General features: G+C 45.8%; 3 protein-coding genes and 1 long non-coding RNA gene across 31 annotated transcripts in view; 2 read left to right on the forward strand and 2 right to left on the reverse strand.

The window, feature by feature from the left end:
* The first annotated feature begins 16737 nt into the window (after window positions 1-16737).
* Window positions 16738-51826, forward strand: TCTN1 (tectonic family member 1). 16 transcript variants are annotated; one of them, XM_054663538.2, is made up of 16 exons: window positions 16738-17103; window positions 18971-19046; window positions 22544-22664; window positions 29073-29203; window positions 31475-31626; window positions 35203-35290; window positions 37400-37509; window positions 39191-39211; window positions 43098-43232; window positions 43739-43864; window positions 44257-44342; window positions 44945-45085; window positions 47673-47835; window positions 49903-50043; window positions 50462-50606; window positions 51743-51826. In XM_054663538.2, exons 2-15 carry the CDS (start codon window positions 19007-19009, stop codon window positions 50603-50605), a joined length of 1599 nt encoding a protein of 532 aa, XP_054519513.1. In that variant the 5' UTR covers window positions 16738-17103; window positions 18971-19006; the 3' UTR covers window position 50606; window positions 51743-51826. The 16 variants fall into 16 exon arrangements, 14 of the variants coding, with proteins under 14 accessions (XP_054519513.1, XP_063641007.1, XP_063641006.1 ...); XM_063784937.1 differs by lacking the exon at window positions 44945-45085 and having other exon boundaries at window positions 47679-47835; XM_063784936.1 differs by lacking the exon at window positions 43098-43232.
* Window positions 51496-92387, reverse strand: HVCN1 (hydrogen voltage gated channel 1). 11 transcript variants are annotated; one of them, XM_063784943.1, is made up of 9 exons: window positions 91715-91841; window positions 91030-91113; window positions 90382-90456; window positions 85619-85658; window positions 63899-64183; window positions 57965-58069; window positions 53925-54156; window positions 52861-52973; window positions 51496-52175 (listed from the first exon to the last, which is right to left on the reverse strand). In XM_063784943.1, exons 4-9 carry the CDS (start codon window positions 85637-85639, stop codon window positions 52110-52112), a joined length of 822 nt encoding a protein of 273 aa, XP_063641013.1. In that variant the 5' UTR covers window positions 85640-85658; window positions 90382-90456; window positions 91030-91113; window positions 91715-91841; the 3' UTR covers window positions 51496-52109. The 11 variants fall into 11 exon arrangements, with proteins under 11 accessions (XP_063641013.1, XP_063641012.1, XP_063641010.1 ...); XM_063784942.1 differs by lacking the exon at window positions 91715-91841 and adding an exon at window positions 91483-91575; XM_063784940.1 differs by lacking the exons at window positions 90382-90456; window positions 91715-91841 and adding an exon at window positions 92129-92387.
* On the forward strand, window positions 63555-66201 carry LOC134807408 (uncharacterized). The gene is made up of 2 exons (XR_010147777.1): window positions 63555-63768; window positions 65788-66201. It is a non-coding gene; the product is annotated as an uncharacterized LOC134807408 (long non-coding RNA).
* A 29828-nt stretch (window positions 92388-122215) lies between the features above and the next one.
* Window positions 122216-142876, reverse strand: part of PPP1CC (protein phosphatase 1 catalytic subunit gamma) — a 23116-nt gene continuing 2455 nt past the window's right edge. For all 3 annotated transcript variants that reach the window (XM_001144540.7, XM_063786055.1, XM_054663542.2), the window contains exons 2-8: window positions 134010-134141; window positions 132770-133000; window positions 126915-127019; window positions 124877-125100; window positions 124540-124674; window positions 123510-123570; window positions 122216-122609 (exon numbers count right to left, since the gene is read on the reverse strand). In XM_001144540.7, the coding sequence (XP_001144540.2) occupies window positions 122539-122609; window positions 123510-123570; window positions 124540-124674; window positions 124877-125100; window positions 126915-127019; window positions 132770-133000; window positions 134010-134141 (959 nt within the window). In that variant the 3' untranslated portion in view covers window positions 122216-122538. The remainder of the gene's footprint in view (window positions 122610-123509; window positions 123571-124539; window positions 124675-124876; window positions 125101-126914; window positions 127020-132769; window positions 133001-134009; window positions 134142-142876) is intronic.

Consider the following 142876-nt stretch of genomic DNA (forward strand, 5'->3'; position numbering starts at 1 on the left):
TGGCCAGGATGGTCTCGATCTCTTGACCTTGTGATCTGCCTGCCTCAGCCTCCCAAAGTGCTGGGATTACAGGCGTGAGCCCCTCGCTCGGCTATTTAGTCTTAAACAGGAAGGAAGTTCTGATTGGGTGCTATTGCTCGTACTTGTAACTCCAGCACTTTGGGAGGGTGAGGCAGGAGGATCATTGTAGCCTAGGAGTTTGAGACCAGCCTGGACAACATAGCAAGATCCCATCTCTCAAAAGAAAATTTTTTTTAACTTGGCATGGTGGTGTGTACCTATAGTTTTAGCTACTGGGGAAGCTGAGGTGGGAGGATCACTTGAGTCCAGGAGTTCAAGATTACAGTGAGCTATGAGTGTGCCACTGTCCCCCAAAATGGGTGATAGAGTGACACCTTGTCTCTAAAAAAGAAAAGAGAAAAAAAGGAGGAGCCAGGCATGGGGGCTCACACCTATAATCCTAGCACTTTGGGAGGCCGAGGTGAGTGGGTCACTTGAGGTCAGGAGTTCGAGACCAGCCTGGCCAACATGGTGAAACCCCATCTCTACTAAAAATACTAAGATTAGTTGGGCATGGTGGTACATGCCTATAATCTCAGCTATTAGGGAGGCTGAGGCAGGAGAATTGCTTGAACTCAGGAGGCAGAGGTTGCAGTGAGCTGAGATCATGCCAGTGCACACCAGCCAGGGTGACAGAGCAAAAAAAAAAAAAAAAAAAAAAAGAAAAAAAAAATTTAAATCTTAACACAGGCTACAACAGGGATGTACTTCTTAAAGGACATTATGCTAAGTGAAATAAGCCAGTCACAGGCAGACAAATACTTTATGGTTCCACTTAAATGGAATTTGATACCTAGGGTAGTCAAATTCATAAAGACAGAAAGCAGAATGGTGGTTGCTAGGGGTTGGGGGGGCGGAGGAATGGGGAATTATTGTTTGATGGGTACAGAGTTTCAGTTTGGCAAGATGAAAAAGAATTCTGGAGATGGGCTGTGTTGATGGCTGCACAACAGTGTGAATTGTACTTACTACCACTGAACTGTACACCTAAAGATGGTTTCTGAAATTTTCTGTTATATATATTTTACCACAATTAAATCTTCTTTTTTTTTTCTTTCGTAGATGGAGTCTCGCTCTGTCACCAGGCTGGAGTGCAGTGGCACAATCTCGGATCACTGCAACCTCCGCCTCCCTAGTTCAAGCGATTCTCCTGCCTCAGCCTTCCAAGTAGCTGGAATTACAGGTGCACGCCGCCATGCCCAGCTAATTTTTTTTTGTATTTTAGTAGAGACGGGGTTTCACCATGTTGCCCAGGCTGGTCTTGAACTCCTGAGCTCAGGCAATCTACCCACCTCGGCTTCTCAAAGTGCTAAGATTACAGGTGTGAGCCACCGTGCCCAGCCAAAGTTTTTCTTTAAAGTGTGAGTTGTTAGAGGATTAGGCAAAGGGTTGGTGTGGCCAAAGTGTGTAGGGAATGATGGGGAGGTAGAAAATGAAATTAAGAAGGTGGGGAGAGGGCCAGATGCGGTGGCTTACGCCTGTAATCCCATCACTTTGGGAGGTGGAGGCGGGCGGATCACCTAAGGTCAAGAGTTTGAGACCAGCTTAGCCAACATGGTGAAGCCCTGTCTCTACTAAAAATATAAAAATTAGCTGGGCGTGGTGGCAGGCGCCTGTACTCCCAGCTACTTGGGGGACTGACGCACGAGAATCGCTTGAACCCAGGAGGTGGAGGTTGCAGTGAGCTGAGATCGCACCATTACACTGCAGCCTGGGCAACAAGAGCGAAACTCCGTCTCAAAAAATAAAAATAAAAATAAAGCATGACTCATTCAAATATAGAATGGAGGGCTGGGCATGGTGGCTCATGCCTGTAATCCCAGCACTTTGGAAGGCTGAGGCAGGCAGATGATTTGAGCCCCAGAGTTCGAGACCAGCCTGGGCAATAAGGTGAAACCCTGTCTCTACAAAAAATACAAAAATTAGCAGGGCATGGTGGTGTGCGCCTATAGTCTCAGCTACTTGAGAGGCTGAGGTGGGCAGATGGCATGAGCCCGGAGGTGGAGGTTGCAGTCAGCCAAGATCGCACCATTGTACTCCAGCCTGGGTGATAGAATGAGACCCCATCTCACACAAAACAAAAAACAAAACAAACAAATATAGAATTGACACGTCAGAAAAGTATTCTACTTGTCTAAGAGGAAAACAGTCGGATGGTGAAGTTGGTTCAGAGAATGTTTGGAAGAAGTAGGTACTTGAGGAAGTGGGAATTTTAGATACAAAACTGGTTAATCTTCTGCAGGGTAATAAGAACTATAAGCTATGGGATTCTCTTTTGTACTGGAGAGAAATAATTCAAAACTCTACTGGACAAGGCCAGGAACAGTGGCTCATGCCTGTAATCCCAGCATTTTGGGAGGCCGAGGCAGGCAGATCACTTGAAGTCAGGAGCCTGAGACAGTAAAACCCCATCTCTACTAAAAAAAAAAAAAAAAAAAATTAGCTGGTGGAGCATGCCTGTAGTCCCAGCTACTCGGGAGGCTGAGGCAGAAGAATTGCTTGAACCCAGGAGGTGGAGGTTGCAGTGAGCTGAGATCATGCCACTGCACTCCAGCCTAGGCAACAGAGTGAGACTCCATCTCAAAAACAAAAACAAACAAAAAACAACCAAAAACTGTACTGGACAAAAATCTGGGCCTTTAATCAATCAATACCTATGCAAACAAAGGAACAGTCCCTGGCCTATATAAGTAGTTGGTGGGCTACATCTGGCCTGGCTGCTTGTGTTTGTAATAAGATTTTAATTTTATTATTTTTAAAAATAAGAGATGGGGTCACACTATGTTGGTCTTGAACTCTTGGCCTCAAGCAATCCTCCCGCCTCGGCCTCCCAAAGTGCTGGGATTACAGGTGTGAGCCACCATGCCCGGCCTAAAATACAGTTTTATTGGAACACAGCCATACCCAATTATTTCTGTATCTCCCCAGGCTGCTTTTGCTGTACAGAAACTGTGGACCATGATGACCGATAGAGTTGAGTAGTCGACAGATAGGAACCAGCCACAAAGCCTAAAATATTTACTACCTGGACCTTTACAGAAAGAGTTTGCTGATCCCTGCTAGAGAATTAAGTAATCTTTGGGTGAGCTTGTGAAACAAAGTCCTTGATGACATTGAAAGAACTACACTGCCCTCTCTTGGTCTTATTTCCAAAATTTGGATAATTTTTCTTAAAAAGGAGATGTTTGGTTTAAAAATTGGTGGGGCATTTTGAATTGTTATCCGTGGTCTGTATTTCCTAAATCTTCCCGTTCACTCACCCCATAACCCTGCCACCCTCTTTCTACATTGGCGACAATGCCTCTTAGTATCTGTCAAACTTGCATAACGAGATTTAGAAAATATGATTAAGTACAGAGTTTATTCAAGTGCAAGGTTTGAGGATGATCACCTGCGAAACACAGACTCCAAAGGAATGGGATCAGTGTTGGAAAGAGAGGAAGCTAAGGTTTCACTTATATAGATAGAAACAGTTTCAGCTGAGTTGCAACATTTTCCATCCAAGGCCCATATGTATGTTACAGTCATTTGATTAAAACAGCTTGCTACATTTCAAGGAAGATGCTTTAACATTCTATGAAGAGGAGTAATGTCCTGAGAGGGTCTTATCTCTGGTGCTAGTGGGTCATTTCTTTCTTTTTTTTTTCTTGAGATGGAGTTTCCCTCTGTCATCCAGGCTGGAGTGCAGTGGCGTGATCTTGGCTCACTGCAACCTCCGCCTCCTGGGTGCAAGTGATTCTCCTGCCTCAGCCTCCAGAGTAGCTGGGATTACAGGCCTGTGCCACCATGCCTGGCTATTTTTTTTTTTTTTGGTAGAGACAGGGTTTCCCCATGTTGGTCAGGCTGGTCTTGAACTCCTGACCTTGTGATCTGTCTGCCTCAGCCTCCCAAAATGCTGGGATTACAGGCGTGAGCCACTGTGTATTGCCCAGGCTCAAGTGCAGTGGTGTAATCTCAGCTCACTGCAACCTCTGCCTCCTGAGTTCAAGCAATTCTTCTGCCTCAGCCTCCCAAGTAGCTGGGATTACAGGTGCCCACCACCATGCCCAATTTTTATATTTTTAGTAGAAACGGGGTTTCGCCATATTGGCCAGGCTGGTCCCCAGCTCCTGATCTCAAGTGATTTGCCTGTCTTGGCCTCCCAATGTGCTGGGATTACAGGCGTGAGCCACCGCACCCGGCCTACTGGGTCATTTCTAATCATTTACAGGACAAGCAGAAGTTGCAACTGCATACTACACGGCCACATTCCTCTCAAGGCTCAGAAGAAAGTTCCAGCAGCTTTAAGTTTGAATTATTTAATTTAAAATATCCCAGCTCTTGGCTGGGCACGGTGGCTCACACCTGTAATCCCAGCACTTTGGGAGGCCGAGGCAGGTGGATCACCTGAGCTCAGGAGTTCGAGACCAGCCTGCCAACATGGCAAAACCCTGTCTCTACTAAAAATGCAAAAATTAGCCAGGCATGGTGGTGGGCGCCTGTAGTCCCAGCTACTCGGGAGGTTGAGACATGAGAATCATTTAAACTTGGGAGGCAGAGGTTGCAGTGAGCCTATATTGGGCCACTGCACTGCAGCCAGGGCAACAGAGTGAGACTCCATCTCAAAATAAATAAATAAATAATAAAATAAAATATCCCAGCTCTTTCCTCTGAGGGTGGAACTTATGAAAGGCTCTTTTTAAGTGCAGGTAGGCCTGGAAAGCAATTGGTGGTGAGTAATGTCCTTTGCAACATCGTTTTTGCTCGAGAAGGCATTCTGTTTCTGACTCCTGTTAAGGCTTCTGTAATTGAAGGCCCATTCTCATGAAAGCTTTCCTTGGGAGGGCCCCTCAGCTCCTTAGAATGAAGCTCTAGAACTGTTGGAAGTTCTGAGAGGGCAATGCTGGTGCCTGCTTGACCACTGCTGTTTCTGGGTCCGGGCACATAGTAGATGCTCAGTAAATATTTGTTGAGTGAACTAGAGCCAATGAAAGAATAGCATTTTGTCCTCTGCTCCGGGTCAACCCTGTGAGAGGAACCAAGTTTTGGTGACAAAGGCTGCCATCTGCAGGGAATAGGTGAAATGGCATTATTCAGAATTGCTAAATCCTGAGGACCATACAATCGATTTTGAGGCAAGATTAACATATATTTTCTCCTTTCGCTTTCTGGAGAATTAACATCATCTTGTCTTTTCCAATTAAGGAAACCTGAATCCTGCACCCTTTCTCAAATAACATTTTTAAGCTTTTATTTATTTATTTATTTTTTAAGACGGAGTCTTGCTCTGTCACCCAGGCTGGAATGAAGTGGCGTGATCTCGGCTCACTGCAACCTCCGCCTCCCGGGTTCAAGCAATTCTCTTGCCTCAGCCTCCTGAGTAGCTGGGACTACAGGTGTGTACCACCACGCCCGGCTAATTTATTATATTTTTAGTAGAGACAGGGTTTCACCGTGTTAGCCAGGATAGTCTCGATCTCCTGACTTCATGATCCGCCTGCCTCGGCCTCCAAGTGCTGGGATTACAGGCGTGAGCCACCAAGCCTGGACAGCTTTTGTTGTCTTTTAAATGGAGACAGGGTTTTGCTCTGTCACCCAGGCTGAAGTGCAGTAGCATGATCATAGCTCACTGCAGCTTCCAACTCCAGGGCTCAAGCGATCCTCCCATTTCAGCCTCCCGAGTAGCTAGGACTGGTGTGTGGCACCACATCTGGCTAATTTGTTTTTGGTTTTTTGTGGAGAGTCTTGCTATATTGTCCAGGCTGCATTTTAAAGCTTTTTGAGGGCTTAGCCATGCTGCATACTGTATACACCATGCTGTATGCACAAAACTGGTACCTAAGTACCACTATTTCCCTGTTTTATAGACGAAGAATCTGAACACAGAAAGCATGCCCAAAGTTATAGTGCTAGCAAGTGGCAGAACTAGGGATTTGAACCCAAACACTGTGACTTCAGAAAGTGTGCTCGTTTTCTCTTTTCTTTTCTTTCCTTCTATCTTTTTTTTTTTTTTTTAAGACAGAGTCTCACTCTGTCACCCAGGCTGGAGTGCAGAGGCAATCTCAGCTCACTGCAACCTCCGCCTCCCGGGTTCAAGGGATTCTCATGCCTCAGCCTCCCAAGTAGCTGTGACTACAGGCGCCCGCCACCAGGCCCCAGTAATTTTTGTATTTTTTAAACATTTTTCAGTAGAGAAGGGGTTTCACCATGTTGGCCAGGCTGGTCCGGAACTCCTGACCTCAAGTGATCTGCTCGCCTTAGCGTCCCAAAATGCTGGGATTACAGGCGTGAGTCACTATGCCCGGCCCAGTAGACCTTTTTTTTTTTTTTTTTTGAGACAGAATCACACTTTGTGGCCCAAGCTGGAGTGCAGTGGTGCGATTTTGGCTCACTGCAACCTCCACCTCCCAGGTTCAGGCAATTCTCCTGTCTTAGCCTCCCAAGTAGCTGGGATTACAGGTGCACACCACCACGCCCAGCTAATTTTTTTGCATTTTTAGTAGTGACGGGGTTTCACCATGTTTGCCAGGCTGGTTTTGAATTCCTGACCTCAAGCCATCCACCCATCTTGGCTTCCCAAAGTTCCAGGATTACAGGTGTGAGCTACCGTGCCTGGCCTAGATTTTATTTTTAAAAGCAGTTTTAGGTTCACAGCAAAATTGAGCAGAAGGTACAGAGATATATCCCCTGGCTCACACAGGCCTAGCCTCCCCCATTATAGAATGTGTGCTTCTAATCATTTCACTGTATTATCTCTCCATGCCTGATAGGAAAATATTTACATAAAACATATAGAAACATGGCAGATTGAGCCCATGCAGTTATCTCTGCTCTCTCCTGAAACACTCCTAAAATACTAGCAAAGGAATCAAAGAGGTATAAACCCACAAAGAATGGGAGAAGACTGCTCGTGAGAGATCTCAAATCCTTTTTAGAAGATAGAATGTAGATGAGTGGTTTACTTGGGAGGAGAAACCCTAGTTCTTGCAGGAGTTGCCAATGAGTAGCAAGGCACTTAGAGCTGATAAACCCCAGAAAGGCTCAGGAATTGGTTGAAGGCCCCTGTGCTGAGAGGTGGGACTGAAAACCAATAATTGATTGAATATAAATACCATCTGGGGGAAGCGTTAGACCCCTGATTCTCCTCCTTGTCACTCCCTAACTCCAATCTCTGCAGAAGATGAGATGTTTATTCCCTGGAGAACTTGAACCAGAGAAGTTCTGGGTCCAGGGATAGCAATCAGAGAAAACACTTGGAGGCGAGGCAACATCCTAAAAACAGAGGGATTAAATGAAAGTGTGCAGGCTGGGCACGGTGGTTCACGCCTGTAATCCCAGCACTTTGGGAGGCCGAGGTGGGCGGATCACCTGAGGTCGGCAGTTCAAGACCAGCCTGACCAATGTGGAGAAACCCCGCCTCTACTAAAAATACAAAAATTAGCTGGATGTGGTGGCAGGCGCCTGCAGTCCCAGTTACTCGGGAGGATGAGGCAGGAGAATCTCTTGAACCTGGGAGGTGGAGGTCACAGTGAGCTGAGATCATGCCACTACACTCCAGCCTGGGCAACAGAGTGAGACTCTGTCTCAAAAAGAAAGTGTGCAGCTAAAAACATTCTTAACATATTTTAAATAATCCTATGGTTGTGTGGTAGTATTGGTATCATTATTCTGTATTATTAGTATTGTTATTGGTATTGTTATTCTCTTTTATTTGGGTGGAGGGATGGAGTCTTAATTGGAAGCATCAGTATGATGGATTTTATCTTGAAGAATACATATTTCTGACCAGGGGCAGTGGCTCACGCCTGTAATCCCAGCACTTTGGGAGGCTGAGGTGGGTGGATCACTTGAGGTCAGGAGTTTGAGGCCAGCCTGGCCAACATTGTGAAACCCTGTCTCTACTGAAAATACAAAAATTAGCTGGGCGTTGTGGCATGTGCCTGTAATCCCAGCTACTTGGGAGGCGGAGGCAGGAGAATCGCTTGACCCCGGGAGGTGGAGGTTACAGTGAGCAGTGAGCCGAGATGGTGCCACTGCACTCCAGCCTGGGCAACAGAGAAAGACTCCATCTCAAAAAAAAAAAAGAAAACAAACAAACAAAAAACGGCTGGGCGTGGTGGCTTACGCCTGTAATCCCAGCACTTTGGGAGGCCAAGGCGGGTGGATCACCTGAGGTCAGGAGTTTGAGACCAGCCTGACCAACATGGTGAAACCCCGTCTCTACTAAAAATACAAAATTAGCCGGGAGAGGTGGTGTGTACCTGTAATCCCAGCTACTCAGGAGGCTGAGGCAGGGGAATCGCTTGAACCCGGGAGGCGGGGGTTGCAGTGAGCCAAGATCACGCCTTTGCACTCCAGACTGGGCAACAAGGGTGAAACTCTGTCTCAAGAAAAAAAAAAAAAAAAAAGAGGAAGAAGAAGAAGAAGAATTCACTAACAGGCTGCCAGTAGCCAGTAAAAAGTAAGTGAAAGAGGAACTATCTGCAGGTCCCGAGGAAAGAATGAAAACATATTTACAACACAGAAACAGAAATAGCGGTGGAGGAGGAGAGAGCAGGGTCGCTCAGTGGGACCAGGAAGCCAGCTTACTTTCATTTTTTGAAGCTCCTTATATACAGAAAAAACAAATTTATTTTTTCATTTCACATTTGACAAATACTTTCAGCACCCCAAGATTAAAATGTAATGTAGATGTGCTGTCACCAGGTGATTGGATTTCTTTCTTTCTTTTTTTTTTTTTTTTGAGACGGAGTCTCACTCTGTCATTAGGCTGGAGTGAAGTGGTGCGATCTCAGCTCACTGCAACCTCCGTCTCCCAAGTTCAAGTGATTCTCCTTGCCTCAGCCTCCCAAGTAGCTAGGATTACAGGCGCCCACCACCACGCCTGGCTAATTTTTTTGTATTTTTAGTAGAGACGGGTTTTCACTATGTTGGCCAGGCTGGTCTCGAACTCCTGACCTCCTGGATCCACCTGCCTTGGCCTCCCAAAGTGCTGGGATTACAGGCGTGAGCTGCCGCGTTGGGCCGTGATTGGATTTCTTAAAAGCCAGTTAATGAAACTGCAAGCAGAAGCCACCATACACCTATCAGAATAACTAAAAACAAAAATGAAAACAAAGGTGGCCATCCTAAGTGCCCGTGAGCATGGGAAACTGGGACTCTCATACCTTGTTATTGGGAAAGCAAATGGGCCAGTCACTTTGGAAAAAACTGGGCAGTTTCTTATATATTTAAACACATACTGACCACAAAACCCAGAAATCTCACTCCTAGGTATGTATACAAGAGAAATGAAACATATGTTTTATTTTTAACCACCAAAACCTAGAAAAACCCAAATTCCTTCAACTGATGAATGGATGGATAAATTGCAAAGGAGCCATTTTTGTAATACTTGCCACCAATAAAAAGAATGGACTGGGGCCGGACGCGGTGGCTCATGCCTGTAATCCCAGCACTTTGGGAGTCCAAGGCAGGTGGATCACCTGAGGTTGGGAGTTCAAGACCAGCCTGACCAACATGGAGAAACCTCGTCTCTACTAAAAATACAAAATTAGCTGGGCATGGTGGCACATGCCTGTAATCCCAGCTATTCGGGAGGCTGAGGCAGGAAAATCATTTGAACCCAGGAGGTGGAGGTTGCGCTGAGCCAAGATCATGCCATTGCACTTCAGCCTGGGCAACAAGAGCGAAACTCCATCTCAAAAAAAAAAAAAAAAAAAAAAAAAAAAAAGAATGGACTGGGCCAAGCACAGTGGCTCATGCCTCTAATCCCAGCACTTTGGGAGGCTGAGGCAGGAGGATCATTTGAGGCAGGAGTTTGAGATCAACCTGGGCAACATAGTGAAACCCCGTCTCTACAAAAAATTGTAAAAAATAAAAAAATAATGAACTGAAAGAAATTTTTGCATATATGGCTAGAGGAGTTTCAACAAGCATGCCAAGACTACACAATGGAGAAAGAAGAGTCCCTTCAACAAATGGTGCTGGGAAAACTGGAAATCACGTGCAGAAGAATGAAGCTGGATCCTTACTTTATACCAGATAACAGAAATAAACTCAAAATGGATTAAAGACCTCAAAATGTTAAGACCTCAAAACTCCTAGAAGAAAACATAAGGGAAAAGCTTCAGGATACTAGATTTGGCAATGATTTCCTGGATAAGACACCAAAAGCACAGACAACAAAAGAAAAAATAGACAAATGGAACCACATCAGAGTAAAAACTTGTGGATATCAAAGGTAAAAATCAACAGAGTGAAAGGCAACCCAATGGAATAGGAGAAAATATCTGTAAGTCACTTATCTGATAAGAGGATAATTTCCAGAATATATAGGGAACTCCTACAACTGAACAATGATAATAAACAACCCAATTAAAAAATGGGCAACTGACTTGATAGACATTTCTGCAAAGAACATATACCAATGGTCAACAAGCACACAAAGAGATTCACAACATCACTAATCATTAGGGAAATCAAAACCATGAAATACCAACTTATACCCATTAGGATGATAACTATCAAAAGAACAGAAAACCATAAGTGTTGACAAAGATTTAGAGAAGTTGGGATGCTTATGCACTGTGTTTGGGAATATAAAATGGTACAGCCATTATGGAAAACAGCTAATTTTTTTACTTTCATAGAGATGGGGTCTTGCCAATGGCCCAAACTGGCCTATGAACTCCTGGCCTCAAGTGATTCTCCCGGCTTGGTCTCTCAAAGTGCTGGGATTACAAACGTGAGCCACCTTGCCCACATGTTCTACATCTTTATTGTGGTTGTGGTTAATGTGACTGTATGTGTTTGTTAAAACTCATAAAACTAGGCTGGACATGGTGGCTCATGCCTGTAATTCCAGCACTTTGGGAGGCCAAGGCGGGTGGATCACTTGAGGTCACGAGTTCAAGACCAGCCTGACCAACATGGTAAAACCCCATCTCTACTAAAAATACAAAAAAAATTAGCTAGGCATGGTGGCACACGCCTGTAATCCCAGCTACTTGGGAGGCTGAGGCAGGAGAATTGCTTGAACCCAGGAGCCAGAGGTTGCAGTGAGCTGAGATTCTGCTATTGCACTCCAGCCTGGGCACAAGAGCAAAATTCCGTCACAAAAAAACAAAAACAAAAACAAAAAAACTCATAAAATTGAGCCGGGTGTGTGGCATGCACCTGTAGTCCTAGCTACTCTAGAGGCTGAAGTGGGAGGATCCCTTCAGCCCAGGGGTTCAAGGCTGCAGTGAGCTATGATTGCACCACCTTACTCCAGCCTGGGCAACAGAGTGAGACTCTGTGTCTACCCAAAAATAAAAATAGAAAAGGAAAGAAGAAATATTCATAGAATTGCCCACCAAAGAAACCTGTACCCTGATGTGTAAGAAAAACCTTACATCAAAACTATAACACAAAAAATATATACTGCATATAAATTATCCCTCTATAAACCTAAGAAGAAAGAAATGTGGAGCAAGCATGGCAAAATGTCAATTTCTGAATAATCTTGGAGGAGTACACAGTGGCCTTCTTTTCTGTGCCTTTTATCCTGTTTGGAAAATTTCTTTTCTTTTCTTTTCTTTTCTTTTTTTTGAGAGAAGTCTCGCTCTTGTCCCCCAGGTTTAAGTGCAATGGCTTTATCTTGGCTAACTGCAACCTCAGCCTCCGGGTTCAAATGATTCTCCTGCCTCTGCCTCCCAAGTAGCTGGGATTAAGGCACCTGTCACCACGCCTGACTAATTTTTGTGTTTTTTAGTAGAGACGGGGTTTCACCATGTTGGCCAGGCTGGTCTCGAACTCCTGACCTCAGATGATCCGCCTGCTTCGGCCTTCCAAAGTGCTGGGATTACAGGCGTGAGCCACCGTGCCTGGTCCCTGTTTGGAAAATTTCAATCTGAAAAGAATAAAAACAAAAATGATTTTTTAGAAAGCTGAGTTTATTCAAACTGCAGTCTGGTTCAATAATAGGATGCAAGGTTAAAACTGTATGGTAAGCTGGGTATGGTGACTCATGCCTGTAATCCCAGCACTTTGGGAAGCTGAGGTGGGTGGATCACTAGACGTCAGGAGTTTAGAGACTAGCCTGGTCAACATGGTGAAACCCTGTCTGTACTAAAAATACAAAAATTAGCCAGGTGAGGTGGCAGGCATGTGTAATCCCAGCTACTTGGGAGGCTGAGGCAGGAGAATCACTTGAACTGGGAAGGTGGAGGTTGCAGTGAGCTGAGATTGGGCCACTGCACACCAGCCTGGGCAAAAGAGTGAGACTCCATCTCAAAGAAAAAAAAAAAAAAAAAAGAAACCCAAAAAGAAAAAAAAATAACAACTGTATGGTAAACAAGGAATTCTTATTTCATTCCTGTTGGTGAATGTCTGTGACTGTATGTATGACTTTGTTTTAGAAAAGGTCAAATGCAAACGTGAGACCTTTCAAGAATGTGAAGTCTGCTCAAATAGTCCTTCTGTCCCCGTAATGTTTCAGAAAACACTTAAAGAACAAGAATAGGCTGGGCGCGGTAGCTCACGCCTGTAATCCCAGCACTTTGGGAGGCCGAGGCGGGTGGGTTACTAGGTCAGGGGTTCAAGACCAGCCTGGCCAAGATAGTGAAACCCCGTTCTACTAAAAATACAAAAATTAGCCAGGCATGGTGGTGGGCACCTGTGGTCCCAGATACTTGGGAGGCTGAGGCAGGAGAATTGCTTGAACCTGGGAGGTGGAGGTTGCAGTGAGCTGAGACCGCTCCACTGCACACTAGCCTGAGCGACAGAGCAAGACTCCATTTCAAAAAAAAAAAAAAAAAGAACAAGAATAGTATTCAGTGGTTGATGAGGTATGTGGGGACTGGGAGAATGAGAGCAGTTGAGGATTATTTTCTTCTGGGCGTTGATCTGGAAATCAATTACCCGACTAGTTACTTCAGTCAAAATGGTACAGCCAATCCTCCGTCTTCACACAGTCTTGATCCCTTTGTAGATCTAAAGCAACCCCTTTAGGAAGCTTGGTGACTCTGCCACCTCATTTGTGAAATGTTTGGGTGAGATGAATAAAAATAGATATACTAATCACTAGAAACAAATTTCTACTTTTTCTTTTGAGACAGGGTCTCACTCTGTTGCCTAGGCCAGACTGCAGTGGTGTGATCATGGCTCACTGCAGCCCTTGACGTCCTGGCCTCAAGTGATCCTCCCACCTCAGCCTCCAGAGTAACTGGGTTTACAGATACGTGCCACCATGCCCAGCTAATTTATTAATTTTAAACAGGTTGGAAGCCATGACTTCAGCAATAACAAGAACAACAACAATAATAACCAATTCACCTCAAACCACACCAAAGAGCAAGACAGAGTGGTTGACACTACCTTATGAAGTTAGCCTTAGTTTTTTTTCCCTACTTACATACTCCTCCTATCTTTGATTTTTTTTCTTTCAGGCTTCTCATATATGGCGGCTTCTCATATATGGCAGCTTCTCAGCACAGAATTCTAAAAAGCGGAATTGTCTTGATCCTCCCAATGTCGGCATACACTATAAGGAATTGTGAATGCCAATAATCCTGGAGAAACAGATGGATATTTGAAATCACAAACATTTATGCACAAACCAAATGTTGAGGTTTTGGGCACAATACGGAGCTCGATCTTAGCCACTTTTGTGTCCTTCCATCCTAATGAGGGAACCTGCTAAGGCCAGGGACAAAAGGAAGGGAGAAAGGGTGTTCTGGGTTGAAAGATGAAAGCAGGCTGGCAGAAATGGGTCACCTGTGAAACGAAAAGTTCCAGTGTTCCTAATGTTTGCAAAATGTATCTGGGTAGGTGCAATCCTCATTCAGAGTCAAATATCATAAAATTACTTTGGGGCCATCTACCAAGTGTTTGTTTGAGATTGGACAAAAGAGGCGGTGAAATTGGCAAATCATATCATAGCAGGTCCTGGTTGGAATAATGGGATATCAGACTTGAAGAGGACCTCAGAGGTCCTATAACCATAACAAAAATTATAAAACTGGATGGGAGTGGTGGCTCACGCCTGTAATCCCAGCACTTTGGGAGGCCAAGGTGGGCGGATCACTTGAGGTCAGGAGTTCAAGAACAGCCTGGCCAATATGGTGAAACCCCGTCTCTACTAAAAATACAAAAATTAGCTGGGCTTGGTGGCGGGTGCCTATAATCCCAGCTACTTGGGAGGCTGAGGCAGGAGAATCACTTGAACCTGGAAGGCAAAGGTTGCACTAAGCCAGGATCCTGCTACTGCACTCTAGCCTGGGTGACAGAGTGAGACTCCATCTCAAAAAAAAAAAAAAAATTATAAAGCTAAAGGATGAGTTATCAAAATTTAATCCAGCAGTCTAAAATTTCAAAACAGAAAATAGAACAAAATGGTTCACAGGTATTAAGGAATAGGAAAGAAAGTAGAGGGCTGGAAGTAAAGAGGTTTAAAAAGGAAAACAAACAGGCCCTGGTTTTAGAAGTTATGAGATGAAGGTTTGGAAAATATACTTTTTTTTTTTTTTGAGACGGAGTCTCGCTGTGTCACCAGGCTGGAGTGCAGTGGTGTGATCTCGACTCACTGCAACCTCTGCCTCCCAGGTTCAAGCAGTTATCCCGCCTCAGCCTCCTGAGTAGCTGGGACTACAGGTGCCCACCACCACGCTCAGCTAATTTTTGTATTTTTAGTAAAGACGGGGTTTCACCATGTTGGCCAGGGTGGTCTCGATCTCTTGACCTCGTGATCCACCCGCCTCAGCCTCCCAAAGTGCTGGGATTACAGGCGTGAGCCACCATGCCCGGCCTACTTTTGGTTATTTTTTTAAAAGGGGAAGCATTTAATCAGTTATTAAAAGCAGTCCAGAATTTCAGTCAGATGCTAAAGCAATCCTTCGCAGAAAAAAAGAAGTATCTGTCTTACACATTTGAGTGATTCAATTATATTTTTATACACTGTCTCTGGAATGCCACAGGAAGGTGCTAAAGATATCACTTTGATGATTTAGTTTTGCTAAATACATTTAATAAACTAGATATATATACTGTTTGACATTCTTTTGAATTTGTATATACATTTCTTGAATAAATACTGTGTTATGTTTAAGGTTTTTTTGTTTTGGAGTGCAGTGGCACTATCATGGCTTACTGCAGCCTCAAGCTCTCCGGACTGAGGCGATCCTTCCACCTCAGCCTCCTGAGTAGCTGGGACTACAGGAATGTGCCACCATACCTGGCTAATTTTTGTATTTTTTGTAGAGATGTGGTTTCACCATGTTGCCCAGGCTGGTCTCAACTCCTGGACTCAAGCGATCCTCCCAAAGGGCTGGGAGTACAGGTGTGAGCCACTGTGCCTGGCCATGTCTAAGTACTTCGACATCTACTTCTGAACTGTATGGAGATTAAGTGTCAAAGGTGCAGCCAACATCCTCGGGCTTGGGTACCTCCTAAATAAGCCCATTCAGAATGGAGAGGCTTTCCTAAATCTTAGGGTCTCCAGGTCGTTTTGTAGCATTACAGTGGATTTGCTTTGTTTTCCCCTTTAATATGTCTAAATTATTTTACTTAATTTTTGTAAAAGATTTTTGTCTTTAAATAGGTTCTTAGGCCTGGCGTGGTGGCTCATGCCTGTAATCCTAGCTCTTTGGGAGGCTGAGGCGGGAGGATCACTTGAGGCCAGGAGTTTGTGACTAGCCTGATCAACATAGTGAGACCCCCTCTCTACAAAAAATAAAAGGTATTAAGTGTTCATTTGTCCCCTTTATCACAATACAGCAGACAGAAGTTATCTGGCAACCTCGTGAGATGCAGCTAAAATAAAAAGGTGAAGCCAGTGTTGACAGAGTCTGGGATAGAGAAAATTCAGAGACAGTGATCTCACAGATCCCTGTGCTCCTTCGAAACACCCACGTTAGTGGCGTTGGGACGGCGCTTCCTAAATTTCCGTCCAACTCATCTGCTTGCGTCGGGACATTTGTTAAAAATATTTATTCCTGGCTGGGAGTGGTGGCTCACGCCTGTAATCCCAACTACTCAGGACTCAGGAGGCTGGAGCAGGTGGATCACTTGAACCCAGGAGTTCGATACCAGTCCGGGCGACGGAGGGAGACCTCGTCTCTACAAAAAAAAAAAAAAAAAAAAAAAAAAAAAAAAAAAAAAAAAAAAAATTAGCTGGGTATGGTGGCGCGCGCCTGAGTTCCCAGCTACTCAGGAGGCTGAAGTAGGAGGATTGCTTGAGCCCCAGAGGTAGAGGCTGCAGTGAGCCGAGATCGCGCTACTGCACTCCAGCCTGGGCGACAGAGTGAGACCCTGTCTCAAAAAAAATCCCCCAAAAACTGATTCCTGGGTCCTGCCCTAGACTAACTGACTCAGGATCTCCTGAGGTGGTACCTGGAAATCCGTCTTTTTTTTTTTTTTGGTTGAGACAGAGTGTCACACTGTCGCCCAGGCTGGAGTGCAGTGGCACGCTCACGGCTCTCTGTAGCCTTCACCTCCCGGGTTCAAGCGATTCTTCTGCCTCAGCCTCCCGAGTAGCTGGAACTACAGAAAATCTGCATTTTTTAAGCAAGCGCCGCAGACCGGTTGGGAACCACAGCCGGGATTTACACGCCCCTCGTTTACGCCAGCTTCACACCCGCTCACTAGTGCTCGCCCCTCTGCCTGCCATCGCTGCCTCACCCAGGCTCCGCCCTCCGGCCTCATCCGGGATCCGCCCCCTGCCTCATCCAGGGTTCGCCCCCGTCAGTCTCCGGCAGCTTCTCGCGGCTTCGCAAGCCCCTTCCCGTGATGCCCCGCGCCTGGCTGTTGCGGTTGCCGGGCAACGCGCGGTCCATGTCGCGGGCCTCGCTGGGACTCCCTGGGAGATGAGGCCGCGAGGTCTCCCGCTGCCCCTGGTGGTGCTCCTGGGCTGCTGGGCCTCCGTGAGCGCCCAGACCGAGGCCACCCCGGCGGTGACGACAGAGGGCCTCAACTCCACCGAGGCAGCCCTGGCCACCTTCGGAACTTCCCCGTCGACCAGGCCCCCCAGGACTCCCAGGGCTCCAGGGCCCTCCTCCGGCCCCAGGCCTACCCCGGTCACGGACGGTGGGTACCATGTGCCAGCTCCTGGGGTCCACAGTGATCCAACCTCAAGGGGACAGCCCCGGTGAGGACGTAATAATGATAGCTAACTCTTATTGAGCACTTACTGTGTGCAGACACTGCTGAATGTTCCATAAACGTCCATTCTAAACAATAACCCTGAGAAGTAGCTGTTACTATCACTGTCAGGTAAATGAGAAAACCGGGTCTCAGAGTTTAAGTGGAACGGTATCAAACCTTTGAAAATACTTGAAGTGGTCCCAGACAACAGTGATGCAAAGAGCAATAATGAATTCTTGCAGCCCAAGACGAAATTAAGTCGAGACAATGGTGGAAATTAGTGCCTTGGCTGCACTGAACTTTCACTTAAAGAGAGGCCAAAGGTCTATCTTACTAAATGTGACTATGTTAAGACCCTTCTCTGTTGACCTGAATTCTAAAAACCCAGGATTCCTCCTGTGTTGAATTGGAGGTGGAAAGCTATTGAGGGAGGGGTTATGCTCACTTCTTAGGAGTCATATGTAGGGATAATTAACATTTTTTTCAGAAAATGATTAATTCTAGAATTACACATTTAGTGGAAATATTTTATAATCTAATTTGACGTTTGGCTGGCGCCGTGGCTCACGCCTGTAATCCCAGCACTTTGGGAGGTCAACTCGGGTGGATTGCTTGAGGTAGGAGTTCAAGATCAGTCTGGTCAAAATGGCGAAACCCAGTCTCTACTAAAAATAGAAAAAATAGCCGGGCATGGTGTAATCCTAGCTACTCGGGAGGCTGAGGCAGGAGACTCGCTTGAACCCAGGAGGCAGAGGTTGCAGTAATTACCACTGCACTCCAGACTGGGCGACAGAGCAAGACTGTCTCAAAAAAAAAAAAATTGACATGGATGACTTCACTGAATGACTGTGACCCGCTAAGATTGAGTGCAAAACTTTGTGAATATGCCTTTTCCTGAGATGAGAGTTCATAGCAGCCGATTCTTAAAGTGGTTCATGATCTCAAAAAAAGTTTTTAAAATTTTCCGATTGTGTGAATTGAGAGTAACCCCAATAGATATGCAGTACTTTTAATCTTTTTCTCATTCTTTTTTTGTTTTTGAGACAAGGTCTCGCTCTGTTACCCAGGCTGGAGTGCAGTGGCGTGATTATATCTCACTTAAGTCTCAATCTGCTGGGCTCAAGGGATCCTTCTGCCTCAGCCTCCAGAGTAGCTGGAACCACAGGCGTGCTCCCCCAGCTTGCTTTTTTTATTTTTAGTAGAGATGAGATCTCGCTATGTTGTTCAGGCTGATCTCAAACTCCTGGGCTCAAGTGATCCTCCCACCTTGGCCTTCCAAAGTGCTGGGATTACAGGTGTAAACAACTGTGCCCGGCCTATCCCTTCTTAAGAAGATCTTTTCTCAAATTGATTAAGGCTCAGTATTAGTAAGTAAAAAAGTCATCAGCTGAGATCTTGAACTCTAGGACTTAACTTCAGTTAGTGAACCTTTATTTCTCCAAAAGCTCTCCTTTCTGAATTACGAGTAATCTGAAAGAAAAAGTACAGAGAAATATATTTGCTATTTTAATATATAAACAGAGCTCTGTTTTATATTTAAATTGTTGATTTGATGAATTAGTAGGGAAGTTAAATCAGTGATAAACTGGGACAGAATAAAGCCAAGTATTCGATGCCCGAAACTCTAAAGTTTTTGGACTGGATTGTCTTTTATTCATGTAAGTACTCCATCTGTTAATGCATTTTCTCTCCAAAATAAAGCTATGCTTGAAACATCATTATTATAGCATGTGTTCAAGGCTGTTTTTCCAGTATAGGGGATGAATTTGTGCTTGTCCTCACACTTTATTTTTTTTTTTTTTGGTTACAGGGTCTCACTCTGTCACTCAGGCTGGAGTATAGTGGCATGATCACAGCTCACTGCAGCCTCGACCTCCTAGGCTCAGGTGATCTTCCCACCTCAGACTCCCGGGTAGCTGGAACTACAGGTGCTGCATGCCACCACGCCTGGCTAATTTTTTGTAGGGACGGGGTTTCACCATGTTGCCCAGGCTGGTCTTGAACTCCTGGCCTCAAGTGATTGCCCACCTAGGCCTCCCATAGTGTTAGGATTACAGGCTTGAGCCACTGCACTCTGCCAGTCACCTGTCTTCACCTTTTTAAAGGACCTCTCTTTAGACTTGTGACAGTAATACCTCATTTGTTAACTGTTCACTGTGTGGCAGGCACTGTGCTAAGCATTTCACCTATGATGTATCTCATTTAATCCTTACAACAACCCCATGATGAGGGTACTGTTATCCCCATTTTTCAGGTGGATAAATTATTTGCCTAATTTTAGGACACACAACTTGTAGATATCGGAGCAGGAGGCTGACTCTGAGTGGAGAACTGGTTGGAAAATTGCAGGTGGCTTCAGGCAGTGTTGGTGGAGAAGAGTGATAACCCTTCATCTTGAATCTGGGCTCTGTTCATTAGTACCCTGCTCTACAAGCCAGGTGTGCAGATGCGATAGGAGGCAAGAGCAGCTGAGTGCTGCTTAGACCTGACAGGGGCTCAACAGCTACTTGGTGGATGATTAAGTACACTCGCATCCTGGGTAGAAACCTTTTTCCTAAGTGGAGTTATTAAACACTATTGCTTCGTCCTTAGTAGTCTTATAGCTGCCTATAAGGGCTTTAAGTTTTGAAAACAAAGCAAGATAGTAATTTTAAACATACAGGGAACCTAAAGCACTTTTAATTTTTTACATTAGCGTGCATAAGTTGTGTCATTTTACTAGGCACATAGAAGAGTTCTCAACTAGAGAGAAGCACTGTAAACTTTAGGGGGAAAGCTTTTGTGTCTTAGACTAAGAAATCATGGCATATTAACAAAACCTTCCCCTTCACCTCACACATTTTTTTTTGCAGAGTGCATTATACCTTTTACGGGGTACTATTTTTTTTTTTTTAATCGCCCAGGCTGGAATGCAGTGGCGCAGTCTCAGCTCACTGCAACCTCCACCTCCCAGGTTCAAGCGATTCTCCTGCCTCAGCCTCCCAAGTAGCTGGGATTACAGCCGCGCGCCACCATGCCTGGCTAATTTTTTTGGTATTTTTAGTAGAGATGGGGTTTTACCACGTTGGCCAGGCTGGTCTCAAACTCCTAACCTCAGGGGATCCACTCTTCTCAGCCTTCCAGAGTGCTAGGATACAGGCGTGAGCTATGGGATACATTTTTCTTTTCTCTTTTTCTTTCTTTCTTTTTTTTTTTTTGAGATGGAATCTTGCCCTGTCACCCAGGCTGGAGTGCAGTGGCACGATCTCGGCTCACTGCAAACTCTGCCTCCTGGGTTCAGGCGATTCTTCTGCCTCAGCCTCCTGAGTAGCTGGGACTACGGGTGTGTGCCACCATGCCCGACTAATTTTTGTATTTTCAGTAGAGACGGGGTTTTACCATGTCGGCCAGGCTGGTCTGGACCTCCAGACCTCGTGATCCACCTGCCTCAGCCTCCCAAAGTGCTGGGATTACAGGCTTGAGCCACTGCATCCGGCCGCTGTGGGGTACATTTTTCTAAAGCTCCTTTTTATCGTGAAAGAATTCATACATACAAATAAGAATGTTGGGTGGACACTAGCAGCATTTGCTTCAGATTCCTTTTTTGTTAATTTTGTTTTTTGGCTTGAGATCTTTTTTTTTTTTTTTTTTTTTTTGAGATGGAGTCTCACTCTGTCATCCAGGATGGAGTGCAGTGGTGTGATCTCAGTTTACTGCAACCTCTGCCTTCTGGGTTGAAACGATTCTCCTGCCTCAGCCTCCCTGAGTAGCTGGGATTACAGGCGCCCACCACCATACCTGGCTAATTTTTGAATTTTTTTTTTGAGATGGAGTCTCGCTCTGTCGCCCAGGCTGGAGTGCAGTGACGCGATCTCGGCTCACTGCAAACCCCGCCTCCTGGGTTCACGCCATTCTCCCGCCTCAGCCTCCCCAGTAGCTGGGACTACATGTGCCCGCCACCATACCCAGCTAGTTTTTATATTGTTAGTAGAGACGGGGTTTCACTGTGTTAGCCAGGATGGTCTCAATCTCCTGACCTTGTGATCCGCCTGCCTTGGCCTCCCAAAGTGCTGGGATTACAGGCGTGAACCACCGCGCCCAGCCTAATTTTTGTATTTTTAATAGAGACAGGGTTTAACCATGTTGGCCAGGGCAGTCTCAAACTCCTGACCTCAAGTGATCTGCCCGCCTCCCAAAGTGCAGGAATTACAGATGTGAGCCACCGTGCCTGGTTTGAAATCTTCTTTTGAAAAAGAAAACGTTACAGATAAGATTGAAGGTTGATCTTACTTCTTCCCTTCCAGCAATAATTGCAACTATAAATTCATTCTCTATTTTTTAAAAGGGTTTTCTTGTCCTTATTTGACAGAATAAAATAGAGAATTAAAAATCCAGATAATCATCTTTGTTACAAAGCGGCAAAGAAAAATCATCCTTATTAATGATTAAAAGTTGACCAGGAGTGGTGGCTCACACCTGTAATCCCAGCACTTTGGGTGGCTAAGGCTGGCAGATCACTTGAGGTCAGGAGTTCGAGACCAGCCTGGCCAACATGGTGAAACCCCGTCTCTAATAAAAATACAAAAAAAAAAAAAAAAAGTTGGGCATGGTAGTGCATGCCTCTAATCCCAGCTACTCAGGAGGCTGAGGCAGGAGAATAGCTTGAACCCAGGAGGTGGAGGTTGCAGTGAGCCAAGATTGCACCATTGCACTCCAGCCTGGGCAACAAGAGCCGAAACTCCTTTAAAAAATAAATAAATAAATAAAATAATTAAAAGTTGTGAGGTGGGGGAGATTCCTACCCCGCCCTCATACCTTATTGTCTTAAATCACCAAAGACATTCTGAGCACCTGAGCCGGTATGATTCTTGGCCAAGGGTCTGTGAATATGAGTTCAGCTTTAAAGCAGCAGGTTATACGTGAAGAGGGGGCAAGATTGAAAAGTCTCTTTCCTGAAGGTTTAAGTGGGCCCTTCCTCTGAATCGTAATCTCTAGAGAAGGGGCTTAAGGACTTTGGAGTTTTAAACTGGTGGTTCTTATGGTCAGGCAAATGGTTTAGGGGTGCTTGTTCTTAAACTTGTCTAATTATAAGCATCACCTGGAAAGTTTCTGAAAACTGCAAATGCCTGGGTTTCATATTCAGCTTACCAAATCAGCATCTCTGTAGGCAAAGCACTAACAGAACTTTCCAAGCGAGTCAGATCATTAGACACTTTGGGGAAACCTCTGATTGTGGGATGCTCAAACTGACTCATTTCCACTTCACAAATTTCCCCCAAAGTGCAACAGGAAAAATAAAATGGACCTTTTTTATGAAATTGACTTATGGTACACTGTGGTGGCAGGGGGCAGTCACCACCTGCTGATGGTGATGTTCTGGATCCTACCCCTCTTTTTTCTGCAGTTGCTGCTCTCTGTGTCTGTGACTTATCCCCAGCACAGTGTGACGTCAACTGCTGCTGTGATCCCGACTGCAGCTCCGTGGATTTCAGTGTCTTTTCTGCCTGCTCAGTTCCAGTTGTCACGTAAGTTTACGTATGACACATGCAATTTTGAAAAAATTTGACCAGGATAATACAATTTGGAGAAAGGGAAAACTTTCCCAGGCTTAAAAACCCAAACCTGATTTCCAGTGTTTTGCATCGTTCTGAAGCCATACCGTCCAAACAAATATGTAAAAAAGTAGCTATCCCTGGCAGGGCGCAGTGGCTCACGCCTGTAATCCCAGCACTTTGGGAGGCTGAGGTGGGTGGATCACGAGGTCAGGAGATTGGGACCATTCTGGCTAACACGGTGAAACCCCGTCTCTACTAAAAATCCAAAAAAATTAGCCGGGCGTGTTGGCGGGCACCTGTGGTCCCAGCTACTCGGGAGGCTGAGGCAGGAGAATGGCGTGAACCCGGGAGGCAGAGCTTGCAGTGAGCAGAGATTGCGCTACTGCACTCTAGCCTGGGCGACAGAGCGAGACTCGGTCTCAAAAAAAAAAAAAAGTAGCTATCCCTTATTTGCATTCAGCCAGGTGACTGTGCAGGCAAAAGAGAAGAGAGAATATACATTAAAATAATGTAATGAAACCTCTGTGTTTGAAGATTGAATTACATTTCAATTTGAGTTGTAGACAGTGGTCACATTTTTTGTATCAGTGAATTAGTATAGCCTAGGGTGAAAAGTGCATTTTGATTTCACAGCTTTTGTTGTGGACATAGTATTTGTAACAAAAAATTAGATAAGAAATCTGTACTTTTCTGATATGTAAATGTACCAGGAATTCTCACAGTTCGCATTGTATAGAACAATGAAAAATGACATTTCCAGCTGATTATAAGGTAAATAAATAATCTGTTCTGAATGATCTCTTGTAATTGAGGTTTCAAGCCTTCTTTTTTTTTTTTTTATGAGATGGAGTCTCGCTCTGTTGCCCAGGCTGGAGTGCAGTGGTGTGATAGTGGCTCACTGCAACCTCCGCCTCCTGGCTTCAAGCAATTCTCTTGTCTCAGCCTCCTGAGTAGCTGGGACTATAGGTGCACGCCACGATGCCTGGCGTATTTTTAGTAGAGGTGGGGTTTCACCATATTGGTCAGGCTACTCTCGAACTCCTGACCTCAGGTGATCCGCCCTCCTTGGCCTCCCAAAGTGCTGGGATTTCAGGTGTAAGCCAACGCGCCCAGCTTCAAGGCTTTTTGAAAAACTAGCAGCACTTAGAAGAGGCTCATTAATTCAGGATGGGACCAACTTAGTATTCAGAGATAGCTAATTTAAATTTAGCCTTATAGCAAGTTTTAGCAATTGATACTTGATAGGTGAACCCTTTTAAGAAGTACAATGGGTTTTTCCTGTGAGAAACTATTTTATTGACCAATGGGATTTTGAGCCTATTTCTAGTATTGTAAAAATGCTCAGAGAACAGGGCAATGTAGTCAGATTAATTTTCTGGCTACCTGGCCTGTAGCATGTTTCAGTATTTGTTGAAAGTCATTCTGTTTTCCTCCCTTTAGTAAATACAGGAGCCTGAAAGTGCTCCAACTTGGGGCTATTTTTTTTTTTTTTTGAGACAGAGTCTTGCTCTGTTGCCCAGGCTGGAGTGCAGTGCCTCCATCTCGGCTCACTGCAACCTCTGCCTGCTGGCTTCAAGCAATTTTCCTGCCTCAGCCTTCCAACGAGCTGGGAATACAGGCGTGTGCCACCATGCCCAGCTAATTTTTTGTATTTTTAGTAGAGACAGGGTTTCACCGTGTTAGCCAGGCTGGTCTCGAACTTCTGACCTCGTGATCCGCCCACCTCGGCCTCCCAAAGTGCTGGGATTACAGGCGTGAGCCACTGCGCCTAGCCTGGAAGATCTCTTTTCTCCTTAACCATTAGTACCTAGTAGAGCTCCTGCCACATAGTGGACCCTCATTAAGAATGAGTTGAATTGGCTGGGCATGGTGTCTCACGCCTGTAATCCCAGCACTTTGGGAGGCTGAGGCATGTGGATCACTTGAGGTCAGGAGTTAGAGACCAGCCTGGCCAAGATAGTGAAACCCCGTCTCTACTAAAAATACAAAAATCAGCTGGGCGTGGTGGTGGGTGCCTGTAATCCCAGCTACTCAGGGGGCTGAGGTGGGAGAATCGCTTGAACCTGGGAGGCAGAGGTTGCAGGAGCCAAGATCGCACCATTGCACTCTAGCCCGGGCAACAAGAGCGAAACTCCATCAAAAAAAAAAAAATAATGATAATGAGTTGAATGGATGAATGAATTTCTCCCTTCCACCTCTAACTGATTTCCTAGTGTCCCTTGTTGACTTCCTCTACCATTAGTCTTTTAGGCCGACACCAGGCCAAAAACCTGGAGGCTCCCCTGACCCTTGCCTCTTCCTTTCCTTTTCCTGTCTCAGCAGTCTTTCCTTTCTCCCAACCTTTCTTGAGCACCTCCTGAATGCCAGCACCAGGGACATAAAGATGAGTTAGGCACTCTCCTGCCTTCAAAGAGCTTACCGTCGAGTAAGGGAGACAGAGGAGTGGATGGCAGTTTCTACATCAAGCATGATGAGAAGGCAGAGGAATGGCATCTAACTCAGCCCCACTAAGGAATGCTCCCCAGAAAACAGGAGCTGAGCTGAGTCCTGAAGGACACGTGGAAGATGGTCAGCATGGACTGAGGGGAAGGGCATTCCAGGCAGAGGGAACTGCGTGGACAGAGATGGGGGGATGCGGGATGGCCTGCTTAACTGCAGGTAACTCAGTGTGGCCAGAAGAGGGGTGGGGTGAGAGGAGTGTAGGAAAGAGATCAGGGGTCAGGTCCCCAGGGGCCTTGTGTATATGCTAAGGGGTTTGGACTCTGTCCTGAAGTCCACAGGGCCTGGGTTGTAAGAGGATCAGATTCCCATCTTATGTAATTCTGCAGCATCATATGCAGTGGATCACAAGGCCAAGCCTGGTGGCAGAGAACCAAGTAAAAAGCTATTGCAGATACGGATTAACGGTTTCCCTCCCCATCCTCCCCAAAAGCTGTGACAGTGGGGCTAGGGAGAAGTATCTAGATCTGATGATGATACTGAAATACTGCACAGGATTGGGGAGGTGGCTGACTGGAGGGGAGTAAGGAATCCCATTCTGTGGAGCCTTCCATCACTCTAGCCCTCGTGGTCGTCCATCCCTGCTCCTGCTTTATGAGCTCACACCTCATCCTGTCAAGCACTCACTAAAAGACCTTCAGAAGTTCTCATTATCTATAGGCTTCTTAGCCTGGATTCAGATTCATTCCCACCTTCTTTCAGAGCCTATCACCTGCTACCAGCCATCTCAAATCCACTCCAGCCCAACCTTGGTACTCAGAGTTTCCCAAAGACCATGAGTCGTTACCCAGCCTTGGCCATTGCCGTTCTTGCACTTGGATTTGCTTCCCATTCCTACTGTCTGTCTGATTTCTACTTATCCTTTAAGGCCCAGTAAAAACGGAATGATAATATCCAGTCTTGGCAAGGGTACAGGGAAATAGGCACTCTTACTACAGTGTTGGTGAGAATGTATATTGCGCCCTTCTAGAGGGCAATCTGGGAGTGTGTCTCAGAAGCTTTAAATAATGTTACCTGCCTTTTGGTTTAGCAGTTCCAGTTCAGGAAACATATCCTAAGGAAACAACTGGAGACAGTCATAAAGATGTATGTATAAGGATGTCATTATAGCATTACATATAATTGGGGAAAATTAGAAACCTAAACCTAAACCAACGATCATAGCTCGCTGTAACCTTGCTCCTGGGCTCAAGCAGTCCTCCTACCTCAGCCTCCCAAGTAGTTAGAACTATAAGCATCTGCCAGCATGCCGGGCTAATTTTTTCTTTGTTTTCTGTAGAGATAGGGGTCTGTGTTGCCCAGGCTGGTCTTGAACTCCTGGCCTCAAGTGATCCTCCCCAGCCTCCCAAAATGCTGGGATTACAGGCATGAGCCACGGTGCTTGGGCTGTACCATATCCATATCTATATTGGTTAAACAAATTGGGGTATTAATAGGCTGGTATACGATGATGAAGCCACTTATAATATTGTAAGTGCATATTAGGCATTATATATTAAGTGAGAAAAGCCTTAAAACAGTATGTAGAATATGGTCCCATTTTTATTATGACTATCTCTATACTATTATCTGTCTGTCCAGCTATCTGTCTATTTTTTTTTTTTTTTTTTTAGAGACAAAAATCTCACTTTGTGGCCCAGGCTGGTCTTGAACTCCTGGCTTCAAGTGATCCTCCTGCCATGGCCTCCCAAAGTACTGGCATTGTAGGCGTGAGCCACTGTGCCCAGCCTCTATGTTTTTTTGAGATAGGTCTTGCTCTGTCACCCAGGCTGGAGTGCAGTGACACGATCATAGCTCACTGTAACCTTGCTCCTGGGCTCAAGCAGTCCTCCTACCTCAGCCTCCCAAGTAGTTAGTATTACAGGCATCTGCCAGCATGCCGGACTAATTTTTTCTTTGTTTTTTGTAGAGATAGGGGTCTGTGTTGCCCAGGCTGGTCTTGAACTCCTGGCCTCAAGTGATCCTCCTCAGCCTCCCAAAATGCTGGGATTACAGGCATGAGCCATGGTGCTTGGCCCGTATCTGTATCTATAGCAAATTGACTGGGATTTGTCAAATTTGGGATTGGTTGAAGACTTAACTCATAACTTCTTTTTTTTTTTTTTTTTGGGAGAGAGAGTCTCACTCTGTCGCCCAGGCTGGAGTGCAGTGGCACGATCTTGGCTCACTGCAACCTCCCAGGTTCAAGCAATACTCCTGCCTCAGTCTCCCCAGCAGCTGGAACTACAGGCACATGCCACCACGCCTGGCTAATTTATTTTTGTATTTTTAGTAGAGACAGGGTTTCGCCATGTTGGCCAGACTGGTCTTGAATGCCTGACCTGAGGTGATCCGCTCACCTCGGCCTCCCAAAGTGCTGGGATTACAGGCATGATCCACTGTGCCTGGTCCTGTACCATAACTTGTAAGCACTAAACCTTCCAGATGACTGATCTCAGGTGATCCACCCACCTCGGCCTCCCAAAGTGCTGGGATTAGAGGCATGAGCCACTGTGCCTGGCCCTGTACCATAACTTATAAGCATTAAACCTTCCAGATGACTCCACATTTTCTTATTCTCACAGCCCTTTGAAGACAGCTTTATTCTAAAGACAAGGAATTTGGATCTATTCTGGGTACTTTTAAACAATCTGAAGGTCTGCAAAATTTTATCTAATTGATGCTATCAGAGTTTATAAAGTTCACTGACATAAAAATTATACCCTGATCTATGTTCTTGACAAGATTTCCTTAAAGGTTATTCTACTTGTCTCAATTTTGTTTTTTTCTGTTAGAGGAAAAAGTTTTAAATGCCAAGCTTTTTCTTTTTTAAAAAGAGATGAGGATCTCACTATGTTGCCAGACTGGCCTCGAACTCCTAACCTCAAGTGAGCCTCGCATCTTAACCTCCTGAGTAGTTGGTAATACAGGTGCATGCTACTGTGACTGGCCCAAATGCAAAATATTTCAACACAGAATAAACTAAATAAAAATGGATTCAGTCAGGTGTGGTGACTCATGCCTGTAATCCCAGCACTTTGGGAGGCTGAGGCAGGTGGATCATCTAAGGTAAGGAGTTTGAGACCAGCCTGGCCAACATGGTGAAACCCTGTCTCTAATAAAAATACAAAAATTAGCCAGGCATGGCAGTGCACACCTGTAGTCCCAGCTACTCGGGAGGCTGAGGCAGGAGAATCACTTGAACCCAAGAGGCAGAGGTTGCAGTGACCCGAGATCGTGCCACTGCACTCCAGCCTGGGAGAGTGAGACTACATCTCAAAAAAAAGGATTCAATTTTTTTTTTTTTTTTTGAGATGGAGTCTCACTCTGTCACCAGGCTTGAGTGCAGTGGCGCGATCTCGGGTCACTGCAACCTCTGCCTCTTGGGTTCAAGCGATGTTCGTGCCTCAGCCTCCCTAGTAGCTGGGATTACAGGCACCCACCACCACGCCCAGCTAATTTTTGTATTTTTAGTGGAGATGGGGTTTTACCATCTTGGCCAGGCTGGTCTCCATCTCCTGACCTTGTGATCCGCCTACCTCGGCCTCCCAAAGTGCTGGGATTACAGGTGTGAGCCACCGTGCCCAGCCGGATTCAATTCTAATATGCTTTCTTTTTTCTTTCTTTCTTTTTTTTTTTTTTTGTGAGACAGAGTCTTGCTCTGTTGCCCAGGCTAGAGTGCAGTGGCGCGATCTTGGCTCACTGCCAGCTCTGCCTCCTGGGTTCATGCCATTCTCCTGCCTCAGCCTCCCAAGTAGCTGGGACGTCATGCTTTCATAAATGTCCTCCACGTAACTGTTAACATAGTACAGTACAAGCATCTGACAGTTTTAAAATAATTTTGCTAAGATTGTGTGCTTATGTCTTGTAACTTTGTATTATTATTTTTTTAATTTTCAGGGGTGACAGCCAGTTTTGTAGTCAAAAAGCAGTCATCTATTCATTGAATTTTACAGCAAACCCACCTCAAAGAGTATTTGAACTTGTTGACCAGATTAATCCATCTATTTTCTGCATTCATATTACAAACTGTAAGTATTTGACATTGATATATTTTGTGAAGCTCTGGAAAATTTTTCTCAAAGTTATGGAAAAATGTGTCAGATTTATTCTATGATTATGATTATGGTTTTTTTGAGACAGAGTCTTGCTCTGTCACCCAGGCTGGCCTGCAGTGGTGCAATCTCGGCTCACTGCAACCTCCACCTCCCAGATTCAAGTGATTCTCCTGCCTCAGCCTACTGAGTAGCTGGGATTACAGGTGCCTGCCACCATGCCTGGATAATTTTTGTGTGTGCGTGTTTTTTTTTTTTGAGACGGAGTTTCGCTCTTGTTGCCCAGGCTGGAGTGCAACGGCTCGATCTCAGCTCATCACAAATCCTCTGCCTCTTGGGTTCAAGTGAGTCTCCTGCCTCAGCCTCCCAAGTAGCTGGGATTACAGGCATGGGCCACCATGCCTGGCCAGTTTTGTATTTTTAGTAGAGACGGGGTTTCTCCATGTTGGTCAGGCTGGTCTCGAACTCCCGACCTCAGGTGATCCACCTGCCTTGGCCTCCCAACGTGCTGGGATTACAGGTGTGAGCCACTGTGCCCAGCCCTATTATTACTATTTTTTCTTTCTTTCTTTTTTCTTTTTTTTTTTTTTTGAGGCAGAGTCTCACTCTGTTGCCCAGGTTGGAAAGCAGTGGCACGTTCTCAGCTCACTGCAACCTCTGCCTCCCGGGTTCAAGTGAGTCTCCTGCCTCAGCCTCCCGAGTAGCTGAGATTACAGGTACCTGCCACCACACCCAGCTAATTTTTTATTTTTAGTAGAGACAGGGTTTCACCATGTTGGCGAGGCTGGTCTCAAACTCCTGACCTTAAATGATCCTCCTGCCTCGGCCTCTCAAAATGCCGAGATTACAGGTGTGAGCTGCCTTGTCCAGCCCTCAGTTAGATTTAAAGCAATTATTCTGTTTTGCTATATGTATAGTGTATATCTTTAGAGACCATTTCACAGGTAATAGGAAGTAACTTTATAGACCTGTGGGCATGCACATTTTCTTTAAAAGTAATTATGATTGTGTAGTTGTCTTTCGAAACCGTATACTTATCTCAAAAGTGTTTATAATATGCAGACATACATAGGAATCTAGGTTTCTATATATACATGTGTTTTTTTAACTTTATTTCCTCCTGGTTTAATGGTTGAAAATCAGGCTCAGCTTTGAACATTACCTGTGGTTTCTATTTCCTTTTTTCTTTTATTTTTACTAAGAATATTTGCATGAAAACAGGATCTTTATTTTTATCTGAGCATTTAGCTCAAATATATGTCTAGATCCAAAGTACATGTACATGTAAAATGTTATCAGGATATCAAAGATCAGAGACACGTTTATGCTTTTATTTGTCAAATTCTGTCATATTTTCAGAATATCTTTATAGATTTTGGTTTTGTTCTCTTGTGATTGAAAACAGGCAGATGCTCTGTGTGATTTGTAATCTGAAGTGATAACTGGCCAGTGACTGTCAGGTTCTCTGTCGTAACACCAGCCCAGTGAACATGCCAGCCTGCTTCCTTCTCTCTCTTCTGTACACAGCACGTTTTGCTCCAGGACTTTCACGGTGGCTGTGTGAGAGTAGAAGTCGGATTCTTTCATTCCCATAGCCATCCGGAGAGAGCTTCTCCTTACAGGTTGATACAGCAAACTCATCAGTCCAGGGGCTAGAGAAATAGACAGATTATTATTGGCTTCTGTTTACTGTTTACTTGTAAGTGCTACAAACTATTACTTCCCCATTATTAGAAGAAGCAGGCTGAGTCTGGAGGTCCTGTTTGTTTAATAAGCTTTAAAAAATCCTGGGAGAAGTGAATATGGAAAAATACACTTTTTTTTTTTTTTTTTTTTTTTTGAGATGGAGTCTCACTGTGTCACCCAGGCTGGAGTGCAGTGGCGCTATCTCAGCTCACTGCAACCTCTGCCTGCTGGGTTTCAGCGATTCTCCTGCCTCAGCCTCCTGAGTAGCTGAGATTACAGGTGCACACCACCATGACTGGCTAATTTTTGTATTTTTATTAGAGACAGGATTTCACCGTGTTGGCCAGGCTGGTCTCAAACTCCTGACCTCAGGCAGTCCGCCCGCCTTGGCCTCCCAAAGTGTTGAGATTACAGGCGTGAGCCCATGCGCCCAGCCAAGACACTATTTGTTTTTTACATCAGCCTTGATGCTATTAAAAACTTTCCAAAACCTTTATATAGGTCATACATATTATACATATATTTTATACCGATTTAAAATACTGTTTTTTTTAAAAACAGATAAACCTGCATTATCCTTTATTAATCCAGAAGTACCTGATGAAAACAATTTTGATACATTGATGAAAACATCTGATGGTTTTACATTGAATGCTGAATCATATATTTCCTTCACAACCAAACTGGATATTCCTACTGCTGCTAAATATGAGGTGAGCCTGAACTTGATTGATTCTTTTCATCCCATCACAAATATCTTTCCTTGTAAGTTAATTTTCAAGGTTACCAGGAAAACTGGGTTCCCTGAGACAGAGTTGATATTATAGACTAAAAAACTTAATGTTCATGCCTACAAATCAAAGATCATGAAAATTAAAACTGAATATTTGAAGATGGATTAAAGACTTAAATGTAAGACCTAAAACCATACAAACCCTAGAAGAAAACCCAGGCAATACCATTCAGGACATAGACATGGGCAAAGACGTCATGAGTAAAACAACCAAAAGCAATGGCAACAAAAGCCAAAATTGACAAATGGGATCTAATTAAACTAAAGAGCTTCTGCACAGCAAAAGAAACTATCATCAGAGTGAATATGTGACCTACAGAATGGGAAAAAATTTTTGCAATCTATCCATATGACAAAGGGCTAATATCCAGAATCTACAAGGAACTTAAATAAATTTACAAGAAAAAAACAACCCCATCAAAAAGTGGGTGAAGGATATGAATAGACACTTTTCAAAAGAAGACATTTAAGTGGCCAACGAACCTATGAAAAAAGGCTCATCATCACTGGTCATTAGAGAAATGCAAATCAAAACTGCAGTCAGATACCATCTCACGCCAGTTAGAATGACGATTATTAAAAAGTCAGGAAACAACAGGTGCTGGAGAGGATGTGGAGAAATAGGAACGCTTTTACACTGTTGGGTGGGAGTGTAAATTATTTCAACCATTGTGGAAGACAGTGCGGCGATTCCTCAAGGATCTAGAACCTAAAATACCATCTGACCCAGCAATTCCATTACTGAGTATATACCCAAAGGATTATAAATCATTCTATAAAGACACACGCACACGTATGTTTATTGCAGCACTATTCACAATAGCAAAGACTTGGAACCAACCCAAATGTCCATCAGTGATAGACTGGGTGAAGAAAATGTGGCACATACACAACATGGAATGCTAAGCAGCCATAAAAAAGGATGAGTTCATGTCCTTTGTAGGGACATGGATGAAGCTGGAAACCATCATTCTCAGCAAACTAACACGGAACAGAAAACCAAACATCGCATGTTCTCACTCATAAGTGGGAGTTGAACAATGAGAACACATGGACACAGGGAGGGGAACATCACACACACGGGCCTGTCGGAGGGTGGTGGGCTAGGGGAGGGGATAGCACTAGGAGAAACACCTAATGTAGATGATGGGTTGATGAGTGCAGTAAACCACCATGGCACGTGTATACCTATGTAACAAACCTGCATGTTCTGCACCCGTTATCCCAGAACTTAAAATATAATAATAAAAATAAAACTGAATATTTGAATTCTGAATAGAGGATTTAAGGTTGTTTATTCTGTGATAAACTTGTATTTTGTCTCTTCAGAGTTCTTTGTTCTCCTCAACCTTAAAAGATGCAGCAAAATGCTTGAGGCATGTTGCTGAGATCATGGAGTAGATTGGTTGGTTGTCTGGTCATCTTCTCAAAATTGTATTTACTTTTACAGATCTTGGAAGATGTGTGCTGTTTTATGTCTATTCAGTAGTACACCTTTAAATGGGACACATATTAACTGAATGAACCTTAACTCTTTTGGAAGCATCTTTTTAAAAGCAAAGTATAAAAGCAACATGTACTAGTTCTAAAAGTTCAACGTATAGAGGCATATAAGTAAAAGTTGAAAGATCCCTGTATCCATTAATATTCATACTGCAAATCACTTTGAAGAGATTGGTGTGTATTCTTCCTGATTTTTAAATATGTCTATTATAATGTATATATGGTGTTGTATAGAAGTGGGATTTATAGGTATCCACATTGTTCTAGAAAATTCCTTTTTCAGTGATGATAAATCATGTGCGTCTTCCCATGTCAATATAAAATTTACCATTGAGCATTTTCCATGTGCCAGGCACTGTGAAGAGCTTTTCAGGCATTACTTCATGCACCCCCCTGGGAGGGATGCACCATTGTCTCCATTTACCTGATGAGAAAAACTTAGGCACAGGAAAGCAACTTGTCAGAACTAGTGATAGAGCTGCATTGTTGTTGTTGTTGTTGTTTTTGAGATGGAGTCTTGCTGTGTCGCCCAGGCTGGAGTGCAGTGGTGTGATCTTGGCTCACTGCAACCTCCGCCTCTCAGGTTCAAGCAATTCTCCCACCTCAGCCTCCCAAGTAGCTGGGATTGCAGGCACCTGCCATCATGATCAGCTAATTTTTGTATTTTTGTAGAGATGGGGTTTCATCATGTTGGCCAGGCTGGTCTTCAGCTAATTTTTGTGTTTTTGTAGAGACGGGGTTTCACCATGTTGGCCAGGCTGGTCTTGAACTCCTGACCTCAGGTAATCCGCTCGCCTCGGCCTCCCAAAGTGCTGGGATTACAGATGTGAGCCACTGCACCCAGCCCTAGAGCTGTAGTTTACAAAATATTCTTGGCTGGGCGTGGTGGCTCACGCCTATAATCCCAGCACTTTGGGAGGCCGAGGCAGGCAAATCACTTGAGGTCAGGAGTTCCACACCAGCCTGGACAATATAGTGAAACCCCGTGTCTACTAAAAATACAAAAATTAGCTGGGCGTGGTGGTGCGTGCCTGTAGTTCCAGCTACTTGAAAGGCTGAGGCATGAGGATCGCTTGAACCCAGGAAGCGGAGGTTGCAGTGAGCTGAGATCATGCCACTGCACTCCAGCCTGGGCAATAGAGCAAGACTCCATCTCAAAAACAAACAAACAAACAAAGCCAAAATATTATTTTCTGTGTATGTATCTGAGCTGTTCCACTCTTAACAGACATGTTTCCAGTTTTTGCTGTTATCCACAATGAACATTCTCATATATACATACATTTTTGTACACTTCACTGATTAAATCCTTAGGATACGTTCCTATAAATGAGTTAGTTTGGTAAAAATGAATGGAAAATTTAAATATTGATACCAGATTGCCCTCCAGAAAAATTGCAGTGCTTTACACTCCCAGCTCCAGTGAGTGGGAGGAGTTGTTTCCCATACTCCTGCTGGCACTAAAGCATTTGGATAAACTTTCAAGTTCGAGGAAATTGGCTATAAGCCTAATAGCTATTAATCTGGGTTTTGAAGATTGGAAAATAATTTTGTGGGTTTGGTTTTGGGAAAGAAGGCATTCTTTCATAAAACTGATTTATAAAAAATTGATTTTTATGATTTTAATGTATACTGTATATGTTATTTAAATAATTAATGCTAGCAAAAAATAATTCTCTCACCCCTGTGTCCAGCCACCTAGTTCCTGTCTGCAGAGGCAGATCGTTATGTCATTGTCTCATGTACCCTTCCAGAGGAATTCCATGACTAAGAAGCCTGCAAATACAGTAACATGCACATACAGAAACACATCCTTTTAAAAATGGCGACACAACTAGATGTGAGCTTCTTGAGGGCAAGGACCACATCTGTTTTTTGCTCATCACTGTGTCCCTGATGCCTGCAGTGCTGCTTGGCACATTGTGGGTGCCCAGTAAGTGTTGAATGAATACTTTAATTACACCATAACGACTGTTGGTTGTTGTGTTTGCAGTATGGGGTTCCTCTGCAGACTTCAGATTCGTTTCTGAGATTTCCTTCGTCCCTGACATCATCTCTGTGCACTGATAATAACCCTGCAGGTAAGAAAGTGGTCGTTCTTCTTTCCTTAGACATTTGCTGTTATTATTAGGTTGGTGGAAAAGTAGTTGCGGTTTTTGCCATTAAAAGTAATGACCAAAATCACAATTATTTTTGCACCAACTTAATACTTTACATTTGTAGTAGTCATAATTAAACAGGCCTCGTAACTAAAAACAGAATCTTCGGGTTAAAAGAGGCCTCAAAGGTCATGTAGTTCAATTTCTCACCCAGGGCCAGTCTTTTCTACCACATGCAGTCACTGCTTGAGCACTTGTAGTGATGGGGAACTGACTACCTGAAAACAGCTCACTCAATTGTTTAACACTTCCAGTTGTTGGAAAGTTCTAAAGCATATCAACAGCTAACCATTATTAAGCACATATTGTGTGCTGGGTATTGTGTTAAGTGCTTGTATGTGTTTTCCCTTAAATACTCTCTGTAATCCCTTGAGGCCAGGTTAGTATCTCCATTTTTTAGAGCAGGAAACAGAGATGTACAGTTTCTTGTTCAGGCTCACTCAGGTGGTGGTGGAGCAGGAATGGACCCCATGCAGTTGGCCTGCAGCCTGTGCTCCCCTATGCTCCTCTCCATTCAGGAGCCTCCAAGAGTTTGCAGAATGGCCCCCTAGGCAGTGGAAGGCAGCAGGCTTGGCTCTCCCATCCCCAAGGGGCCTCACTATGAAGAAGCTAAGTAATGGACGATAGGAATGTATTCTGTATTCTGCTGAAAAGACAAATGTATTCTGCTGAAAAGACAATCTTGCACACACGAAGAACAGTGTAAATTAAAACCAAACCAAAGGCTGAGTGTGGCGGCTATGCCTGTAATCCCAGCACTTTGGGAGGCTGAGGTGGGCAGATTGCTTGAGATTAGGAGTTTGAGCCTGGGCAACATAGCGAAACCCTGTCTTTATAAAAAATACAAAAATTAGCCAGACATAGTGGTGCACATCTGTAGTTCCAGCTACTCAGGAGGCTGAGGTAGGAGGATTGCTTGAGCCAGGGAGGTGGAGGTTGCAGTGAGCTGAAATTGCACCACTGCACTCCATCCTGGGTGACAGAACAAGACCCTGTCTCAAAGAAAAAAAAAAAAAAAGAAAAACCAAAAACAACTCCCCCTCCCCTGCAACAAAACCTAAAAACCAAACTGAGATACCATTTTACCCTGTCAGATTGGCAAAACTCAAAAAAACTGAAGCTGTGGGGAAATAGGCAGTCCACCTACATAGCTGGTGAGACTGTAAATTGGTACAACCTTGGTGAAGGGCAACTTAGCAATTTGTATCCAGATTAGAAATGAATGTGCTCTTCAACCCAGCTGTTCTACTTCCAGGAGTTGATCCTACAGAAATGCTGGCCAATATGCAAAATAATAGATTGCAGCATTGTTGGTGGTAGCAAAGATGGAGACAACTTAAGTGTTCATTAATAGGGAACTGGTATAATAATTATGCCACATCTATAATACTAATTATCCCCAAGAAAGGAGGAGCTGCTTCATGTAAAGACAGGCCAATCTCCAAGATATATTGTTCAGTAAACAAACTGAGGGGCAGAATAGTGTATATATTGTACATTTGTTTCCAAAAGGGGAAAGAAATAATAATAAAAATATATGTATGTTTTTTACACACATATTTGTTTTTATTTCCATAGAATATTTCTAGAAAGAGACACAAGAAGCCTCATGCCAGTTGCCTCTGGAGAAGGGGACTGGTGGTAGCTGGGGGGCAGGACAAGAATTGGAGGGGGATTTACTCATTATCTTTTTGTGCTTTTTGAATTTTGAAACTCATGAATGTATTCTTTTTGAAAAGTAATTTAAAACATTGTAGGCCAGGCATACTGGTTCACACCTGTAATCCCAGCACTCTGGGAGGCCGAGGCGAGAGGATCACTTGAGGTGAGGAGTTTGAGACCAGTCTGGGCAACACGGTGAAACCTTGTCTCTACTAAAAAAACAAAACAAACAATAACAAAATTGTATATCTGTGTTGTAACTTATTTTACAGTTTTACCTAGATTAAAACTTTTTAGTTGCCATTGGAAAATTGAAAAATTTCTTCTCTTTTGTATTTTTTTTTCCTTGGGAATGTTAATGATTTCTAGCGTTTCTGGTGAACCAGGCTGTTAAGTGCACCAGAAAAATAAATTTAGAACAGTGTGAAGAAATTGAAGCCCTCAGCATGGCTTTTTACAGCAGCCCGGAAATTCTGAGGGTAAGAATTATTTTGAAGTGGAACTTACTCATTAGGTATGTTTCTGTTCTTTCTGCGCTTTTAAAATATGACAAGTACAGAATAATTTCAGTACATGATTGACACTCGAGTTTAAATTTCTCCAGTACTTTTATATCAGTGATTATTGAAATAATCCTTTAAATAATTTTTTTTTATAGTTAGCTCATATTTTGCTTTTGTTGATTTTTTTCTTTCATTCATTTTGATGGTAACCAATATCTGTCTCCTGAATAAAAACAAATCTTTACGAATAACTAAAAACTTTAGAAATCATAAAAACATCTTCATGTCTGTGACAGAAATAATCTTATTAGCCCCAAAAAGGGCTCCCTCTCAGAAACAGGCCAGAAAAGAAGAGGAAATCCACTTTCTGGTTGGCAGATGACACAGGCAGTCAGGAAAGAACAGGAAATGGGAGAAGTGGGCATAATGGTGAAGGGGCCCCTTCTCTCTGGTTACAGTGACTGAACCCTAAACTGAAGAAATGATGAGGCCACTGGCCCACATGACAGATGAGATGGAGGGTGGCAAGGGAAGAAGACCTTTTTCAATGATTAAAAACCATATGATAGGCTGAGGCAGGAGGATCACTTGAGGCTAAGAGTTCAAGAACCAGCCTGGGCAACATAATGAGACCCTGTCCCTACAAAAAATAAAAAAAAAAAACCTTTTGTGTCATGGTTGTGCACACCTGTGGTCCCAGCTACTCAGGAGGCTAAGACAGGAGGATCACTTGATCCTAAGAGGCTGAGGTTGCAGTGAGCTAAGGTTGCAGTGAGCTATGATCGCACTCCAGCCTGGGTGACAGAGTGAGACCTGGTCTCTAACAAAACAAAACAACCCCCCCGCCAGAAACATACGATTATTGTCAAAGGGGTCCCCTTCCCAATTTCCTTTTTATGAGGGGTACAGGGGTAGGGTGGTTCATGGCACCATTATTTATCTGGACCTCAGTTTTTAGGATAAAATTTAACCTTTCCCTCTCCCCTCATTTTCTCTCTCCCTCTCTTGTGTAAGTCAGCCATCTAGGCTTGTGAATTCTTCTAGTTAGCTTGAGCTCACAGTTGTCTTGAAGCAATTCCTTGGGCATCCAGGTACAGTTCTCTTTCAGCACAGGTCTCTCCAAACAGGTCTATTTGTCTCCCTCCCCACGTTTCTCAGTGGGCCCTTCAGAAAGAAAGCTGCAGCTCTACTGGGGAGGCAAGAGCTTGTCATTGAGGAGGCTTGGGCCAGAGGCAGGAAGACCAGTTAGGAGGCTGTGGAAATCGCCTGGGCAAGCAATGGTGGCCTTCCAGCAAGGACAGGTGCAGTGAGAGTGACCAGGAGTGCAAGAACTGTGCTTCCCACAGTGCTTATGGCCGTGAGACCATGTGGAAATATACAATAATGACCCTGGAGCATGGAGCCTTCCTGAGACTAGCTTGGTGAGCTTCTACCTGGAGGAAATGAAGATAGAAGGAAAACGCAATGTGACCTCTTTGATTAGGACATAGATTCAAACACATGCAGATGGGGAGTCTTGATCAAGGAAATTCTGTTTTCTTCTTTGTGAAGCCTTTAATAAGATGAATATACTCTTCAACTCGAGATCTGAAAAAGCAATGAAAATACTTCTTTTTGTTGTACTTAACACAATTTTTTGTGGTTTCTTTTTATCTAGGTACCTGATTCAAGAAAAAAGGTAAGAGTATTTATTTATTTTTGTAATAGAAAGTAGGAAAGTTTATAATACTGTCTTATTTCTGAGCCCTTTTAAATGAATACAGTTACAATTAGAAGGGGACCTTGTTGCTAATAGCAAATACATTTGCCAAAAAGCAAGCAGAAGTGCAATAGGGAAACTCCTTAGTGGGAGTCACACTTCTGGGCTTCCCAGCTGCCTCTGTTGTTGTGGTTTTGTACTCTTCCATGGTTCAGTGACACCACTGTCGTGACCAGCAGTGGGTATGATTGACTTCTGGACATTCAGGCTGTCCCTTGCTCCCTTCTTAGTCTCTTGTTAAGAAAGCTGTCCAGCTCCCAGGATGCTGCCCGTCCAGGGCAGAAGCCATAAGCACTTTGGCCAGTGGGTGTCCATACCGCGTGGGAGGCGTGCCCCGTGGTATACCTTCAGGGCTTTATTTGAGGGTGGGTTCTTTTCAAAGCCTTATCGCCCCAGCCCAGGGTTCTACTTGGTTGTGGTCACAATGCCAGGGTCTCTTCGTGGCTATGTCAGAAGGCATGTGGATCCCTCACCCCTTATTCTAGGGTTTGCACCCTAGGTCTGCCTGTGAACACAGTCCCCATGGAGGCCTGAGTTGGTGGCTTTGTCATAGTTTCCCACCCTGTGGAACTGGCCAGCCTAGGTTCAAACCTCAGCTTTGCCATTATTTTCTTGTCTGACTGACACCGTGGTCTCCCTTTGTTGAGTGGATGGTAAGCGTCCGTGCAGAGGCATGACACAAGGCCAAGTGGGAGAAGCACATGAGGTGCTGGTGCAGCATCTGCGCATGGGATGCACTTGGGATGGGGATGCACTGGCTGTGATTGACTTCACTGATGCTCTGCACACAAACATGTTTGAGGGAGATGTTTGAAAGGAAATAGCCATGTGACTTTGGGTCTCACACAACGGTGTGTGAGGCTGGATCCTGTCTTCTGTGAAGGGTGGGAAGACCTATTATGAGGAATGATGGATGTTACTTGTGTTTTCAAACTTGTTTTAGTTATAGAGACTCTTTCTTAAATGCAGTCTGAAGTGGAACCCTCCCTAGAGTGTAACACAGACTGAATGTGGAGCTGTGCTGGTTGGAGCAGGGATGGGGCCTGAAGCCCTCCACCTGCCCAGTCTCCTTCTCTCTCCTCTTTGGTCCCAGTGAAGAACCCTAGGGCTCCCAGGAATGCAGTGTGAAAGTCATGCAATGGGCTAGCTCTCACCTCCCTCCAACCCCTAGAGAGTGCTTGGATTTTACCACTCAAAACTGGAACCGTCTGTGGGGGCAGCAGCCCTATCAGCCTTGTTCATGATATATCCTTATTTCTAACGCAGCGTCCAGTAGGTACTGGGCACTCAATGAGTTACGCATTTAGTGATGAATGACTAGGAAGAAGGTGGGTCCATTCAGGGTGGGAAGACCTATTATGAGGAATGTGATGGATGTTACTGGAAGGCTTGGAGCAGGTGCCAGGACTGTTCTAAGTGCTGTATGTGTCTGACGTCTTTGAATCCTCTTGGCTGTCCTAGGAGGTAGGTTCAGTTACTGTCACTCTCTGGCAGATGAGTCACAGGAGATGAATGAGCTTGCCCATGGCTGCACAGCTGGGAAGTGGCAGAGCTGGGACAGGGATCTAGGTGGTCTGGCCCCAGGGACCTTATACTTTACCACCATACTGGGCCAGCTCTACTCTGTGAGCCCATGTGACAGGCTTCACACACCTTCCTTCTTTGCATCCTGTGGCCACACAGGACGTGGCAGACTGGGACTTCCAACTTAGGTCTGTGTGACACCAAAGGTTGTGCTCTAAAGGACAAGCATGTAAACTAATAGTAGAAATTTGTTAAAAATTTTCTTAAAAAGCAGATTTTAAGGTTAGAGGATCAGGAGTATAGAAATTGGGTCTAATCTCCCCACTAAGTGAAGACTGTTATGATTGCCTGGAATAATTGTCAGTATCTGTGGAGCCGTCAGTGAAAGATTCCAGGGTAGCCCTGTAGTTTCATTGAGTATGCTGGAGTTCTTTACCAGTGTGTGTGTGGTTTGGGAATGGTATGTGGTAGAAGAGGAATCAAGGAAATCAGCACAGCGCTACTGTTTCCTTCTCGTGACAGTTGAGTGAGCTGTCGAGATGAGGGCAGCTCCTGCCATTGACACCAGGACTCTCCAAAGCTCATTGACACTGAATCCTTCGGTTTTTGCCAATTCCACGCACACACCATGGAAGTGGCTCCAGCAGAGGCTGGTATGGCAGGCTATGCTCTTTCTTGGAACCCGGTGTCATTGCTGAATCGGGGGCCACTATGCTCAGAGTAAGGAACCCGGGGTTGCCCTTGTGTTAAACAAGAGCTAATTGAATCACAGCCTAGGACCCCCTCCATGCTGAAACCCCTTGGAGCGGCATGTTATGCAGAGGGCCTCACAGTGACTAGCATTGCCCTTCTGCCATTCTCGTCACATGACAGCTCACGTCTTTGTTACTGAGTCATGTCACTTTCTTCTATGAGAGGTTTTGACTCGCACGTCTTCTTGGTCATGGGAGCAGACACATAAGGACTGCTTATTTATCTCTAAAATAACTGCTTAAATACTTGGTCATTTTGAATTATAAACAGCATGGTGCATGATTGAGTGCAAGTTCAAAGTGGTATAAACAACTGTTAATAGATACATGAGGCTCCTTCCTCAACAGTGGTTTCTAAGAATTGAAGTTTAGAGCAAATGACAGATTCATCCTATAGTACGAGGAGGCTCAGCTACCTTTAGAGGATGGCTTGATGCCTTGTTACTCTGCTGGTGGTGGCCATGAATGCAAAATGTCCTTTAATAGCACTGGGATAAGCAGGGCTTCCCTGGTGCTGCTGAAAATGTTTGTCTGTGTCTGTTTTTTGTTGCTCATAATCCCACCACCCAGAGAAACCACTGTGTGTGTGTGTGTGTGTGTGTGTGTGTATGTGTGTGTGAGCGTGCTTGCACTTGTATAGAAGTTGTGTATAAATTGGGTCAAATGAATATTCGGGGGTGTGTGGGGGCTTAAGGATATATATCCTGGGACTGCATGTGAATGTGCATGTGTGGGTATGGAGTGTGTAGGAGTTGTGTTTTGGAGGTGAGGATATATATGTGTGCTTGACAGTGTGATGGAGTTTTGTGTATATTTGAGATATAATTCATATACCATAAAACTCACCATTTTAAAGTATACAATTCTGTGGTTTTTAGTATAGTCACAGGTTGTGCAACCATCACCACTAATTCTGGAACATTTCCATCACCCCAAAAAGGAGCCTTGTGTTAGCAGTCACTCCTCATTCTTCCCCAGCTTTGTCCCCCATCCCCTGGCAACCACCGATCTACTTTTCGTCTCTACGGGTTTGCCTATTTGGACATTCCGTATAAATGGAATTAGAACTGTGGCCTTTTGTGTCTGGCTTCCATGACTTAGCATGTTTTTAAGATTCATCTGTACTGTGGCATGTATTAGTACTATTTTTAGGGATGAGTCATATGCCTTTGTAAGGCTAGACTTTGTATTTATCCATTCATCAGTTGATGGACATTTAGGTGGTTTTTGGTTTTAGCTATTATGATAGTGCAGCTGTGAACATTTGTGTACAAGTTTTTGTGTAAACTTTATGTTTTCAGAGGTAACTACTTTTAAAGTTTTGGTTATATCCTCTCAAGTATTTTCTTTGTGAATGTATATATGTTTATTACTTTTGCAAATGTGGATCATAGTATATACACTGTTGTGTAGCATGCTTCCCCCTACTTGGCCATATATCAGGGGAGGTTTCTTTCCAGTTCGTTGGTTATTTTAGCCCATCCTCCCTGGGTAGAGCATCTTCAACACTCCAGGTCTTCACTCTGCAGGTCCCTATCACTGTTCAGTCCATTGTCATTCAGTCTCTAAATAAAACACTCACCCGACGGGAGGACACTGATGTGCTGCAGCCGACTCTCGTCAACGCTGGACACTTTAGCCTTTGCGTGAATGTTGTTCTTGAGGTAGGTGCCGAATTTGGCTTCGAGAGCTTGTCTGTGGCAGACTTAAGCCTCCTGTCGCGCCGGGGTAACTGGACGCCCTCCGAGGACGCTCTGTCCCAGCCCATGGTGTGGCTTTTCTTGGCTCAGCTGCCTGCTTGTCTTTCTGCTGTCTCATCAAAGGACACCTCTTGTCTCCACAAACTTAGTGACTTGCCGGAATACATCAAAATATTTTTGTTGTTGCTGTTTTTGTTTTAACATGTTTCCTCTGCAGAGATAGGCTTATTGCATTCTGCTTGGACCAGCTTATGTGGAACTTCTGTAATTGGGCAGAGTGGCTCAGATGACCCTGTCTGCTAGGGGTGGTGCTGAGGGAACACCTCTCATAATCCAACTGGACAGCAGAGCAAGGCTTCAACACATGGAGAAACAGGGAAAGATTTGCTATCTATGGGTGTTTTCAGTTATTCATACAGCTTCTGAAATGTAATGGAACAGGTATATTTGGAGTATCATTTTGTTTTTAGGTAAAGTACAGCCTCACATACACAGATGCAGGTGAAGTCACCAAAGCTGATCTCTCATTCCTTCTGGGGACAGTTAGCAGCGTAGTGGTCCCACTGCAGCAAAAGTTTGAAATTCATTTTCTTCAGGTAAGGTTGATCAATTTGGCATAAGTATTTAATTGCCAAGTTAAAAAGAAATAATGACTTCTCAGTGGATAAAACTGAATTTCTAAGTATTACATCCAAGCCTTTGTAGTGAACAGAGGGCTTTGTGTAGCCTGTGCATTTGTAATGAAACCAAGCATTCTCCTTGTATCTTTTTTCCTTTTGGGAAAAGATTCCCTTCCACATTAGCTTGTTCTTTTACAGTATGATGTACTCCTACACCTGGCAGATGTATTTATAGTTCTGAGTAGGGAGGGAGAAATTCTTTTATTGGTTGGTAATTCCATATTTTATTATGAAAGAAGCATTTTTCTTCCTGCCATTTCCTTATTAAAATGAGAATTATTTGGGGGCATTTCTGCATTGTCTTTCAGGAAAATACCCAGCCAGTCCCTCTCAGTGGAAACCCTGGTTATGTCGTGGGGCTCCCATTAGCTGCTGGATTCCAGCCTCATAAGGGATATCCTTTTTGGTTCTGTAGAGGGTGGATTTATTCCTCTCTCCATGTGCGTGGGCTGCACTGCTCTTTATCGCTGAGGCTCCCCTGGGCTGCTTGTGGGAAGGAGAGAGCAGTCCAGGCCGAGCTTCCTGCAGGCGGCTCTGGTGGGCGGCCAGTCTGGCTACACAGCAGGTGGGCTGGGGGGAGACTGGCAGTCCTGGGAAAATGTCAGTGTTTTTTTTTTTTAATCTCCTTTTTTTTTTCAGCCTGCCATTAAGCCACAAAATATGTCAGTGTTTTACAACGAAAATCTTAAGAGAGAAAAGTTGACATTTAAATGTTTTTAATTTCACATTTAAACAGACACTCCTAAACAGATGTAGTGATTTTGAAAATTTAGAATTTCAAAGGGCCAGTTTCTGAGAATTTTTCTTCTGAGAATCCATTTATTAAGGAAAATAGAACTGTTTTTTTGCCTGCTCCTGGGAAATAGCTGTCAAAATCCCAGAGGCCCAGAAAAAGTGTATTTGGGTCTCCCTCATGTCACACAAGTGACACTGTCTTCTTACCTGAGAACCAGGCTGCTCCAGCACTAGGCAGTTGTCCCTTAACTGTCTGTGAATGTCTGGGATTATTCAGACCACAAATAGATATGGACAGCTTACTATTCTTCATAGCACAACTGAGCAAGACTGCTTAGCACTGGAGGGGGTCCGGACCCCAGTATTATTTGGTTACACTATGCAATCTGGCTGTAAACTAAGGTAAAAGAGTCACTTGTTTCTGTTTGAACTTGTGCTGATCAGAAAACAAAGCATTCTCACTTTTCCCCATTTTAATCAAATCTCTGCATCAGCTGATGAGCTCACATGAAAGCCACATATAGTATATCATCATGCATGAATAGTAGCAAAACTGTTACAATCATTTTTGTTATTAAATACGGCAAAGCAAAAATTTCAAGGCTTTGTATGTTTCTTTTTCTTTTTTTAAGAGATGGGGTCTCGCTCTGTCTCCTAGGCTGGAGTACAGTGGTGCCATTATAGCTCACTGCAGCCCTGACCTCCTGGGCTCAAGGGATCCCGCCTCAGTCTCCCAAGTAGTTGGGACTACAGGCATGCACCACCACATCCGGCTTTTTTTTTTTTTTGAGACAAAGTCTCCCTCTGTCACCCAGTCTGGAGTGCAGTGGTATAATCTCAACTCACTGCCACCTCTGCCTCTGGGTTCAAGCAATTCTCCTGCCTCAGCCTCCTGAGTAGCTGGGACTACAGGCATGTGGCAACATGCCCAGCTAAATTTTGTATTTTTAGTAGAGACGGGGTTTCACCATGTTGGCCAGGCTGGTCTCAAACTCCTGACCTCAGGTGATCTGCCTGCCTTGGCCTCCCAAGGTGCTGGGATTACAGGTGTGAGCCACCATGCCCGGCCTAATATTTTTGAATTTTTTTTTTTTTTTTTTGTAGAGACAGGATCTCACTATGTTGCCCAGGCTGATGTTGAACTCCTGGGCTCAAGCAATCCTCCCATCTCAGCCTCCTAAAGTGCTGGGATTACAGGCGTGAGCCACTGTGCCTGGCCTGTATGTTTCATTTTTAAGGTTGTTTAGCATTTGAGTTCACAGCAAAAATATTTCCCCTGACAATATTTCCTATGTTTCTCAATTTTAATATACACAGCACATCAAAACCAGTGAGAGGAAGCCTGAATATGATCTGTTTTTATCTTATCAAATATGTACATAATGTAAAATATCAAACAGCGCTGCACGGCTTGTTATAAAAATAGTTCTTACCCTCATTTGCCCCACCTTGGAGGCAACCACTTTCAACTCTTGTAGCTGTTTTTTTCAAATTCTACCCCCAAATCTTGAAATAACCTGCATATAATGCTACTTCTTGATTTTTTTGGTTTTATGAATTTTTTATTGTTTCCATTAAGGAAGACAAAGGTTTGGCTCTTTCCCCTTCATCCCCTACCTCATGACCCACACACTTCCCGCATCTTCCCAGGGTCATTGGATCATTATTTTGGTTAGACCAATATTTACCATTTACTTATATTATTTTTTGAGACAGGGTCTCCCCCTGTTGCCCAGGCTGGAGTGCAGTGGCGTCATCAGGCTCACTGCAGCCTTGGCCTACAGGCTCAAGCAATCCTCCTGCTTCAGCCTCCTAATAGCTGGGACCACATGCGGGTACCATCACACCTGGCTAATTTTTAAAATTTTGGTAGAGACAGGGTCTCCCTTTGTTTCCCAGGCTGGTCTCGAACTCCTGGGCTCAAGTGCTCCTCTTGCTTCAGCCTCCCAACATGTTGGGATTACAGGTGTGAGCCAGCACATCCAGCCACCATTTACATTATTAGTTCTGATCCATTTAGACCAGCATTTCTCAAAGGGAGAGGGTTCCATGGAATACATTTCCACAAGACATCAGTAGGGGTAGGTCTGTGGTCCAATACGTTTGGGAAACACCAAATTAAAGTTAAAACAATGGTTCCTTCCTGTATTACTCATCAGAGCCTTTAATAGGCAAATGTGCCTCAGGAGGGACATGGGGATGTGGAGGTTCAGTGCTTCCCCAACTTTGGCCATGAAACCCTTCTTGTACAGATCTTCAGTGGAACACAGTTTGGGAAACACTGTTTTAGACTCATCATCTCACAGGTAAAGATTTTGCAAAGTTAGACTCTTTAGCTTCTGTCAGATAATCCCTCATTTGGAGAATGAGAAGATAATGAAACTGGGAAGGAATGGAACTGCTGGTGGGGCTGAGAGCAGTGGCTCACGCCTGTAATCCCAGCACTTCGGGAGGCTGATGTGGGCAGATCACCTGAGGTTGGGAGTTCGAGACCAGCCTGGCCAACATGGTGAAACCCCGTCTCTACTAAAAATACAAAAAAATTAGCCAGGCATGGTGGTGGGCACCTGTAGTCCCAGCTACTCAGGAGGCTGAGGCAGGAGAATCACTTGAACCTGGGAGGCGGTGGTTGCAGTGAGCCAAGATTGCCTCACTGTACTCCAGCCTGGGCAACAGAGCAAACTCCATCTCAAAACAAAACAAAAAAACCAAAAATCAAAACTTAAAAAACAAAAAACTGCTGGTGGGCTGGGTGTGGTGGCTCACTCCTGTAGTCCCAGCACTCTGGGAGGATTGCATGAGCCCAGGAGTTTGGGGCTGCAGGGAGCTATGATGGTGCCACTGCACTCCAGCTTGGGCATCAGAGTGAGACCTTATCTCAAAAATAAATAAATAAAGGGAAGGGAAGGAAAGGAAGAAGAAAATAAAGAAAAACTGCTGGTGGATGAACAACAGCCTCATTCAGTTGACTTCTTTTTCCTTCACCAAGACTGACTGGAGCTCTCCCGTGTCAGCTCGTAGCACAGAAGGTGAAGAGCCTGCTGTGGGGCCAGGGCTTCCCAGATTACGTGGCCCCTTTTGGAAATTCCCAGGCCCAGGACATGCTGGACTGGGTGCCCATCCACTTCATCACCCAGTCATTCAACAGGAAGGTAAAGGGGAGAAGGTACAGGTTCCATGCTAGCGGTCTCTGTCTTCCAGGTGGTGTGATGAAGGCAGCCGGGGAAGCCAGCTGTTAAGGAGGCAGGATGGCCCTGAGTGGGAGCGCGGGCTGAATCTTGGATACTGATTTTTGCCCCTTGTTAGCAATGTTGCTTCTGGCCAGCAGTTTTATGGCTTTGAGCCTCTGTTTTCATCTGTGAAATGGGAACGCTAGTCAATAGTGAGTGAATGGCCTCATGGGGCATTGAGAGGGTTAAGTGAGGTAACATTTATGTGGCCCTGGGCATGGTGCCTAGTGGTCCATAAATGGGAACCACTGTGATCCTCATCCTGTTGCTACCATCATTGTGATTGCTGGTGTCCCCCGAGCCCTCTCCAGGCATCTCATGACACGATAGACGAATGTTGAGTCCTGTATCAAAGACTGAGACTGACTTCCGTGCATGTGGCTCTCCCACCCATTGTCCCCTGTTCTACACAGGCAGCCCACACCTGAGAGTTTTCACTGCCACAGTTCCTCACAGAGTTGAATGGAAGTTGACAATCCTACAGATAGGTTCCCAGTCACACATGATGCTTCTGCCCACCTTTTTCTTTTGTCTTAGCAGTCAGCGTGTGGGCCGGCCCTGGCCCAGGGGCGTGCTCTCCATCTTAGCCTGTAATTGCCCAGCTTGTTCCTGTCACGCTTTCTTCAGACCTCTCATTATCCGCTCCGAATATTTCTAGCATGGGCATAATGGGGGTGAGGACTGCTCACTTCTCTGATCCGCCCTCCCACCGAGGCCAGCAGAGACCCGGGATTACTCAGTCCCTGCCGTTCCACTGCGAAATCTTGGCTCAACTCTCCCACCAGAACCAGGCACATCGCTTCTGGCTTCTTGGCCATGGGTGAAGATGTGCAGTTATTACTCCTCCTCAGAAGGGAAGACATGGGTTGGGAGGAGAGGCAGCAGTGCGCACATGGCACTGTCAGGGTCTGTGCTGATCCTGGGTGCTCAGAGGGCCTGCAGCAGCAGGTTTTGTACCAACTCTGCCGGCAACCCAGGTAGAGGCAGGCACGAGCACCTGCTAAACTCAGTTTCCACCAGCTGCATGCTGCATTGTCTCCTAAGAACAGGATATTCGAGAGGATTGTTCAGTCTGCATGGTTTTTAAAGGCGGTTCCAAGCTAAGGAATTCCATCAGTGCTTTTTTTGCAGCCACCAAATTTAGCAGGCCTGTGAGGTTTTCATATCCTGAAGAGATGTATTTTAAAGCTTTTTTTTTTTTTAATGAAAAAATGTCAGACACACACAAAAGTAGAATAGTACCATGGAGTCCCCACGTACCCAGCCTGCAGCTTCAACAGTTACCACATTTGCCAACTGGAGAGACTGCCAAGGCAGGAAAAAGCCCTGGAAAGCCCACGGCCCCTTTTTCCCTTGGGTCAGAGGCCTTAGAGCTGGCTGCCAAAGCAGCCAACCAAAGGGGCAGCTCAGCTCCTTCGTGGCACCAGCAGTGTTCCTGATGCAGTTGAAGAGTTGATGTCTTTGACAACATACGAACACTGCCTGGATACCCAGATGTCACATCTTAATTGCCAATTGATGAAATTAGATAAATGAAAAGAAAGCACTTAAATTTCCCCTTAGAGCATTTTAACATGACATGCAATCAGGTTTTGTCTGCTAATAATTATTTCTCCGCCTCCATCCCTCCCACCAGTTTCTTTCCTGAAGTCTGTGAGGCCGCTATAAACAGGTAGATGAAGTTAGAGCAGTTATGGCCCTAAATGGTCCACAGTTGGGTATCGGCACTACCGCAGTTTCAGGTGATGTCGGCATTTTTAGAAATAGGAGGAGATGAAAAAATTACGCTTCAGCTGTTAAAAATATTTTTGGGGCATTGAGTTACTTTAAAACACGTATATTCTCTAAGCTGTTTTTATCTGAACTTGTAGAGTCTATTCATTTTCTTGTTCAGAACATTTTGTAATATGTGAAACCTTTTATAATTAAAACTCTGAACTGCAGATTAAGTCTGACTTGCAGTTTTGTAAGATTCTAATGGATTAACAGCATTTTGTTTTGCAGGATTCCTGCCAGCTCCCAGGGGCTTTGGTTATAGAAGTGAAGTGGACTAAATACGGATCCCTGCTGAATCCACAGGCCAAAATAGTCAATGTAACTGCAAATCTAATTTCATCCTCCTTTCCTGAGGTAGGCCTAACCTAGTTTAAAGGCATAGGTTAAGACAGAAGTCTAGACACAACTCAAGTGTGGTAGGTGACAGGTATTACTTTGTGAAAAAGATTATAATTTAAACCATGGGGGTTCATAAAATATTTCAGCAGTCATTCTTTTACTTAGAAACACTGACGATGGTTCTATTTACATTAGCATTCTGGTTCAGATTGGATCTTTAAAATTCTCATGAAAATTATGATATTCATGTGTTAATCAGACACCCTGGTAAAATTGTTTCTCTCATCCAAGTTAATGGCCAATTAGTGCTCCAGGACCTATCAGATTCATGAACTGACAGTAGTTGGGTGAGGAAGAGAATGAAAAGTGTCTCATTGTTGTCATTCTGGGAGCACACTGGAGGGTGGGCCTTGCATCTCTCTGTTTATTACAGGCCAACTCAGGAAATGAAAGGACGATTCTTATTTCCACTGCGGTTACTTTTGTGGATGTGTCTGCACCTGCAGAGGCAGGCTTCAGAGCTCCACCAGCCATCAATGCCAGGCTGCCCTTTAACTTCTTCTTCCCGTTTGTTTGACGTAAGTGAGGAAACTACGCCCCTCCTCTGAGGTCATCCCCTTTGGAAAGTGTGCACGTGGGGCTAGAAGTCCCTAGGGGATACTGCATTTTATACTTTTTGAGGGTCTCGCTTTGCTGCCCAGGCTGGAGTGCAGTGGTGTGATCATGGCTCACTGCAGCCTTGACCTCCTGGGCTCAAGCGATCCACCCACCTCAGCCTCCTAATAGCTGGGACTACAGGTGCACACCACAACACCTGGCTAATTTTAATATAGTTTGTAGAGATGGGGTCTTGCTGTGTTGACCAGGCTGGTCTCAAACTCCTGGGCTCAGGTGCTCCTCCTGCCTCGGCCTCTGAAAGTGCTGGGATTACAGGTGTGAGCCACCATGCCTAGCCTTATTATACTTCTAACCTTTGAGGTTGCCTCCAAACCAGCACACTGCCCTTCTCCACTCCCTTCCCGCCTTTTTTCCTTTTGGAAATGTTATTCTGTCTGTCTGACTTTTGAATGGGGAATATGCTTAACACATAGGTCATAGATGATAGAACCCAAAAAGTCTTTGGGGAGATGGTAAAGAACATGAACAGGACTTGAAGCAGCAGAGGCAAGGGGGATTTGGCCAGTTCATTCATCCCCTGCTTTGAGTTAGTTATTTTAAAAATACTCAGTTCAGGTTTTTTCCTTTTTGGGTCCGGTTGAAATGAGTACAAAAAAATAGCAAAATATTAGATAAAATCATGTGAGAAGAGTACACAGCCCTTACAAGGGGATCTTCCCCCAAATACCTTGTTAATTATAGTGGAGTCTTGGGTCTAATTGCCATTTCTGCACCAGGCACTGTAGCTAGCTTGCTCTCCGACTGGCAGGCTGGTATGGGTGCCACAGAGGAAAGAATACAGTAGGAGGGTCCAGGGAAAAGAGAGAGTTTATTTTATACAGTAGTTGTACAGTAATTGAGGAAAAATGTTGTCAGGTGGCAGAAAACAATGGAGCCACCTAGAAGCTGGCTGATGCAGCTGGGGCACACAGAGGAGGGGCCTGGGTACCCCTTTTGGGGAAACTGAGACAAGGGAAGCTATTTAGAACAGCTTGAAAATAAGAGACTTTTCTAGAATGGGGTGGCAGCTAAAGTAGCTTCTTTTTCTTTCTTTCAGAATGCTCAGATGCATCAGTTCCTTAATATACACGTGAAATTTGAAAACTGTACATTCGGTGAGATTAAATTTTATATACAACTAGCAATTGTCCAGCTTTGTTGCTCATTTTCAATTAAGGCTAAAGTGTTCAACATGAGAAAATGTGATACATTTGATACAGTGTGGGGTGGGAGTGGATGGGCAGCTCTTGGTGGTACTGGACCTTCCACAAGGCTGTGTCCACCCAGAATCCATGCTGGCAGGAGGGAGGCAGAGGTATCAAACCAAACCTCTCACCAAGCGGCCCAGGAGGGGCAGCTGTTCCTCTCGTGACAGCACAGGCCCATGAAGCAGTGTCTTCTTTTTGAGGGGAGCTGGTCCGGGTCTAGTTCACTTCACCAAGAAGTCCATGCTGTCGCAATAGTTTGTTAAGTCTTTCAATTTCTTGTTCCTATTGCAAAAGCAGACAAACACTGGAATTTACTTTGAGCCTCGCCAGGGATGTGACAATCATTCAGTGAGCCCCAGGCACAGGACCACAGAGATGAATGAAAGCTACGCTGTTTGTGGCATTCAGTCTGCTGAGGAGACTGCTACAATCAGATAGGCTTCACTGAGCAGCAGTGACAGCAGTGAGAAGACAAACGTGGGGGACCTGGCAGAGCCCTGGGATGTGGGGGTGGGCACAGCTTCAGGGAGGATGTGACGCCTGGGCTGGATCTGAAAGGACAAGGCAGGCTCAGCCCAGGGAAGGGCGCTCTAGGTGCATGAGCAGCGCTCTGCTGCAGGCGGGTGCTGCGGCAGAGGCCAGCTTCCCAGATGTCTTTTTTTTTTTGAGACAGAGTTTTGCTCTTGTTGCTCAGGCTGGAGTGCAATGGCGCGATCTTGGCTCACCACAACCTCCGCCTCCCGGGTTCAAGCAATTCTCCTGCCTCAGCCTCCTGAGTAGCTAGGATTGCAGGCACGTGCCACCATGCCCAGCTAATTTTGCATTTTTAGCAGAGACAGGGTTTCTCCATGTTGGTCAGGCTGGTCTCGAACTCCGGACCTCAGGTGCTCCACCTGCCTTGGCCTCCCAAAGTGCTAGGATTACAGGTATGAGCCACCACGCCCGGTCCCCAGATGTGTCGTCTTACCTTCTCAGAGCAGCTGAACTCAAGGTGTTGAATCTTGGCGGCCAATTGTACATTCATCTGTTTTAACCTTAAGAGTTGCCGTTCTGAACGTGTCTTAACTGAGATGATAATCCCTGAAATAAAATTGGGGGTCTCAGTGATACTGGTTTCTAACTTAACCACTCAGGAAAAAAATCTGTATTCTTACACCTGTGTAGAGTTTGGAGGAGTGGTGACAGACACGCAAGACAGTCATCACTTTAGGGCATCAGAACTGGGAGGTCAGGGTTTCGTGTCTAAGCTACTTAGTACCCAGTTACACAGTATCTCTCTTTAGCTAGCATGGCTGAGAAATCCTTAAAAATAATCACTGACAAGATGAGCATTAGGATTCTTAACCTAGAACCTGTTCACAATCATGTGGGTGCATAGCAGCGGTGTCCATAGATGCCACGAAAGCACAGGCTGGGAAATGCCCCCTTTCCCCATAACAGGCATCTTCTGTAGGAACTGAAAGGCTTTTTTTTCTTTCCTTTGACAAGAGTCCAGTTTTTTTTTTTTTTTTTTTTTTTTTTTTTTTTGAGATGGGGTCTGGCTCTGTCACCCAGGCTGGAGTGCAGTGCACAATCTTGGCTTATTGCAGCCTCCAAATCCTGGGTTCAAGCAATCCTCCCACCTCAGCCTCCCCAGTGGCTGGGACTACATGTGTGCACCACCACACCCAACTGATGTTTGTATTTTTTTTTTTGTAGAGATGGGGGTTTCACCATGTTGCCCAGGTTGGTCTCGAACTGCTGGGCTCAAGTGATCCTCCTGCCTCAGCCTCCCAAAGTGCTGGGATTACAGGCATGACCACTGCACCCAACCTGTTTCATTTTATTTGCTTGACGTAAACCTGCTTATAACCAGCTCCTAAAGGTCTGAAGAGGAAGAAAGGAGGAGAGGGAGGTGAGGGGGCAGAGGGGAGGCCTCCATAACAGGAGCCACTGTGAGCTCAGGCACCCAGAGTGACTGCGCAGTCAGGCCTTGGATGTATGCCTGGGCCCCTACTCTCCATCCACAGCCTGGGAGTGCAGGAGACGTACCATTGATGATCCGGGCCACCCGCCACAGCCGGAGCAGAATCAGCAGGCCCAGAGCCTCAAACTCGTGCTCCTGGAACAGGAGGACAATGTCGAGGATGAATGAGACCACCACCACGACGGCATCCAGGATCTCAAACTTGTGGTGAAAGAACTCCAGGCGGAAGACAAATAATTTAAAGATGATCTCCATCATAAAAAAGACCAAGATGGTGATGCTCATGTAGTGGAATACCTGAAGGGGACAAGGAACCACAGTCAGGGGAGATTGGGCCTCTGGGAGGTCAAGCTGCCCTCACATGCACCTGCCTGGTCACCAGCAAGAGAATTCATCTGTTGGACAAATCCAGATGCCCAGTGCTGGAAACACAGCTGTGAACACCACAGATGAGGCACCTGCTCTCTAAAGGGCAATTAGGCAATGTCAGAATTAAAGCATCCTCTAGACCCTTTGGACCAGCAATTCCATGGCTAAGAACTTACCCTACAGCTGAGCTCCTGTGTGCACAGGGACTAAGGATATTTACTGCAGCACTGTTTGCAGAACAAATACTTTCTGCATTGTAAGACAACAGAAATGTCCATTAGACAAAAATGTCCATTAGAAGTTACTCTTGAAATGAATGGTGGCACCTCCATATGGGGCCCTAAGGACACACTTGTTAAAAAGATTAAGCTGGGTGTGGTGGCTGGAGCCGATAGTCCCAGTTACTCAGGAGGCTAGGTGGGGCCTCCTGCCAAGAGCCCAGTTTGAGGCCAGTCTGGGCAACATAGCAAGACCCCATCTCTAAAATAACTGAATGAATGAATGAATGGAGGCAGATCCATATGTTCCAATTAGGAGTGATCACCAAGGTAGGTGTAAAGTGAAAAGGGTTCCGAGATCTTGATCTAGTCCTGGCTGGGCACAGTGGCTCATGCCTGTAATCCCAGCACTTTGGGAGGCCAAGGCGGGCAGATCACCTGAGGCCCGGAGTTTGAGACCACGTTGGCCAACATGGTGAAAACCTGTCTGTACTAAAAAAATACAAAAAGTTAGGCATGGTGGTGCATGCCTGTAGTCCCAGCTATTTGGGAGGCTGAGGCAGGAGAATTGCTTGAACCTGGAGGAGAGGTTGCAGTGAGCCGAGATTGCACCACTGCACTCCAGCCTGGGTGACAAGTGAGACTCTGTCTCAAAAAATAAAAATACAAAATAAAATATAAAATAAAATAACCAGTCCTCACACCAAGATAACCATTTCCAGATCTGAGGCAGGGGAGGTACAATGTGGGCAAGGACGTCTTTTGCCAGCAAGGAAGTCTTCAAAGACATCACAGAGTCATGTCAACAGGACCCAGCAGTCAGCTTGAAGAGGCTCACAGTGACAACATTTGGGACAATCTGAACATTGAAAAGAATGACTAAGATTGATTGTAACACAGTGAATAAAAAAATTCACAGTGCGGCACATACACCCATGCACACATACATACACACGTGGGAAAACAGGGAAGTGCTTTTTTATAGAAGAGTACCTACTACTAAATGTAGAAGGAAAGACAGAAAATCACCATTTTGCATTCCCTAGTGTAGTCACTGACTCAGGCAAGGATCACCAACAGATGCCAACTGGGGAAGAGGATATTTGCATGCTACCAAAGCAGTACCAGGCAGATCATTTACCACTGCAACGGGAAAAATGCCCCTGGCCAGTGGAGCAGTCCAGCATTTACTACCTAAATCAAGTGACCCAACTGAGTGGGACCCCTGGCGTGGTGTGCCTCCTGAAAATGCCACATCCAGAACATCGCCAGCCAATGAAGACTCCCTGCTGATCAAGCCCTGGACCTAACCGTGGTGTGCAGGAAATGAAGAAATAAGGCAGGAGACCTCAAAATCAGACAAATCCAGAACATGGGACATTCTACTGGCTGGGCTCTTCCAAGAGTCATTGTCATGAAGGAAAAAGAAAAGCAGGAGGATTTCTCTAGATTAAGAAAGCCCAGGGAGGCCGGGTGCGGTGGCTCACACCTGTAATCCCAGCACTTTGGGAGGCCAAGACAGGAGGATTGTTTGAGCCTGGGAGTTCAAGACCAGCCTGGGCAACACAAGGAAACCCTGTCTCTACAAAAAATTTAAAAATTAGCTGGGTGTGGTGGTGCATGTCTGTGGTTCTAGCTACTCAGGAGGCTGAGGCGGGAGGAAGGCTTGAGCCCATGAGATCAAGACTACAGTGAGCTGTTAGGTGCTCCTGCACTCCAGCCTGGGTGACAGGGCAAGACTCTGTCTCAAGTAAAAAAAAAAAATTAAAAATTCCAAGGAGACATAACCAAATAGAATATTGGAATTCTCTATCCTAGTTTGAAAAAAACTGCCATTAAAGACATTCTTGGGCTGGACACGGTGGCTCTTGCCTGTAATCCCAGCACTTTGGGAGGCCGAAGTGGGCAGATCACTTGAGGTCAGGAGTTCGATACCAGCCTGGCCAACATGGTGAAATCTCATCTCTACTAAAAATAAAAAAATTAGCTGGGTGTGGTGGCGGGCACCTGTAATCCCAGTTACTCTGGAGCTGGAGGCAGGAGAATCGCTTGAACTTAGGAGGCGGACGTTGCAGTGAGATGAGATAGTGCCACTGCACTCCAGCCTGGGCGATAGAGACTGTCTCAAAAAAATAAAGAGAGACATTTGGGATGAGTGAATAAAAGTGGTTGTTAGGTGGGACTATTGATCTTATTTTAGGTCTGATGGTGCTCTCATGGCTCCATGGGAGAAAAACCTTATTAGGCACGTTGAAGTATTTAGGAGTGAAGGGTTGTGAAGTCAAATGGCCAGACGGAAACGTGTGTGCGTCCGTGGGGATGTATAGTGACAAAGCAAACACAGCAAAATGTGTCTTTGCCATTTTTCATAAAAAGTTGAGAGAAAAAAAGACAATAAGTATGGCAGGTATGTTAATGGATTCTATTAAAAATAGAGGAAGAGAGCCAAGTGCAGTGTCGCACGCCTGTAATCCCAGCACTTTGGGAGGCAGAGGTGGGTGGATCACTTGAGCCCTGGGGTTCAAGACCCAGTCTCTGAGAAACATGAAAACAATTATTTAGGAGCAAACAGATGGACAGGGAAGATTCTCCTCCTATGCTGGCATAGGAGATGTCACAGGGCTGCCTCTGGGAAAGGTATCAGGAAGAAGGAGGAAGTTTCATATTCTGCCGTTTTCACCACTTGCAAAGACATACATTTGCATATCAATTCCATTTTGTTTTTCCAAAAAAGGGCATGGCGGGGGATGGGGGGGGAAATGCTTTTTTTTTTTTTTCCTGGAGACGGAGTTTTGCTCTTGTTGCCCGGGCTGGAGTGCAATGGCGCTATCTCGGCTCACTGCAGCCTCCGCCTCTGGGGTTCAAGCGATTCTCCTGCCTCAGCCTCCTGAGTAGCTGGGATTACAGGCACGTGCCACCACGCCCAGCTACTTTTTTGTACTTTTAGTAGAGATTTGGTTTCATTATGTTGGCCAGGCTGGTCTCGAACTCCTGACCTCAGGTGATCCACCCGCCTTGTCCTCCCAAAGTGCAGAGACTAAAGGTGTGAGCCACCATGCCCAGCCAGGGATGATTTTAACTCTTGATCTCCGCCCTTGGCACTGAGACAGGGTATGTCCACCACCCTTTGGGTGAACATCTGGGATGGGCTCAGTAACTGAATCAGTGAATAAACAGCAGATCCCCTGATGGCCCAGCAAGGGGACCATGCAGAGCATCAACAGAAGACAGGAGGAATGCCCCTCCTGACCCAGAGATGGCAGAGTGGATCCACCCCACATGCTCCAGCTCACTAGCCTAGCATCGCCCAGGATTCCAGCCATCATGTGAAACAACGTTTCCGGCTTGTAGTAAATGCTAATCCATATTCTGGAAAGGAAAATGAAAACACCTATCAAAACTACCACAGACCTTGCTACTCCAAGTGGGTTGTCAGCTGCTCCACTCTGCACCCCGTCTGTGCAGATAACACAAGCAAAACATATCAGTAAGACCCCAGAAGAGCTGTCAACCCCTACCATGGCAGCATAGTTATTCTTGTCGGGCTGGATGATCTTCAGGTCCAGGATGAGCTCAGCAAGCACCAGGAGGGCATCCAGAACCACTAAGCAGATGATGATGACCTGTGGGCCGAGGGAAGGTGCCAGAGATCATGAGACTCCCCCAGAGGCCCTCCCTCTCCCATCATTAAGAGCTGGCTTGGAAGCACGTGGGTGAAACCACTGGGCAAAGCCATTAAGGATGGGAGGCTACTGCTATAGCTTGCCAGAGGCCCCACCAGGATGGAGGCTGTGCAGGGCCAGCTCCTCTCTGATAGAAGCTGCCAGCCTCCTTCCCGCCACCCTCCTGGCCTGCTCTGCCTCTAGGCGCTGCCCACCTTCCCTGCCCTCCCAGAACATCTCTGGCTCATTTTCTGACCTTTGGTCACTGTTTCCCAAGTACCACCTCTCAAACCAAACTGCCCATACCTAGATGGCAACAAATAATCAGTTTTTTTTTTTTTTTTTTTGAGACAGAGTCTTGTTTTGTCACTGAGGCTGGAGTACAGTGGCATGATCTCGCCTCACTGCAACCTCCACCTCCTGAGTTCAAGCAATTCTCCCACTTCAGCCTCCTGAGTAGCTGGGATAACAGGCACGTACCACCATGCCTGGCTAATTTTCGTATTTTTAGTAGAGATGATGTTTCACCATGTTAGCCAGGCTGGTCTCGAGCTCCTAACCCCAAGTGATCCACCCACCTTGGCCTCCCAAAGTGCTGGGATTACAGGCATAAGCCACCGTGCCCAGGCAAGTTTGTATTTTTCTGTTCCTGGGGACTGCTGTTGCTGGGGTGCTCACAGAACAGATGCTCAATAAATAATTCAACACAGCCCTGCCTCGGCAGTCCGAGTCCTGGAAGGGACCTTGGGGACTGCCGACTGCAGGTTCCTCGGCTACAGGGACGGCTGCTGTGCTTACAAACTAGCTTCTGCCTGGAGATGCGAGGTGCCTGCCCCAGCTCACGTGTGCTCATAGTGGGTGAAGATGGTGAAGGGGAGAGGAGTCCTGGTTTCCTGGAGAATTCAGGAGAGCTGCTATGGGAAACACAGCCTCCTGGGCTTTGTGATGGGCTGACAGAGGACAGGTGGGGAGCAGTGTGGAGTGGGTGGGTGGTCTCACTGATGGTGGCTGTGGGAAGCAGCTGGTGGTGATGGCAGTCACGGTGACAGCTGGTGATGATGTTGGCGAGGGCACTGATGGCAGGGTGGAGGTGACAGTGTTGGGGTTACCATAATGGCAGTGGAAATGCAGCAGTGGGAGGAGCCCCAAAGGACCTCGAGTGACCCTTCTCTTCCCTTGGAAATTCCAGGCCATCACCGTACCCACCCCCCCGCCAGGGCCTTGCCGCTCACACTCTCAGATCAGTAGATTCTGGCCTCTGAAAATTAACCTGCCATTATCTTGACAATTTCTGCAGTTTCAGGTTAAAATTAAACAAGTTCAGGCCTCTGCAAGAACAGACTATTAATCCTTTGATCCTTTCAACTTGTAGGTAATTATTTCAGTAATTAAAGTATTATGATGTGGTTTCTTGTGAAAATTGCATGGCAAATTGCTTTGTAATGAAGTTTTCACACATATTCAAATTCAGCAAGCTTAATAAAGGTGCAAGCCTCTAGTAGGGTTTTTCTTGTTGTTTTTCCTTGGTTTTATTTTGGAACTAAAGGGATCTGAGAGCTCATGTGAGGTAAAACCAAGTCACAGAGCTACAAGGAACAGACCCAATATTCAGCTATGAAAAGGATGAGGTTCTGACCCCCGCTCCTATGAAATCGTCATTCTAAGTCAAAGAAGGCAGACAGACAAGATCACACATTATATGATCCCATCTAATGAAATGTCCAGAAATGGCAAATCCAGAGACAGAATGCAGGTTCACAGGTTGCCCAGGGCTAGGGGAGGGGGAATGGGGAGTGACTGCTAATGGGTACCAGGTTTCCATTTGAAAATGCTCTGGGGCTGGGCACGGTGGCTCATGCCTGTAATCCCAGCACTTTGGGAGGCAGAGGCGGGCAGATCACCTGAGGTCAGGAGTTCGAGACCAGCCTGGCTAACATAGTGAAACCCTGTTTCTACTAAACATACAGAAAATTAGCTGGGCATGATGGTGTGTGCCTGTCATCCCAGCCACTTGGGAGGCTGAGGTAGGGGAATCGCTTCAACCTGGGAGGCGGAGGGTGCAGTGAGCCGAGATCGCACCATTGCAGTCCAGCTTGGGCAACAAGAGTGAAACTCCATCTGAAAAAGAAAAAAGAAAAAAAAAAAAAAAAGAAAATGCTCTGGAACTAGATAGTGGTGACTTGTACAACACTGTGAATGTGTTAAATAAATGCCACAGAATCATTTACTTAAAAATGATTGTTATGTGAATCTCACCTCAATTTAAAAAAGAAACAATGCAAAAGAAAAATGAGAGACAGACCAACCTAAGGTCACAAAACTACGATGCCAGGATAATAACCCCAGCCTCTATGAAAACTCATCCCTGGGGCCCTGAATCTGCCAGTTCACAGGGAGTGTTGCTTCTTAGGGGAACCAGGTCACAAGGAAAATTGCTGAGAATTCAGAGAAGCTGCTTCATTCTAAATCCTCACCCTGGCAAAGACTGCAGAGTCCGTGCCGTGGGGCGGCCAGTCCTGGGCTCAGCTCCCAACTCCCCCATCTGCCTGGACCTTGGACACATCTCTCAATGCTGGAAGCTTCAGCGTCCTCTCGGGGAAAATGGGGTGGGCCACATTTTCTACCCCAGAGCAACAATGGGAGCATGACGTGAGTGAAGTATGAAGGGCGCTTAGCACACGGCTGGCCTGCGGTGCATGGGAATGAAAGTGAAGCTCCCTGACTCCTGGGACCACTTTCCCTTGGCTCCACTCTGTCCTGTCATTCATGGCTTCCTTGGGCCCTGAATCACCCTGTATTCTCTCCCTTGGTTGTGCCATCCCATGTAAGAAGGGACCGCAGTTAACTATTAATATATCAAGCACCTTGGCCATCTCAAACCACCCAAGAAAGGGATCCCAGGAGCTTCCTGGATGCCGATCCTACCTGCAGAGACTACAACCCCTGAGCCTCACCACCTACTCCAGTGTGGCCTCACTGCTGCCACCAAGTCCCTCCACAAATCTGATCTCCCACCCACACACTTAGAGCTTTCAAAGGCAGCCCATGACCCGTGGATGACCTTCCCTGGCCTCTTCTCTTGCCAATTGCCTGCTGGCGACACCCACACCCGATCCACGTGCACCCTTCTCAATTCCTCCAATGCTGCAGGTCCTTGGCAAACGAAGCCCCTCTACCTGGAAGCCTCCCATGCCATCCATCCATGGGGCTCATTCCTGCTCAGCATGCAGGTGTCACCTCCTTCGACTCCAGTCCCTGATCAGGTCCCCCCACCCCCAGGACCTCTCAGAGCCCCCCTCCTCCCTGCGGAGGGCTTCTCTCCATTTGTAACCAATGTGTGTCTCGGTGATGGCTCCCGTCATTCCTGCCTTTCTGCAGCCTGCCAAATCCTCAATGAGGGCAAAGATGTGTCTGCCACATTTGTCACTGTACACAGCAGGTGCTCAATAAGTGACTCAGTTGGGTGGGTGAATAAACATCTCTACTCACTTTATGACAGGCATTCGTCTTTTTCCCCAGCAGGAGTATCTGGGTGTCCCAGCTCAGGGGCCAGTCCCCAGCCCTAAGCCCAGGCAGGAGGGGGATATCCTGATGGGGCGGCCCAGGGCTCCCCTTGCAGCTGCAAGGAAGCTGTTTCCTTCCTTCTGCTCCTGAAATTGAGGGTTTGGGATTTCAAACCCAACAACTTAATAGCATGTTTCCTTTCCCATCACAGCCACAGAGAAGCTGGGTCGCCAGGCGCTCTGGCATGTCAGCTGGCTTGCTTTGCTGCTTTCAGCTTTGCTGCTTTCAGCCACACAAGAGAGTGGGGGAAAAAAAAGACCAAAATAAATTTTTTTTCTCTTTTACCCTGGAGTAAAGTCAGCAATGGAAGAGGCAAGGGCTACATTTCTCTGCTTCCAGAAGAGGGACAGGCTCTATTTCAGCCACACAAGAGTGGGGGAAAAAAAGACCAAAATAATTTTTTTCTCTTTTACCCTGGAATAAAGTCAGCGATGGAAGAGGCAAGGGCTACATTTCTCTGCTTCCAGAAGAGGGACGGGTCTATTTTGTTTGGGGACACCTGCAATAGCATCCCCCAAATGTCCACCTTTGAGAACTGTGTGCTTCCCTGTGGTCCCCAGGCCTGTGCCCTCCCGGGACTTGAATGTGTTTCCAGGCACCCAGACATAGGCTCTGCCATCTTGGGGATGGGGATTGGGTCCAGAGAGGGCTGACCAGACTCCACTTGCATTTGTCCCTCAAAATCAGAAATGTCCTTCTAGACTCTGTATGGTGGCTCACGCCTGTAATCACAGCACTTTGGGAGGCCAAGATGGGAGGATCACTTGAGGCCAGGAATTCGAGACCAGCCTGGGCAATATAGCAAGATCCCATCTCTTAAAAAAAAAGCCCTTCTAAATGGCGGGACATGGCCAGGCATAGTGGCTCACGCCTGTAATCCCAGCACTTTGGGAGGCTGACACGGGTGGATCACTTGAGGTCAGGAGTTTGAGACCAGCCTGGCCAATGGTGAAACCCCGTCTCTACCAAAAATACAAAAATTAGCCAGGTGTGGTGGCAGGCACCTGTAATCCCAACTACTTGGGAGGCTGAGGCAGGAGGATAGCTTGAACCCAGGAAGCAGAGGTTGCAGTGAGCTGAAATCATGCCACTGCACTCCAGCCTGGGTGACAGAGCAAGACTCTGTCTCCAATCAATCAATCAATGGCAGGACAGTTGGCCGGGCACGGTGGCTAATACCTGTAATCCCAGCACTTTGGGAGGCTGAGGTGGGTGGATCACCTGAGGTCAGGAGTTCAAGACCAGCCTGACCAACATAGTGAAACCCTGTCTCTACTAAAAATGCAAAATTAGCCAGGCGGGGTGGCAGGCGCCTATAATCCCAGCTACTCAGGAGGCTGAGGCAGGAGAACTGCTTGAACTCCACAGAAAGTTCAGTTCCCTTCGCTCGTCTGTGAGGACCACCCCAGCTCTGCTTTCTCCCTGCAACCACACCTGGAGACTATCAACAGTGGGCTAAGGCCAGGACAGGCAGGTATTTTGGGCATCACTCCACAAGAGAGACTGAGGCCCCCAGCGTGATGGGTCTCCATGAGGCAGGGGAGCCTCTGGCACTGAGTGTTCGCAGAGTGAACAGATGAGTGTTTTTTCTGTCTCCGTTATTTACCCTTTATTTACTTTTTTTGTGTGTGGTAAAATTTGCATAACGTAAAATTTACCATTTTAAAGTTGGCGTAAAATTTAGTGGCATTCAGTCCATTCACAAGGTTGTGTAACCATCACCACTATAATTCCAGAACATTTTCATCTCCTCAAATGGAAACACTCCCACCTGTGGCAGCCGCCAATCTGCTTCCTGTCTCTATGGATTTGCCTGTTCTAGACGTTTTGTATCAATGGAATCCTACACTCTGGCCTTTTGTGTCTGGCTTCTTTCCCTCAGCACCATGTTTTCAAGGTTCATCTACATTGTGGCATGGATCAGCACTTCTTTGCTTTTGATGTTGGAATCATATTCCACTGTATGGATAGAACACATTCGGTTTAACACTCATCCATTGGTGGACCTTTTACTTTTGGATCATGGCTCTTTTCTACCTGACAACTTGAGATCTGCCTACCGCATTCCCAGCACGGTACAGGGTCCCCGGCACGTGGTAGGTGCTGGGCAAACACTCGTAGAATGAATGAGGCAGTGGCCAAATGGGCTCAGCCTGGCCGCCTGCCTCACATTCCCTGATGGCTCTCCTGCCAGCTCTGGGTATCCCGGACTCCTGCCCCACCTACCTGAAACCTGTGGGAGCTCAACAGTTTCCTCAACGTGCCCCTGAAGTCAAGGGGGGCCCTGGGTGCGGGGCCAGGGGCAGGGGCAACGTCAGGGGCTGCAGCTCTGCCTTCCTCGCCTGAGACTGGTGTGGGTGGCGGCTGCTCCTCCTCCTCCTCGTCCTCTTCATTCTCCCATTTCTTGTAGTTGATGTTCCAGGCATGGTAGTCGTCTCCCACGACCGTGAAGTGCCTTAAGAACTTGCTCATCCTCTCAGCGGGAGCCACCTTGGCCCTGCGGGTGACTGCCTAGAAGGCGGGGACAGAGAGCAAGAGCTTCAGGCAGTTGGCCACTCAGAGCCCACATGGCCCAGGCCGGGCCAGGCCACTGCAGGTGAAGATGGTCCCGGGTGCTTAGAACCCCCTGCAAGCAGAGACCATGAGGTCACGGTGGTTTCTCGTGCTTTTATTTTTGGAATCCAGGGTCTCAGTGTCTATGAGGCAACAGGAAACTCCTGCCCCCAGCAGGCCTGTCACTGTGGTCTGGTTGGCAGTAACCAACGGAATCAGTACTGCAGCCCGGTCCCAAAACACCCGCCACGGGCCCATGTGTGAATACCGGAAGGGCCGCCCCAAGGTTCAGAGACATCACAACCTGGAAACTGGAGGGGCCAGTGGGCAGGGTGTGGGGAGGAGAAGCCAAAAGTAAAAGTACCCAGAGTTTCATAGAGAAGTCACGAGATCCCCACCCATCACGCCACACATCCTGACAGGCGCGTGGCAGATGGACATTTTCCAAGTTCAGCCAGTGCTATTCACACGGACAGTTGTTTAAAGCAAAAGCAAATATCCCTGTGCCCTCTCTCCACTTTACCCAACTTGCCCTACCAGGTATCAAATTTACATAAAGTTAAATAATTGAAATGTATAGGTATGAGTGCAAGAGCAGGCTACATGACTACTGGAACAGGAAGAGAGAGCCCAATGGAAGAGAGAGCCCAATGTTCCTGAGGGAGCCTAAAGGAGATGGGGTGGCCGTCCCGACTCACGGGAAAGAAAGGCTGGAGAGGCTGGGACACCTGGCTTTGTCAATAGGAAAAAAAAATCCATTCCCCACCTTGCCCCCCACACAGAATACATCTGAGATGCACTTACATGAATGTGTAAAGTGTATTTAAAAAGGAACAACTTAAAAAGTCTTAGAACAAAATACAGGCCAGTAACTTCATGAGCTTAGGATAGGAAAAGATTGCTTAAATAACACAAAACACCACAAAATAGGGTGCGCATGGTGGCTCATGCCTATAATCCCAGCACTCATTCCATGGGCTAAGGCAAGTGGATTGCCTGAGGTCAGGAGTTTGAGACCAGCCTGGCCAACATGGCAAGACCCCATCTCTACAAAAAATACAAAAATTAGCTGGGTATAGTGGCGCATGCCTGTAATCCCAGCTACTCAGGAGGCTGAGGCCCCAGAATCGCTTGAAGCTGGGAGGCGTGGGTTGCAGTGAGCCAAGATCACGCCACTGCACTCCAGCCTGGGCAACAGGTTGAGACCCTGTCTCAAAACACAAACAACACAAAAACAAACACAAAATACATAGATTTGACTGCATCAAAACTAAAAGCTTTACTATGACACACCGCCCCCCCCCCACACCCTACAAAGTTAAAAGACATACTACAGACTGGGATAAATATTTGCAACGTATGTGATAGACAAAGAGTAACCAGAATATATAAAGAAATCTTATAAATCAAAAAGAGAAAGAAAAACTCCATGGAAAACTGGGCAGTGGACGTTAACAGGCAGGTCATGTAAGAGAAAACTCAAATAGCCAAGATGCTTATCCCCAATAATACTCAGAAAAACGCAGAGTGAAGTAACAATAGCACATCTTTTCACTCCTCAGGTTGGCAAGAGTCTTAAAGTCTACATCAAATATCGGTGAGGGCGTGAAGCAATGGGGTCTCTTGAACACTGAAGACAGAAACAGGCACCAGCACCATCATTTTGGGGAGAAATTTGGCATGATCTTGTCAAGTTGAAGTGGTGTGTATCTTTCTGAATGATTTAGTGATTCTATCCCTACATAGGGTCCAAAGAGAAACTTGGGCACATGTGCTCAAATTGGTGACATGTTCAAAAATGTTCACTGCAAATATTCACCTAGTTGGGCAGGTGTGGCAGCTCACACCTGTAATCCCCACACTTTGGGAGGCTGAGGTGGGAGGATTGCTTGAGCCCAGGAGCTGAGACCAGCCTGGGCAATATGGCAAGACCCTGTCTGCAGAAAAATAAAAAAAATTAGCCACGCATGGTAGCACACCTGTAGTCCCAGCTACTTGGGAGGCTGGGGCAGGAGGAGTGCTTGAGCTTGGGAGGTCGAGGCTGCAGTAAGCCATGTTCTCCAGCCTGGGCAACAGAGTGAGACGCTGTCTCAAAAAAAAAAAAAAAAAAAAAAAAAGAATAAAAAAGAAAAAAAATTTATCTACATGTGGGAGATAGAGGAATGAATATTCTCCGTTGATGTAATGGGACACTATACAGCAGTTAAAATGAATTAACTGCGTCTCAGTATGTCACTGGTGATGCCCATGTGTACCCACTCGGCAGCACTGAATACAGTAGAACAATCACTTCTTTCTTCAAATGCTTCCTTCATTGGCTTCTGGGATGCCACAGTCTCCTGGTTTTCCTCCACCTCAGTGGTTGTTTCCTGTTAGTTTCTTTTGGCCAGTGGATATCTTAGAGGAAGACCTTACATTTAATTTTCTTTTCTTTTTTTTAAAAAGAGGATCTCACTTGTCACCCAGGCTAGATGCAGGGGTGCGATCATAGCTCACTACAGTCTTGAATTCCTGTGCTCAAGCAATTCTCCTGCCTCAACCTCCCGGGTAGTTTGGACTATGGCACACTATAACGTGTCTGGCTAATTAAAACAATTATTTTTTTAGAGATGGGGTCTTGCTATGTTACCCAGGCTGGTCTTAAACTCCTAGGCTAAAACAACCTTCCAGCCTCAGCTTCCCGAGTAGCTGGGATTACAGGTACATGCCACTGTACCTGGCTTACATTTAAGTATTAAGTACAACGGTATACCCAGCACCTAGAAAAATGCCTTGCACTTAACAGACACTCAAAAATACTGAAATGTTTGTTAAGCAACAATGAATCTAGCAATGTGGATAGCTCCTAAAAAATGTTGACTGTAAAAGAAAGATATGGAAGAATAAGAACAATGTCACACCACTTAAGTAAAAATGTTAAATATATGGAAAATATTATATATTGTTTTGGAATGTGTAAAAGCATGAGTGTAAACATACACAAGAATGAGATTTCTGCTTCTGGCCTTATTACACTATAGAGTAACTAGTAACAGATTATCCCTCCTGCCATAACCAATTATAAAACTGGATAAAATATGTGAAATTTACTGTGATCCCTTAGAGAAGAAAAATGAATGAGGCAAACCCTACAATCACCCTGGCTTTGTGCCTGGAGGTACTTTCTGGACTGTGAAGGCAAAGACTATAGTTCAAAGCTATTGAGTCTCCCTCCCCTTGTGAATCTGCTTGGCAATGTACCAGAAATAGGAAAGGTATGCAGAGGAGGAGACCCCAAAATATGGACTTTGGCTGAGTCCTAAACATCGTGTGTGTGGAACAAGATTTCATGAGGCAGGGAAAAATATAACTTTCAGGAAAAAAACTCCTTGGGGTGCTGTGAGCTGAACAACTACCGGAGATTACATAGGACTGGGTTGGGAGATATGTGAGTTCCCAACAGCCAGAGTAGAGAGACCTCATTGAACACCCTAAGCATTCAACAGAAATCCCAGAAAAATCATGCCTTATGAGTAGACCTAATCTAGCTTTATAGGAAGGGCCACATTACACTCATCCCAACAAAGCTTAAAAATAAGGCTTGAAATGAACAAACTGATCCCCAAGTAAATTTACTGCCTGTTGGAACAAAACTCAATACTTTATTAGGAAGACAACAACATAAACTCAACATCATAGATACATACTGTCTAGCATACAATTAAAATTACTAGACAGATAAAGCTGAAAAATGTGGCCCACAACTAATAAAAAAATCAGCTAATAGAAGATTCAAAATGGTTGGGTGCAGTGGCTCATGCCTGTAATCCCAGCACTTTGGGAGGCCGAGGTGGGCAGATCACCTAAGGTCAGGAGTTTGAGACCAGCCTGACCAACATGGAGAAACCTCGTCTCTACTAAAAATACAAAATTAGCTGGGTGTGGTGGCACATTCTGTAATCCCAGCTACTTGGGAGGCTGAGGCAAGAGAATTGCTCGAACCTGGGAAGCAGAGGTTGTGGTGAGCCGAGATCATGCCATTGCACTCCAGCCTGGACAACAAGAGTGAAACTCCATCTCAAAAAAAAAAAAAAAAAACTAAAAATGTACAGAGATAATAGAACTGGCCAAGAAAGACTTGAAAACAGATATTACAAATATATTCAAGGATTTCAAGGAAAACATAAACTTAATGAGGGAACAAATAAAAATCTTAATACAGAAATGGAATCTACAAAAAAGATCCAGCTGGCTAGGCATGGTGGCTCACTCATGTAATCCCATCACTTTGGGAGGTCGAGGTGGGCAGATCACCTGAGGTCAGGAGTTCAAGACCAGACTGACCAACGTGGAGAAACACCATCTCTACTAAAAATACAAAATTAACTGGGCATCGTGGCACATGCCTGTAATCCCAGCTACTCAGGAGGCTGAGGCAGGAGAATCACTTGAACCCAGGAGGTGGAGGTTGCGGTAAGCCAAGATCGCACCATTGCACTCCAGCCTGGGCAACAAGAGTGAATCTCCATCTCACAAAAAAAGAAGGAAAAAAAAAAAAAGATCCAGATGGATATTTTAGAACTGAAAAGTATATATACGAAATGAAAAATCACTGGATGGGCTTAACAGCTGATAACATATTACCAAAGAAAAGATCAATGAGGCTGGGCACAGTGGCTCATGCCTGTAATCCCAGCACTTTGGGAGGCTGAGGCGGGTGGATCACAAGGTCAGGAGATTGAGACCATCCTGGCTAACATGGTGAAACCCCATCTCTACTAAAAAAAAATACAAAAAAATTAGCCAGGCATAGTGGCCAGCGCCTGTAGTCCCAGCTACTCAGGAGGCTGAGGCAGGAGAATGGCGTGAACCCAGGAGATGGAGGTTGCAGTGAGCCGAGATCGTGCCACTGCACTCCAGCCTGGGCGACAGAGTGAGACTCCGCCTAAAAAGAAAAGAAAAGAAAAGATCAATGAACTTAAAGACAGGGCAATAAAAAACATCAACTGGAAACACAGGGAGAAAAAAAAGCTGAAAGGAAAAATAAACAGAGCCCCAGGGACCATATCTACTAGTTTAACATGTGTACTTGTAGTGCATGGCCCTCCAGGAACTGGCATCTCTCCTTCCCCACAGCCTCCTCGCCACACTCCAGCCACCCTTCTGTCCCTCTGATGCTCCACACTGAGCCATCACACAGGCTGTTCCCTCAACCTGGAATACTCTTCTCCCCAATCCGAGCTTCGCTTACTCTTGCTTATGCTTGAAATGTCAGCTAAAATGTCAGTTCCTCAAAGAGGCCCTCCCTCACCCCTAAAATCTAAATCAGTTCCCCTCCCATTTATAACCTCTCCTCCCACTTTTCCTTCGAGAGCCTTCATCCTAGTTTCTAACTAGAAACTGTTATGTGCAGCCACATATTTTTATCCCTCCTAGCATTTACCTCACATGAAGGCAGGGTCTGTGTCCCCTGAGTCTTGTGTGACACCTGACCTTGAGCAGAAGCCCATCATGCACCTGTTGGCTGAGGGCACTGGTACCTCATCTCCCATGCTGGGCTCATCTCGGCTAGACCAAACATCTCTGGACTCCCAGGGCTGGCCAGGGCCAGCACCAGGGTATACTGAAGCGCGCCAGGGTATACTGAAGCTCTCCAGGCAGCCACTGGCCATAATTCCTTTCTTTTTGAGACAAAGTCTTGTTCTTGCTCCCCATGCTGGAGTGCAGTGGCGTGATCTCGGCTCACTGCAACCTCCGCCTCCTGGGTTCAAGTGATTCTCCTGCCTCAGCCTCCCGAGTAGCTTGGATTACAGGCGCTGCCAACACACCTGGCTAATTTTTGTAATTTTAGTAGAGACAGGGTTTCACCATGTTGGCCAAGCTGGTCTCGAACTCCTGACCTCAGGTGATCCGCCCGCCTCTGCCTCCCAAAGTGCTGGGATTACACGCGTGAGCCACCGTGCCTGGCCATAATTCCCTTTTTCGAGATAGGGTCTCGCTCTGTCACCCAGGCTGGACTGTAGTGTGCGATCACGGTTCACTGCAGCCTTGACCTCCCGGGATCAAGCGATCCTCCCACAAAAGCCTCCTGAGTAGCTGGAACTATAGGCACATACCATCACGCTCCGCTAATTTTTTGTATTTTTTTGTAGAGGCAGGGTTTTGCTATGTTGCCCAGGCTGGTCTCAAACTCCTGGGCTCAAGTGATCCACCCACCTCGGCCTCCCAAAGTTCTGGGATTACAGGCATGAGCCCATGCCCGACCCCATACTTTCCTTTGGAAACACCTTACCTGGCAGACAAGAGCAGCCTGTCCTATTTCTCAGTAGTGTGGGAACCTCAAGGTACTTTGCAAAAACCGTATGTATATTTTACAGAAGAGGAAATTTTTCTTTCTGAAACCTTGCAACTGGTGAAGAAGCAACTTTTAGTAATTTGGGATGAAAATATCTAGGGCACTCAGCAGAGCAGAAAACATTTCTGGTTTTCAGTCAAAAGTCTGTCATGCCAGAAGCAGAAAAGCTCCAGAAAAGGGCAAAGATAGGGTTGATCAAGAGAATGTGGTGGGCCTCAGCAGCTTCACCATGCACCCCAGACTCCTAGCATTCATGGACAGACTGATCCTGCCACCACGCCCGGCTAATTTTTGTAATTTTAGTAGTGTGGCGTACAGAGCACCTGCCTCGGTGCCTGGCTCAGAGCAGCCCCCAGCTCTGGAAGTGCCAGCTATGATCATCCCTTAACAACAAAAACTCACCTGGGCATGGTGACTCACACCTGCAATCCCAGCACTTTGGGAGGCCAAGATGGGCGGATCACTTCAGGTCAAGAGTTTGAGACCAGCCTGACCAACATGGCGAAACGCCATCTCTATTAAAAACAAACAAACAAAAATAGCCAGGCGTGGTGGTGGGCACCTGTAATCCCAGCTACTTGGGAGGCTGAGGCACGAGAATTGCTTGAACCTAGGAGGCAGAGGTTGCAGTGAGCCAAGATCATGCCACTGCACTCCAGCCTGGGCGACAGAGTGAGACTGTCTCAAGAAAACAAAACAAAAAACCCCAAAACTCTTCTCCTCCAGCTTCATCACCATCCTTGGATATTTCATTTCTCTGCCCACTGCCTGCCTCTGCATCCCTCAGGCTGTTAAGTTACATGAGCTGATACAGCCGCTTTGTGGCTTAAGTGACACTGAGCTGTGTTTCTGTCACTTATAACCCCAAAAGTCTACAGGTGGAGTTGCTGATGCGGGACACCCCCACAGCTCCATCTCCCATGCAAGAATCCTTGCTGTCCCCACTGTACCCTGATGCTCCTCTGCGGTCACCTTTCCATATCAAAACCTGTGACCGTGGCTCCAACCTGCCTGACTGTCCCACACTCTTTGACGCTGTTGAATCTGCTGTGCTTGGCAATCTCGCCCCCTGCTTCTCCTGCTATCTCTGGCCACCCTCCTCAGCTTCCTGTACCATGTCCCTGCCCCATACCAGGAGTCCTGGAGACCTCAGCCTTGACCCTGTCCTTGGGCCAGTGACTCTCTCTTTGGGGGCCTTAGCACAGCTGTGTTCTCGGTGCCATTCACGTTCAAATCAAAGACTCCAGTCTGATGTTCAAGATCCTGCTGGGTCATTGGTTTGCTGTGACCCAACTGACCTGATTTCTTACCTTTCTCTCCCAGTCCACTCCTCCTTCCACATCCCCTAGGGCACGCTGTCACTTACCTGGCTGCCCAGGCCAAGAACAGAAAATCATCCTTGGCTCCTCCTTCTCCCTCACACCCCATCGGTTTCACTTCCTGAACCTGGCTGGCACTCCATCGTCCCCTCTCCCTCACCAGAACCTGCCCTGACCCTCCCTCCACCTGCCTGCAGCCAGGGTCCTCCTTCTCCAATGCCAACCTGACTGTGTCCCTGCTGTGCAGCGACCTCCATGCCCACAACTGCCTTCAGGATCAAGTCCCAGCTCTCTTGGCTTCCCCAGGCCCTGGTCTCCCTGCCAGCCTTATTCCTTCCTAGCACCCTGCCTCTGCCAGCCTCCAGCCACATGGAACTTGCAGTTCTAGAGCGGACCACGCTCTCTTGCTTCCAGGACTCTGCATGGCCTGTCCCCATCCCATCTATCTTCCAGGTCTTACACCTAGATTTTACCTTCCCTGGGAGGCCTTTCTTAATTCTCCCTCACCCCAGTTGGGGTGTACGTCACGCTGTCTTAACAACCACTGAGACACTGTCCCCACCACACTGGGCTGCGAACGCTGGGAGGGCAGAGACTCTTCCTCAGTCACAGGGAGAGGCTCAAGAAGTGGTTAAGAGGCCGGGCGCGGTGGCTCAAGCCTGTAATCCTAGCACTTTGGGAGGCCGAGACAGGCAGATCACCTGATGTCAGGAGCTCGAGACCAGCCTGACCAACAGGGTGAAACCCCATCTCTACTAAAAATACAAAAATTAGCCAGGCATGGTGGCACATGCCTGTAATCCCAGCTACCTGGGAGGCTGAGGCTGCAGTGAGCCAAGATTGCACCCCTGCACTCCAGCCTGGGTGACAGAGCGAGACTCCATCTCAAAAAAAAGAAAAAAGAAATGGTTAATAAATGAATGGATTAACAAAATCTTAGGCACTACTCCTTCAAGGTAAACATATTGCTGACCTCTTTTACAGGTATTAGACCAGAAAAACTACCATCTGGGAGAGAAGGGGAAAGTAAAAAGAGAGACCTAGAAGCGAAGGAGAGAAAAGCATTTTGTGGATGCCTATTTTTACAGGCTCAGAAGCCGCCATCTGTGGGAGGGGGAAAGTCCCTAGTTCATTGTTATCTGACAATCGGAGAAAAAGGTACTTTTTAAGAAAGTCAGCCAACTCCCAACTCCCATGGCCTGATGTCCCTTCAGTTTGCATTTCCCTGTTCCCTCCCAGAGCTATTTTGGGGGACTTGATTTGCATATTAACCACCCTCACCCCAAAACTCTAAGACACAATGGCAGCAACGTGTATTACTATGGTTGCTTATTTTATCATACCTCATATCATCTCAGCATGCTGCTAACTTCCTTCCATGCACTATTTCATTTCAATTCCTAACAACCCTGAGGTTGAGGCCATCCTTTAGGGTCCTGGTGAGGGGGGGCCTTGTCCAAGGTCACACACTGTGGGGAACTGGAAAAGCAGGATCTGCCCCTGGGTTCCATGACTTGGAGACTATGTTCTAGAAAACACAGCTGACAGAAAGCCAGGCAGCCAGTGACCGGAGAGCCACCTGCTCAGAGGGTGGAGTAGGTGGAATTGTGCACACCCCCCTAACAATTCCTGTCCCCCTGGACCCTTAGAATGTGACCTTATTTGGAATGTAGGTCTTTGCAGATGTAACTAAAGATGATAAGACGAAATCATACTGGATTTAGGGTGGGCCCTAAATCCGGTGATTGGTGTCCTTATAAAAAGAGAAAAGGGGCCAGGCACGGTAGCTCACGCCTGTAATCCCAGCACTTTGGGAGGCTGAGGTGGGTGGATCACTTGAGGTCAAGAGTTCAAGACTAGCATGGCCAACATGGCGAAACTCCGTCTCTACTGAAAATATAAAAATTGGCCAGGTGCAGTGGCTCATGCCTGTAATCCCAGCACTTTGAGAGGCCAGGGTGGACAGATCGCCTGAGGTCAGGAGTTCAAGACCAGCCTGCCCAACACAGTGAAAACCTGTCTCTACTAAAAATACAAAAATTAGCCGGGCGTGGTGGTGGGTGCCTGTAATCCTAGCTACTCTGGAGGCTGAAGCAGGAGAATCGCTTGAACTCGAGAGGCTGCAGTGAGCCGAGATCGTGCAATTGCACTCCAGCCTGGGAGACTGAATGAGACTCGGTCTCAAAAACAAAAAAGAGAGAAAAGGACACACAGAGGGTAAGGTCACGTGAAGGTCACAGAGGTCAGAATGATACGTCCACAAGCCAAAGACTGCAGGCAACACCAGAGGCTGGGATGGAAGAGGCCTGGGACACATCTCCCCATCCCAAAGCGTCCAGGAGCCAGTCCTGCCAACACCTTGATTTTGGGCTTCTGGTTTCTGGAACTGGTGAGAATGAGTTCCTGTTGTTGAAGTCCCCCGGTTTGTAGTAGTTTGTCACAGCAGCCACAGGCAACCAGGACAGAGGGTGTGTGCCTGAGTTAGCCAGGATGGTCTGTAGGCCAGGTACTGTCTTTCCCTTTATCTTTCCGGGCCACACATTTGTCCTGGACTCCAAGGAGAAAGCCGACTTCTTCAGGGCCCAAAACCACTTGGAGAAAGCCCGATTCTGCAGCCAACAACAGCGACTGCGGCTCCTTTTGCTCAGAGCCCACCGGTCACATCACCTGCTGTCGCTTGATACTTTTAATGCTCCTAAGAAGTAGGCAGGAAGGGTAGGTGAAGTCTCTCCATTTTGCACAAGGGGAGACTGAGGCCTAGGGAGGCGAGACCGCTTGCCTGAAGTCACACCGTGCCGCACATTTTGGCAGGGTGACAGAGGCAGAGGGAAGTGGGCACTCCTGTATGCCAGCTGTTGGGCATGTAAATGGGTGTATTCTTCCTAGGAGGGTAACAGGGCAGTTCCTTTCATCTTTTGAAAAAATATTTGAGTCTCTCTGATGTGCCAGGCTTGGGGACAAAGGAGGGGATTGGCCCTAAACCAATTTATATCAAAATTTTATTTCCTTTTTATTGAGATGGGATCTCATTTTGTTGTTCAGGCTGGAGTGCAGCCGCAAACTCCTGGGCTCAAGCAATCCTCCCGCCTCAGCCTCCCAAGTAGCTAGGACTACAGGTGTGTGCCACCATGGCTACCTTGGTTTCTATCAACATTTAAAATGTCCTTATTGCTTGACTTTACAAGAGACTCCCACGTGCACACAGGTGCTTGCTCTAGTCCTGCTTCAAGAGCCCTAAACCGGAAACCACCTCAAAGTCTGTTGCCCAGGACACCATGGAAGACCCACACCACAGAGCACCACACCACTGTGTGGCAGGCCTGTAGACCTCACACACCCACAGGGAAAGGGGTCCTCAATCTACGATTATGGGAAAACTGACAAAATCAACCCCAACTCCCAGGAGGAGAGAGGGACTGGGTTGGTGAGTGAAACTTTGCATTTTTTTTCTAATAGGTTTGGCTGATACCAAACCTATTAGATATGATTTGGTTTGGCTGTGTCCCCACCCAAATCTCAACTTGAATTACCTCCCAGAATTCTCATGTGTTGCTGGAGGCACCCGGGGGAGGTAATTGAATCATGGGGGCCAATCTTTCCCATGTGATTCTCATGATAGTGAACAAGTCTCACAAGATCTGATGGGTTTATCAGGGGTTTCTGCTTTTGCTTCTAATTTTCTCTTGCTGCCGCCACACAAGAAGTGTCTTTCGCCTCCTGCCATAATTCTGAGGCCTCCCCAGCCATGTGGAATTGTAAGTCCAATTAAACCTCTTTTTCTTCCCAGTCTCAGGTGCGTCTTTATCAGCAGTGTGAAAACTAATACAGTAAATTGGTACCAGTAGAGTGGGACATTGCTGAAAAGATACCTGAAAATGTGGAACCAACTTTGGAACTGGGTATCAGGCAGAGTCTGGAATAGTTTGGAGGGCTCAGAAGAAGACAGGGAAGTGTGGGAAAGTGTGGAACTTCCTAGAACTTGTTGAATGACTTTGCCCAGAATGCTAATAGTGATCTGGACAATAAGGTCCAGGCTGAGGTGGTCTCAGATGGAGATAAGGAACTTTTTGGCAACTGGAGTAAAGGTGACTTTTGGCATGTTTTAGCAAAGAGCTGGCAGCATTTTGCCCCTGCCATAGAGATTTGTGGAGCTTTGAACTTGAGAAAGATGATTTAGGGTATCTGGCAGAAGAAATTTCTAAGCAGCAAAGCATTCAATGCCTGCTGTTAAAGGCATTCAGTTGTATAAGGGAAGTAAGGCATAAAAGTTTGGAAAATTTGCAGCCTGATGATGTGATAGAAAAGAAAAACCCATTTTCTGGGGAGAAATTCAAGCCAGCTACAGAAATTTCCATAAATAGCAAGGAGCCTAATGTTAATCCCCAAGACCTTGGGAAAATGTCTCCAGGCCATGTCAGAGACCTTCACAGCAGCCCCTCCCATCACAGACCCAGAGGCCCAGGAGGAAAAAGTGGTTTCATGGGCCTAGGGACTTGGTGCCCTGTGTCCAGCTGCTCCAGCTGTGGCTGAAAGGGGCCAACATACAGCTCAGGCTGTGGCTTCAGAGGGTGGAAGCCCCAAGCTTTGGCAGCTTCCACGTGGTGTTGAGCCTGCAGGTGCACAGAAGTCAAGAATTGAGGTTTGGGAACCTCTGCCTAGATTTCAGATGTTTGGAAATGCCTGAATGCCCGGCCAAAAGTTTGCTTCAGGGGTGGGGCCCTCATGGAGAACCTCTGCTAGGGCAGTGCAGAAGGGAAATGTGGGGTGGGAGCCCCCACACTGAGTCCCTTCTGGGGTATCACCTAGTAGAGCTGTGAGAAGAGGGCCACAGTCCTCCAGACCCCAGAATGGTAGATCCCCCAATAGCTTGCACCATATACCTGGAAAATCCACAGACACTTAATGTCAGCTCATGAAAGCAGCCAGGAGATGGGTTATACCCTGCAAAGCCACAGGGGCGGGGCTGCCCAAGACTATGGGAACCGACCTCTTGCATCAGCCTGACCTGGATGTGAGACATGGAGTCAAAGGAGATCATTTTGAAGCCTTAGAATTTGACTGCCCCACTGGATTTCAGACTTGCAGGGACCCTGTAACTATTTTGTTTTGGTTAATTTCTCCCATTAGGAACAGCTGTATTTACCCAATACCTGTACCCCCACTGCATGTAGGGAAGTAACTAGCTTGTTTTGATTTTTACAGGCTCATAGGCAAAAGGGACTTGGTTTGTCTCAGATGAGACTTTGGACTGTGGACTTTTGGGCTAATGATGAAGTAAGACTTTGGGGGACTGTTGGGAAGGCATGATTGGTTTTAAAATGTGAGGATATGAGATTTGGAGGGGTCAGGGGCAGAATGATGTAGTTTGGCTGTGTCCCCACCCAAATCTTAACTGGAATTATATCTTCCAGAATTCCCATGTGTTGTGGGAGGGACCCAGGGGGAGGTAATTGAATCATGGGGGCCAATCTTTCCCATGCTATTCTCATGATAGCAAATAAGTCTCACAAGATCTGATGGGTTTATCGGGGTTTCTGCTTTTACTTCTCTCTCATCATCTCTTGCTGCCACCATGTAAGTGCTTTTCGTCTCCTGCCATGATTCTGAGGCCTCGCCAGCCATGTGGAACTATAAGTCCAATTAAACATCTTTTTCTTCCCTGTCTCAGGTATGTCTTTATCAGCAGCATGAAAACAAATACAAGGTTTATCCCTAAGAAATTGCCATTTTTGGAGTGAGATCCAGCCTGCAGGGAGTTAAGTGGTGAATGAAGTATTTAGTGGAGGTGGGAAGAGAAGGAACCAATATACTCATAACTGGAATCCCTGAATAAGGAAATGAGATTAATAGACTAGAACAAAGATATAATTCAAGAAAACTTTTCTGATATAAAAGAGGACTTAAAAATGCCATCTTTGTAGATAAAAACTAGAAGAAATTGATAATTTCATATGATTCAACCTAATATATACCTGTTTGCTGTTTTAATTTATTATGCTATACATATGTTCATGTAGCGTTGTTAAAAAACAAACATAAAGCTGGGTGTGGTGGCTCATACCTGTAATCCCAGCGCTTTGGGAGGCCAAGGCTGGTGGATCACCTGAGGTCAGGAGTTCAAGACCAGCCTCACCAACGTGGGGAAACCCCGTCTCTACTAAAAATACAAAAATTAGCCAGGCGTGGTGGCGCGTGCCTGTAGTCCCAGCTACTTGGGAGGCTGAGGCAGGGGAATTGCTTGAACCTGGGAGGCGGAGGTTGCAGTGAGCCAAGATTGTGCCACTGCGCTCCGGCCTGGGTGACAGGGCAAGACTCCATCTCAAAAGAAAGAGAAAACCAAAAATAAAATAAAATCATAAGTAAGTGATAAAGCCAGCACAGGAACTCAAGTCCACTAGCTTTGTTCTTTTCTCTGCCAATACAGAGAAAAAAATGGCAGAAAAGTAGATTTTTTTTTCAGCAACAAAAATGACATTTTAGAGATGGGACTGGGAGTGGTGGCTCATGCCTGTAATCCCAGCACTTTGAGAGGCTGAGGTGGGTGGATTGCTTGAGCCCAGGAGTTCAAGACCAGCCTGGCCAACATGGTGAAACTCTATCTCTACTAAAAATACAAAAATTAGCTGGGGGTGGTGGTGGTGCATGCCTATAATCCCAGCTACTTGGGAGGCTGAGGCATGAGAATCACTTGAACCTAGGAGGCAGAGGTTGCAGTGAGCCGAGATAATGCCATTGCACTCCAGCCAGGACAACAGAACAAGATTCTGTCTCAATAATAATAATAATAAAATAAATAAATAAGAGATGGGATCAAGGTTCTGAGATGCAGTCTTACCTCCCTTAGCAGAGGAGCAAACTGAAGACTGCAACATGGTAACCACCACCTGTCAGTGGACAGTCCACAGACTTGCAGCCAGGTGTGCTGCTTCCTGGTCCAGGGTCTTAACACCACCCAGGCAGGGCCAGAGCGGCTGTCCCCAGTCCTAGCTTCACTCATCCTCCCCTATAGCCCTGTCCAGCATTAAGCCTGGTGCATTTCAGCAACTAAATGACCCCTGATCTGCCACCTACTTCCCCCACCCTCTGCCACTGCCCTGGCCAACCCCCTGCCTCACTTGGAGGCTGTCGCAGCTCCTCTCTGCTCTCTCCTTCCCTGCTGCATTCTCCATCAGCTGCAGGAGAGCATCCCTCCAAGCATGACTACATCACTCCCTGTGCAGAAAAGGGCCAGCCCAGTGGTCCCGAGGCTGCCTTCCTCAGACAGGCCTGCCTGGCCTCCACTGGCATCTGGGAACTTGGACTTCTGGAAAATTCCCACCATTCCCTGATAAGAGTAGCTCATTGTGCCTAGACTGCTTGTGGAAACAGCATGGTTTATGCTGAACTCCTACTTTCGTTTGGAGAGTATGGAATTTTTCTAAGTGCCAGGCAGAGGGTACCTCTGTGCCCAGCTCCAATGAAAACTCTGGGCATTGGGTCTCTAAGGAACTGCTCTGCTTGCAAACACTTCACACATCTTGTCACAACTCCCTGCTGGAGGAAATAAGTGTGACCCCAAGGACCTCTGCCCCCATCTGGAAGCTTGTGCCAGGTTTCTTCTGAACTTCACCCCACGTGCCTTTTCCCTTTACTGATTTTAACTTCAGTCCTTTTGTGGCAATTAATCTGAGCCAGGAGCACATCTGCATGCGAGTCCCACAGGTCCTCCTAGTGAGTCACTGACGCTGGGCATAGGGTCTCGGGAACCCTGACACACTCCCTTATTTAAAACTTTTGGCTGGGTGCAGTCACTCACACCTGTAATCCCAGCACTTTGGGAGGCTGAGGAAGATCACTGAGTTCAGAAGTTCAAGACCAGCCTGGGCAACAGAGTGAGACTCTGTCTCTACAAAAAAATCTAAAAATTAACCAGGTGTGGTGGTGCTCGCCTCTAGTCCCAGTTACTTGGGAGACTGAGAGAGGCGGATCGCTTGAGCCCAGAATGTCGAGGCTGCAGTGAGCTGTGATCGTGTCACTGCACTCCAGCCTGGGTGATACAGCAAGACCTTGTCTGTTAAAAAAAAAAAAAGACACCAATGCCTCCCAGAAGCCCACTCCTGTTTTGCACGCTCTATCTAGCCTCTGTCTGCCCATCTTCTCACCTTCCCTCTCACCTCTCTCCCCACTCTGGCCACATTGAGCCTTTCATACTTGGCTGGTTTCTCCAACCACAGGACTTTTGCACACGTGACTTCTTTTGCGTAGAATGTGCAACCCCCTTTCACCCTGTCCTCTATCTTCTTCTTCATCTCAGCTCTCAGGAGCTGGCCAGGCCTTCCCCATCACACTCTCATGTGGCCCAGCTGTTCACAGCATGACCTCTGTGCCTGGCAGACCACAGGCTCCTGCTAAACATACCTCCTGGATGGTGGAAGGTGGAATGAAACCCCTGAGCAAATCTCTTCTCTGTGGGGAGGCAAGAGGACTCCGAGCAGCAGGCTCAGCTGCCCCCAGCACTTCTCCCCTCCTGCCCCAGGGGATCCGTGTTCTGAGGAAGGCCTATTTTTAAAATCAGGGAAGTCTTTAAATAAGTGTAGAAACTTTTCCTTCTCTAGGGTGGGGAGGAAGTCTGAGGTTCATGAAAACAACCACCGTGACAGCTGATCAGCTCTGGCAGGAGGAGCTGCTTACAGGCTGAGGGGCTTAACTGGCAGCCCAGGTTCCCCTAAAGCCATGCTCCCCAACTGTCTCCTTTTCTATAGGGTTAGGAACCCTCCTGCCTGATAGATGAGCCGGTCAGCCTGGTGAGATGATGGCAGGGCTGCATACAGACTATATGGGACATATTTACAGGAGTAGGAACTGTAATCATTCCAATTATCTCCAGAATACCTGCTATTTAATATTTTCTGAGCTCTGTGCAAAGACCTTCATTAACATACTGTAACAAGCCCATGAGGCGGGGACTGCAATGTCTCTGTTTATGGATGAGGAAACTGAGAACAGAGAGGCCAGTGACTTGCCCCAGGTCACACAACCAGCGAGAAGCAAGGCTAGGATTCCAACCCAGGCTGCCAAGCCCAGCTCCCCCTCCTCCTGCAGGACCCCTCATGAACACTGCCCAGCCCTGCACCCTCCTCACAGCTGGGGAAGCCCCATGCTGGGAAGGGAGTTTGGAGCAGTGTTTCTCAATAAGAAATCACATTTCATACCCTGCATCTCAGTACACACTGACTTGTGTACACACATTCCATAACTAGCACTGAAGTTACTATGTGAGGCGCTCTTATTTTCCATTTCATTCTATTTCTTTTTTTTTTTTTTTTTTTGAGACAGGGTCTCACTCTGCCACCTAGGCTGGAGGGCAGTGGCATGATTAGGACTCACTGCAGCCTCAACGTCCTGGGCTCAAGAGATCCTCCCACCTCAGCCCCAGAAGTAGCTGAGACTACAGGTATGCACCACCACGCCTGGCTAATTTTTTGTATTTTTAATAGAGATGGGGTTTCTCCATGTTACTCAGGCTGGTCTCAAACTCCTGACCTCAAGTGATCCACCTGCCTTGGCCTCCCAAAGTGCTGGGATTACAGGTGTGAGCCACTGCACCTAGCCCTATTTCATTTCTTAAAAGGTCGACTGTAGCCCACTCAATGGATTTCAGGACTCACCAATGCATTGAGTTTAAAGACACAGTTTTGGGGGGACACGCTCTGCCTATTTCCTGGGAATGACTGAGAGGGGAGTCTGGTCCAAGCCTGTGACTTCAGTCATGTCAACCAGGAGCAGGGGCTGTGCTATTTGTTTTACAAAAGTGTAGAAAGAAAAAAGAAAAAGTTACCTAGGTAGAAATGAAGAGCTGCCACCTGTGTGACTAGGTCACCTGAGCCAATATCTACTGATGCTTTGGCCATGGAAACCACAGGACACAGAGCTCAGCTATCCCTCTTTCCTCCTTCTGCAGAGGGAGGGGCTGCCTAGGCCAGGCTGCATGTTGGAATCACCTGGCAGCTTTAAGGCACCCCAAAACCTGAGTCCTGGGCTCAGAGCTTCCAATTCAACCCATCTGGGTGTGGTCTGGGTGCTGCGGTGGTGGATGTGCAGCCGAGGTGGGTAAGGAACCCCAGTTGCACCAAGGGCCTCTGCATGCCTCATGCGAAATAAGCCCAGGAGCTGCAGGGATTTCCACACACACCTGGCTCTTAAGTTCCCCAGAGGTGGCTGCTGAGTGCAGTCACCTGTGCCGAGGAACAAGGTCAGCTGAGGGCTGAAAAGCCAGTTCATCCTCATGACAGAGCCAGCAGCTCCCATGTCTTAAATGCAGGCTCGAGCCAGGCACCCGGCTAAGTGTTCTCCGCATGCAATCTTGTTTAACCCTCACCTCAACTCTGTGAGGTAGTGTGATAGTTCCCATTTTACAAAAGAGGAAAACTGAAGCTTTGGGAGGTGGCAGGGGGCAGAGAGGGGCTCTGAGGAGGGCCGATGAGGCTATCTCAGCAGAACTGCAAGCCAGGTCTGCACCATGGCTACAAAACCCCACCAGTTTCTCTCCTAACACAGCTGTTTTCCTCTCAGAAACGAGGAGAGCTGACACTCAAAAAGCTCTAAAAGCAATCTCATTAAGACAACTTTTTTCCAAAACACAATTAATTCCATAAGGGCAGATCATGAAAAGGAACATGTTCTTCAAACCAGTAAGAGGCTTATTTGCCACAAGCGGTCCTGGCTCTTTCCCCAGCCCCCCAGCAATGTCCTCCTGACAACACCCTCTCAGGCTAGCCTCTGTGTGATAACAAACAGGCTCCAGGCTCCAGGCCCTGGGAGTTCCCCAAGGTGTGTCCCTGGTTCTGCATTGCAATCCCTACTTCCCTTGCTGTGTCTATGCCCTGGTATGGGCTTCTGACAAGGTCCTCACCCACCAACTCATTCCTGCAACCCCCAGCCTCATTTGGAACCCCCAGACTCAAATGCATATCCCCAGCTTGACCTGCTGCCATTTACCCCATGAACAGACCTATAGCCTTGATCTATTTATTACTATTGTGAAAAAAGGAACAAAAGAAAGGGAAATAAATTCATAACAATCCCTGCACACCAAACTTATGTGTCATCTACCCATCTACCTCTTTCTCTCCCACCTGTCTTTATCTTTTACAATTATAATCAAAGACAGTGGGCCAGGTGCGGTGGCTCATGCCTGTAATTCTAGCACTTTGGGAGGCTGAGGCAGGTGGATCACTTGAGGCCAGGAGTTCGAGACCAGCCTGGCCAATATGGAGAAACCCTGTCTCTACCAAAACTACAAAACAAAACAAAAAAAACTAGCTGGAGATGGTGGCGCACGCCTGTAATTCCAGTTACTAGGGTGGCTGAGGCCCAAGAACCATTTGAACCCAGGAGACGGAGGTTGAAGTAAGCCGAGATTGCACCACTGCACTCTAGCCTGGAAGACAGAACCAGGCCCTGTCTCAAAAAAACAAAACAAAAAAAGACAGCAGACAATTTTCTATCTTAATTTTTACCACTATATGCGTCAGATTCGCACCTGTTCAGAGGCCAGGAAACTTACCAAGGAGTCAAATGATCTCATTATTGCATTTTGCATGTTTTTAAACCATTTTGGATGGTTTTTAATCCAATTCTAAGACCACGTTTTCTCACATTTTAATGTCTCTGAAATCTGGCTGGGCCTGACAATTGATCGGTTTCAGCCTTGTGTTACTTTTTATCACAGTAAATGGCAGCACATGGTTTTGCTTTTTTTCTTCATAGTACATAAAATAAGGTGCACGCACAGTGTTGTCTCATGTGCTAAGAAACATGGTGCCATAAATTGTACTTTTTCTTTTTTATGGGTTCTTTTCCCATAAGTGAGATGACCAGGCTTGAATATGGATATTTTCAAGATTCTTGATACACATGGTCAAATTTTGTGTCTAGAACAGTGGCATGGGTTGACCCAGTCCCCCGTGATATGTATGAGTGAGCTGGTTTCATCACAGTCTAATCAGCATTAAGCATTTCCAAATGTTCTTTTTGGTTTGCCTAATTTAATAGGGAACTACAAATGAAGGAAAAGCATGAACAGTTCCCACTTAACCTTTCTTCCATGCTGACTCTCTTATGAAGGATACCTGGAGCTCCTGGGGCTCCTAACTCTTACAGTTACCAGGGTCATCAATTTGATGAAATACACAATCACCATCATCATCATCATCATCCTGTGGTCATTCTGACCCTCACATTTGCTTCTCAGACTCTGCCCCACTCACCCCTGCTGCTGCCCTGAGCTTCCTGCTCTGCCCTCGCCAGCTTGGCCTGGCTAGGCCCCCAGAACCTCAAGATGAACAGCTGATGTGAAAGTCAACACTTCCTTTCTACCTTGCCCCCAATCTTCACAACCAATGCCCCCCAAATCCAACAAACCTGCACCTCACATATCAAAGACACAGTCTATTTCCTACTCGAGATGGCCATAAGATACAGGAGGAAAGCATTTCCTCTGGAGTCAGGCCAGGTTGAAATCCCAATTTCTGTTTTTTTTGGAGACGGAGTTTTGCTCTTGTCACCCAGGATGGAGTGCAATGGTGCGATCTTGGCTCACTGCAACCTCTGCCTCCCAAGTTCAAGCGATTCTCCTGCCTTATCCTCCTAAGCAGCTGGGATTAGAGGTGTGCGTCAGGATGCCTGGCTAATTTTTGTACTATTAGTAGAGATGGGGTTTCACCATGTTGGCCAGGCTGGTCTCAAACTCCTGACCTCAGGTGATCCACCTGCCTCGGCCTCCCAAAATGCTGGAATTACAGGCGTGAGCCACCGTGCCTTTGCCTCCTAAGTTCAAGCAATTCTCCTGCCTCAGCCTCCCTAGTAGCTGGGATTACAGGCGCATGTCACCACGCCTGGCTAATTTTTGTATTTTTGTAGAGATAGGGTTTTGCCATGTTGACCAGGCTCATCTTGAACTCCTGACCTCAAGTGACTTGCCCACCTTGGCCTCCCAAAGTGCTGGGATTACAGGCATGAGCCACCACACCTGGCCTAAAATCCCATTTCTGCCACTTTCTAGCTGTGTGATCTTGAGAAGTGACTTTACTTCTCTGTGCCCAAGCCCTGTATGGGCTCAGTACTTGCCTAACATTCTGAGACCACTGTATTATCAAATCTTCCCGACAATCCTGCAAGGGCAGGGGTGGTAAATAATCTTTTCACTATTTTCCAGATAAGGAAACTGAGGCTCAGGGAATTGAAGGGCACACAGTTATTTTGTGCCTAAGGACACATAGTTATTAACATGCACTGTTCGAGACCAGCCTGACCCACATGCAGAAACCCCATCTCTACTAAAAATACAAAGTTAGCCAGGTGTGGTGGTGCATGCCTGTAATCCCAGCTACTTGGGAGGCTGAGGCAGGAGAATCGCTTGAACCTGGGGGGCAGAAGTTCTGGTGAGCTGAGATTGCACCATTGCACTCCAGCCTGGGCAACAAGAGTGAAACTCCATCTCAAAACAAAACAAAACAAAAAAAATGCACATAGTTATTAACATACAGGGCTGGGATTCAAATGGTCTGATGTGGAATATCAGGCTACTTGGAGGTTTTGTGAAGTCCTTTTACAGCTTTTCATCATTTTGATTTTAAATATTTCAGTATAGTGGAAACACCTGAACAGGGAGTTCTCCCTCTCCTGTTTGAAACACCAAACAGAATTATCCTCTCAAGGCTGGGATATCCTCTAATGCTGCAAGACCACAGAATCCATTACCTTTTCGTCCCAGGTGGCCATGTCCCTGTTGCCTCTGGATCTGAAAAATAAAAAGACATTTGTCCAGATCTATCACCTTGCTGCCATCTACCTTGGTATGTGCTCTGTAATCCTTTCTTACAAATTAGTTTTAAGTTAGTTTAGTTTTAACTGTGCCCGAAATTAGTGTAAAGTACAAAGTGTATGTAGGAGGGCATACATCCTGGATATAGAGCCAAATGAACTAAAACAGGGACTCAAACAAATACTTATTTGTACACGAAAGTTCATAGCCTTTCACAGCATTATTCTCAAAAGCCAAAAGGTGGAAACGACCCGCTTGTCCATCAATGGATGAATGGATCAACAAAATGGGTCTGTCCACACAATGGAACGTTATTTGGCCATAAAAAGAAATGAAGGGGGCCAGGTGTGGTGGCTCACACTTGTAATCCCAGCACTTTGGGAGACCAAGGTGGGTGGATCACCTGAGGTCAGGAGTTTGAGACCAGCCTGGCCAACATGGTGAAAACCCGTCTCTACTAAAAATACAAAAATTAGCTGGGCATGGTGGTGGGGACCTGTAATCCCAGCTACTTCGGAGGCTGAGGCAGGAGAATTGCTTGAACCCAGGAGGCAGAGGTTGCAGTAAGCCGAGATCGTGCCACTGCACTCCAGCCTGGGCAACAGAACAAGACTCTATCTAAAAAAAAAAAAAAAAAAAAGGAAAAAAAAAAAAAAAAGAGAGAGAAATAAAGTATTGATACTTATTACAATGTAGATGAACCTCAAAGATACCATGCTAAGTGAAAAAAGCCAGACATAAAATGTCACATATTGTATGATTCCATTGATATGAAATGTCCAGAACAGGATATGAAATGTCCAGAACAGAACAAGCAGATTGGTGGTTGCCAGGGGCTGGGGGCAGGGAAGGATGGGGAGTGACTGCTTAATGGATTAGGGGGTTTCCTTTTGGGATGATGAAAATGTTCTGTGCAGCTAACAAGGTATTTTTTTAAAAAGCAAAATTATATATTATTAATTTTAATACAAAGAAAAACAGTGAAAATGTTCTGATAGAGGTGAAGGCCGCACACTGTGAAATGTACTAAATGCCACTGAATTATTCACTTTAAAACGGTTAGCTTTACATTATGTGAATTTCACTCCAATTGAAAAAAGACAGACATTACAGTGTTGGGGTTGCTCTGAAAAACAGTAAAACCTTCTGAACACCCACCACCAGCTACATCAGTGAATGCACCTCTGAGCAGCAGGAGCTGCTAGTGCTGTTGAGTATTCACATATGGACGTGGAAAGACGCCAGCCACAGAGCAAACAGAGGAGTCACATTACGGCAGAGTCTACAGGATGACCCCATCTAAGTCAAAAGAAATACAGATGCTTTTCTTTGGTCCGTAAGGATCACTCTTCGCAGTGGTTATCTTTGGAAGAAAAGGGAGTGATCTGGGTGTGGGGCTTTCCTTCTCTGCTTCTGGGAGGCGTGAACTTTTACAATGAGTAGGTGTTACTTTAAAACGTTATTTTTAACATAGGTGATGTATGCATGTAGTAAAAAATTTAAATTATACAAAAAGATATTCTATGACAAGTCAGTCTCCCCTCTACCCATTATCCTTCCCAGAAGCGGTCGCTCTGACCCTCTGACCAGTTTCCTACGTCGCCTTCTGGAGTATTCTATGCCCTCACAAGCACATGAGTAGATACTCTCCCCCAACCTTCTATTTTTTTTTTTTTTTGTAAACAAATGTGAACCCACATACTGCTGTGAACCTTATTTCCCTTTAGGGTGTGGTAGGCAAAATAATGCTCCCCTTCAAAGATGCACATACCCTAATCCTTGAACTTGTATATTACTTTACGTAGCAAAAAGGATTTTGCAGACATGATTAAGTTGCAGCTCTCAAGATGGAGGCAATGATTTTGGATTATCCTAGTGGACCCAATGTCATCAGAGGGGTCTTTGATAAGTGGAGGCAGGAGAAAGAAGAGATTGTGAGGACAGAAGCAGAGGCTGGAGTCAGAAAGATCTGAAGATTCAGTGCTTTAAAGATGGAGGATGGGGCCTCAATCCAAGGCATGTGGGCCCCTCTAGAAGTTGGGAAGGCAAGCAAACAGATTCTCCCCCAGAGCCTGCAGCAGCAACACAGCCCTGCCCATATCTTGACTCGAGCCCACTGAGACCAATTGTGGACTTTTGACTTCCAGAACTGTAGCATAATAAATGTGTGTTATCTTAAGCTGCCAAGCTTGTGGCCATTTGTTACAGCAGCCACAGAAGACTAACACAGTATCTCAGAGGTGGTTCTATGCCAGTGTGTCCTGTATGAAGTGCACGCCTTGTCACGGCTGCACATGAGTCCCCTGTAGGAATGTGTTTAATCCTACTAGTGATGGACACTTACGGTTGTTTCCAATCTCCTCCCACCCCAGCGCTTCAATAAATAACCCTGCACACCCTTTTTTTGTTGTTGTTTTGTTTTGTTTTGTTTTGGAGTTGGGGTCTCACTCTGTCACCCTGGCTAGAATGCAGTGGTGTGATCAGAGCTCACTGCAGCCTCAAGATCCTGGACTCAAGCGATCCTCCCACCTCAACCTCCCGAGTAGCTGGGACTATAGGCACACACTACCAAGTCCAGCTAATTTTTGTAGAAAGGGGGGTCTCACTATGTTATCCAGGCTGGTCTCAAACTCCTGAGTTCAAGTGATCCTCCTGCCTCAGCCTCCCATGGTGTTAGTATAATAGGCATGAGCCATTGCACCTGATCCCTCTATGTAACTTCTATAATTTTTTTTTCCCCCTGAGACAGTCTCGTTCTGTTGCCTAGGCTGAAATGCAGTGGTCTGATCTCGGCTCACTGCAACCTCTGTCTCCCAGGTTCAAGCAATTCTCCTGCTTCAGCCTCCTGAGTAGCTGGGATTATAAGTGCCCACCACCACGCCCAGCTAAAATTTTTTTTTGTATTTTTAGTAGAGACGGGGTTTTGCCATGTTAGCCAGGCTGGTCTTGGACTCCTGACCTCAAGTGATCCGTTGCCTCAGCCTCCTAAAGTGCTGGAATTACAGGCATGAGCCACCGTGCCTGGCCTAATTCTAAAAAATTATTTTGAAATAAACTTTCAAGAAAACTTTAAAAAGGTTCTTTCTCTCCCCACAGTTACATGCTGAGGGTGCAAGGGACTCTTAGACTTTCTCGCTGGTTGACTGGCAGAGCAACTTCTGGACCCAGCAGAGTTCAGCTTTGCATGTCCCTATACCAGCCCCCTGGGATTCTCAACCTGCTCTCACGAGAGGGGCTCAAGTGGAACCATCACCACAAGAGGAGGTGAAGGGAAAAATTAAGGTGCCCTGGAGATTTCCTACCTTTGCAAGACAGGAGCTAGAACTAGCACACACGCAGAGGAACACTCAGCTTCAGCAATTCAAGCAACAGAAACTTTAAAAACTACCATGCCCTTCTCCATTAAACTAGCCAAAACAAATAAAAAGGATAAAAACCAATGCTTGCAGAGCTGCAGAGAAATGTGCACACATTCCTGGGGATGATTTTTCTAAATAGCTACCTGGTCACAAGAGGTAAGTGCTTCCAAAATGATCCCACCCTTGACTTGCACACCTTGGTTAGGAAACTGTATCTCCAAGAAGCCATTTGATAGCCAAAAACATGCACAATATGGACAATGATATTTATAGCTAAGTTGAATAGTATGGCTAAAACCTGGAAGTGGCCCTCAACCCCCAAGCCCTACTTTAGGGAAAAGCTGAGGAAGGCAGTGGGCTCTTGGGAGGGATAGTTCTGAAGTCTATGTAGAAACGGGAGAAAAAATGCTGTCAAGCAATGAGAAGAAAAATAGGCGGATGGCTGACACATTGCCTGCAACTGTACAAAAGTATCTGAGCCATTCCTAGGTGCCAGGCACTGATTTCCCAGGTTCTGGGAAATCCAAGGTGAAGAGGCAAGGGCAAGATCACGATCCTGGTAGACTGACATGTTACCTGGGGAGACAAACAAGGAAGCAAGGAAATATACAAGACAGACCACACCCCCACCCCCCAGCTAAGCATTGGGAAGCCAGCCAGCCAGAGTAAGGGGCCAGGGAGCAGGCGGGGTCTCCTTAAGTGGGGTGGTCAGGGACAACTCGACATTTATGGTGTGCCCTGAATTACAAGGGAGTATGTCACAGATTGCAGAGAAGAGCATTCCCGGGAAAAGGAAGAACACGTGTGCTGTGCACAGCCCCTGAGAGAGCGGAGTACTTAGGAGGTGGCGGCTGGGGACAGCAGTGGACAGGACAGTGGCCAGAGAGAAAAATTGAGAATAATCACACAGGGCCTGATCATGGAGAGGGCTTGGCAGGTGATGCTGGGGATTTGGATGGAAGTGAGGGGTCCAGCGTGATGAGGCGGCAAGAGATGCTGGCGGCCTGGTCTCAGGGTGGAAGTAGGGGGTGGAGGGGTGGCCGGATTCAGGATATGCTTTGGGTTAGAACTTGTCGCTAGCCTAGACTGTGGGGAAGGGACGAGGAGGGGGGTGGTGGATGACAGCTCCCAGGGCCCAAGCCCCAGTGACTAGCAAAGGATCAAGTCTGGGGACAAGAACACTCTGGCTTTCTCCTTCTTGCTAAACCTGTGTCGGGGAGGGCAGGGGCCACAGAGCAGCTCTGGACCTTGTGCAAGCCTCAGCCCAGAGATTTTCAAAACCCTGCCCTTATCAGCCTTTCCCTCTGGGGAGTCAGCCAGAGAAGTTGCCACCCCCTCACCTTGGTCTTACTCAAGCAGCTCCTAGTTGCTGGTGGGGCTGTCCGGAAATCCTGCAGATCTCAGCCCTGAACAACCTGAAGTTAAAGGTGCCCAGGACAGAGAAGTACTCTCAGAGGGGCAGGACGGAGGGTGGAGGAAGCACTGGAACCATGAACTTTTGGTAGTAACCTGGTGCCAGGGGCTAAGCCTGTACACCAAGCATCTTATATCATCTTCTCAGCAATCCTGCGAGGTAGGTACATGCTTAACCTCATGGGACAGATGCGGAAACTGAGGCAGAGACAGGCCAAGTCACGAACTGAGCCTGCAAGATCCCCCACACCCAGCACTGGTAAAAGTGGTGGGGGCAATGTTCCTGGAGGGAGTTCCAGTGAGGAACTGCTCTCCCCTCTCTGTCTTGGCGTTTACCCTGGCCCCAATCACTCTTGTTCCTCAGCATCTCTGTCTCCAACAGGTGGGTGCTTTTAAAGTGCTTCTAGGGAAGGGTTTGCTGCCCCGGGGCTCCTCCTTCAGGGATGGCTGGGCCTGCTCATTGCAGCCTTCTCCCGGGACATCCAGCACTGCCTCAGCCCCTGCTTCTCTCCTACAATCTCCCGGGAGGGCAGCGGGGCAGGGACGATGCATCCGAGGACTTAGGGGACACAGACCTGGTTGTGAGTTCTGGCTCTGCCTCCTTTGGCTGTGTGACCCAAGGCAAGGGGCTTGGCCTCTCTGCGTCTTGGTTTCTTCACCTGTTAAGAGGGAGACGACGATGGTCACCTGCGGCTGCTGCGCGGAGTGTGAAGAACTGAAGGCACCTGGCCCAGGGCGGCGTGCACCACCAACTTTCCGGGATCGGGGGGTCACTAGGGCCGGCGTCTCCCGCGTTCCCCTCCCCTGGACTCCAGTCCCCGCCGAGGGGAAGCACTGCCCGCCCGCGCCGGGACACGCCAGAGCCGAGGGCAACCGAGGGCTGGGGTCCTGCTGGGGCTCCACGGCGAGGCCTGGACAGCGGAGATGCGGGGGGGTCCCCTCTTCTCGGAAGGATCGGGCACTGGGGGTCTTGTAGAAAGGGCTGCACGCCAAACGGGGTACGCCCCCCGCCCGGCCCGAGCACTTACCCGGCGCCCCACCCGCCCGCGGTCACCGCTGCCACTGGGAGCCTCAGAGCAGGTCCGGCCCAGCCCGTCCCGCCCCGTACCGTACCAGGCCCCGCCCCCGCCCGGGCCGCCCCCGCCCCCGTCCCCGCCCCCACAGCCCGCAGACCCCCAACGGTCGGCGGGCTTCTAGGCCTCGGCCCGGGTCTCAGTCCCCTTGTCCCTGCCTGTGGTCAGTCCACCCGTTCGTCCCTACCTCCCTCACCCCGGCTGCCTCCCGCCCCGCAGGGTGGGCCTGTCCTGGGCCTCCCGCAGTTACAAAGGTCCCGCCCGTGGGAGCGAATCGCGGATCACGAGAATCCTGCCCCGGGCCAGCCTAAAGGAAGGGTGGGCGGGGGAACCACTTCCTTCCTCCGCCGGCTGGAGCGGGGCGAATCCACCCCGCCAACCCCTTTCGGGGAGCTTCTGCTCCATCCCACCGTCTCCGGGCCACCCCTGCCTCTGGGTCTCCTGATTCCTTGGCCTCGTCCCCTGCACAGTTTCTGCCATGCAGGGGTGGAGGGTGGGCAGCATGCTCTGACGAATGAGCAACCTCTCAGCCCTCAGAACTTCCCTTGGTCGAGGGCGCTGAGGCTGCTCATGGGATGGTACTGGCAAGAGGGAGCCTTACCGCGTGCAGCCCCTGCCTGTCCTGGGCCGCCTTGCTCCGGGCCAACTCGTACGGCCCCGCAGGCGCAGGCCCAGCTCTGAAGTCCCTCCCCTGTGGGCCCTCCCAGCACCCTGTTCACACAGTCGAATCAGTTCTGTTAGCTTCTGTCTTCTCCCAGAGACCATTTGTCCCAAACATCCTGCAAAGCCGTCTTCTGCACACCTCTCCCTTCCGGTTGAGTCGGGGCTGTGGGGAGAGGCTCACCTCCTTGGGGTTGTGTTAGTTTCCTCATGCCGCTGTTAACAGATCACCACAAACCTAGTGGCTTAACACAAATGTGTTATCTTACAGCCCTGGAGGCCAGAAGTCTCAGATGGGTCCTACAGGGCCAGAATCAAGGTGTGGGTGGGGCTGTGCCTTCTGGAGGCGCCAGGGTAGTGTGTTCCTTGCTTTTCCCGGCTGGAGAGGTGCCTGTGATCCTTGGCTGTCTCAATCCGACCTCTGCCTCCATGGTCACAGCGTCTTCTCCCTTCTAAGGAGCCCTGTGATTATATGGGATCCACCTGGATAATCCAGGCTAATCTCTCCAGCTCAGGATCCCTTCACATAGCCACACGTGCAAAGTCCCCTTTGCCACTTAAGGCAACATACAGGTTTGGAGGGGTTAGGATGTGGATATCTTGGTAGGGGGGTGCATTCTTCTGCCTCCCATAGGGGTATTGTCTGCTTCAACTGACTCGGCTTTCCCCAATTCTGCTGGGCAGCTGGCTTTCTTTTCTTTTTTCTTTTTTTTTTTTTTTTTTGGAACGGAGTCTCACTGTCGTCCAGCCTGGAGTGCAGTGGTGCGATCTTGGCTTACTGCAACCTCCGCCTCCTGGGTTCAAGCAATTCTCCTGCCTCAAGCCTCCCGAGTAGCTATGATTACAGGCCAGCATCACCATGCCTAATTTTTGTATTTTTAGTAGAGACGGGGTTTTACCATGTGGGTCAGACTGGTCTCGAACTCCTGACCTCAAGTGATCTGCCTGCCTTGGCCTCCGAAGGTGCTGGGATTACAGGTGTGAGCCACTCCACTCAGCAACAGTCTCACTCTGTGGCCCAGGCTGGGGTGCAATGGCATGATCTCGGCTCACTGCAACCTCTGCCTCCTGAGTTCAAGCAATTCTCCTGCCTCAGCTTCCTGAGTAGCTGGGATTACAGGTGCCTGCCACCACGCCTGGCTAATTTTTGTTTTTTTAGTAGAGACAGGGTTTCTCCATGCTGGTCAGGCTAGTCTCGAACTTCTGACCTCAAGTGATCCGCCTGCCTCGGCCTCCCAAAGTGCTGGGATTACAGGCGTGAAACACCATGCCTGGCCTGCAGCAGGCTTTCTTTTTTCTTTTTGAGGTGGAGTCGCGCTCTGTCACCCAGGCTGGAGTGCAGTGGCGCGACCTCGGCTCACTGCAAGCTCCGCCTCCCAGGTTCATGCCATTCTCCTGCCCCAGCCTCCTGAGTGAGTAGCTGGGACTACAGGCGCCCGCCACCACGCTCGGTTAAATGTTTTGTATTTTTAGTAGAGACGGGGTTTCACCGTGTTAGCCAGGATGGTCTCGATCTCCTGACCTCGTGCTCCGTCCTCCTTGGCCTCCCAAAGTGCTGGGATTACAGGCGTGAGCCACCGCGTCTGGCCAGAAGGCTTTCTTAAAAACATTTTGGTCAGATCTCCTGACTTCTCAGTCATGTATTATTACAACAGTCCCATGCCAGTTCCTAAGGCATAGTCTGGTCCATTTTCAACTTCAACTTCCTTATATTTTATTAAAAATTCTCCTCCTCCCCCAGGGCCAGCTAGACAGAGTGGAGAGGATGTGGGGACTGCTCCCAACAGCCCCTCCTCTGTGTTCACTCCCCTCTGGTTGAGGAAGGGAAAAGGGAACAAGTACCCCGTCCCCTAGTTGCACACCTGGAAGTTGCAGCCCTCTGTCTTAACATCTGGTCTTGCCTGTAGTTAGACCCTTAGTGCAGACAGGTGGTGACCTCAACAGACCCTGCTAAGGCAAGGCAAGGCTCAAACCCTGGCCTGGCTCGATCCCCTGGCTGCCTTCCCCCATCCCTTCCCCTACAGAGGCATCGCTCAGTCTTCTCCCCGGGTACTTGCCTCTGCTCCACGTTGCAGTGGTCCTGGGAAAGTCTGCAGCCCCCAACCTTACTGATGGCCTGGAACCTGGGGCCACCAGCAGGGACCTATGTCCATACTTTTTGGGAACCAGGATCCCAAAGGAACACTTCAGCAAGTCTGGAGAATTTGGTGATATTCTCAGCATTGTCGTGTTTACTGAAATCCTGCTACTGCTCAGGCATTTCAGTGGACAGGAAAAGATCTCAAATGTGTTACACTGTTATCCCCAGGCACAGGATTTGACCTGCAGTAGGTACTTTACATTCCTATTGCATAAATTAATGAGTATTGAGCATAATAAGATTGGGGTGCCCTCCATCATTGCTACTATTCAACATTTCACTGATGAGCTCAGTCAATGCAATAAAACAAGAAAAAAGAAATACAAAGATTGAAAAGAGAAAGACTATTATTTGCAATCGAAGTGATTGTCTACCTAGAAAATCCAAAAGACCTAACAGACTAACACGTGACCACCTACTGTGTGGTAGGCCCTTTCAAGGTATTAAGTATAAGATGAAGGAACAGCCTTTGTTCTTAGTGAGCTCCCATTTTAGTTGGGAAAGTGAGGCCAATAATACTTAAAGGAGAAGGCCGGGCATGGTGGCTCACACCTGTAGTCTGAGCACTTTGGGAGGCTGAGGTGGGAGGACTGCTTGAGCCCAGGAGTTCAAGATGAGCCTTGGTGACAGAACAGTACCCCATTTCTATAAAAAATGTTTTAAAAAATTAGCTGGGCATGGTGGTGTGCCCCTGTAGTCCCAGCTACTCAGGAGGCTGAGGTGGGAGAATCCCTTGAGCCCAGGAGTTCGAGGCTGCAGTGAGCTACGATTGCACCACAGCACTCCAGCCTGGGTGACAGAGCAAGACCCTGTCTCTTAAAAAACAAAAACAAAACAACTTAGGGAAGAGTAACCTGAGGTCCACAGAAAGAATCCAGGAGGTCTATGAACTTGGGTGGGAAAAAAATTGTCTTTATTTTCATTAACCTCTAACTGAAACGTATTATTACTTTGTTTGTTTAGAGACAGGGTCTCACTTTGTTGCTCAGGCTGGAATGCAGTGGCTCGAGCACAGCTCACTGCAGCCTCAAACTCCCAGGCTCAAGTGATACCCCTGTCTCAGCCTCCCAAGTAGCTGGGACTACAGGCACATGCTACTGTACCCAGCTAATTTATTATTTATTTATTTTTATTTTTTGTAGAGATGGGGTCTTGCTTTGTTTCCCAGGCTGGTCTCAAACTCCTGGCTTCAAGCAATCCTCCTGCCTCAGCCTCCCCCAATTTTTTTTTTAAATTGGGATAATAGACATGAGCCACTGGCCTTTAACTGAAATTTAATATTTCCTTCAATTATGAATGTAGGTAACAAATTACAGTTGCATTAAAAACATCACTAACTGGCCAGGCGCGCGGTGGCTCATGCCTGTAATCCCAGCACTTTGGGAGGCTGAGGCCGGTGGATCACCTGAGGTCAGGAGTTTAAGACCAGCCTGGCCAACATGGTGAAACCCTGTCTCTACTAAAAAATACAAAATTAGCCGGGTGTGGTAGCGCATGCCTGTAATCCCAGCTACTTGGGAAGCTGAGGCAGAAGAATCGCTTGAACCTGGGAGGTGGAGGTTGCAGTGAACTGAGATCACGCCACTGCACTCCAGCCTGGGCAACAAGAGCGAAACTCCGTCTCAAAAGAAAAAAAAAAACGGAAAAAAAACCCCACTAACTTTGTCATCAGTCAAAATCACAGATGTTTTTAAACCACAGTATAGTTATTGGAGATATCTCAAAATATAACTTATATGTATCATTACTTCAAAATTATAGTAGTTACTGAGCCAGCTGTTCTTACAGTTTAATGTGTACTATAAGAACTCCATCTATTTATTACAAGTAAAAAAAAATTCAAAACTTCAATGCAAGATAGCTGGCATCATTTGCAATACGATGCATTCGTTCTGTTTTATGCATTGAAAAACATTACTCTTGGAAGAGGTCCAGAAGCTTCCCCAGATGTCAAAGGCCCCAGATTACAAAAAGATTAGGAACTGCGTTAGATGAAGGACTTGTTCCGGTTTGGGCAATACCAAAGCAGTTCTCTTACACAAGGCAGTCCTTGCCCCACCCCCGGTCCTCCGCATTTCTTACCAAGCAGTGAGCCCAGCTTGCTTGAGTTTTCTGGGTGTCCTGCCTTTTGATGTTCGTGGAGCGTGTACTTACTTATTTAGGGATGGGGTCTTGCTCTGTCGCCCAGGCTGGAGTGCAGTGGTGCAATCACTACCCACTTCGGCCTTGACCACCTGGACTCAAACTATCCTCCCATCTTAGCCTCCTGGGTACCTGGGACCACAGGCATGCATCACCACACCTGGCTAATTTTTATTTTTTTGTGGAGACAGGGTCTCACTATGTTGCCTAGGCTAGTCTCAAGCTCCTAGGCTCAAGGGATCCTCCTGCCTTGGTCTCTCAAAGTGCTGGGATTCTAGGCATGAGCCACCGCGCCTGGCCACATGGAGCATTTTGAGGAAGATCTGAGTACAGCCCTGGGGGACTGGGCCATCCCTGGGCTCCAGGACAGCTGGGGCCGGGTCAGGGCAGTGGCCAGCTCTGGCTTTCCCCAGCTGGAAGAGAGAGGGCTGCCTCTGCTGGTTTTGGTTCCTCCAACGCAGTTATCAACGGCTGCAGTTGACCACTTCCCTTCCTAGGGCAAAAGCCCTGTCCTGGCTCTGGTAGAGTGTGAGAAAACGGACAGAGGGAGAGAAAAGTAGATGAGTTCTCAGCCAGAGACAGGGTGGGGGTTCTGCTGGGATTTCTTAGAGTGACATCTGTTGTTTAGGCCCAGAGGTGCCTTTCCCAGCAGATAAGATTTATCTACAGCAGTGACGGCCACACGACGGGATCTGCACAAGGCCTGGGCACCGATGCCTGATGACGCAGCTATGTGAAAAGGGCACGGTCACCTCCAACTCTCTTCTCTGGCACTCGGCTCAGCCTTCTGCCTCACAGTTCAGAGTCACACAGAAGAGTAGGAAGAACACAGGCATTGCATCAGAGGCCTGGGTGTAAATCCTGCCTCAGTGGTTTCCCTTGCCCGCTGGGTGATCTGTCATCAATTCAGCAAAGAGTTTCTGAGTGCCAACTATGTGCTAGGCAGAGAACACAGAGTTGAGTAAGACAGGCAGGTCCTGCCTGCCCTCATTAAACTTAGTCTATATAGGGAGGCACACAAATACTAAACGACAAATTACAAAGTGGTAAGCATTGAAAAGGGGCTGGGTGCGGGGGCTCACGCCTGCAATCCCAGCACTTTGGGAGGTTGAAGCAGGCAGATCACTTGAGGCCAGGAGTTCAAAACTAGCCTGGGAAACATAGTGAGACTCTGTCTCTACATACATATATGTATACACACACACACACACACACACACACACACACATAAACATTTCTATAATTATAATTGTATAATTATAATTGTATAATTACATATATTTTGTTTATTTTGTGTACACACACACACACACATGACCTAGCCAGGTGTGGTGGTGCATGCCTGTATTCCCAGCTACTCAGGAGGCTGAGGCCAGAGGATTGCTTGAGTCTGGGAGGTCAAGGCTGCAGTGAGATGTGATCACGCCACTGCACTCCAGCCTGGGTGACAGAGTGAGACCCTGTCTTGAAAACAATGAAGTATTGCAAAGGAATGAGCTGGGGGTTGTGGTGGAGATAACAAAAGGTGGAGACTGAGATGCAGATCCACTGAGGCAGGACAGCAGGGAAGGGGTCTCTGAGGAGGTGACATTTAAACAGACACTGAAAGCTGAAGTAGAAGCAGCTATGAAGAGAGAGGGAAAACCTTTTCAGAAGAGCTTCAGCATGTGCGAAGGGCCTGAGGTGGGAAGAGCTTGGCCTTATGAGGCCAAAAGGAGGCCAGGATTGTGGATGCACAGAGGAGGGTGAAGAGAGTCATGAGAAGTAAGGCTGGGGAGGAGGCCGGAGGCCCACAGAAGGGGCTGGAGTCCATGCGGAGCACAGGAAGCCATGGGAGTTCTAAGCAGAGGAGGGATTGTTTGATTTTTTTTTTTTTTTTTGAGATGGAGTTTCATTCTTGTCGCCCAGGCTGGAGGGCAATGGCGCGATCTCAGCTCACTGCAACCTCTGCCTCCCAGGTTCAAGCGATTCTCCTGCCTCAGCCTCCTGAGTAGCTGGGATTACAGGAGCCCGCCACCATGCTCAGCTAATTTTTTTTTTTTCAGTTGAGATGGGGTTTTGTCATGTTGCCCAGGCAGGTCTCAAACTCCTGACCTCAGGTGATCTGCCCACCTTGACCTCCCAAAGTGCTGGGATTACAGGTGTGAGCCACTGTGCCCGGCCAGGACCATTTGATTTTTTACAAAAAATGTAGTAAAATACACATAACATAAACGTTACCATTTTACCCATTATCAAGTATACGGCTGGTGGCATTTAGTACATTCACAATGTTGTGCAAGCTGCACTGCTATCTAGTTCCAGAACCTTTTCATTATCTCAAAAGGAAACACTGTCAAAGGCCTCGTACATAGTGGCATGCACCTGGAATCCCAATCACTTTGGAGGCTGAGGCAGGAGGATTGCTTGAGCCCAGGAGGTGGAGACCAGCCTGGGCAACATAGCAAGACCCCATCTCTAAGGAAAAAAAAAAAAGGAAACCCTGTACCCATGAAGCAGTTCCTCCCATTCCCGTCTCCCTCCAGCCCTAAGAACCTGCTAGTCTAATTTCTGTCTCTATGGATTTGCCTGCTATAAATGGAATATCATCATATATGGTCTTTTGCGTCTGGTGTCATTCATTGAGCACAATGTTTTCAAGCGTCATCCATGTTGTAGCATGGTCCTTCATTCCTTTTATGGCCAAAGAATACTCCACTATATGGGTCTACCACATGTTGCTTATCCTTCCATCCACTGATATGGTTTGATTAAAAAAGATAACTCTGGTTTATATAATAAACCAGATAAATTTGGGATTAGATTATAGGGAAGATAAAAATGGAAGTGTAGAGGAGAGATAAGGATGGCTTGGACAAGTCTGTTGGGAGTAGGGAAGGAAAAAGGGGCATGATTCCAGATCCATGTGGGAGACAGAAAAGACAGGGGGGAACTGTGGGTGGCCTGGACATGTAGGGGAGAGGAAGGGGCAGAGCACCGGAGTGCACTGTGGTGCCCTCCATCAAGCAGAGAAGCCTGGGATGGGGCCAGGTAGAGGATGTCCCCATTTTTGATAATGTTTTGTTTGAATTGTCAAAGTGGAGGTGTCACCTGGGCAGTAGGATCTGAGTCAGGAATTTGGCAGAGAGGCTTGGGTGTCATCAGTGCACAACTGGTATTGACAACAAGGCCTGGGCTGCGATCCCCTTCCAGAGTGTTGACAAAGGGGTTCAGGACCAAGCTAGGGCCTGGGCAGGTGAGGAAGAGGCTGCAAAGGAGACAGAAAGAGTAGCCAAGAGGTAGAAGGAAAAACCAAGGGCGTGTGGGATCCTGGAAACCAAGAGAGGAGCGTTTTGAGGAAGAGGAAGGAATAAGTGGTGTCAGATGGAAACTGATAGGGTGAACAGCGCAGAGAGGGAGAGAGTGGAAAGGAGATACAAAAGCACTTGAAGGGAGCAGAGAAATGGGAGGACAGCTGGAGGGGCCCACACTGGAGTCCCCCCAAGACTAGCACAGCACCTGGAATGCAAGAACACCCATTGATTCAGTTCTTACTATATGCCACTCACCGCGCTAAGCATCTTTTTTTTTTTTTTTTGAGATGGAGTCTTGCTATGTAGCCCAGGCTGCAGTGCGGTGGCACGATCTCAGCTCACTGCAACCTCCGTCTCCCAGGTTCAAGCGATTCTCCTGCCTCAGCCCTGCCTAGTACCTGGGATTACAGGTGCACACCACCACGCCTGGCTAATTTTTGTATTTTTAGTAGAGATGGGGTTTCACCATATTGGCTAGACTGGTCTCGAACTCCTGACCTCATGATCTGCCACCTCGGCCTCCCAAAGTGCTGGGATTACAGGCATGAGCCACTGTGTCTGGCCATTAAGCATCTTGTCTCCATTTCACAGCTAAGGCTGAGACTCAGAGAATTATTCACAAGGCTACACAGCTGGTAAGAGGCAGAGCTAGAACATGAACCTGGCTCCCAATACAGGATTCTCAGTGGGCTCCTTCTCTGCCCGCAGAGACAGAGTGGGTGCTGCTACTGTTCGTGGGTCAAGTTCTCCAGTCCTTTAGGATCTTTCTTGTCTGCTTTGTATTATTATTTTTTTGTTGAGTCAGGGTCTCACTATGTTGCCCAGGCTGGTCTTGAACTCCTAGCTTCAAGCGATCCTCCCGTCTTGGCCTCCTAAAGTGTTGGGATTACAGGCGTGAGCCTCTATGCCCAGCCTTTCCTGTCTGTTGAAGTCGGTGAGACTTAACATTGGGAAGATGGAGGCAGAAGACACTAGAAATATGTTCTAACTCACTTTAGTGAGCAGAGCCTTACACTCAAGGGTTTAGCAGCATCCCCTTGTTCCACCTGCTGGTTGCTAGTGGAAAGTGCTCTCCACACCTCGGTTCCGCCCTCCAGGCCACCTAGAGGCTTCCGCAGCCGCTGCAGCAGCCGCTGCAGCACTGGAGCAGAGCCGAGGTGGGAGGACTCCTGGCGTCTCCACCACCGGAGTCTACATTGAACTCCCCCGCACCCCTTGCAGACCTGTTGCAGCAGAGGTCATGTGATCATCAAATGCTCTGGCCAGGGGGACCCGAGCGCTGTCTGCAGGGACTTCCAGGAGTTTCCTCCTCCTGCCTCTCCTTCCTCTGGACAAGGCCCAGTGCTAAGTCACTCTGTCCACTGGCCCTGGGCAGCCCCCGCTTCCCTCCTTCCGTTTTTGAGAGGAGTGGACCTGTTTACTCATTGTTGGGTCAGGGTGTCTGGTGCTTACTGTCAAGAACACACAGCCAGCCGGGCACGGTGGCTCACGCCTGTAATCCCAACACTTTGGGAGGCCAAGGCGGGCAGATCACTTGAGGCCAGGAGTTCGAGACCAACCTGGCCAACATGGCAAAACCCCATCTCTACTAAAAATACAAAAATTAGCCGGGCGTGGTGGTGTGCATCTGTAATCCCAGCCAGTTGGGAGGCTGAGGCAGAAGAATCACGTGAATCCGGGAGGTGGAGGTTGCAGTGGGCTGAGATTGCTCCACTGCACTCCAGCCTGAGCAACAGAGTGAGACTCCATCTCAAAACAAACAAACAAAACACTTACAGACTTGGCCAGACTTGACCTTTGCTGGGCTTTGCTGGGCTTTGCTGGGTCTTGGCTGCAGCCCAGGGCACATTTCATGTTCTCGGCACACTCACTGGGTCCCTGGTGGAACTGCTCATCCAGGCATCCCCCTCTTCCTGCCAAGGGGTGGGCCTGGAACGGGAGCCAATGGGAGAGAGACAGAGCCATGGCGAATGGCCACATGCACTCCTGTTGGGGTGGGCTCCTGCAGCAGAGAAGCTCCTAGGCCCCCCCACCCAAGCCAGGGTTTCTAGGCCTCCGTCATTCTATGGGGGCCCCACTGCCTTCCAGCCATCTCCTGTTTGCTCCAGTCAGCCTGAACTAGTTTTGTTGTCTGCAGCCTAGGAGCCCAGTCCAGGACCTGAGGGAGAGACAGAGAAGACGAGGTCCTTTCTGGTAAGGGACACACTCGAAGTGCGGGAGGCAGAGCCAAGAACAGCCAGATTGAATGTGAGGCTGAAGAGTGAAGTGGCCAGTGATGATGATAACGGGGAGATAATAACAGCGCCGCTGCCCCTCCTCTCCTGGCCGTGTGCCAGGCGCTGCGCCAGGCACATGATACACATCTCTTCTTCTAGTCTTCACAATGGCCATGAGGTAGGCCCTCCGATGAGTTAGGATTATGTTCTGCGCAGTAGAAAGTCCAAAATATCAGTGGCTTAAACAAGCCAGCACTATTTCTCATGCCACAGGCTGGAGGCATGAAGTCCAGGGCTGTAAGTTGCCTCCGTTCCACAAGGTGGCAGGGACCCCCTGCTCTGCCAGGCTTAAGGGCCTTCTTCCTCCTGGTCCAAGAGGGTGGCATCTGCATTTCAGGCAGGAGGACCCAGGAGGGGGCGAACAAGATTGGGACCATAGACACGTGCCGGCCACCTCTCCGAGGAATTGCCCAGAGTGGCCACACGACACTGCTGCTCCCAGCCCGTGGGCAGCACTTAGTCCCATGAACAAGGGAGACAGGAATTGTGGCCTTTATTTAGGGCACCACATGCTAAGCTAAAAAGTCTGCGATTGTTGAAGAAGTGGAGAAGAGATCTTTGGGAACCTGCCAGTTATGGTACAGATAAGAAAGACAAGGCTCAGAGAAGTGAAGCTGTTTGTCCTCGTCGCCCAGCCATGAAGCGGCAGGGTAGGACTCCAATAGGACTTAAACTCTGAATCACACAGAGGACAGCAAAATCGCAGGGAGCCAGAGGAGGCCTTTGGGGCAGTGGCGTTTAAGCTGGGTCTCCTGGGCTAGGAAAAGGGGAGAAAGGACATCGAAGCAGCCAAGTTGTAGAAGACTGAGTATCTTTTGAAGAAAACCGCTTATCTCGGGGTGGCATTTCTGGGCCACTGCCTGACTATCTCCAGCAATGGGGAGTTCACTTTCTGTGAGGCAACTCATTGTACTTGGGACTATTTCGATCTCTCTCTCTCTTTTTTTGTTTGACAGGGTCTCACTCTGTTGTCCAGGCTGGAGTGCAGTGATGCGATTATGGCTCACTGCAGCCTTGACCTCCCGGGCTCAAGTGATCCTCCCGCCTCAGCCTCCCAAAGTGCTGGGATTACAGGCATGAGCCACCACACCCGGTCTACTTGGAGATATTTATAATTGGAGTTTTCCCTCAGAGAGTGTGACTGCTGTCTTCTGTTTTTACCTGCTTGGCATCTCTTGCCCTTCTTCTGGTACCATCGACTGTCCGATAATTTCAGTCCAGGTGGTTTGAGAGGCTGACCTAACCAGGCCAGTGGGGCTCAAGAGTGGAACTCCAGCTGGAACTCTTAGTGGAGAAGTCTCAGCTGGGACTACTATTTGCAAGGATGGATGGGCCCAGCCCCGTGGGGCATCACATGGGGAAGGCCCGCCTGGAAGTTAGACCAACACAGAGCAGAGAGCAGGGCCACAGGATGGAGAAACAGAGGCCGCATCTGGTCTCACTGAGGCCTTGTATCCAGCTGCGCCCAGTGCTACCCTGGACATGTTAGTTGTACAAGCCAGCAGATTCCCTCTGCGCTATGGCCAGTTTGTTTCTGTCACTTTCACCTGAAGAGCGCTGACTAATGGAGGTAGAGCGCTCCAGCCTGTTTTTATCACCATCTAGAGGGAGCTGGGGAACACCTGTGTGTTTTATAAAACTACTAGGGCCTAGAGCAGTGTTTTTCCAAGTGCAGGCCACAAAAAAACAATAGCAGCATCACTCTGATACTAAACTTGATGAAAATGCACATTCTTGGGCCCCAACTTCCAAATCAGAATCTTGGGCAGTGAGGCCCAGGACTCTGCATTTTGTCTAGCACTCCAGGAAATCTTCAGGGCACCCAATTTGAGAACCAGTGGCTGAATTAGGTGACCTGGGATCCAATCTAGCTCAGAGCCTGCCACCAACTTGGATATTAAAACAGGTCCCTGAGCTGGGCGAGGTGGCTCAAGCCTGTAATCCCAGCACTTTGGGAGGCCAAGGTAGGCAGATCACTTGGGGTCAGGAGTTCAAGACCAGCCTGGTCAACATGGTGAAACCCCATCTCTACTAAAAATATAAAAAGTAGCTGGGCATGGTGGTGCACGCCTGTAGCTCCAGCTACTGGGGAGGCTGAGGCAGGAGAATCACTGGAACCCGGGAGGCAAAGGTTGCAGTGAGCTGAGATCGTGCCATTGCACTCCAGCCTGGGCGACAGAATGAGACTCTGTCTCAAAAACAAAACAACAAGAACAAAAAAACAAACAACAACAACAACAACAAAAAACACACACAGGTCCCGGTAGCTTTTCTTTTTTCTTTTTTTTTTGAGACGGAGTTTCACTCTTGTTGCCCAGGCTGGAGTGCAATGGCACAATCTTAGCTCACTGCAACCTCGCCTCCCGGGTTCAAGCGATTCTCTTGCCTCAGCCTCCCCAGTAGCTGGGGCTACAAGTGACTAAAACTTGGTCTAACAAATCACAGGCACACATATATGCTTGTAAATACAAAGTAATGATCTAGAAGAAGACAGAAGAAACCAAGACTGAGGAAGTCTTGGCATCAAAATGGCCCTGGTTTCTGGTTCTAGATCAGCGCGCCCCCCCCCCACCCCTTCTGGTCTGGGCCTGGTCTATGTGGCCCTGAGTCAACCTTTGGTGAGCACGCAGGTACTTACCAGGGGCTTGGGGCCAAGTGGGGCCATCTGTGACACAGGGTTAGGAAGTTAGATGCTTGCAAATAAGCATTTCAGATGAGCCAGTCTACTTTCAAATGCCATTGGTGTGAAGTAGGCAGCGTTCTCTTTGGAAAACAGGGGGCAAGACAATACAATAAACTATTTAATTTATTATTATTATTATTTTTGAGACAGAGTCTTGCTCTGTCACTCAGGCTGGAGTGCAGTGGCATGATCTCGGCTCACTGCAACTGCTGCCTCCCGGGTTCAAGCAATTCTCCTGCCTCAGCCTCCCAAGTAGCTGGGATTACAGGTGCACGCCACCATGCCTGGCTAATTTTTGTATATTTTTTTTTTTTTTGAGATGGAGTTTTGCTCTTGTTGCCCAGGCTGGAGTGCAATGGCGCAATCTTGGCTCACTGCAACCTCCGCCTCCCGGGTTCAAGTGATTCTCCTGCCTCAGCCTCCCGAGTAGCTGGGATTACAGACATGCGCCACCATGCCCAGCTAATTTTGTATTTTTAGTAGAAATATGGTTTCTCCATGTTGGTCAGGCTGGTCTCGAACTCCTGACCTCAGGTGATCTGCACGTCTCGGCCTCCCAAAGTGCTGGGATTACAGGCGTGAGCCACCATGCCCAGCACTTTTTGTATTTTTAGTAGAGTCAGGGTTTCACCATGTTGGCTAGGCTGGTCTTGAACTCCTGACCTCAGGTGATCCACCTGCCTTGGCCTCCCAAAGTTTTGGGATTACAGGCGTGAGCCACCGCACCAGGCCCAGTAAACTATTTTAAAAAATGCAAGGCTTGGTGCAGTGGCTCCCAGCGCTTTGGGAGGATCATTTGAGCCCGGGAGTTTGAGACCAGCCTGGGCAACATAGTAAGGTCATGTCTCTACCAAAAAAAAAAAAAAAAATTAAAAATTAGCTGGATGTGCTCTGGTGCATGCTTGTAGTCCCAGCTACTTGAGAGGCTGAGGTGGGAGGATTGCCTGAGCCCTGAGGGTTGAGGCTGCAATGAGCTGTGATCCCACCACTGCCCTCCAGCTTAGAAGACAGAGTGAGATCCTGACTCTAAAAAAAAAGGAAAAAAAAATAAAAATTAAAAAAAATTTAAAAAATCATCTTGTGGCGATCCAAGCAGAAATATTTATACATAAAATGGTATCTAAGCCTTCAAAATAACCATATTGGGCGAGTGCCGTGGAGATGAAACAAATTTGGCTCCAACTTGATGCCTGCTAAGGCTGAATGATAGGAATGTGGGGCTTCAGAAGTACTCTTCTACTTGTGTATATATTTGATTCTTTTTCAGAGTTAAAACAAATAAAAACGACCACCCCACTTTGTTTATTTATTTATTTCCCCCCCGCCTCTCTCTTTTTTTTTGAGACAGAGTTTCACCTCATCGCCTAGGCTGGAGTGCAATGGCATGATCTCGGCTCACTGCAACCTCTGCCTCCCAGGTTCAAGCGATTCTTGTGTCTCAGCCTCCCAAGTAGCTGGGATTATAGGCGTGCGCCACCATGCCTGGCTAATTTTTGTATTTTTAGTAGAGATGGGGTTTCACTATGTTGGCCAGGCTTCTCTCGAACTCCTAGCCTCATGTGATCTGCCCACCTCGGCCTCCCAAAGTACTGGGGTTACAGGTGTGAGTCATCACGCCTGGCCTATTTTTCTCTTTTTAAAAATGTATTGTTTCTCTTATTAAAAATTTTTTGGGACCTCTCCAGTTTGATTGACAATTTGACTGCATGAAATTTATCCAACAGAGATCACCTAAGTTGAACATGTGTACGCCTAAGTATGGGCCAGGATATTCACTCTGGCATGATTTATAGTAGCAAACAAGGGCAAACAACCTAAAAGTCCGTCCATGGGGGGGAGTTAAATAAATGATGGTAAAGCCATACAAAGGAATATTGTGTGGCTCTTAAGAAGAAGGTAGCAATATGTACATATAATACAGAATAATCCCCAAGATTTATTATTTAGTATAGGTTAATATACTTACTTAAATAGAAATGTAGAAGTGTATACAAAAAATAGTGTGGGCCAGGCATGGTGGCTCACGCCTGTAATCACAACACTTTGGGAGGCTGATGCGGGCAGATTGCTTAAGCCCAGGAGTTTGAGACCAGCCTGGGGCAACATAGCAAGACCCTGTCTCTACCAATAATTAAAAAAAAAAAAATTAGCCAGGTGTGGTAGTGCGTGCCTGTGGTCCCAGCTACTTGAGAGGCTGAGACGGGAGGATCACTTGAGGCCAGGGGTTGGAAGCTGCCGTGAACTATGATTGTGCCACTGCACTCTAGCCTGGGCATCAGAGTGAGACCCTGCCTCTAAAAAGAATAAAGTTAAAAAACAAAAATAGAACACACCTCCCCAGGTAAACAAATGCAGGGGTAGTAGCTAAAGCACTGTCACTATAAATGAACAGCCACACCTGGTGACTAGTAGGCCCCCAGGTATCCCCCTGGGCTGGGTTTCAGGGATGGGGCCCTGCCATTCCTTCTGGCACAATCCTAGAGCTGGCCTAGGGTCCACTGAGCTCACTTGCCTCTTTTGGCCCCGATGCAGTGGGCACTTCTCCACCTGCACATGTTCACCTCCAGGAGGCAGGCTGGGAAAGAAGCTTGTTACAAAGAACAAACGTTTCCAGGTAAACACTGTCAGCTGTGCTGGCATAAAACAGGTCCCCATGTCTGATCATACGGTTTTTTTTCCCCACACACGTTTTTTCTATTGTCCTTTTGGCTTCACGCTTCTCTATTTTCAACGAACTGAAGAAGAACCTTATTTCAATAAGCTTTTTGAAAAATTAGAATCAGGGGCTGAGTTGAAAGAATAGAATGAAATAGAGCTCTACAATGTATTAATATGGGAAATCTACAAGATACAGTAAGTAATGAAAACAATGACTCGATGTCATTTGTTAGGAAGATAGGTACTTATACACGCTGGCACAAAAAACAAACAGGGACAGTTTCCTCTGGGGAGGGATCAGGGGCAAAGGGACAATTTAATTTCACATTTTAAAGTGTCTGCATTTTTGTTTTAAAAGACTGTTTTCCAGCCTGGGCAACATGGAGAGACCCTCATCTCAGGCTCGGGAGGCTGAGGTGGGGGGATTGCTTGAACCTGGGAGGTTGAGGCTGCAGTGAGTCGTGATTGCACCACTGCACTCCAAGCCTGCGCAACAGAGCAAGACACTGTCTCAAAAAAAAAAAAAAAAATTGTTTAGAGTGCTTTTATGTTCATGGCAAAATTGAAAGGAAGGTACAGATATTTCTCATATACCCTTTGCCCCCACTCCATGCATAGGAGTATTTGGATCTTTAAAACATGATTTACATGCTATAACATTTATTAAAAAATTAATTTAAAATGTTAAAATATGCTAAAAGAAAAGAAAAGAATCTGGGAGGCTGCGGTGGGAGGGTAGGAGGATCGCTTGACATCAAGGCTACCGTGAGCTGTGAGTGCACCAGGGCAATCCAGCCTGGGAGACAGAGTGAGACCCTGTTTCAAAAAGAACCAGTAATTGATTTGTTGACTGCATGAAATTACTTTCCTGGCTGGGCGCGGTGGCTCACGCCTGTAATCCCAGCACTTTGGGAGGCCGAGGCAGGCGGATCATGAGGTCAGGAGATCAAGACCATCCTGGTTAACACGGCGAAACCATGTCTCTACTAAAAACACAAAAAATTAGCCAGGCGTGATGGAGGGCGCCTGTAGTCCCAGCTACTCGGGAGGCTGAGGCAGGAGAATGGCATGAACCTGGGAGGCGGAGCTTGCAGTGAGCCGAGATCGTGCCACTGCACTCCAGCCTGGGTGACAGCGAGACTCTGCCTCAAAAAAAAAAAAAAAAAAAACAGGAAAAAAAGAAATTACTTTTCCTTCAGTTTCCTAGTTGGCTCTGTGTTACTTCTGGAAAGTTTGTGGATCTCTGTGGAACAGAATTTCCTAACTGTGCTTTTAGCGAACTATCAACTACATGATGGTAGGGGGATGGAGTTCTTGTTTTGTTGTTACTGTGTTTTACACCTTTCATCGATGCTACCTGGATTTGGTGGCAAGAAATAGTCAAACAATAAAAATAATATCTAATATTTGCTGCCTATTATGTGTCTGGGTTCTTTCCATGTATTAATTTATTTAGTCTCAGAGTAACCATTGATATAGATGCTGCTATCCCTATTTTTTTATTATTATTATACTTTAAGTTCTAGGGTACATGTGCACAATGTGCAAGTTTGTTACATAGGTATACATGTGCCATGTTGGCTTGCTGCACCCATCAACTCGACATTTACATTAGGTATTTCTCCTAATGCTATCCCTCCCCCAACCCCCCACCCCCCGACAGGCCCGTGTGTGATGTTCCCCACCCTGTGTCCATGTGTTCTCATTGTTCAACTCCCACTTACGAGTGAGAACATGCAATGTTTGGTTTTCTGTTCCTGTGTTAGTTTGTTGAGAATGATGGTTTCCAGATTCATCCATGTCCCTTCAAAGGACATGAACTCATCCTTTTTATGGCTGCATAGTATTCCATGGTGTATATGTGCCACATTTTCTTAATCCAGTCTATCACTGATGGACATTTGGGTTGGTTCCAAGTCTTTGCTATTGGGAGTAGTGCTGCAGTAAACATATGTGTGCATGTGTCTTTATAGTAGAATGATTTATAATCCTTTGGGTATATACCCAGTAATGGGATCACTGGGTCAAATGGTATTTCTAGTTCTAGATCCTTGAGGAATCGCCACACTGTCTTCCACAATGGATGAACTAATTTACAGTCCCACCAACAGTGTAAAAGTGTTCCTATTTCTCCACATCCTCTCCAGCACCTGTTGTTTCCTGACTTTTTAATGATCACAATTCTAACTGGTGTGAGATGGTATCTCATTGTGGTTTTGATTTGCATTTCTCTGATGACCAGTGATGATGAGCATTTTTCATGTGTCTGTTGGCTGCACAAATGTCTTCTTTTGAGAAGTGTCTGTTCATATCCTTTGCTCACTTTTTGATGGGGTTTTTTCTTGTAAATTTAAGTTCTTTGTAGATTCTGGATATTAGCCCTTTGTCAGATGGGTAGATTGCAAAAATTTTCTCCCATTCTGTAGGTTGCCTGTTCACGCTGATATTTTATTTTGCTGTGCAGAAGCTCTTTAGTTTAATTAGATCCCATTTGTCTATTTTGGCTTTTTTTGTTGCCATTGTTTTTGGTGTTTTAGTCATGAAGTCTTTGCCCATGCCTATGTCCTGAATGGTATTGTCTAGGTTTTCTTCTAGGGTTTGTATGGTTTTAGATCTTACACTGAAATATTTAATCCATCTTGAGGTAATTTTTGTATAAGGTGTAAGGAAGGGATCCAGTTTCAGCTTTCTGCATAAGGCTAGCCAGTTTTCCCAGCACCATTTATTAAATAGGGAATCCTTTTCCCATTTCTTGTTTTTGTCAGGTTTGTCAAAGGTCAGATGCTTGTAAATGTGTGGTGTTATTTCTGAGGCCTCTGTTCTGTTCCATTGGTCTATATATCTGTTTTGGTACCAGTACCATGCTGTTTTGGTTACTATAACCTTGTAGCATAGCTTGAAGTCAGGTGCTGCTATCCCTGTTTTAACCAAGGGAAGCACTGAGGCACAGGGAGATTAAGGGATTTGCCCAAGGTCACACACAACCAGAATGCAAGAGTCAGGATTCCCACCTGGGCCACTGGCTGCAAACCCCAGGCTTTAACCACTGCCCAGTATGGCCTCTCAAGAGAAGCAACAGCTTCCAGAAGCTGCCCCTGTGGGCTTCTGTAGACTGGGGTGCCAGTTTAACTAGCTACATGAATCCACCAACTCACTACAGAAAGGGGTACCCTGCTTCTGTAACAGCTAGGTTGAGCTGCATAGTTTGCAGAAAACCTTAGTATAGTTTTGAGTTAGTTTCCTACTTCTTTACAACAATTGGCTCTTAAAGGAATAGAAAGCTTAAATGGAATCTCACCCATCTATCTATATTGTTTAGAAACTATTAGCAACTCAGAAAGTTCTCTCATGGCTGAAAGATATATATGACTCCAATGTTTATTCATCAAAACAAACACATGCACAATGAAAATATTACAGTTATTACCAATGGGATCTCCATTACTCTTGGCAAAACAATTTTCTCCTGAGAATTCACAACCAGGATCTGCAGGTTTGTGGCCTAATTTCATGAGACTTGTATGATCTGAAAAATGTCAAGTGGGTCTGGGCATGGTGGCTTACACCTGTAATCCCAGCACTTTGGGAGGCCAAGGTAGGCAGATTACTTGAGGTCAGGAGCTCGAGAACAGCTTGGCCAACATGGTGAAACCCCGCCTCTAATAAAAGTACAAAAATTAGCCGGGCATGGTGGCAGACACCTGTAAATCCTGCTACTCGGGAAGCTGAGACAGGAGAATTGCTTGAATCTGGGGTGGAGGTTGCAGTCAGTGAGCTGAGATCGCACCACTGCACTCCAGCTTGGGTGACAGAGCGAGAGTCCATCTCAAAAAAAAAAAAAAAAAAAAAAAAAAAAAGAAAAGAAAAGAAAAGAAAAATGTCAAGTGAGCAAGTGAGGATTTAAAGAGTCTAGGTTGATACTGCCCCAGTCTACCAGCAGAGGCAAACTCTGATCTTCTCTGGAGGAGCTCAACTTCAATTCAGGCCGCAGAGAATCCCATGGATAAAGATGTGAAGAAAATGGGCAACTCTGTCAAAAAATCACAACACACACAGAGAAACAACTATGAGGAACAATAGAAACAACAGATGATAGAAACATTCAGAAGAATGGCAAAACCCCCCACAAAAACACACAAATGATAGATACAAACCCACAAACACTTCAGATATTGGAATAATCAGATAGAACATAAAATAACCATGTTTATTATATTTAGAGAAATAAAACTTTTTTTTTTTGAGACGGAGTCTCCCTCTGTTGCCCAGGCTGGAGTGCAGTATCGCAATCCCGGCTGACTACAACCTCCACCTCCCGGGTTCAAGCAGTTCTCTGCCTCAGCCTCCCGAGTAGCTGGGATTACAGGCATGCGCCACCATGCCTGACTAATTTTTTGTATTTTTAGTAGAGATGGAGTTTCACTATATTGGCCAGGTTTGTCTTGAACTCCTGCTCTCATAATCCACCCACCTCGAGCTCCCAAAGTGTTGAGATTACAGGCATGAGCCATGGTGCCCGGCCAAAAAACGTCAGACCAGAAGGCCATGGGGTCAAATAATTTTTTTTTTTTTGAGACGGAGTCCCACTCTGTTGCCCAGGCTGGAATGCAGTGGTGTGATCTCGGCTCACTGCAACCTTTGCCTCCCTCATTCAAGTGATTCTCCTGCCTCAGCCTCCCCAGTAGCTGGGATTACAGGTGCCTGGCTAATTTTTGTATTTTTAGTAGAGATGGGGTTTCACTATGTTGGCTAGGCTGGTCTTGAACTCCTGACCTCAAGTGATCCACCCGACTCAGCCTCCCAAAGTGCTGGGATTACAGGCATGAGCTACTGCGCCTGGTCAAATTTTAAAAGTTTTAAAAAGATTAGCAAGAAATAATAGACAATGAAGAATGACCAAGTGGATTGTGAAAAACAAAAAACTCCAAAAAAAAAAAAATAATAAAAAATAAGGGAAAACAAAAAACCCAATAGAACTTGAGATAAAAATGCAGTAATTAAAATTTAAAAATTCAGTGCATGGATTAGATTAAGCACAACTGAAGAAAAAATTAGTAAACTAGAAGATAGAGCTGAGGACATTATCAAGAATGCAAACCATAGGGAAAGAGATGGAAAAAAACAAGATGTTAAAGTGAAATGAAAGACAGAATGAGGTCTAATACACCTCATTATATTTCCCAAAGAGAATAGGAAAAAGGGCAAAGATAACCTCTAATATTAATAATGCAAATTAAGGCCAGGTGCAGTGGCTCAGGCCTGTAATCCCAGCACTTTGGGAGGCCAAGGTGGGCGGATCACCTGAGGTCAGGAGTTTGAGCCCAGCCTGGCCAACATGGTGAAACCCTGTTGCTATTAAAAATTTCAAAAATTTTCAAAACAAAAAAATTTTTGTTTTGAAAAACAAAAAAATTTTTGTTTTGAAAAACAAAAAAATTTTTGTTTTGAAAAACAAAAAAATTTTTGTTTTGAAAAACAAAAAAATTTTTGTTTTGAAAAACAAAAAAATTTTTGTTTTGAAAAACAAAAATTAGGCTGGGTGCGGTGGCTCACACCTGAAATCCCAGCACTTTGGGAGGCCAAGGCGGGTGGATCACGAGGTCAGAAGATCGAGACCATCCTGGCTAACATGGTGAAACCCCATCTCTACTAAAAATACAAAAAATTAGCTGGGTGTGGTGGTGGGCACCTGTAGTCCCAGCTACTCAGGAGGCTGAGGCAGGAGAATGGCATGAACCCAGGGGGCAGAGCTTGCAGTGAGCGGAGATTGCACCACTGCACCCCAGCCTGGGCGACAGAATGAGACTCTGCCTCAAAAAAAAAAAAAAAAAAAAATGCTTGCTGGGTGAGGTGGCTCATGCCTGTAATCCTAGCACTTTGGGAGGCTAAGGTGGGCGGATCACTTGAGCTCAGAAATTCAAGACCAGCCTCGGCAACAAGGCAAGACCCTGTCTCTCTAAAATATAAATAAAAATGTTTAGGCCGGGCAGGATGGCTGACGTCTGTAATCCCAGCACTTTAAAAGGAGGCTGAGGCAGGTGGATCACTTGAAGCCAGGAGTTCGAGACCAGCCTGGACAACATGGTGAAACCCCGTCTCTACTAAAAATACAAAAATTAGCCAGGCATGGTGGCATGTGCCTGTAATCCCAGCTGCTCAGGAGGCTGAGGCAGGAGAATTGCTTGAACTCAGGAGGCGGAGGTTGCAGTGAGTGATGGTGCCACTGCATTCCAGCCTGGGCGACAGAGTGAGACTCTGTCTCAAAATAAAATAAATAAATAAATAAAAATTTTTAAATGCTGAAGGAAACCGTTTACAGAAATACATATATTTCTCTTTCTATGAAGCTCAAAAATTGCCTGGTACTGTGGTTTGCACCTATAATCCCAGCTACTTGGGAGCCCGAGGCAGGAAGATCTCTTGAGGCCAGGAGTTCCAGACCAGCCTAAGCAATATAGCATGACCCTGTTTCTATAAAAATAAATAAATTGGCAAAATTTAACAGTATATTGCTTAGGGATACAAACACAATGAAGAAAAGTAAGGAAATGATTACTTTCAAATTCAAGATCATGGTTAACTCTCGAGGGAGATGGGTAAGTATGTAACTGGGGAGGTACGCACACGGGCTCTTAAGTTATTGGTAATATTCTACTTCTTAACCCAGGCGATGGGTATGTGGGTGTTTTATGTATTCTTTTGTATTAAGACATTTCATTTAAAAAATACACTAGCCAGGGGCAGTGGCTCATGCCTGTAATCCCAACACTTTGGGAGGCCGAGGCAGGAGGATCACCTGAGGTTGGGAGTTCGAGACCAGCCTGACCAACATGGAAAAAACCCCGTCTGTACTAAAAATACAAAATTAGCTGGGCGTGGTGGTGCATGCATGTGGTCCCAGCTACTTGGGAGGCCAAGGCAGGAGAATTGCTTGAACTTGCGGGGCGGAGGTTGCAGTGAGCCGAGATCGCACCATTGCACTCCAGCCTGGGCAACAAGAATGAAACTCTGTCTCAAACAACAACAAAACAACAACAAACCATTAAAAATACAGTCACATGCCACCTAACGAGTTTTCAGTCAATGATGGACCGCATATGTGATGGTGGTCCCATAAGACTATAATACCATATTTTTACTGTAGCTTTTCTATATATTTATATATGTTTAGATACAGAAATACTTACCATTGTGTTATAATTGCCTACAGGGTCCAGTGCAGGTTTGTAGCCTGGGAGCAATAGGCTCTACCGTATAGCTTATGTCATCTAGGTTTGTGTGGGGACACTATGGTGATTTGCACAATGATGAAATTGCCTAATGACACACTTCTCACAATGTATTCCCATCGTTAAGTGACACGGGACCATATATATTATATAAAATAACATATAAAATGACAATATACCTTATAGATACACACACACATTGAAAAACAGACACACAGGCCGGGCGTGGTGGTTCATGCATGTCATCTCAGCACTTCGGGAGGCCAAGGTGGGTGGATGGCTTGAGGTCAGGAGTTCGAGACCAGCCTGGCAAATGTGGTGAAAACCCGTCTCAACTAAAAATACAAAAATTAGCCACGTGTGGTGGTGGGTGCCTGTAATTCCAGGTACTCGGGAGGCTGAGGCAGGAGAATCACTTGAATCCGGGAAGCGGAGGTTGCACTGAGCCAAGTTAGCACTAGTGCACTCCAGCCTGGGCAACAGAGAAACTGTCTCAAAAAAAAAAAAAAAAGGGGCACTGAAATCCCCTTGATGAAAAACCCTGGTCTCCTAAAGGATGCTTTGTTCAAATCTGCAAAATGCTTTTCTGATCTCCTGTGTCTGTTACCACAGTGCTAAGAAATGAAAACCAGGCCAGGCGTGGTGGCTCACGCCTGTAATCCCAGCACTTTGGGAGGCCAAGGCGGGTGGATCACCTGAGGTAGGGAGTTCGAGACCAGCCTGGCCAACATGGAGAAACCCCATCTCTACTACAAAAATACAAAATTAGCCAGGCGTGGTGGCATATGCCTATAATCCCAGCTACTTGGGAGGCTGAAGCAGGAGAATTGCTTGAACTTGGGAGGTGGAGGTTGCGGTGAGCCGAGATTGCACCATTGCATTCCAGCCTGGGCAACAAGAACGAAACTCCATCTCAAAAAAAGAAAAAAGAAATGAAAACCAGCAAATAACTTGGAAAATGGTAGTTACATGTTGACTTTCTTTTTTTTTTGGAGATGTAGTGTCACTCTGTTGTCCAGGCTGGAAAGCAGTGGCATGATCTTGGCTCACTGCAACCACCACCTCCTGGGTTCAAGCAATTCTCCTGCCTCAGCCTCCTGAGTAGCTGGGACTGCAGGCACACGCTGCCACGCCCGGCTAATTATTTTGCATTTTAGTAGAGATGAGTTTCACCGTGTTGCTCAGGCTGGTTTCGAACTCTTGAGCTCAGGCAATCTGCCCACCTCGGCCTCACAAAGTGTTGGGATTACAGGCGTGAGCCACCGTGCCTGGCCACGTGTTGACTTTCTACTTGGAGAATACTTGGATTGAACTTCTTAGCTATTTGGATCTTAGACAAGACATCACAAAATCAGGGAAGGCTCTACCTAATAAGTTGTACTAACATCTTACTAATGCTGGTCTACAAACACAGGCCTGTATGTAGCAGCCAATATTTTTCCTAGAGCGTGGTTTCAATCTTTGGAGGTGGAAGCTGTTCGGGGACAAGCAGCCCCCAGCCCCTGCTTTTAACAGAGCTGTTCTGATTTTATTCATTTTACATGAGGCCTCCAATATTATTTTGTCTGATGGGTTCCACCTGTCAAAAAAGTTCGACCAGCATTGTCTTAAGAGGAATTCTGGTTTTCTGGAGTGGAGAATGCAGATCACTTTCTCAAAACTTTCATTCTTGTGCCAGGCGCAGTGGCTCACACTTTGGGAGGCCAATGCAGGCGCATCACCTGAGGTCCAGGGGTTTGAGACCAGCCTGGCCAACATGGTGAAATCCTGTCTCTACTAAAAGTACAAAAATTAGCTCGGCGTGGTGGCGGGCGCCTGTAGTTCCAGCTACTCTGGAGGCTGAGGTGGGAGAATCGCTTGAACTTGGGAGGTGGAGGTTGCAGTGAGCCAAGATTGTGCCACTGCACTCCAGCCTGGGTGCCAGAGCAAGACTACAACTCAAAAACAAATGAAAACAAAAAAACTTTCATTCTAGCAAGATTATATTGACCTCAGCAAGATTATGGCTTCTAAAAATAAAAGTATAAAAACACAGCATTCATGGCAACCCAAATGTGCACCCAATGAGTAATTTGCACTGCAGCAAATCTTAAGATTGCCTGCTTGCTCTCCTCTCCTCAGTCCACCCTCCTAATACCCAATGGCCCTAGAACAGTGAGAGGAACATGGGGCAGATCTGAAACCAATCTAAGCCAAGCTAGTGAGTAAAATCCAGCTAACCCTGTGATCCACGCTGAATCTGGGTCCTTCACTTATGCTGGACAGCCTCCTGAGCGGAGGACCATGTGAGTCTACAATCTGTCCATTCCACCTCTCAATCTGAAGGGCAAGCACTAGAGAAGATATGTGGTGTTTGTAGGTCAGTAATCAAAACTTGGGAAGGCCTGTAATCCCAGCACTTTGGGAGGCTGAGGCAGGCGAATCACTTGAGGTCAGGAGTTTGAGACCAGCCTGGCCAACGTAGTAAAACCCCGTCTCTACTAAAAATATAAAAATTAGCTGGGTGTGTGGCACACACCTGTAATCCCAGCTACTTGGGAGGCTGAGGCGGGAGAATCACTTGAGCCCGGGAGGTGGAGCTTGCAATGAGCCGAGATGGTACTACTGCACTCCAGCCTGGGCGACAAAGCAAGACTCTGTCTCAAAAAAAAAAAAAAAAAAAAAAAAAAAAAGGGAAGTGATTTCATTATGGTAACTAACAGCAGGTATGGAACAGGACTCCTTGAGGGGCTCGTGGAGCTGGTGAATGAGCAAAGCCCCATCAGATGGTAAAAATCTTCTGCCAACCTCAGCAAAAACACCCTTTATCCCACCCACTCCCTCTGCCACACCTACCTAACTTGCCAGGGAAAGGTCAAGCCAGTCTGTCCAAGAATATAACGACTAGTTTACTGTTCTCTTGTTCACCAGCCCTGAACAACTGGTGTGTGGGATGGTCCTCTCTAGGAGACATGGTGTTTGATACTGTGCTAATTGGGTGGCTAGAAAAAAAAAGGAATACGCACTTTTAAGTGACATTTTAGAATTGTTTCAAGAGTTGCACCAAATATGCATTTTGGCTGAATGAGTATTAAAATCAGTATTTGGTGGTCATAGCTAAATATCGCTATTAGGGAACTGATTGTTTGGAACACAAGAATGAATTTGAAATTCTATCAAAAATTATTTTTTGAGACAGGGTCTCACTCTGTCGCCCAGGCTGGAGTGCAGTGGCGCGATCTCAGGTCATTGCAACCTCCGCCTCCCAGGCTCAAGCGATCCTCCCACCTTAGCCTCCCAAGTAGCTGGGACCACAAATGTGCGCCACCATGCCTGGCTAATTTTTTGTATTATTATATTTTTAATAGAGACGGGGTGTCACCATGTTGCCCATACTGGAAAAAAATTTAATTGATACCATTTAATTATTACAATCATCAGAATTCTCCCAAGTTTGACGCTGGGCTGGTATGCTACTTTTTTTCTTTTTTGAGATGGAGTTTTGCTCGTTGCCCAGGCTGTAGTGCAATGGTGCAATCTCAGCTCACTGCAACCTCTGCCTCCCGGGTTCAAGCGATTCTCCTGCCTCAGCCTCCTGAGTAGCTGGGATTACAGGCATGTGTCACCACCACGCCAGGCTAATTTTGTATTTTTATTAGAGATGGGATTTCTCCATGTTGCCCAGTCTGGTCTTGAACTCCTGACCTCAGGTGATCTGCCTGCCTTGGCCTCCCGAAGTGCTGGGATTACAGGCGTGAGCCACCGTGCCCGGCCAGTATGCTACCTTCTTAGCACCACCTGTCGCTTTATTGCTCCTGCGGTATCTGCACGTTTGTAATACTAAATAGATGCTCACTTTGAGGTTGGTGGAAAGGCAAGTTGCTTTTTGGCTGGTCCTACCACCAAATTGGTTGTTCCATCCCAATAGCAAGGTAAAGACTTATGTCTTCCTTCTCAATTCCTAGACTTAAAAAATCTGGTTGATGCCAGTGCCTTTACACAACCCCTCAATCTCAAGCTTTGGGCAGTGCCTCAGGATGCTTTCTGAGATGCACTTAAAAGACTTGCTGTACTGATTCATTCCCGATATTTTGCATGCCTTATATTTTAAAATTCTTACAAACTTTTGTTAGTTCAAGAGTATAAAGTTCTTGAACTTATGTAGGTAACATTCTATTTCCCTATTACTGCAAACTTTCTTAGTTTTAACTTTTTTTTTTTTTTGAGATAGAGTCTCGCTCTGTTGCCCAGTCTGGAGTGCAGTGGCAGAGTCTTGGCTCACTGCAACCTCTGCTTTCCAGGTTCAAGCAATTCTCCTGCCTCAGCCTCCCGAGTAGCTGGGATTACAGGCATGTGCCACCACACCTGGCTGATTTTTGTATTTTCAGTGGAGACAGGATTTCACCATGTTGGCCAGGCTGGTCTCAAACTCGTGACCTCAAGTGATCCACTCACCTCGGCCTCCCAATCACGCTGGAATTACAGGCATGAGCCACTGCACCCAGCCTAGTTTTAACTTTTTGATTACAAAACTGTTTACATGATTAACTGAAGTGCTTTAATCCTCTAACATATTTATCTTTCAAATAACTGACATAATTCTCACAACTGAAATACTTACCTGTGTTTGAAATTATTGGAATACTTGTAATACATCTGGATGACAAGTCCGTTGGAGCTACAGCTGATCAGATGGGATGGCAGTCATCTCTGTGATCACACAACTATGAACCACCCACTAATTGAGGGATGCACTACTGCAAGTACTCAATTCTATTTGAGTCGTAGGCTGAAGGTGTTGATAGTCCATCATTTCCACTCTTCTGAAGCTCACACGTCGGCAAGGATGAATGAAAAGTGACTTCTGCCTGTGCCTGGCCCAAGTTTTCCTAATCAAAGTTCCTGTGTGTTGCCATTGGTTTAAATCTTAGGGCTATTCATTGGTCTTATACCAGGGCTGTTTCCTGAATGCTTATGACTAAGGCAAGTTGTAGATTTTTGGTGGGCTAATCCTCACAATCCCATCGGTAAGTATTCTAGTTATTCCTATTCTGTGGGTGAGAAGGAAACCAAAGCCTGGGGCAGAGGGTGCCATGTTCTTCCAGTCTGGGCTGATGCATACATCTGATTTGCAGGACTGAAAGTTCTTACTCATCAAAACCACCCCTGCAGATTCAAGCCAGCTGGTACATGAGGTTGAGTTTTGGGTCTTTTCCTCAAGATAGGAAAATGGAGACATAGCACTTCAAACCCACTTTAAGAGTCTCGCTCTGTCGCCCAGGCTGGAGTGCAGTGGCGTGATCTCGGCTCACTGCAAGCTCCACCTCCCAGGTTCACGCCATTCTCCTGCCTCAGCCTCCTGAGTAGCTGGGACTACATGCGCCCATCACCACGCCCGGCTAATTTTTTCTATTTTTTTAGTAGAGACAGGGTTTCACCGTGTTAGCCAGGATGGTCTCGATCTCTTGACCTTGTAATCCGCCCGCCTCAGCCTCCCAAAGTGCTGGGATTACAGGTGTGAGCCACCATGCCCGGCCTCAAACCCACTTTCTGGAAGTTTTCTTTAATGTCTTCTATAGACCCAAACATGAGGAAGACATTCCTTCTTTGTTCTGATGCAGATCCTCAGCTTTGTCCCTTCTACTAATTTCAGGTGATACTTGGATTACATGGCCCGTGTCTCAATTCACATGGTGTCTGCAAACTGCCAAAATAAACCTAAGATTTTTCATGCAGCACTTCCCTGCAATGGTTCCTTTGTGTTTTTTGGTATCATGATGCCTTAACTTGGTAGCTTGTATCTTCACTTCCCAGCAAACTGAATTCCCTTTCAAACGCTCACCATGGACTCACATTGAGAAATTTGATTGATATTCCTTTCCATCAGTTTAAATCATGTGCCTTCTTCATGGCTCAGCATTCAGTAATTTTTTCCTAGTCCCTGTGTTCCATATCCCATTTATGTGTATGTTACTTGAGAACTCTGGCCTTAAATCAAGGTACTTCAAGAACAAGGGTTATATGTGAGCATCTGTGCTGTCCACTGCAACTAGACATGGGCAGGCCTAGTTTGTGTACCAAATCAGCAATTTCTATGGGAGGGTATTACATAGATGATTGAGCGACTAAGGATGCCTAGCACCTGCCTTTCTGTATAGTTTTGTAATGGTGCTGTCATCTTGTGACCCAGAATACTTGACAAAAACAAAACAAAACCAAAACACTTAATAGAATAGTATCACACTAATAATTACAACTTCCTCTTTCCTAGTTACTTCTTTTGCATATGCTGAAAACATCCATGATGGTGTTCCCTTATGCAGTAAATGCTCAGACATACTTAGCTATCCATGGCTTGGTATCAGGTGCAAAGCAAAGCAAAGGCAAGTGACACTTCAAACTCAGCCAACCGAGATGTGCAAAGACACGAAAGAACTGGCATTGATAAGATAACCAAAAGCAAACATTTAGCAAATACCACCGAGTTGAGCATTCTAAAGACACCACACAACTTCACTCAAGATTCACAACGTGAGACGGCTTCCGCTATGGACGTTTCATAGCTAGGAACACAGTGGCTCAGCATTCAGGTCACTCACTCAAATCAGGTAGGAGGGGCCAGGACTTGGGTTATCACACACATCTCAAGTTCTGCTGTCAAACAGATTTCAAATTGAGTCTCTCCTAAGGATCTCAGGTCCTAAAACCAAAGATTAATCTTGTCTTCTACTTGACCAATGTTCCTTAAGAAAAATTTGAGCCAGATACCACACTCCAATAATGATATAATCCTTAGTACTTGACAAATGTTCCTTAAGAAAATTTTGAGCCTGATACCACACTCCAATAATGATATAATCCTAGTAGAGCAGCCCAATTTTACTTTATAGCATTTTGAAATCCTAGTATCAATTCATTAACATTCAGGACATAAAGATGTGCAGAATTTGCCTTTGACACAATTATCATTCACTTTTTTCTTCCTATAGTCAAAGAAGTCTGGGAGAATATTACGTAAAAGTGAAACAGCACAAGTTTGGATATTGTCAATGTGGAGCAGGCAGGTAACGAGGTCCCCCTTCCCTCTTTGATGGGAGCATGGTAGGGTCCAGATGCCTCAGGACTGGGGCTTGTTAGCAGAGGGGAGTCCATGGCCCTGTGCTCTTCTGTGTCCTTCAAAGAGTTCCTCGCTAGGTCCTCTGCCAACGCCCTCAGGGAGACCACTTTGTAACAGGAAAAAAAGCTTTTCAAATGACATGCTCTTCACTCATTTTTAGCGTACCTTTGAGAACTTAAGATACATACTTGTGACAAAATATGACATGATACTGTGTTCCATATAAACCAGGGAAGGGGGAAGAGATCAAAGAACTGTGCATGAAAATATAGGTGGCTGACTCAGAAAACAAATTCGCCACTAAGTTCAAGTGAACCCAGACAGTAAGAAAACTATGGACACAGATTAATCCCCATCTCCCCAAATGGTAGAGGAGGATCGTTCCACCTCATCACTCTATTACACAAATAGATGTCTCCAGGTTACAACTCAAAGAGTATTAGTATCTGTATTATAATCCATCTTTGGAAAACAGACTATTTGAAAGAAGCAAAACCAAAATGCAACCGTGTGGTTTCCAGAGCAATTTATTCAGGAAAATCTATTCAATATGCCATCAACAGTTCTCCTGTGTGTATTGTGCTGATAAATAGACACTGAGAAGATTTAACAAGTTCATCATTTAATAAGTCTGAATTCATTTTCACCACACGGTATTGTACACGGTCATCTGTTGAAACAGATTTCTTTTTTAACAGATCTTAGTTTAAAAAAGTCATAGGTACTGTGAGTTCTGTATAAACTGGTGGACAGTAAGTTAGTTCCTTTGTTTTAACTTATAAGCCTCAACTTCACCGCAGAATAAAGAATGTAGGCCAAAGAAAGCATAATCGGTCACTCGTATAGAACAGTATTGTTTCTATAATTTGAAGCTTTCTGAATGGACGGGTTCAGGCCTGATGCAACTGTAAAAAGATTACTTAATGAATAGACTATATGGAAATTGTATAAAATGTTATTACCTTTTATCATTAGTAGCTTAAACAGCACTATATCACTAATTGCTATTCAAAATCAAAAACCTGTTTTTGAATCCCCAAGAAGGCAGCATGTGTACACAACCATACCACCTTGTACTTAGGGGTGTGTCAAAACATAATTCAACAGAAACTTTGGCTTTAGGAAAGAGTCACAAATATTTAAAAGAATGGCTTTGTCATTTTAAGTATACGGTCGGGGAAAAGTGTGCTTTAATTAAATATACATCATACCAGTGATGCTGGCAAGGTTGAAAGTTACTCCTAATGTTGATAGCTATAAAAACTAGTTTGTACATAACAAGACAATGAGAGGAAAAAGCAATCCCTTTGAAATAAAATTCTCAAATAAAAAATGTTCACAGTGGTTTGTATCAACAGTATGCATTTTATGACAAGAACATGTACAGATTCAGAGCACCCTAGGGCTCTCTTTATGTCCTAAAGAAAATGAACATTTACATGATTATGGGTTGTACTGAATTAAAAAAGATCAATTGTACACTTACTCCTTAGACAGGATAAACTGTCCTGGGGTGTACAGCTTTAACACCATCATTAAAATTGTTTGCAAAAGGAACAGAGAATTAAAAAACAAAACACTTTTCTTTTTGGAGTGAAGAGTCTTTCATTTGCTGTTATAACCAGCAAATGCCATTCACTAAATCAAAAATGGAAGGAAGGGCCCCCACAAACACAGATCTATCTGAGCAAGCTGACCAGTACACATTACAGTCTTAAAAATGAAGGTTATATACTCTATGTTACAAGTCCCGACTAGGCAGTGTCAAAACGACATCTATTTCTTTGCTTGCTTTGTGATCATACCCCTTGGAGGCGTTACAGGTCTCGTGGCATTTGGCTTCTTTTTCTCTGCAGGCTTTAAAATCTGGAGATTCAAAAGACAGTTCATTTAGGAAATATACTCAACCCCAAATCTTAAGAGTCCTTAAATTTCATTCAGACCTTCTGTTCAGATGGTGTTTACAACTGCCCCAACAACTGTAAAAGCCCCCCTAGCATATTAACACAAGCTATGTTGAATGTAAACATTTGGTAATTAACGCTATGACGAACAGATAAAATCTATTATCTGGACAAATTATTTTGTCTCTGAGTATAATGACAATCTTCTGAAATCTACACCTGGTAGTATCTTTAGCTACTCCTTCTGATACAGGGGAAAAAGTTTTTTACAAAAGTGTTTCTCCAACCTGTAGGGGATCCTTGCACAATCTTTGGAATTTTGAAAGCTGCAAGTTCTCTCTGATAATTGGTAAAAAACTATTTTAATTCATTTAACTGATGCGTGCCACATGATTTGGTGGCTGTATTTATGTTTATGACTAGGCTGGCTTGAAGTTGTACAAGTATCATAATAAGCAAATGAGAAAAAGGCTGAGGCAGATTCTAAACAATGCTTTTGTGCCAACTGAAGGCCAAATGATGTCATGGTACATTAACAGAAGTTTTGTGGAAGTTAGACTAGAGGGCAGAACTAAGTAAACACATAGCACAAGGCACTCAGTACTTTTCACATTCAAGTGGTGATTTAATTTTAGCTGAACATTACATTGTCATTAAGGTTTTAGATTTACAGTAAAAGAGCCATAAGCACTAAGGAGCCAATATGCAATGCAAAAATTTATAATTCAACACTGGGAAAAGGTGCCATAATTAATTTTTTCTTTTACAAGGGATCCACACATTATTCAACTATAATACACACTGGTTAAGGGAAAATAAAAACTTAGCCTACTCAGCATAAGTGAACACTAGGCAAAAAGTAGCAATTATATTTTTCAATCAGCAAAGTGTAAACATATTAAAAGGAAATAATGTTGAAAGCATGCTGTACCTGAAAAGAACACATTAGTGTTTCATCCACACTCATCATGGCACCTGCATTGTCAAACTCTCCACAATAATTGGGCGCAGAAAACAGAGTGACCAACTGCCTCTTTGCAAAAAATTCATATCCATCTTCAACCACCTTGAAGAGAAAATTTTTTCAATATAAATAGGTGCAAATATTGGGTGAGTAAAACCATGTTTCAGTTTCCCATTGAGCCTGATATCTTGTGTTCCAGAAACACTTTGTATAAATAAGCAATACCTACCCACCAAAATCAACAAGGAGAATCTGTGCTCACACACATGCTCTTAAGTGTACATGTAAAATTCAAAATCAATACCTGATGGGCTCTACATATAAGATCCAAATCATGCTTATGGAGAAATTTTGCAACCACTTCTGCACCAAATGTGAAGGACACTCCTCTGTCATTTTCACCCCAGCCTAAGACATCTTTATCGGGGTCAGACCACAAAAGATCACAAAGAAGACCTTGATCTGGTACATCAGTTGGTCGCATAATTCGCCGAATCTGCTCCATAGATTGAAGATCTGGTGATAAACCTATTCAATGAGGAAAAAAAAAAATGAAGAAAGCAGAACTTTTAAAAGGATACTACCCCTTCAAAAGTTCCATTTGTCTACAGAGAAATTCAATAATCCTGACATAAAAACTGAAATCTATGATTATATTTTATTTACTTTTGGTTAAAAGAAAAAAAAACACAGAAAAAGGACAACTGGATACACACTAGAATTATATGCAGTAATGCATGGGGTGCAGTAGGTTTAAACAGTACATGGAAACAATTATATTATAAAGAACACTGTAAAATAAAATCCAGTGATTTAAAAAACTCTTCTATGGGCTTCCCCCAGTTGATGACAATAATGAGCGATGTTATGATTGATGGCTTATAATGACTGAGCTGAGAAGATAAGGATGCTCAGTGTGAGGTAGTTCTCTAGGAAACCTGCACTGTTCACAGACCATTAAAATCTACAAGAGCTTATTGTATCGAGTTACAATATGGGATGCATATTGTAAGAGTTAAAAACCATGTATCCAACTCTACCAAAACCTAAGTACAGAAGCACAGAGATAAAAGACATTATGCAGGCTTTTTGATGGCTGATTAATTTCAGACCATATAGGAAAAGAAATTCTCTTTGCAATTACTATTTTAATTACATTATAGAAAGCACAACCACTGAGCAAAGCAAAACAGCTTATAACATATATATGTATATATTTTCAGAGATAGGGTCTTGCTCTGTTGCCTAGGCTGGAGTGCAGTGGTGCGATCATAGCTCACTGCAGCCTTAAACCCCTGGGTTCAAGCGATCCTCCCGCCTCAGCCTCCCAAATAGCTACGGCTACAGGTGTGCACCATTACACCTGGCTAACTTTTAAAACTTTTTCTAATGACAGGGGTCTCGATATGTTATAGGCTGTTCTCATATTCATGGCATCAAGCAATCCTCCTGGCTTGGCCTCTCCAAAGTGCTGGAATTACAGATGTGAGCCACTATGCCTGGCCAAAATAACTTTTAAAATCCAAGTCAGAGAAAGTTCCGAGAGGATAAAAAACAATCAAGGGAAAATCTATTCATATCTTGAGTGTTCTAGAGGATCTCTGGCACAGCAAATTACACATTGTTCATTTTATAGTTAAAAACACTCTTCTGCCGGGCGCGGTGGCTCAAGTCTGTAATCCCAGCACTTTGGGAGGCTGAGGCGGGCAGATCACGAGGTCAGGAGATTGAGACCATCCTGGCTAACACGGTGAAGCCCCATCTCTACTAAAAATACAAAAAATTAGCCAAGCGTGGTGGCGGGTGGCTGCAGTCCCAGCTACTCAGGAGGCTGAGGCAGGAGAATGGCGTGAACCTGGGAGGCAGAGCTTGCAGTGAGCCGAGATGGTGTCACTGCACTCCAGCCTGGGTGAGAGAGCGAGACTCTGTCTCAAAAAAACAAACAAACAAACAACTTTTCTAAGCCGGGCACGGTGGCTTACACCTGTAACCCAGCACTTTGGAAGTCCGAGGCAGGAGGATTGCTTAAGCCCAGGAATTTGTGACCAGACTGGGCAACATGGTGAGAACTCATCCTTACAAAAAATAAAATAAAAATAAAAATTTTCTGCTCTATTTTCAAACCTAGCTTACAGAGTCTAGAATTCCCTGTAATAAATCAATTCCTTAAGATTTTTATCCAAATGATCCTGGCTGTATCAGAGTGAAAGTGCAATGCAACACATCAACAAAGGAGAGTGTTCTGTCAGAGAAAGTCATCCCAATGATAACTCACAAATGTTAAAGTGTTCACCCTTTGGAAGGGATCAAAACCTATTTGGAACAAAAATCAGCCCACCTACCTCCATGACAGCAGAATATCTTCTCATCCACGATGGCTGCTATCGGTAAACAGTTAAAACAGTCTGTGAAAGTTTTCCATAGTTTAATGTTGTATCTTCTTTTACCTGTGATTAAAAAGAGAGTATTACTGTTCCGTAGGCTCATTCTCTCAGGATTAACTTCCCCCAAAGCAAGATTCTGGGTGCCTTTTAAGCAAATGAAACTATGTTTTTATTAAGAATCTTAATAAAACCATCTTATTTTAAGGCTCTTTTAAAATAAGAGCTGGGCGTGGTGGGTCAGACCTGTAATCCCAGCACTTCGGGAGGCTGAGGTAGGAGGATGGCTTGAGCCCAGGAGTTCAAAACCATCTTGGGCAACATAGTGAGACCCCATCTCTTTAAAGAAAGACTCTCCTGGAGGGAAGGGGTTTAGGAGAGACACATATCTGATCTAAAAGCAATGACTTACATTTTCACATGAAATCTTTTTAAATTCCACAGAAGCATGAAACCAGAATTCCAGATTTGATAATGATTAAGGACTGCCATCAAATCCCAGGAATTATCTGGGAGCATCAATTCTGTTTGAAATTGTCTGCTCCGTCCAATCTCACCGAAGCTAGTCCCCTACTTCTGAATTCAATTACGAACTTACACATGTGGCGTTATGACCTTCCTTCTGAGGAAACCTGAGAGTTAGCACCCATCCCCCATATACGCCCCTCAATAACCTACTGATACCAGAGGATCCCCAACCCTCAGTACTCTAGCAGGAGGCACAATGATCACACGGCAGTGGCTGCCTCTCACAGGCACTACAGGGCATTTGTTTCCAACACTGCACAGACTCCACATGCTCCCACAGGCCTGATGTCACAGGATGGTCATGTTCCCTCAACAGCACAGGCATCCACACATTCTGGAGTCAGAGTGCAGTTCTGACAGAAATATGCCTCTATGCACTGTTTCTACAGGAAACTGATGTTCTGAGTTTAAAACCTAGTCACATACCTTGCAAGAACAAATTTCTCTGGATTGGTTGAGGACTGTCCAATTGTCCAGATGCCTTTGTTTCCTGTACTTACTATACTAAGCACAATCTTTAAAAACCAGGAGTTTGGCCAGGCGCAGTGGCTCACACCTGTAATCCCAGCACTTTGGGAGGCCGAGGCGGGCAGACCATCTGAGGTTGGGAGTTTGAGACCAGCCTGACCAACATGGAGAAATCCCGTCTCTACTAAAAATACAAAAATTAGCTGGGCGTGGTGGCGCATGCCTGTAATCCCAGCTACTTGGGAGGCTAAGGCAGAAGAGTCACTTGAACCTGGGAGGCGGAGGTTGCGGTGAGCCTTGATTGTGCCATTGCACTCCGGCTTGGGCAACAAGAGCGAAACTCCGTCTCAAAAAACAAAACAAAACAAACAAAACAAACCAAGAGTTTGTCCTTCGTCTCTTTTCCTGGGGACTACAGGGACATCTAAAGGTTTAAACCTATACCTCTCCTTTGAGAGTTAGAGCCAGCCCAAGCAACTGACCTGAACCACACCTCCCACCCTGTAATGCAAATCAAGCAGCTTAGGGAGTTTACCACAGGGCTTGAAATGTAATGTAAATTCAACAAATGTTTGCCTTCTCTCTGCAGAGGAGTGTTATCTTTTCTCCTAATAATTTCTGGTTTCTCAATGACTGGGTCTAACACTGACTATGGTTCACCCTGTTGCATATTTCTTTAGAGGTCCTTCACTAGGGGGTTCGGAAAGTTTAACAAACTCCTCCCGCCAGGCTGAGGAAGGAAAATTGCTTGAACCTGGGAGGCAGAGGTTGCAGTAAGCCAAGATCGCACCATTGCACTCCAGCATGGGCAACAAGAGTGAAACTCCGTCTCAAAAAAAAGCAAACTCCTCCTTACGAAAGGCTGAAGGGCAATCTGCAAAAACCACCACCTCCCATTTCCAACAGCAATACTACTACTACTACTACCACCACAGGATGAGTATCCTTAATCCAAGATGCTCCAAAATTTGGAACTTTTTGAGCACTCAGATGATGCTCAAAGGAAATGCTCACTGGAGCATTCTGGATTTCAGATTTTTGGATTAGGGATGTTTAACCAGTAATTATAACACAAATATTCCAAAATTAAAACAAAAACAAAAACAAAAAACCTGCAACACTTCTAGTGCCAAGCATTCCAGGTAAGGAATACTTAACCTGTATTATAAAAACAGAGCTGCTGTCTTAGCTCCCCAGTGACAGTGACTTCCTCTTTCCCCAAGGTCAGCTTCACTTCTGGATATTTTTTTTGAGGTGGGGTCTCACTGCATCACCTAGGTGGAATGAAGCGACGCAATCTTGGCTCACTGCAACCATGGTCTCCCAGGTTCCAGTGATTCTCCTGCCTCAATCTCCTGAGTGTCCGCGACTACAGGTGTGCACCACCACAGCTAATTTTTGTATTTTTAGTAGAGATGGGTTTTCGCCATGTTGGTCAGACCTCCTGACCTCCTGTGATCAGGTTGAACTCCTGACCTCAAGTGATCCACCCACCTTGGCCTCCCAAAGTGCTGGGATTACAGGCGTGAGCTACCACGCCCGGGCTTTGATTCTTTAGTTATGCCACATACTCCAGCTTCTCCTGCCGATTCCGGCTGGCTTCTCCATCAAACATCAGTTTGTTTCCTCCTTTTCCCTCTCAGCACTTTAAGCGTGGGCCTGCCTCTTTCTATTCTCTCTTCATTTCCTCCCTAAGGCTACCTCAGACCACTAGGAACATCTGGCTCCTGAAAGGTTTAGCCAGGGTAATCGCCTAGCTTCCAAATCCTAAGATTCTGAGCCATAACCTGTAATGCGGTTTCCGCATTACTGTACAGACAGCTACGGCAGCAGAAACAGATCAACAAACACTCATGTTTTACCCAACAACATATACCTCAGCCTTTCCATCACATTTACAAAGTTTAAAAAAAAAAAAAAAAGAAATGGTAGTATAAAGTACTTATGTACCTGGAAAACAGGCAGTGGTTTTTAAATTGTCCCATGAAAATCAACATTTGAATACAACTTTTCATTTTAATAAAATTAATAAGTATTTTATATATATATTAAATGTCTGCAAGCCTTCAACCAAAAGCCACCTATGTCAAGGGCACTTTCATGCCCACAAGTAGACTGGATGGCAAATTATATCTGCCTGATGAGAGAGAGGAAGCTTGAGCATAAGATCTACAAATTGTGTTGATGACCAAACAGGAGTCGAAACTGATACCAACCAACACTGATCTTCTAAGTCATTTTTTAAAGGCCTCTGCATTAAGTAGAAACTGAAACTGATGCAGCCAGTATCATTACATTAGGACACACGTCACAACAATGAGGTCAACTGGATTTGAATTCATCAGTGCAAACATGAAAAGTATTTGCTGGGCTAACAGCTATGTAAAAGGAATCCTTTAACTCAAGAGTAGGCCGGGCGCGGTGGCTCACGCCTGTAATCCCAGCACTTTGGGAAGCAGAGGCGGGCGGATCATGAGGTCAGGAGATCGAGACCATCCTGGCTAACACAGTGAAACCCCGCCTCTACTAAAAATACAAAAAATTAGCCGGGCATGGTGGCGGGCGCCTGTAGTCCCAGCTACTCGGGAGGCTGAGGCAGGAGAATGGCGTGAACCCAGGAGGCGGAGCTTGCAGTGAGGCGAGATCGCGCCACTGCACTCCAGCCTGGGCGACAGAGCGAGACTCTGTCTCAAAAAAACAAAAAACAAAAAACAAAAACCAAAAAACTCAAGAGTAACACTTGGAATAAGTATCCAAAACACAGTGTTGGCTGGGTGTGGTGGCTCATGACTGTAATCCCAGCACTTAGGGAGGCTGAGGTGAAAGGATTGCTTAAACCCAGAAATTACAGGTGGTAGTAAGCTATGATCCCACCTCTGCACTCCAGCCTAAGGCTCTGTCTCAAAAACAAACAAAAAAAACCCATCACACCTGCCTTGCATTTCACTACCTAAGGAGTAGTAACTGGCTTACTGGTACTTCTCTGACACAGAATCACTGTTAATATTGAATATCTTTCATGTACAAGTTCAATGCTATCAGTCAGTCCAGAACCCATAGAATTTTTGTCCCTGATGATTCCTGCCACCCCATCTTATCAGCTGGATCTCAAGGTCACAGACCAAGCAAACATCCAGTTGTGGGAAAGGGTGGTAGTAGAAGGGCTCAGTCTGTGAATATAATCTTTCTAGGATGCACTTCTAACAAATGTGCTAGCTCAACACATCTATGTGAATTGAGATGGAAAAACACTGCATCTGGAGACTCTAGGTTACGATGTGGTCTAGGGGAGGGCCACAGGGACAACCCTTTGCTGATATCCCTATAATCATATTAGCAAATGCCAAGTACCTGAAGTTCCTTAACCACCTCTTCACTCCAAACCTGAAACCCGTCCTGGCAGCAATGATGAGCACAAAAGGAAGGTGAAGGTAAAGATTCAAAACCTTTTCTGACTTGAAACCCTTTACTGAACTGATATTTTCAAAGCTTTTTTTTTTTTTTGAGACGGAGTCTCACTCTGCCACCCAGGCTGGAGTACTGTGGTGTGATTTTGGCTCACTGCAACCTCCGACTCCTGGGTTCAAGCGATTCTCCTGCCTGAGCCTCCTGAGTAGCTGGGACTACAGGCATCTGCCACCATGCCTGGCTAATTTTTGTATTTTTAGTAGAGATGAGGTTTCCTCATGTTGGCCAGGACGGTCTTGATCTCTTGACCTTGTGATCCACCCGCTGTGGCCTCCCAAAGTGCTGGGATTACAGGCGTGAGCCACTGTGCCCAGCCTATTTTCAAAGCTTTAAGAACTGTGTTTTGTCAATAGTCAAATCAAAGTGCACCTTTAATTAAACAATCCAAAATGGGTCACAAAATGTGTAAAATACTGTAAAAATAATCTTTGTTCAGCACATTTTACTTTTAGGAAAGTTATTGCCATTCTTCCTGGGTGTGGATATGCCAGAAGGAGAAAAACTATAATAATTTCAAAAACTAATTATTTACGTATTGCAAGATTCCATTTGCATGCAATGTTCTCTAGAAAAGACAAAAAGTAGATTAGTGGTTGCCTGGGGACTATGGTGATGGTCGCATAACTCTATAAATTTACTACAAATCACTGAATTGTACACTTTTAACAGAATAATTTTATGGAATGAAATTACATAATAAAGTTGCTTAAAAAAACTATTTGGAATGGTTCTCAGATTTCTACTAAGAATTAAGTTATCTGTGAATACAACAATTTAAATCTTAAAGCAACCATTACCATGATCATTACTTCCTAATCTGATCATCACATCATAAAAGAATCCAAGACCTTATTTTATTACAGCGGCAGTGTTATTTTTCTACCCAAGAGAGAAAAAACTGGCTGGGCACCATGGCTCATGCCAGTAATCCCAGTACTTTGAGTGGCCTAGGTGGGCAGATTCCTTGAGCCAGGAGTTTCAGATCAGCTTGGGCAACAAGGTGAAACCCCATCTCTTCAAAAAAATACACAAATTAGCCAAGCATGGTGATGCATGTCTGCAGTCCTAGCTACCTGGGAGGCTGAGGCAGGAGGATTGCTTGAGCCTGGGAGGCAGAGGTTGCAATGAGGTAAGATGGTGCTACTGCACTCCAGCCTGGGCAACAGAGTGAGACTCCGTTCCCCCACCCCCCTAAAAAAGCTAAGCTAAAAACAAGTTGATGAAATAGAAAACATGAGAGATGATACCACTGCATCTAAACTCTCACAATTCCTAACAGAAGTACGTGATAATTGTTTATGATAAATATCTTAATTTCAATAACTCTTCCTTAGATATAGAAAAGTACTTACATTCATCATAAAATCCATAAATTCTGTTGATGCTGGCACATTCATGGTTCCCTCTGAGAAGAAAAAAATTCTCAGGATATTTGATTTTGTAGGCCAGTAAGAGGCAGATCGTCTCCAATGACTGCTTTCCCCTGTCCACATAGTCCCCAAGAAACAGGTAGTTGCTTTCTGGTGGGAAACCACCGTACTCAAAAAGTCGCAGCAAATCATAGTATTGTCCATGGATGTCACCTGGAAGCAAGAATTTTGTTACACAGTGTTCCCATACTTAAAGCTCAATCCACTAACAAAGCTTTGGAAAGACATTCTTTAAATATTCATTGTACAATGGCATTGACCTCTAGTAATGAGAGTTTAATTGGGCAGCCAACACTAAGTAATTTCCAATCTTACATCATATTTAGTTCAATTGAGCTTAACAAAAATTTTAAGTATATGTGTATGTCCAGAACCTCACATAAAATTCAACTATTAAGAATTTATTCTGTGGAAAGGGTTATTATGTCCAAGCATGCATTCTTGCCAAGTAACATGGTATCCCTTTCAGGCTGACTGATCAATATCAGATCTCTGACAGCTCAGTCTCTGGGTACTGTGTCAGCAGAACTGCTGCAGTTCTAGTGAGTCTTGGCCCCATCTGAACAAAAGCACATACACACATACACACCACCCCCACCCCCCACCCATCAATGCATTTAGCTTTCAATTTCTCCCTGCTAGATAATGCCAAAGAACATTTTACTTTTAAAAACATGAACACAAAGTTTTATCAATGCAAATATGCTATAAGAATATATTACTCAAACGAATAAAGTTTAGTTTTACATTGAGTTAAAACACAGATTATTTGCTTCTATTATGCAGAAAACAGAACCACAAAATCAGCATCAAGGAAGTTCTATTTTTAGCTATAACCAGTGTTGCTTTAAACTTAAACATATTCCTATACATCCATGTAGTTCAGACCTTTCCTCAGCTCTCCATTCTTAAGTTTCATTTTTTCTTTTGCAAGTTTATTCCTTCAGCAAAATATTTTTTTAAAAAATCTGAAGTACATCTAAGTAAACTAAGTCCATTAGAGGTATTTATTCTAAAGCTACTATTTAACTTACTTTTAAGTAGTTCCAAGCTATTCGCAAACAGGATAATCATTCTGCTAGCTAATACAAGGTCATCAACATATCCTTGACTCAGTTAATCAATCATGTAACGAAAGATAACTTGTGTGCCCCAAACTTACCACATATTTTGAGTGGTGCTTCAAGTTCTAGTAGGATAGGCTGACTGAGAAAGATTTCACGAGACTTTAAGCACAGTCCTCTGATTTCATTCTCCTGAAGCTGGACATTCTTACCAGGCTTGGACCCTCTCACTGCAAGAGAAAAATCGCAATTAGTCCAATGAAGCCAAAATACAAAATACAATACGAGATTTAAATAAAGGGGCAAAAACATGGTTTAACTAGCTTTCCGAGTGGCTTCATTTTCAGGACACTTATAATAAACATGGTTTTAATGTCTAATTAGAATCTTAAAATCTTAGACAAGACTTAATTGCATCTTCGATACCAAGTAAGACTTCTTTTATAGTATTCCAAAAAAGGAGCCATCCTGTCTGTGCGAATGCTGTTAGAAACAGGACTGCAGGCCAGATGCAATGGCTCACGCTTGTAATCCCAGCACTTTGGGAGGGTGAGGCAGGCAGATCATGAGGTCAAGAGATCCAGACCATCCTGGCCAACATGGCGTGCACCTGTAATCCCAGCTACTCGGGAGGCTGAGGCAGGAGAATCGCCTGCACCCGGGAGGTGGAGGTTGCAGTGAGCCAAGATCGCGCCACTGCACTCCAGCCTGGCAACACAGCGAGACTCCGTCTCAAAAAAAAAAAAAAAAAAAAAAAAAAAAAAAAAAAAAAAAAAAAAAGAAAAGAAAAGAAAAGAAACAGGATTGGAAATACTCAGAACCCTCCCCCATCAGTGTTTTCCAGAGGACCATGGGTATCTCCTCCTGAGGATCTCTGATTTAATTTACCTATGAAAAAATGTTAGTGTTGTTTTCATTTCATTAAGAAAATGTTGGTTCATTGTACTTATTTTGCCATGCATTTTCTGGGCCTGCATTTGTGTTTATGGTCATGTCTATATAGGGCAAAGGATGTCAGTCATGTGCTATACTGTAAGAAAGCACGTTCCCTAATAATTTGAACAGGTAAGATAACAATGGGAGAAAGAAATCATTGCACAGCATGGGGCATCCACACCACCAGAGCACTTAGGGTTCTTCTATCAAAGTACAAACTTTGCCAACAGAACTCACTTGTCAGCACGTAGGTAGTTGTGGGAAAGAAATTTTGTTTTGGTTCCAGTTGTAACAGACTGGATAGTCATTAGATACAGATAAAGTAGCACGGAACTGCTAAATGTACCTTAATTTTACAGTTATAAAGTTCACTTTTGGACCCCAAAATATGTAACTAAGTCTCGTTCTGATAAAAATATTATACAACAAGAAGCAATAAAAGCATAGTAATAATAGTCTTCGAGGAAAGATATGAAACAGATGCATATTTAATAAAACAGCAACTGAGCAACAAAAATGTTTTTTCCATAAGTAATTTTTTTTCTCTCTAGACACACATACACAGTTAGAACTCAGGAAATACTCCCGGTGAAAGATGGGATCCCCACTTCATTGGCCAGAAAATGCCAATCATTAGTGATTTCACCACAAGTTAACCAAAAACTTGGGCAGACTGCCCAGCAGGAAGCTTTATTTTTGGCTAGGAAGGAAATCCTAGAAGCTTCTGGTTTCAACGTGAATTTTTTTCAGCAGAGTCCCACACTTATGAATGAATAGCTGACTCTAAGTCTTCCAGGAGAGCATTTCTGCGATAAATAGCTCATACCATATAATGGCAAGCTTTGTTTTATGAATGCTATTGCAGTTAGTCAACGCCATCAGATGAAATCAATGTTGCTAACAATTTTTTTTTTTGGCTTTGGACGCTCTCCACTGTCACCTTTGAACGTAGTTTATATTTGTTTTAACTCCTTTATTCTGTTTCTGTTTGTCCTCTGGGTGGGGACATTCAGAGATCAGTAAAAAGCAAAAGCAATACTAACAACAATTTAAAAATTCTTCTTTTTTGAAGAAGCCTGGTGCCCAGGCTGGAGTGCAGTGGCATGATCATGGCTCACTGCAGCCTCAACCTTCCAGGCTCAAGTGATCCTCTTGCTCTGGCCCCCCAAGTGCCGGGATTACAGGCATGAGCCACTGCACCTGGCCTTAAAAATTACTCTTAATATTAAGATTAGATGCAGCTTTTCCAGAGAAAATAAAGATTTGTATTTAAAGAATGGTGCTTATGAAAAACATCAACAAACATGGTCTGAAAGCTTCTTAAATTCCCTAAAATTAGCAGAAAGAAAAAAGTTATATAAAGATAGAAACTGCCAAAACCATCTTCCATCAGTTATCATACAACTGCTCAGACTTCAGGCCTCTGCTCAGATACGACACTTCACCCTGGAGAAAAGCTTCTCTCATCCATCTCCTCTCCCCTCACAAGCTTGCTGCATGCTTTTTGAAAGGCTCTCTCAACATCAGGTCACTACCCACCACACCCCTCAACCATGCTTGTATTTGTTTTATACTTGCCAGTTTGCTTCTGCCGGCTCATCTGGACCCACTGGTAGAATGTAAACCCACAGCAGTAAACTCACAGCAGCAGTCCTGCTCTGTAGTGTACACAAGCCATAGCCAGCACACAGCAGGTGCTCAAAATTTGTTGCATGACTGAAATCTGGATAAGTCTTTAAGTAGTGTTGACTGGTGGCATTAGAATTAAACATATATTCCAGACTATATATTTATTTATTTAGAGACGGAGTTTCACTCTTGTTGCCCAGGCTGGAGTGCAATGGCACGATCTCGGCTCACTGCAACCTCCGTCTCCCGGGTTCAAGCAATTCTCCTGCCTCAGCCTCCCGAGTACCTGGGATTACAGGCATGCGCCACCACATCCAGCTAATTTTATACTTTTAGTACAGACGGGGTTTCTCCATATTGGTCAGGCTGGTCTCGAACTCCCGACCTCAGGTGATCCACTGCCTCGGCGCCCAAAGTGCCAGGATTACAGGTGTGAGCCACCATGCCCAGCCCAGACTATATACTTTTGATGAGCAAAAAGCCTGTTTCTGCACTATAAAATTATAAAACAATAGTGCCACTTGCTTACCAGGCTTTACTGGAGTATTTTTCAAAGTATGAAAATCTAGAATTACTCTTAAATTTCACGTTGAATTGTCTAACAGAGATTTCAAATGGGGCTTGGCAGTCCAAGTGAACACTGGAGAGTTCTTAAAAGTTGTCATATCAGGCTGGGCGTGGTGGCTGGTTACTGCGGAGGCTGAGGCAGAAGAATCGCTTGAACCCGGGAGGTGGAGGTTGCAGTGAGCTGAGATCGTGCAACTGCACTCCAGCCTGGGCGACAGAGTGAGACTCCATCTCAAGAAAAAAAAAAAAAAAAAGTTGCCATATCAGCCAAAAGCATACAAATTCACTTCACTATTTTTTTTCTTTCTTTTTTTGAGATGGAGTCTCGCTCTGTTGCCAGGCTGGAGTGCAGTGATGCGATCGTGGCTCACTGCAACCTCCACCTCCTGGGTTCAAGTGATTCTCCTGCCTCAGCCTCCCAAGTAGCTGGGATTATAGGCGTGCACCACCGTGCCTGGCCCACTTCACTATTTTCAATGTCCATCAAACAGAATTATTTACTCGTTGTAGTTAACATTTACTGAGCACTTATCCACTAGGCACTGTACTAAGGGCTTTATATTGACATTCAATCCTGTCAACGATCCTAGGAAGTCAGGCACTGTCATCTCCCATTTTACAGTGACTTAGTCCAAAGTCACAGAGCTTAAGGACACGAGGCCGCGATGCTACATCTAGTGGTGCATCCACCATACCACCTTCCCAATTAAGAATTGTTCTACATTGAACTTCAAAACCAAAGGAGAAGGTTGGGCATGGTGGCTCATGCCTGTAATCCCAACACTTTGGGAGGCCGAGATGGGTGGATGACCTGAGGTTAGGAGTTCGAGACCAGCCTGGCCAACATGGTGAAACCCCATCTCTACTAAAAATACAAAAATTTGCTGGGCATGGTGGTGCACGCCTGTAACCCCAGCTACACAGGAGGCTGAGGCACGAGAATCACTTGAACCCGGGAGGTGGAGGTTGCAGTGAGCCGAGATTGTGCCACTGCACTCCATCCTGGGCAACAAGAAAGAAACTCCGTCTCGGCCAGGCACGGTGGCTCATGCCAGTAATCCCAGCACTTTAGGAGTCCGAAGCGGGCGGATCACCTGAGGTAAGGAGTACGAGACCAGCCTGGCCAACATGGTGAAACCCCGTCTCTACTAAAAATACAAAAATTAGCCAGGCGTGGTGGCAGGCACCTGTAATCCCAGCTACTCGGGAGGCTGAGGCAGGAGAATCGCTGGAACCCACGGGGCAGGTTGCAGTGAGCCCAGATCGCATCATCACACTCCAGCCTGGGGAACAAGGATGAGACTTTGTCTCAAAACAAACAAACAAACAAACAAACAAACTCCGTCTCAAAACAAACAAACAACAACAAAAAAGCAACACCAACTTAGACCTAAAGATGTGACTTTTCAGTAGAAGTATTAATATTTCTTTATCTGGCTAGAAAGGGAGATTCAGGAAAACGTATTATTACTGTTAAAAGCGAAGGTTGCTCTGTAGAAATGTATCTGATCAATTTTTCTGGCAAATCACTGACATGAGCAATAATAAAAACTTCCACACATTTTTATTGAAAACAAACTGGTAAAAATTTGAATTATAAAAGAATAGCAGCCAGATGCGGTGGCTTGGGCCTATAATCCCAGCACTTTGGGAGGCCGAGGTGGGAGGATCACTTGAGCTCAGGAGTTGGAGACTAGCCTGGGCAACATGGTGAAATTCAGTCTCTACCAAAAATACAAAATATAGCTGGACATGGTGGCGTGCGCCTGTAGTCCCAGCTACTTGGGAGGCTAAGATGGGAGGATCACTTGAGCCCGGGAGATAGATGCTGCATTGAGCCGAGATCATGCCACTGCACTCCAGCCTGGGCCACAGAGTGAGACCCTGTCTCAAAAAATATAAATAAATAAAATAGCATTGGTGATTATTTACAACACCAGCTCTTTCTCATAAGCAATACTAACTTTTGAAAGTTAGCTGCTGGCAAAAAGCAAAGCAAAGATGGAAACTATGGAAGGAAATTTAAGACAAGTTTGAGATTATTTATGAGGAATAAAAAAGTATTTTCCTTGCCACATAAAGGCCCCTTAATTGTTTAAAGAAAAACATATTAAAGAAATAGCATATACTAAAAAAGCCCTAGCTGAATTCTAATGAAGTTTCAGAACCTAAGAAAGGCACAAGTGGTATAAAAATAAGCCAACGAAGATTTTGCTGTTTTAAAATAATCCTGTTAAAAAGTAGGTGATAATTTTAACAATATGCCACATCATATTCATTTCAGTGAAATCAATAGCCTCATGATATTTGACAGATTTAGGAAAATAAGACTCAAACCAAAACAAAAAACAGTAAATATTTCCAACATTAAGCATTCCCATAAACGACTGAGTTCTTTTCTGCAAAAAGTATAAACCACAAAAATGTTATCAAGAATCCTTTGGGCCGGATGCGGTGTCTAACGCCTGTAATCCCCGCACTTTGGGAGGCCAAGGTGGGTGGATCAGCTGAGGTCAGGAGTTCGAGACCAGCCTGGCCAACATGGTAAAACCCCATCTCTACTAAAAATACAAAAATTAGCAGGGCATGGTGGTACATGCCTGTAGTCCCAGCTACTCAACAACTGAGGCTGAGGCAGGAGAAATCGCTTGAACCTGGGTGGTGGAGGCAGCAGTGAGCCGAGATCCTGCCACTGCACTCCAGCCTGGGTGACAAAGAAAGACTCAAAAAAAAAAAAAAAAAAAAAAAAAAAAAAAAAAAAAAAAAAGAAAAGAAAAGAAAAGAAAAAAGAATCCTTTAGTTTCTCTGCAAAGTCACCAGCAGAAAGACTTCCATGTTCTGATTATCACAATTGTTTCCACACCCTGCCCTCTCCCATCCTGATTTTCCTAACTGATGGGGTTACACTTCAGGCATTGAGAAGTGACACCAAGGCAGGGAGCTGTGGTTCACGCTTGTAATCCCAGCACTTTGGGAGGCTGAGGTGGGAGGATTGCTTGTGGCCAGGAGTTAAAGAACAGCCTAGGCAACACCCCTGTCTTTAAGAAAAAAAGAAAAAGAAAAAAAAATTAGCCAGGTGTGGTGGTGTGTGCCTATAGATCCGGTAGCCAAGAGGATGAGGAGGAAGAATCGCTTGAACCCAGGAGTTCAGGTCTCCAGCCTGGGGACAGAGTGAGACCCAGTCTCTAGTAAAAAAAATAAAAGTGACACCATTTTTTTCAAGGCAGATAGGATGTGGCTGCAAAACACTGTCTACTGTTCTCAATAAAGCATCTTGAGTTTTCTACACCTCGAGTAAAGCCAATCCATTAAAAACTTTAATTTTCCACAGTCTAAGAACACATTTCGGTAATATACCACTGAGTAGACTACATTTTGAGTTTTCATTTGCTGTAAGCTTTACTGTCGGTGATGACCACTACCTTCTAGAAGAGGGATGACAGTAAACCCCAGTGAAGTGGGGAAGCTGGAGATTTCAGACAAATCACCAAGATCCACAAACACATCATCTGTTCTTGATGCTTTGGATACAGAGGTATGATCTTAAAATATCAAACTCTATCCTGGAATTCCATAAGCTCCATGGAAATGAAATCCTTCCTTCTTGGTCTTGAATGACTTTCCAGTTCTTTATCTACAAAGCGACTGACACCCAGAATATTATCTCCTTCATATTTCAATCTCTCAGGTCAACTAATGGCCTCAATTGTAAATTAAGTTAAATGGTGAAGTCCACATAACATCAATAATTTCCCTGCTTCACCATCAGGAATCCTCACCTAGTCAAGTGGGCTGACTGGTACTGTGATTCTGCACAACAGGTTACAGGTTGTAATAGGACTGTGCTTTCAAAGACATCAGATCACCTCACTAATTTCTACAGCTGACCACTGCTGGGCTACAACTGCATGTCCATTTGCCCAGTTATGAGGAGGAACACCCTAGGCTCAGAATGCAGAGCGCTCCTGTGTGTCACATCCCCCGCAAGCACAACGTCACACACAATTCTGTCAGATTTCACTGCTGCCTCCTGCTACTGACAGGCAAGAGGGCACTGCGGGCACAAGGAGAGTAATCCTTTTTCAATGCTGTGGTTTAAAAAAGGACTCCTGCAAGCTGCAGATCATCTGTCTCCAACAGAGCTTTCCCACCTTGCCTAGGAGGAGAGGAAGTGGGCATATGACCAACATACTGATGGGAAAGGAAGGGCAAGGGCTCACATCAGAGTTCTTATCAATGAGGGAATTAGAAACTGACAACTTGGATGTGAGTGTAAAAATTACCTGCTCTGTAAACAAATAATTACAGGCTGGGCACGGTGGCTCATGCCTGTAATCCCAGCACTTCGGGAGTCTGAGGCGGGCAGACCACTTGAGGTCACGAGTTCAAAACCAGCCTGGCCTCATCTCTACTAAAAATACAAAAACTTGGCCGAGCGTGGTGGTGCATGCCTGTTAATCCCAGCTACTCAGGGGGCTGAGACACCAGAATCGCTTGAACCCGGGAGGCAGAGGTTGCAGTGAGCCAGGATCCCACCACTGCACTCCAGCCTGGGTGACAGAGTGAGACTCTGTCTCCAAAATAAAATAAAAAAATAAATAATTACAGGTGTTCATTAGGAAAGATTACTTTTGTTTTTTTTTGGTTAGCATATTAAGAAACCTTCCCCTTTTTAAACCATTATGTTTGTCCTTTATTATCTTTAGGACCAGGGATGGCTAAACACCAGAATATGAACGTTTTATACTGCATCAAAAAGTTGAACACATGGGTTATTTAAACAATCTTAGAGTTTCAGAATATCTGAACACTCCCTACCTTCAGAACAACCCTTATGTATCAGAGGATTAAATCTGTAAGCACTTTCTGTGAGCCAGGGCAGAGATCATATTTAAATCACTAAAACAAGTCAGGCAATTCTGCAGAGCCTGACATGGTCTTGCACTTTGACAATGGCCTTCTTCAAAGCAAAGATGCTTCTTGCAAACCAAGATGTGAAGTAAGTTACAACCACCTGCTATGCAAAAAAAATGCTAGCCACCATGGCTCCTTGAAGGAGGTCATTTACAAAGTAAAACTGCCCCAAATCTCACTTGTCTTCAATACATCAGACCAAATCAACAGCTGGCTTATTTTCTCTCAAAATGCCGTTTTACTGTGTAGTTATTTAAATAACTAACATCAGTTATACTAAGGAGTTAACAACCTTAAGTTTTATCATCAGCAAGGCAGAGCTTGGATAAAAGCATCCATGGTGGGTTGCAGAGGTGATGCCTCGCTTACAGAAATACTCAGAGTTCAGAGAAGAAAAGAACTGCAAAGGTTAGTGACTAAGATCTAAACCAACATGCTGTTTTTCTTAAGACTTCACTTTTCAGTTAGCTTTTTAGTACTATTACTCAGCTACTTCTCAACTAGGTTATACTGCTCTCAAGCTTAAAAGATCAATTCTAAACACGTAAAAAAATCTACCAAAGTCACAAAAGTCATATTCCCTCTACTTTCAGATATACTTACATCTTAAAGTATTTAGGGAAAAAAAAGGTTTTGGGGGCATTACGAAAAGAATAAAATTTAGGCCGGGCATGGTGGCTCATGACTATAACCCCAGCACCTGGGGAGGACGAGGTGCGAGGATTGCTTGAAACCAGGAGTTTGAGAACAGCCTGGGCAACACAGTGAGACTCTCATTTCTATTTTAAATTATTACATTTAATTTTTTTAAATAAAAAATTGTAAAACACAGAATTTATTACCAACATCATTTAACTTAGATATCTACATATCCTCAATGGATCATCTTCAACTGTTTCTCTGCCAATTTAACACCCAC

This window comes from Pan troglodytes, chromosome 10 (genome assembly GCF_028858775.2).
Source record: "Pan troglodytes isolate AG18354 chromosome 10, NHGRI_mPanTro3-v2.0_pri, whole genome shotgun sequence".
NCBI classification, from domain to species: domain Eukaryota; kingdom Metazoa; phylum Chordata; class Mammalia; order Primates; family Hominidae; genus Pan; species Pan troglodytes.

Excerpts from the sequence above, each read along its gene's own strand:
- HVCN1 (XM_063784940.1), bottom strand. The coding sequence starts at position 85,639 with ATGGCCACCTGGGACGAAAAG. Across the intron at positions 54,157-57,964 it reads AGAATAACTATGCTGCCATG|GTATTCCACTACATGAGCAT; the intron begins GTAGGGGTTGAC and ends TGTCCCCTTCAG. Across the intron at positions 52,176-52,860 it reads AGTTCAGCTGCTCTGAGAAG|GAACAAGAAATTGAAAGACT; the intron begins GTAAGACGACAC and ends CTTTTGCAATAG.
- TCTN1 (XM_054663535.2), top strand. The coding sequence starts at position 16,884 with ATGAGGCCGCGAGGTCTCCCGCTGCCCCTGGTGGTGCTCCTGGGCTGC. Across the intron at positions 39,212-43,097 it reads TACCTGATTCAAGAAAAAAG|GTCCCTATCACTGTTCAGTC; the intron begins GTAAGAGTATTT and ends TTCACTCTGCAG. Across the intron at positions 47,836-49,902 it reads CCCAGTCATTCAACAGGAAG|CATTTTGTTTTGCAGGATTC; the intron begins GTAAAGGGGAGA and ends ATGGATTAACAG.